Below are 144,179 nucleotides of genomic sequence, written 5' to 3' on the forward strand. Positions count from 1 at the left end.
TAAAACTTCTCTCTAAAATCCAGTTCTATTTTATCAAATGTCTCTTGGGCATCTCTACCTGGATATACAATTTAAACTCCACATGACCAAAAAGGTCCTTCTGAATCCAGGACCAGCACTTTATCTACTGCTCCACCTAGCTGCCCCTCACAAATCTTTTTCTGCCACATTCCTGGGGTGCCCAAAATTAGGCACAATATTCTAAATGTGAACTGACTTTGACAGAGTTCAAAGTTACTACGGCCTCCATTTTCTGGACATTATAGGGAATTAGGCCTGGACTTGTGATTCACTAATATAGAGAATTCCTGAATAAAGAAACTTTCTTTATCAATGCAGGACAGCAGGGAAGTGATTGATCCCCTTATCCATTTCCATGCCTTCTTATCTCATGCAAGCTCAATCCCTTTGTAAACATAAACTCTCTAACACTTTAATTTCTTTGTGCCTGCTATAGCAGCTGCAACATAAATCAACCTATCACACTCTTCCAGTTCTCTCCCTTTATAAAAACTTGTGTGATTTAATTCAACAAACACATCAGAAATTATGACCAAGGGACTGGAAAAGGGCCTGTTATTTTTGACTGCTTATTCTGACACATTGGAAGCTACTTCACATGATGAAGAGAGCACACTAATGAGAACAAATTTCTAATCTCAATTTTGCTACTTAGCACTTCATTCTGTCTCTGGCCTTAGTTACCACCTGTACACTAAGGAAGTATACTGGACTAACTAAATTACTTTTAAATCCTAATAGTCTATGATCCTATGAATTTTCCTCTGAAACTTTCCTATATGTTTGCTAGCAACTAAGTTTGTGTCAAACAATGAATTCTAACTTCAAACTAGGCTAAATACTTAGCCAAATGTAGTGAATCTGGTCAATCTCAAAGCACTGTTTATGCCCTCCTTAGCTCAGAATAAACTTCAGTCACTTTGGAGAATAAAACATGAAGTTAGGGGATGAGGGGGAAATGCTACCTTCCCTGAACAAATTAATTTAATCTCAATCAATTAAGACTCCAGGATGATACAATATTTCTAGAAACTTCTTGGTAATATTCAGATCTGATTTGAGGGGAACAAATATAGTCACTGCTTTAGAAAGAAGCTTTATAGCTAATATTTGTAAAGATGAACTTAATCATCAAGGTGTCAAAATTATGTGTGTATACATATATGCACATGCATACCTATATATACATATACATATTAACAGATACATACATATATGTGTATATATGTGGAGAGAGAGAGAGAGAGGGTGTAGGGGAAAAGACTAGGAGTGCTAAAGTAGAAACAGCACTGAAAATGGAATTAGGAGTCATGCATTGCCAGGTCCCAAGACCAGCACTTACTTTGCATGTTTATGTATGTGTTCTAACATATTTGTTACAAGGGGGCTTTTTTCAGTTGAAAAGCTATATACACATCCACAGAAAAAAAAGAAAAGTTATATACAGAGAGAGGCTTCCAATTGGAAGTAAGATACAGGAGGAAAAGAAGAACAATTTAGGTTAATTGAAAAAAATTAATTTTAAAAAAGAAAAGAAATTAATGATTTTTGTTGACTCCAAGATCATTATAGGTCAATAGTCTGGCATAGCTATCAAAAAATGTAATAGTAGTACATATTATGTAATAAAACAAAAGTGATGGTTGCCCAGAATTTGCATGTTCTGATCACAACTAACATATTTTGTTCCTGTTTTAGATATTATTTTAAGAGAAACATTGACAAATTGAAATATTTTTGCAAGAAGGTGAGCAGAAGCCTGAAAATCCTGTCATATGAAGAACAACTGAAGAAACTTAGGATTGTTAGCCAAGTTTTTATGCCTTTCTCCTGCAGAAAGAAAAACAGATAAGAGAAATTATTTTTTCATAATGTCTCCTACAGGAAAAAAAATCATATCATAGACAGACAGGAAAAACATAGTACCAGTTTATTTGTCCCAAGAACAAGCAGGCATGAATCATGCAGAGACCCCTTCCAAAGAAGGTGCTCAAAGACTCCCACTTTCTGAGGGTATATAAGGTTTCTTTGCTCACTGGTTAGAAGGTGTTATCAGTTTCATCAGCATGATACAAATCAACCTAAAAGCAAATACTATAACAAGAATAGACATAATGCAAATCAGTTTACAATTTGTTATAACAAGAATGTAGGAAATACCATTCAGTTTGATAGTTTAACTTAATGGAAACACTATGATAAGATTATATGATTCCAGAAAAGGGGGTTTAGCAAGGATGAGGATTCCCAGATGTTTTTACAAGCTAGAGACTTACTATCCTGGGAAAAGAAGTCATCAAATATCTGCTAGCTATCTGGGTTTAGTTTGAAGATCCGTCAAAGAACATTTTGATCCTATTAATCCAGGATTTCATAAAATCCTTTTGGACAATAAGGCAGCTCCACCAAATCCAGGTGGTCCCTACATTCATCCTAACAATTCTTACTACTGATTAAATGTCACCATAATAAGTCAAACAGCTAAATTCTTAAAACTTACACTTGATTTCATGTTTAGTAATAGAGTTTGATCACCTGATCTGTCAGGGAAAAAAATTACTTCTTCCATAAAGAAATTCATTGGTAAGAGTAGTCAAGTAGGAAAGAGCTTGGATGCTCCTACCATAGTTGAATCATGGAATTGGAAGGTTTATTGAAAATAATCTATGGAATATCACCTAGGAAATATTATAATATGCTTGATCTAGAGTATGGTGCTAGCTATATTATACAATGAATTGATGTACTTAGTGGATTTTATCTCAGGTCCTAACCATTTTTTGCTTTGTTAGTTGAATGAGATATGATACAATACAAGGTACCAATGAACACCTTTACTTGCTGACTTTATCTTCTATTATTTTCCTTTAACCCTGCACTATAGCCATACTGCTTTACTCAGTGTTTCCCAAACTTTCCTTTTCACCTCAATTCATTACTCATCATTGGATGAATGTCCTGTCCCCTATTCCCTTCTCACCTACATCCTGCCTATCTCTCAAAGACTAGCTTAATTTTTTATAAGAAACCTTCTTTGACAAGCCCTGTTGTCAGTAACTGCTCCCTCCTTTGAACTCAGGGTATTTCTAATCTGTAACACTGATTTGGTACTTAGAACTTGCTAGCCGAAGCTATTTATCTTTTCACGTCGCATATTCTGTCTTCCTAATTAGAGTGTTAACTCCTTTCAGTCAAGGTTATACATTCCTCTGAACTCCATCTCACTGACATAATTTCCCAATAAAAGTCCATGGATGGGGGCAGCTAGGTGGTGCAGTGGATAGAGCACTGGGCCTGGAGTCAGGAGGACTTGAGTTTAAATCCAGCCTCAGACACTTGACACTTACTAGCTGTGTGACCCTGGGCAAGTCACTTAACCCCAATTGTCTCACAAAAAAAAAATTTAAGGGCAGCTAGGTGGCACAGTGGATAAAGCACCAGCCCTGGATTCAGGAATACCTGAGTTCAAATCCAGGGCAAGTCACTTAACCCTCATTGCCCCACAAAAAAAAAAAAAGAAAAGAAAAGAAAAAAAAGAAAGCCCATTGATGAAATAATTTATAAATCAAATTATAGAAAGAAAAGTTGAAAAAAAGAGAAATGAAAGTAATGGGAAAATGACTACTCTCTGTTACTAGTTTTGACCTCCAGTGCTAAATAGAAAATGTCCCATCCCTCTTTCTTATGACTGACCACTCTTCAAAGACTTAAAGGGTCTTATCAAGTTTCCTCTTCTCCAAGCTAAACATATCCTTTTTTGGGGGGTGGGGGAGGCCAATAAGGGTTAAGTGACTTGCCCAGGGTCACACAGCTAGCAAGTGTCAAGTGTCTGAGGCAAGATTTGAACTCAGGTCCTCCTGAATCCGGGCCCCGTGCTTTATCCACTGCACCACCTAGCTGCCCCACATATCCATTTTCTTCAAGCATTCCTCATATGGTATCTTCTCAAATCCCTTTACTACCCTTATTTGCCTCCTTTAGATGATCTCTAGCTTATCAGGATCTATGCTAGAATGTGACACCTAAAGCTACACATGATATTCCAAATGTAGTCTGAGTAGGCTGTAACAGAAATATTATCCTCTCCTTCAGGACACTTCTCTCCCTTTAAAAAAAAAAAAAAACCAAGCTCACGTGCTTCAGTGGATGCTGCATTGTGAAATTGACTCTAATTTTTTCTTGGAAGCTTTGGGTGTAGGAGTTTTGACTTTGTTACCTATTTTCCTTGTCACCAAAAAAACTTTCAATAGTCCACATTTTTTTCTGTCTGTTCATTTTTCTAGCCTATTTCTTGACTTTTAACTCCTTCTTATAATGGGACACTGCTTCCAGGATGCACTGTCCCAAGCTTCAGGGGGTTCAAGGTGGTACAATTTAAGGAGAGGCAGGTTCCCCACTCCCCTGGCCTGTGCTCTAGACTGTAAATAGTCCCAGGCTTGCTTGTTCCTTAACCTGGAAATAGAATTCTGTTTCACTATGGTTGCTAACTTTGGGCATGCCTGCACCCCTCCCCCACCCAGGCCTGCTACTCAAGACTGCTTCCTGGTTCCAAGAACAGGCAAAACCACAGAGTTCTGCCTCAGTATCAGCAGAAACCCCTGCAATCTCCCCTCACTCAACCGCTTGACCCTCTCACCAGACTATGAGCTGATTTCCAGAAGTAGCCACTGCTGCCACTGATTCAGAGGCTCCAGAGGTCTCTTTCTCTGGTGCAGCCTGGGGCTGGATCTGTGTCACCATGACCCAGGTCTGGGCTCCACTCCCACCTTGATACATCAGACCTTTCCTGCCGACCTTCTAAGCTGTCTTTGGCTGAAAAATAATCTCACTGTGTCCTTTTGCGGGTTCTGCTGCTCCAGGAATTCTCTTATGGCATTATTTGGAGGTTTGGAGTGTGATCACGTGGGGAACTCCAAGAGGTTACTGCCTTTCCTCTGCCATCTTAGCTCTTCCCCCTCGTGAAATTAACTCTTACTGAGTTTATCATTCACTGGGACATTTTTTTTCACAGGAATTCATATATTACCTCACCATTACAATTCTGTAAAAATGCAGTTGATTATCGACCCCAAATGTAAGAATTTCATCCTCATTAAAGTGTATTTTATTATTAAACTTAGATCATCATTTTAGCCTATTGAAATCCTTTATAGATACCATCTCTGTCATTGAATGTTTTAGTCATCCCTGGTTTTATATAATCTTTTATTTCCCAGGATTTGTCAATGAAAAGATCCTTAGGCTTGGAATTACAAGACCTGGGCATGAATTCTGCCATTTTCCAATACCTTGGCAAAGACTAAGGAAAAAACAATAATTTTGTAGGATCTTTTCTTCATTATTATATCCTCCTTTCAAAATTCACATTTCTCAACTATTCCTGAACCATAGGTCCAAAGCTTAGGTCTCACAATTCCTATTTTCACTTTGTATTTTTCATCTCATACTTTTTCTTTCTTTTTTTTTTTTTTGTGAGGCAATTGGGGTTAAGTGACTTGCCCAGGGTCACACAGCTAGTAAGTGTTAAGCGTCCGAGGCCAGATTTGAACTCAGGTACTCCTGACTCCAGGGCCAGTGCTCTATCCACTGCACCACCTAGCTGCCCCCATCTCATACTTTTTCAATGACAGATGCTCCTCTTTGTAAATCCACCTATGGCTTTCTCTATGCATACAATAGTGTTTTAGCATTTTGACAAAATTGAACTATAATTTAGACATTAAGTACTTACTAACATATTGATGCAGTTAGTTATTCTGTTTCTGAAATTACCCAATATTTCTATAACTCTGTTCAAGCTGGTTCACTCAAATCAATGCACTGTTGTGTGTGGCTATTTTTTTCTAGGTGCTCTCCCTTGGAATTTCCCCTTCCCTATGTATTATAGGACAAAACTTACTTGTCACATAATATTGTGATAAAAAATTATATTTAAAAAGTTGCCAATGACTCATTTGAAGCAATAATTAATAAAAAGAATTTTGTAAGACCAAACAAAATATAAAGAGCATTATAGGATATAAGATGGATAATTTTTATTTTATTAAAGTAAAAAGGTTTTGTACAAACAAAACCAACATAGCCAAAATTAGAACAAATTGGAAAACTTGGTGGGGGGAGGTTTACAGTAAGTTTCTGTGACAAAAACTTCATATCTCAAACGTATAGAAAAGTGAGTGAGTCGAATTTATAAGAACATGAGTCATTCCCCAATTGAAAATGGTCAAAGAATATGAATAGTTTGCCGTAGAAAAAATGAAAACCGTCTATAGTCAATGAAAAATGTACTAAATTATTACTGATTAGGGAAATGCAAATTAAAACAACTCTTAGGTACCACTTCACAACTATCAGATTGGCTAATATGACAGAAAAGGAAAATAACAAATGTTGTAAAAGATATGGGAAAATTGGGATACTAAAGCACTGTTAGCAAAGTTGTGAACTGACTCAGCCATTTCGGAGAACAATTTTGAACTATGCTCAAAGGAGTATAAAACTGTGTCTACCCTTTGACCCAGCAATACCACTACTAGGTCTGTATCTCAAAGAGATCAATCAAACAGAAAGGAACCTATAAGTACAAAAATATTTATAGCAGCTCTTAGTGTCGGCAAAGAATTTGAAATTGAGGGGACGCCCATCAATTGTGAAATGGCTGAACAAGTTGTGGTATACAATTGTCTGAGAATACTATTGTGCTATAAACTGGATGGGTTTAGGAAAACCTGGGGAAACTTACACGAACTGATACAAAATGAAGTGAACAGAACCAGGAGAACATTGTACATAGTAATAGGATTATTATATAATGATCAACTGTGAATGATGTAGCTATTCTGATCAATACAATAATCCAATACAATCCTGAAGGAATCTGAATGAAGATAAAAACATTATTTTTACTTTCTTAATTTTTCATGGGTTTGGGGGGGTTGTATTTTATTTTGCAACATGGCTAACATGAAAATATGTTTTCCATTTATATATATATATACATATACATATGTATATATACATATATATATATACATATATATATATATATATATATATATATATATATATATATATATATATATATATATATATATATATATATATATATATATATATATATATATATAGTCTCTATCAAATTCCTTGCCTTCTCAAGGAGGGGAGAAAGGGGAAGAAAGGAGATAATTTGGAACTCAAAATTTTTAAAAATAAATGTTTTTCTAATTTACATGTAATTGAGAAAAAATAAAGTAAGAAAGAAGAAAAAAGAATTGTGGAAGTCACCTGGAGTTTGTTTTAAGGAAATTTGAAACAAATTATATCTATGAACTTAGTAATTTTAAGGAAGGCAGAGGAAACCAGAAAGTAATAAGGTAAATAGAAAAAGCATTAACTCTAAAATCAGAGGATTTATGTTCAGATCTCTCTGATGCTGGTTTCTTGTGTGAATTTGGTCAGAATAACAGAAGAGAAAGTCATCAAGTATATGGGGTTCAAATCCAGCCTCTGATATTTTTTATCTGTATGAAATTGAGTAAATCACTTTATTTTCATAGTTCTCAGACTTTTTGTCTATAAATATAAGGGACTGGACTAAATTACCACTAAGGTCCCTTTCAACTCTAGATATATGAGTTTAATTATGTAACTCATATGAACTAGTGTTTGCTGAACTAGAATATGATTGCTCCAGAAATACAATAGTGGGTTATAGCTGCAACATTTTTGTCATCCCTCCAAATGATAAGAATAAAGGAGAGGAAGTAAAACAAAATCTCAATGCAAGTATGTCACCGCAAAAGAGAGAGAGAGAGAGAGAAAGAGAGAGAGAATTTTGAATACCATCTATCACCAACAAAGTTCAAATACAACAAAAAAAATTTTTTTTAAACCCCACTCCCACAGAAACCAAGAGAAACATTAATTTTTTTTTTTACAGGGCAATGGGGTTAAGTGACTTGCCCAGGGTCACACAGCTAGTAAGTGTTAAGTGTCTGAGGCCGGATTTGAACTCAGGAACTCCTGAATCCAGGGCCGGTGCTTTATCCACTGTGCCACCTAGCCGCCCCGAGAAACATTAAATTTAAAAAAAAAAAAACCACAGGAGTTATATGAAGGAAGCATGGTGTTCAGAGAGAAAAAGGAGCAGGATTTTTACAAGGAATAGAGAAGAAAGGTATACCCCAACCCACAAAGGGGTGTGGCCCTCTCTTTTGTGTTTCTCTGGGCCATGATTCATTTCCCAGTCCCCAAGCTGTTCTATGGCTGGTCTCTTTGATTCATTAGCCATGGCACTGACTCTACTGCCCTTCATTCAATCCCAATATAAAATGTTTGTATACCTCTTTCCAAAATCTCTGCCGCTTAAAATGAAGTTCCCTCCCCAGTATCTGATTATCCAGAGTCTTCTGCCTCCCCGAATATGAATAACTTTTAAACATTTGCAAAGATTTATACTGTTATTATACCATATTTGAATAGTGATGGGGAACAAATAAATTAATTCTTTAGGGCAATTTAAATCCAACTGCAAAAAATTTTACTTGCCACAGAGAAGTCTTCTGGACTTGAAGTGACAGGCAGATTGCCCACACAACTCCTCAAGTGTGCCCTGAATATACTGTAGACCTGCCTCAGACCCCTCAATTTCTCCCAGAGTAATTTAAAGTCTGATTGGGGTCGGAGGTGCCAGGCATGGCAAGGAAAGAAGATTAAGCTGATTTAATTTAAGGTTGTTCAAAGGTTCTGTTGTTGCATATGAGCCCTGGTCTGGTTTAAGAGTTCCTAGAAATATAACTCAAATCCATCCCTACCCTTGAATAGTAACTAAAGAGCAGAATCAACCCACAAGCTGTATGATCAACCAAATCATCTAGTACAGTCCAGTTATTAGAAAGGAGATTTAAAAGAGTATAGGTCACAAATAATTGCACAGGTCTATCTTGCTCCTTACCCACATGGTACTGACAGCCTCTGAACCTTTCCAGAGGCAAGGAATACATTCTAGATACCCTAAAAGTTATCCGGGCAACGAAAGTTCTACAGTGATCTTCAATTACTAAAATGTGACATGGAATTTCTTGCAATCTCCAATCTTCATTTTTTTAATTTTTTTATTGTTCTTTCAAAGATTCTTCTAATCCCTAGGAGAATGAAAATACATAGTAGCAGCTTTCCATAACACTGTCTTTAGTTTTATCTTTCCCACCTACATGTCTGGAGGAAGAACAATAGCTTCACAGATTTGTAATGCATTATTAGAGAAACGAATAGAGTCTATACTACTAGACATTTGGAAGTGCTTAAAAGGCTTAAATACTGCTCTCACCCTAACATCAAGGGTCAGCTGCCAATTGATACAGTTGGTGCAAGTCCCTGATATGGCCATCATTGGGATTGTCTCTCTGAGACACTTGTGTTTTCCCAGAACTGCAAAAGTAAGCTTTGAAAGTCTGTTCCCAATGAGAACCATATTCACATATAATAAAAAGCCTCAAAATACCAGTTTTGTGATAGAAAAGAAGCAAAAGGAAATTGGGAGTTCATAGATTAAGGAATGGCTGAGAAAACTGTAATATATGAGTGTAATGGAATGGTATTGGTTCATAAAAAAAGAATAAATATGAAGAATTCAGAGAAACAAACATTTGGATGAACTAGTACCCAGTGAATTGAGCAAAATCAGGACAATATATAGAATGACTACAACAATGTAAATGAAAAGAACACTAACATGAAAGTCAACATTGATTAATTATAAAAACTAGACTCAGTCACAAGGAAGAGACAAAGAAATAAACCTGTTACCTTTTGGTTGGTTAGGTGTGGGGGATTCTGGTACAGGATTTCATATACATTATTACATGTTGTCACTGTGAGTTGGTTTTAATAATTGGGGGAAGAGCATTGAAGTGTGGTATATACAGAAATGACTGATATGAAAATAAAATATATTAATAGAAAATTACTATAAAGAAGAAGGTTTTGTGTAGTGACTAAGGGAAGGGTATAGAAAATCAACATGGAGAGAAAGGAGGGCAGATAAATAAGTGATACATAGAAGAAAAAACACTGGACTAAGAATTAGGAAATGTATTCTAGTTGTTGCACAGTCACTAACTCATGCCACCTTGATTTATGGATGAACAAATCAGAAGACTTCTGTTGAAATTCTAGCTTTTCCACTTAGCTTTGCTTTGTGACATCATCACATCACTTAACATTTCTGGGTGTCAGTTTCCTCACCCGTGCAACTTTCCATTGTATTTTCTCTTCTTATCCATCCTGCCAGTATGGCTACCCAAAAATCTATAGATCAATATTTCAAAAGGTTTCTTATATAAACCAGAACACTCTTTGAAACTCATCTCCCATTATCTTCTGTAACTAAGGACTTTTGAAAATCCCATTTGTTGGTGAGATAAAGGGCAGATCAGGTTTCTCCCTTCCCAGCATTTTCCTGGATTTCTCTTGATTCAGCCCATATCTTAAACTGAATCCCAAACATACCCCTCCTCTTATTCCCTTCCCAAAAGCTCCATTGGTATAGGAGTTAAAAAAAGCTCCATTGGTATAGGAGTTAAAAGTCACGTTTGAGAATAAGCCAGGCAGAAGCACTTACTCTATTTCTCTTTTATGTTCAATAAACTATTTGGCCGTAGTATATTGATTGACTGGGCTCTATGAATTTGGTGTTTGTGTGGACTAACAGGAAAAAAAAATCCATTTGTTAAAGTAATGGATTTTTTCTACTGCTGTAATTATTCTGGCAGCATACCTCAATCAAAATTCAAAATGCAGGGCTACCACAAGGCATTCCTGGCAATTAATTATGTGCAATCAGTGCTCTCTGGTGGCCCAGTAGGATACTGCAGCTTCTAAAGCTTTTTTTTTAGGCCAAAGGTATCTAAAGACCACTTAACTAGCGACTTCAATTCATTGCCACCTTGTGAACAAATCAGGGACTGCATTCCATCTTGGATAATTAATAACACATCAGGAAACATTGCTTTTCTGTAGGATTAAGGAAGGCAGGACATAAGCCAAAGTGTGTTGCTTGTACTACTATGTTTTCCCAGTATCACATGGGGTACCCAAGTGGCACATGTAACATATACTTGTATCACAAAAGGAACTTGGGAAGTAAATATCGCTCATGCCAAAGTCCTTATGTGTTCCTATCAATTGAAAAGTTGGTAATACCTATAACAGCAACCTAAAATTACAGTGCTATCTAGTGTGCTCTTCATGGAAACTAGCCTGACCCTGTGTTTTACTGAAACTTGCAAACATTGGCCAAAAACAAGGAAAGGAAAAAACACACACACAAGCATTTACTAAGTACCTACTATGTGCCAGGCATTGTGCTAAGTAATTTAAAGATATTATTTCATTTGATCCTCACAACAACACTGGTAGGTAGGTGCTATTCTTGTCCCCATTTTATTGTTGAAGAAACTAAGGCAGATAGAGGTTAAGTGACTTGGTCACACAGCTAGTAAGTATCTGAGAATCTGAATTCAGATCTCCCTGACTCTAGACCCAGTGCTCCATCCACTAGACCATAAAGTCAGTTCCACTTCCTAGAGTACAACACACTGTTCTATGGGCCTCTTATCTGAATAGATCACCACTGATGATGGTTTCTATTCTTTGGAATAGATGTTTCTTTCTAAGGCAGGCATACTAAGTAAGAACCAATAATTAAATTAGGGATGCAAGTCATTGAATAGTGAGTTGTAGCCACATTTAGAGTAAAGAAGTTGCAGGAAAATGTAATACCCTAAGATCAGTATCAAAAACCTTGATACTGCATACCTATAAAATAGCCCCCACATGCTGACAAAGAATGGAAAGAAAGCACAAGTTTGACACAAGGGCTTAAGTATCACTGATTCTCTATGCCTATTCAAACAATTTAATCACTTTTATAATGAAAAAACTAAGGTACTTTTTTGCCATTTTATTCTATCTTAACTCTATTATATATTATGCTTATTACATAAACATAAAATTTCTGTTTTTATAAACCATATACATGGAATTTCAATGAAAATAATTAGCATTTTATAAAGAAGCTTATTACAAAATTTATGTATCTAAGTAAAGTCTGGTCAAAATATGGCACTGGAATAGTCATGTGACAGTTGAATGTGTTATCTCCTAAAACAATCCAGAGTGATATCTGCAGTCCTTATCAATAAAGAGATGTCCTTCTATCTCAGTGATAGGCAAAATCAACTTATCTCTCACATCTAGATAAACTGCTAAGAGTTCCTCATACCATAGTATCTTCCAACTTGCACAAAAGTGTGTTGAAAGTTAGATGCACATATCACAATGTGATCATGCTAGGCCTAAAGTATCTCTCAAGCTTGATCCATAAAATATATCACAAGGTCTCCCTAGAACTCACAATCTGACTGCTTAGTCTTCTCATTGCCATCTTCATATCCTTATTCCTTAATGTATAGATAGCAGGATTCAAGACAGGGGTGACCACAAAGTCAACAATAGCAAAAAATTTATCAAGTGACAATGTAGGAAATGGCCACACATAAAGAAACATGCATGGACCAAAAAACAAAACCACCACCATGATGTGAGCTGACAAAGTAAAGAAGGCTTTGGATAAATCACCTGCAGAATGTTGTCGAACAGAAATCAAGATGAAAATGTAGGATATCATCAATAAGAGAAAAGTCCCAATGGAGATAAATCCACTGTTGGCTGTGACCACAAACTCCAGACTATAGGTGTCTATACAGGCAAGTTTTATGACCCGAGGAAAGTCACAATAAAAGCTTTCCACATTGTTTGGGCCACAGAAGGGCAAGTTGATAACAAAAACAAACTGAGAGAAAGCATGGATCATCCCAACTATCCAGGCAGTCACTACAAAGCAAAGGCACATTTTGGGACTCATAATTGTCAAATAGTGGAGAGGCTTACAGATTGCTATGTATCTGTCATAGGCCATGGCTATGAGCAGGACCATCTCAGTTCCTCCCATGACATGGATAAAGAACATCTGCGTCATGCAACCTGGGAAGGAGATGAGTATATTACATTCACTGAAAAGGTCCACAATCATCCTTGGTACTGTGGTAGCAGACAGACCTAAGTCAATGAGGGAGAGATTGGCCAGCAGGAAATACATGGGGGAGTGCAGGTGAGGGTCAAAAATCACAGTGAATACAATGAAGATATTTCCTAGCATAATTCCCATAAAAAATAAAGAGAAGAACAAAAAGAGTAGAACCTTCATCTCCCAAGAAGAAGAGAGACCCAGAAGCACAAACTCAGTTACCACAGAGTCATTTGCTCCATCCATTGATTCAGTTAGTTTTAAAGTTGCTGAAATAACCTAAGGGTAGAGAACAAGAAAGGAATTAAAATTGTGAGAATGAAAAGTGGATATTATATTTGTCTTACTAGCAACTTCAATAGGCTACAGGTGAGAGGTTTTGGAGAGACAAGAAACTAGAAGGGTAACAAAAGTAGGTCAGCAAAGGAAAGCTTAAAAAAGTAGAAGGGGAGGAGGAGAAAGAAGATGAAGGAGGAGGAGGAGGAGGAGAAGAAGAAGAAGAAGAAGAAGAAGAAGAAGAAGAAGAAGAAGAAGAAGACATAGTTATACAACAGAGGAAACAGAAGCATGAAGCAAATACACTTACTTCCCATTATAGTCTCAATAGATTCCATCCTATTACTAATAATAGAATTTCCATAGCTTTCCCAATATATTTGCAGATACTCTCTCATCAAATTCACGCTCAGACCATGTTTAAGCCTAAGTTTTCCAACACTTGAGTTGACTTGTACAAGTTTTTAGAGTTGCATGACTAGATCTGTCATAATCTTTCATAGACCTATAGATCATGGAAAAAGGGCCTTGAAGAATAAATACATTTAGAATACGTCAAATTAACATTGGTACCCATGAAGTGGCTTTACACTTAATCAGAAGAGGATGACACAGGAGGGATAGGACTTTAATACACCTACATCCTCTGGTGAATGTTATATATACACCACTACCCTCTGCCAGTTTATGGGGAAGTTGGCCAAACAGGAACCTCTTTTTCTCATAGGTCATTGTGTCTCTAACAATTTGGGCACCACCCCCAACCCAGACCAAGAAGAAAGAGTAGAAGTGGGGTTGGGTAACTTCCAGTCTTTAAATGGGCATAAAACATTTACCTGTCCCTGAGTGCTTGGCTTCAGAATGGACATCCTTTCAAATAGTAGTAGGTAGTAGGCAAAGGGAGGAAGATATTGGGCCAGGACTAGATGACTCCTAGAACAAGAGCATCCCAGAACAATAGTATAGGGCGGGATGGAGCATCCCATAGCCTAATGAGCCAACATAAACTACTACCAAGAAAATATTTTACTGCTTTCTGACACCCTTTCCCCATACAAAATAAAGTTAAGATGACTTGGGCATGTATCTGCTCTTCCTGAGATAAATTGTAGGTAAACCTCTGATTTATCATTTTACATGGAGTATTCCCATAGCAAAACATGAGCTACTTGAATATGGGGGCTGTTAAAATAGGTTTTGTCATTATACTCTCTAATATTCAGGATGAATAAATGTTCATTGGATTGAATTGGAGGCTCAAAGATGATCTTCACATTCCACTCTACCTTTTGTACTTGTTCCCTAGTTCTCTGTTTCCCCACTTCTCACCACTATACCTCAAATTAAAGGAGCTGTTTCTACCCTTTGCTCCATGTGTAACAATTCCTGGTTATGATTCTGTTCTCCCACTATCCTTTCTTTATCTACACTAGTGTAATGTCATTTAATAATCACATAGAAATGGGGAAAGGATGAGGATGCTTTCATTGTGAAAGGACAATTAGCATGGGAGGCAGAATAGCATATCAGAAGGAGCATTAGAATAAGATAGGAAAATGTTTCTAATCACAACTTTGAATTTTTGCACTAAGGGACCTAGAAAAAGACATTTCTCTTGTTTTTGTTGTCATCCTCAAAATGAGAAGAGATAATCTTTCCCTAGTTTAGAGCTAGCAACTTCTTCCCTTTTGACCTACAACATGGCTTGTTTTCTATACAGCCTATCCAAGGAGTGACTGTATGTAGCGATAACCAAATGAAGTGATGGTAGAACTGATTATCTCTAAATTAAATTCAATTCTGACATTCTATGATTCCTAATAATCTTCCTCTGAAACTTTCCTCTATGCTTCCCAACAACCAGATTTTTGCAAGGGACTGAATTCTCACATCAAATCAGGCTAAATTCCTAGCTTAATGTAGGCAGTGTTTGAGATCTCAGAGCAGTATCTGTGTCCTCCTGGGATCAGCATCAGTTTCTTTGACTTTGGAAAATTAAAATTAGAGCCAAGAACTAATAATGCCAACAAATTGTCTTTATTTGCCGCAAAGAAGCACTGCACCATTTTGTCAAATAAGGTCATAAGGCTGTTATTTGAAAAAGTCAAGTAATACTGAGTGTTAAAGTTGTGTATGTAAAAGTGAGAGTAATGGAAAGTGGCAGAAAAGTCTTAATAAATAATATGCAGAGGGAAATCTGATATTTGTCCATGAGCTCAAGGATGTATAAACCAGTTCTGATAGATATTGGAGTCTATTCAGGGTGAAATAATTGGAAGATCCTAAACAGATTGAGGAGACCTTGACTGAAATCCTAATGCCAGTACTTACTAGGAGGTTTTCCTAATCTCATTTAAAGGAAAAGGAGTCCCTTCTTCTTACTCAGAAAAAATATTGTGAAATTTGTGAAGCTCCCAGGAGTTCTCCAGATGCCCAGATCCCCAGCAGAGTGGGTTCCTTCCCTATTGGAAATTTTTGGCTCCACCACCAGAGGGCCTGGGGGAGTCACTTTGTGAAACCTGAAATGCAGGTACATATTTGAACAGAACAAAAGGTGAAAAACAGAATCATAACATTTGGTAGAGTTGAAATAAAACAGTCTAATGCCTTGGTTTTGTAGAGGAGAAAACTGAAACCCAAATATGACAGCTAATTTGATCATAATCAAAAGCAAATTAACCATCCACAGGCTAGAATCCAGGTTCTGGATTTTCATTCCAATGTTCTTTGACTAAACCATACTTCCTATCTTTTCAATCTAATACCCACAAGAAAATGAACTTAAGGAAGAACTATCCTCTTACCCTGGAAAACAATCCTTGCCTTGGTGGTCTAACCTTATTGAGAAGGGTTCAGAATTCCCTGGAATGAAAACTAAGCCAAAAATAAACAGGTCTTCTATAATATCCCTCATGAAATATTGTTCCATTTATTTTATCTTCAAAGGATCATAGATTAAGAACTGTACAACCTCCTCATTTTACAAATAATAAACTGAGGCACTAAGTTTTTGTCCAAAGTCACACATCTAGGGGCAGCTAGGTGGTGAAGTGGATAGAGCACCGGCCCTGGAGTCAGGAGTACCTGAGTTCAAATCCGGCCTCAGACACTTGACACTTACTAGCTGTGTGACCCTGGGAAAGTCACTTAACCCCAATTGCCTCACCAAAAAAAAAACAAAGTCACACATCTATCAAATATCTGATTTAAAATTTGAACCCAGGTCTTCCAAACTTTCAGTCCAGTGCCCTATCCACTATACCATCTCCTCTCAAAAGCACACTGCCTTGCACTTATCATCATCTTTACTATTGTTATTTACATTCACATAAGCACTTCCTCCAGAACTGTATGTAATAAGTACTGCAAGTATTATTGCTTCCATTTTAGAGATAATAAACTGATGCTGAGAAAGGTTGTGATTTCTTTTATTATCTCCACTTCTGCCTCTCTCATATAGCCTAAACTTAATAGCCTAAACACAACTTGAGAAAGGTTTTCTTCTCATGATTTAAGTATCAAATACTCTATATAGAGAAATAGGGCATGGGTTTGGAACCTACTTACTCCTTGGTGTTTGGAAAGTCATTTAATCTCTTGGAGCCTCAATTTTCCTCATCTGGAAAATGAGAAGACTGAATTAGGTGGCGTTTGAGCTCCCTTTCCGCTTTAAATCTGTGATCATTAGATCATATCTACTTAACTATCCCCTAACCATTCAGCCTCAAGAAATATAATTCAGAATGGCTATAAAGCAGTTTGAAACTCATCAAGTTAATGATGCCCTTTGCCAGTTTGGAGCTGAAGATTCTCTTCCCTTTTCACCTACACCAGGGCTTGATTCTAGACAGTCTATCCAAAGATTCAATGGGTATAGCGATAATCAAGCATCAGACCTGGACTGTTTGATTCCCAGAGGAAAACTTGAAAACAAGAGTGATAAAGGAGATAGGAGAGAAAAGAACACACCAATTCACCAAAGATGAAAGTTTTAAGTAAACTAATTACATCACAACACCAAGTAGTGATTGAATGTGTGTGATATAGAATAAAAGGAAAGAATGCAATTTAGAGGACAAGTAAAATGAGAGAGAGAGATATAGAAAGACAAAAAAAGGAATTGGGGAAGGGGAGATGGGGAGGAGAGATAACAGTAATGTAGAGCAAGAATAGACCATAAAAATATCTCTCTCATCTACCTGTTCTGTTACAGGACTTGAGGTAAAAGCATCTTCACAATTTGTAAAAACTCAGGGACCTTAACCTTCCCCTTGCATTGGGAAAACTTCCAAAGGAAAAAAAAAGCGTCATATAAGTATCTTCCTCAGTAGGAATGAAGTTATTTAATTGCTCTGGATGTTAGTGACCCATTGATGTTGCTGAAATCTCTGTTCCCCAGCCCATGGTTGACTTCCCCTGGTAATCATGTTTTTTGAGTCATACTGGTTTTCCCCAGCGGAAAAACATTGGGAAGGTTGCCTGGTGATGAAACAAAGGGAACGAGATAAGATGAAAAGAAGTGCCTTATGCCCCTTAAATTATCAAGTAGTTGACGTGAACTGGCCCCATAGGGTGAATAATTTTCTGGAGTGTTGTGTGGCATCATTGAGTTGGGAGAGGGAGAAAATCATCACAGAGTGAGCAGATATATCTTCCCCGAGGAAGCAAGCAGATAATGGAAAGGAAAAAATTCCAGGACCATATTTTAATTGTCATGGTTTTAATATACAGGAAAAAAAATAGAGACCAGTAATCTCTCCTTCTTTGAGTCTATGGCTGGAATCACCTCTCTCAAAGTGATGTTTAGTAGAAATAGGACATTCTCTCGACTCCCAGATAGTAGAGAAGGAAGAGGACTATACTTAAAATCAGAAAACATGGGTACAAGCCATGCCCCTGTCACTTACAACCTGTTTGACCTGGAAAGGGTGTATTAACCTCTCTGTCAGTGAATCAAAAGCACTCACTATGTGCCAAGAACTAAGCTAAGTGCTAGGAATACAAATAGAAAGCAAAGCAGACCCTGCCCTTAAGGCGCCTACATTCTAATGGAAGAAGACAACACATTAAAGAAAACCGAAAAGGGGGTTGGGGGCAGGGAATCATGGACAAAGGAACCTAGGCAGAAACATGGTAAAGAGTCCAGAATACAGGCTGGAGAGAAATGAGACAAGACTGCCCAGATAATTCTCCTTAAATGGAGAAGGCATCCAATAAGAAGGATTTTTTCCAATGTGGGTTTTCACCTGTAAAATGAGGTAGCTGGGGGGGGGGGGCAGCTAGGTGGCACAGTGGATAAAGCACCGGCCCTAGATTCAGGAGAACCTGAGTTTAAATGTGACCTAAGACACTAGACACTAGCTGTGTGACCCTGGTCAAGTCATTTAACCCTCATTGTCTCACCAAAAAAAAAAAAAAAATGAGGTAGCTAGAGTAGATGTCATCTAGCTCTTATATATGATTCTGGGATACTGATAACTTAGGGTCTGTATTCTTCCCATTGTGGATAATGAAAAAGCAAAAGTATGATTTGGCAATTGGGTCTATTGCAAGCACTAGACTAAATAGGGATTTTGGTAGCAGGAGCCCTTAGATAATTGTCTACAGAAATTAATAGATCTTAAGGAGGAAGATGACCTAAAGATTTCCAAAGCCTAAAGAGTTATCTGTGACTATCATTTGATTAAGGATAAGTCTGAAACCTAGAAAGACGGATCTGCATATAATCTAGCTGACTGAAACAGAGCACCATGGAAGCCTCTCACAACACATGAAAATATTCATAGAGAATTCTATTTACTGCTTGAGGTTGAGGTGAGAAAATGTAAAGATCATTTTTTGTTGTTCAGTCATTTCAGTCATGTCCAACTCTTTGTGATCCCATTTGGGGTTTTCTTGGCCAAAAAAAAAAAATGGAGTAGTTTGCTATTTCCTACCCCAGTCTTTACTGATAAGGAAACTGAGGTAAATAGGGTTAAGTGATTTGCCCAGGGTCACACAACTAGTAAGGGTCTGAGGCCAGATTTGAACTCAGGAAGATGACTCTTCCTGATTCAAGGCCTTGCACTCTATCCACTGCACCACTTAGCTGCCCCTAAATATCATAGTTAAAGGACTCAAATTTGTCCTACCAGAGAAAGAATTCACCTCCTCAACTTCTTACTCCCTGTACTAATTCTTCCCTTCTTTTGACTATCTAAGCATCTGTCTTCTACTAATGACTTCTGCTACCAAAAACTTAATATAAAATGTCTAATGCTTGCAATAAACCCCAATTGTCAAACCATACTTTTGCTTTTTCATTAGTCACAACGAGAAGAAAGCAGACCCTACACTACCAGGTATTCCAGAATTATTGATATGAACTAGATGCATCTACTCCAACTATCTCATTTTATAGGTGAGAACCCACAATAGAAATACCTTTTAATTGGATAGCTTCTCCTAGAATCAATTGACATCACCAGGATACCATTAAAGTATATAAGATGCCCAATAGTTATCATTCCCTCTTGCCAGATGACCAGTCTATATTTTTGGTTTATACATTATTTTAATGTGCCATTTCACATGGACATCCTGGCCATATATATTTCTATATTTGTGTTTTTCCACCTTTGTTCCAAACACATGTCCACTCTTCCCACTAATGCAGGGTATATTTGATGGAGAGAGCACCCAAAATTTGTGGGAGAAATGTTTTGTTACTATTTTTCTTACTATGCCATTTCATTAGATTCTCTGTTTTTAATTAATTGTGTCCTCTGGCTAAACCCATGAGAAGAAATTCCAGGGGATGTTTCAGGGAATGAAGACCAAGAGAGTATCTTGAAGTTCACGTAGATGTCTTGTGGGTAGATACCTGACCAGCCACTGAGATCAGTCGTTCAGTCAATAATTCTTTATTAAGCATCTGCTATGTGCCAACCACTGGGGATACAAAAAAAAAAGGCAAAAGACAGTTCATGCTCTCAAGGAGCTTAGATTCTAATAGGGGAAGCAATATGCAACCAACTACAGAAAATTACAGAAATTACAATTACAGAAAATCAACACAGGAAAGGCCCTAGAATTAAGGGGATACAAGAAAGGCTTTTCATAGAAAATAAAAATTTAGCTGGGACTTGAAAGTCAGAGAAACCAGGGAAACCAGGAGGCAGTGATGAGGAAGGGGATTATTCCAGGCATGGGGAAATACCTGGAGTCTGGAAATGAAGTATCTTCTTTGAGAAACAAGAATGAAGCCATTGACACTAAATCAAAGAACATGGGAGAGAGGAATGGGAAGAAAAGCTTATAAAGAGTGTGGACTGACCAAAAAAATGGTTTTATATTAGATTTTAGAGGTAATAGAATACCATTGGAGTATATTGAACATGAAGGTGACATGGTCAGATCTGCATTTTAGGAAAATTAATCTGATTAATTTGACAGCTGAGTGGAGGGTAGATGGAGGTGGGGAGAGATTTGGGGAGATCAACTAGAAAAATACGGCAATAGTCTAGTTGTGAATTGATGAGAGCCTGCACCAGGATAGTAGCAGTGTCAAAGGAGAGAAGGGGTCATATATATAGGAGATCTTACAAAGATAAAATTGACAGGACTTGGCAAAAAATTGAATATGGGGAGAGAAGACAGTGAGGAATTAAAGATGACACCCAGCCTGTGGGCCTTGGTGACAGAGAGTATGGTGGTGTCCTACATAGTAATAAAGAAGCTCAAAGGGGTCAGGTGCTCTTAGACACTACAATATTCTGGGCACAAGGCATTAATCTATTTGATATTTGTTGAGTGAATATTTAGGTTGAACTCTAGAAAAATAATGAATCTCACTTGGGAGTATGTTCAGCAATATTGCAGTTTTTTATGTAATCAGCATTGTACTATTGACAAACAGCAGAATTTGGAGCACCTTGCCATCAGTAGCAGGGTTTCTTAATTCTTTTATGTCATGAACATGGGCCCCTTTGGCATTTTGGTGAGGCCTATGAAACTTTTCTCAGAATAAAATGTATATGATTATGAAGGAAATTATTAAAATATTTATCATGTCCAAATATGTTATACCAAAATTAATTATATCAAAGTAGTTTTAAATAATTTCATGTACCCCAAAGTAAGAACTATTGTTCTATAAGGAATCCCTCCTTGACTTAGACTCTTCTGCTTGGAAATTTCCTCTATAACTATGTACAACCTTGGTAAACATATATCTTTTGCATCTCATTTGACATTAATGATCAAAGAGTTATCAAGCAGTGTTACGTCAGATGCTATAATCTTTCAAGGAATTTTGTATAATTTTAACATATACATCGGAAACACTTCACTAGAGAAGAGCCTTTGACATAGTATTTTGCTCCACTAAATCAATTTTTTTCATCAACAAATGATAAGCACAGTGGAATTTTGTATTGTAACGACTAGAATGACGCCAACTGCTGGAGACTTACTGTAGAAGAGTTCTGCCCATGAAGCGAAGGTCTTTGAGGGCAAGACCAGGAGTCTTTTCTTTGGCATCAGGAAGTAACGCAGGCTAGTGGGAGGAAGAAGGAAGAAACTGGCGCTCGGTCTCATTTTTTTTCCTCTGGACTCTGGTGGAGAGAGGAGCTAGAAATGTGCTCTCCCTTTAATAGGAATCTAGGCCTTTCTCTCTTTACCAAATGCTTATTCTCCTTAATAAATGCTTAAAAGTCTAACCCTTGGGGCAGCTAGATGGCGCAGTGGATAGAGCACCGGCCCTGGATTCAGGAGTGCCTGAGTTCAAATCCGGCCTCAGACACTTAACACTTACTAGCTGTGTGACCCTGGGCAAGTCACTTAACCCCAATTGCCTTACTAAAAAAAAAAAAAAAAGTCTAACCCTTGCTAAAGCTTATAATTTATTGGCAACCACTCATTAGATATTTTAGACAGTTTAGCTAGAATTTTAGCCCTTAACAGTATTCTCTATATCTTTTAGATACCATCATAGATGCAACAAATAGGAGTATAGACAGCCTTTTGGAGATAGTTGAGGATAGAAGGACCTAGAATGCTGTGGTCCACTGGGGCAGTCAGACATGACTGAACAGCTGAACGACAAACAAAATGACTTTCCGCCAGTTTTGTAATAGTAAAAAACCAGACTACTGAGGAACAATGCTTATAAAAGCATTTCTAATTCCCTCATTAAGCACAAACCTCTGGGCATATATAGGTTATTCTCATAAACATCTTATGCAGATAAAAATTTTGGCCTTAGTATGTTATTGATGTTCCTGGTAACTTTTTAAAAATAATAGATACAAGATTTTTCCCCACATTTTGATATATTTCTGTCAGGCTCCTAAAGAATTGAACTCTCAAGGCCCTAAAAATTGCACCAGCCACAATACCATTTTTTATATACACTTAGTCTGATCCTGCTGCTTTTCCCATCTTTGTTACCATTAGTGCCATTCCATTTCCTTGAGATATCTGTTTCATTAGAATCTAAATGTGACTCTATCATCTTTAATAAGAAAAAATAATTTATTGTAAAAAAAAATCTTTGCAGACTTTTTCCAGTCTTTTTCTTTGTAAATACCTTTCCAGTTCATACATAAATGGCTTCAGACTTTTTTTCTTTTCTGAGTCTCTTGTCAAGATTTTTTTAAACTTGTTTTTGTTTGTCCATAGATTGTTAGTTTTTTGTGAAATTATATTGTTCAAATTTCTACCTTTCCTCTCTATAAGATTTTACATAATGAGTTTCTATTACTTTGGGCTCATAATGACAACTGATGTGCATTAGTTAAACTTTTGTATGAACTTGTCAAAACCAGCATCAATGTTCTTTCCACCATTCATTTCCCATTTTTTAGTCATTCATTTCGCATTTTTGGTTTCAGGAAATTACAAAGCTCTGTTATTGACCCCCAAGCTTCCTATAAAAGTGAAGGCCCATATTTTCAATACTAACATTTTACCATTGCTGCTTATATAGCAGTAAAGCATGGAATACCATTGTGTCTGAAGAAAAAAAAATGAATATCACAGAAAAGGAAGAAATAATACCCATTGTGTGTGTGAAGAAAATATAGCCTGTCACAAATTCAGAACCCAAAGGAAAAAATGGATGTAGGGGACCCTACATCCACATGATTAAGAGAAATAAGTTGTTCATGTTAAAAGAGAAGGAGAAGACAGGTCAACACTGAGAATGTCCCACTGGTACACTCATGATGTTGAGAGAAAGTAAGGAAAGCCCCCAGCAATTTGGGTGGACATTACATGTGGTGCACTTTTGGAAGGTCAAGGACAAAGGTAGCACAGGATAGGTAGGCATGGCTAGATTGTGATTTGTATCACTAGAGGAAATACCTGAATCAAGGAAATCACATATCCATTTCAACAAATAGATAAGTGCCTTATACGAGTAGAAAGAGCTATGACATCAGATGAGGGTAAAATGACCACTCATAAGGGGAACCAAAAAGGACAAGGAATTATCAAGGAAGGTTTAATGGATAATTGTTGTTGTTCAGTTGTTTCAGTCATGTCCAACTCTTTATGACCCCATTTGGGGCTTTCTTGGTAAAGATACTGGAGTGGTTTGCCATTTCCTTCTCCAGCTCATTTTACAGAAGAGGAACTGAGGTATACAGGACTAAGTGACTTGCCCAGGGTCACATAGCTAGTAAGTTTCTGAGACCAGGTTTGAACTCAGAAAAGTGAATCTCCAGACTCCAGGTCCAGCTCTCTATCCACTGTACCACCTAGCTGCCCTTTTTAATGGAGAGTGTAGTTTTTTAACTGAACTTTGGATTATAGCTAGGATGTGAACAGACAGTGAAAGATGAGAAGGACATGATAAACATAAATACTACTTTCACAAAGCAAAAATACAGACGGGGAGAACTTGAAAAATAATTTGAGGATGGTGAGTACTACAATTTAGCTAAAGGTTAAACTATTTGATGGGGAATCATGGGGAAAAAATCTGAAAAAGTAGATTAGGGACATATGAAGGGGCTTGAGTGTCATTTTAAGGAACTTGGACTTTATCATATGCTCTCTTATATGAATCCACATTTTATTCATTGTAATCATTGAATTTCAATGAAAATATTGTTTTATAGAGGTGCTCCTTACCAAGTTTACTCATAGTGAAGAATTATATTAAGTAAAATTTTAACTAACACACAGGTATACCTATACATCATTGCTCTAAACACTGCCATTTCCCAAGAGTAATTATGTACATATACATAATTAGTAGTAGTAAATGTTTGAGGAATTAAACCAAATGTTATACTGAAACCATAACCAAACTCTGCCCTAATGTCCTTACGCACTTTGTAATGTCTTTAGGCCAACTGCTTGAAGCCATCCTGGCTTAGATTCCTATTTTGATTTTCCTGTTATCTAACTCCCCTGCTGATCCGTATATTTTGTATATACATAATTTTTAATCTATTCTCTTCCCATTAGAATGTGAACTTCTTGAGGGCAGGGATTCTTTTTGCTTTTTTTTTATTCCCAGTAATTAGCATAGTGCCCAGTACATAGTAGGTATTTAATAAATGCTTTTTGACTTGTTGGCTTCCTTCTTCATCTTAGGAGTTCTGTGCATTCCTTGTGCATTCAGCTCTGTTCTTTTGAAAGGAATTAACCCTGTTAAGGTTGTTTTACATCTCATCATATTTTCCTTGAACTATTTAGTAACACTAGAGGAGGTATGCCTTATGGCACTGAAGTAATTAAATGTGTTGAGTGTGGGTATCAGCATAAGTATACAATTATCTTCACTGTAGGTCTTATATGTGGGAATGGTATGTTTCACTCAATCTGTGATTGCCAAAATAATTTTATAACCATGGTTGAGAATAATGTCTAAGGATAAGCAATGTGTTCTCTGATGAAAGTTCTGAGCTCCTAGCAGGGTAATGATAAGGTTTTTTTAGGATCTAGGATAGTCAGCATGAGGCTGAAGCATACCATGACTTTGTTGAACAAAATCTATCAAGAAGACTCCTTAGAACCCACAATCCGTCTGCTCAGTCTTTTCATTGCCACCTTCATGTCTTTGTTTCTAAATGTATAGATTGCAGGATTCAAGACAGGAGTAACAACAAAGTCAAGAATGATCAGAAATTTGTCCAGTGACAGTGTGGGGAATGGCCATACATAGACAAAGAAGCATGGAGTAAAGTATAAGAATACCACTGTGATATGTGCTGACAGTGTGGAAAAAGCCTTGGACAATCCACCTGAAGAATGATGTCTGACTGTGACCAGGATGAAGATGTAGGAAATGATCAACAGGAAGAAGGTGCCCATAGAAATAAGCCCACTATTAGCAGTGACCACATTATCCACTATGTGGGTATCTACACAGGCAAGTTTTGTGACTCGAGGAAAATCACAGTAAAAGCTGTCAACCTTGTTAGGGCCACAAAAAGGCAGGTTTATAACAAAAACAAACTGAGACACAGCATGGATCACCCCAATCACCCAGGCAGCCACTACAAAGCAAATGCATGTTTTGGGACTCATAATAGTCAGATAATGGAGAGGCTTGCAGATGGCTGTATATCTATCAAAGGCCATAGCTATAAGGAGAACCATCTCAGTTCCCCCCATAACGTGGATAAAGAATATCTGTGTCATACAACTTGGGAAGGAAATGATTCTGTATGTACTCAGAACATCAGCAATCATCCTGGGTACTGTGGTGGCAGATAGACCCAGATCAAGAAGGGAGAGGTTGGCCAGCAAGAAATACATGGGAGAGTGCAGATGGGGATCAAAAATCACAGTGAACACAATAAATAGGTTTCCCAGCACAATTCCCACAAAAAAAGAGGAGAAGAAACAAAACAGAAAAATATTCATCTCCCAAGAAACAGAAAGTCCCTCCAATACAAATTCAGTCACCAAAGAATCATTGGCTCCATCCATTGACTCACTCAGTAATGCAGACTCTGAAGTGACCTGTTGGTAGAAAAAGAGGAAGAAATTATAACTATGAGAATTAAAAGTAAACAACCTATTTTTTCCACTATAATGGGTGACAACAGATTAGAGGTATTAGATCACAAGAAACTAGGATAGTCATAAGATAGGGTAGGAGAAATTAAGGGGATGCCCATCAAGTGGGGAATGACTAAACTGTGATATTTGATTGTGATGGAATATCATTGTGCTATAAGAAACTAAAAGAAGGATGATTTCATAAAAACCTAGAAAGACTTACATGAATAGAGGCAAAGTGAAGTGAGCAGAACCAGGAGAACATTGTACACAGTAATAGCAATATCGTGTGATGAAGATCTGTGAATGACAGCTATTCTCACCAATAAAATGATCCAAGACAATCCCAAAGGACTTATAATGAAACATGCTACCCATTTCCAGAGAAAAAACTCATGCTGTCTTAATAGAGACAAGTATATTATTTTTCACTTTCTTTTATTTTGTTTGTCTTCTTGTATAAAATAAATATTATGGAAATGTTTTGCATGATTTCATGTGTATAACCTATATCAGATTGCTTACCATCTCAGGGCATGGAGAGGGGAGGGGAAAAGGAATAAATTTTGGAAATCAAAACTATTTTAAAAACAAAGGTTAAACATTGTTTTAACATATAATTGGCCAGAAAAAACCTTCGGGGGCAGCTAGGTGGCACAATGGATAAAGCACCAGACCTGGATTCGGGAGGACTTGAGTTCAAATCCAACCTCAGACACTTGTCACTTACTAGCTGTGTGACCCTGGGCAAGTCACTTAACCCCAATTGCCTCACAAAAGAAAGAAAGAAAGAAAGAAAGAAAGAAAGAAAGAAAGAAAGAAAGAAAGAAAGAAAGAAAGAAAGAAAGAAAGGACAGAAGGAAGGAAGGAAGGAAGGAAGGAAGGAAGGAAGGAAGGAAGGAAGGAAGGAAGGAAGGAAGGAAGGAAGGAAGGAAGGAAGGAAGGAAGGAAGGAAGGAAGGAAGGAAGGAAGGAAGGAAGAAATGCTAGCATTAGCAGTGAGAGAAGAAAAAGAAATTGAAGAAATTAGAATAGTCAGTGAGGGAAAAAAAACACCCAGGGGAAGCTAGGTGGCACAGTGGATAAAGCACCAGCCTTGGATTCAGGTACTCCTGAATCCAAATCTGGCCTCAGACACTTGACACTTACTAGCTGTGTGACTATGGGCAAGTCACTTAACCCTCATTGCCTTGCCCAAAAGAAATTAATGTGGGGAAAATATAAAATATTAAAAAAAAGTTTTGGATCCATCTTTTCACAATAGCCCACAGGCATCTTTTTTCCTAATTATTGAAATTATTGGGGGCTCAGATAAATATCAATCAGTAATTTACATCTGCACAGTCTTTGTCATCACAATCTCTGTGTATTAATAGGATGGCATGAGGATTAGCACAGGGACCCAGAAAGCATTTTATCTCAGGACTTGAAACACCTGTGGAAGATGTCAACCTTCACTTAGCCCTAGCACTTACTCTTTCAATATTGCCAGACACTCAAGAAATCTACATTGAAGACTAAACATACTTCAATGTATGAAAGTTTTCCCACCAGAGCACACACAGTACTAACTTATGCTGAGCTGACAACATACTGTCTATTCTGTACTGATAATACACATGACTTACACACAATCACACTGACATGTCAATCCATATTCTCGACTTCTACATTCATTCAAAGTACTTTCTCCAAAGATTCAATCTCTTCTCTCAGTAACTCTATAACAGTGACTAAAGATCTGACTTCGATATTATGTCTACTCTGCCAAAAATCAATGCCAAGGAAATACCTTGCCTCCCTCCCCCATCCATTAGAATGAAGAAGAATCAACACTATAGGTCAACCTTTAAAATTCAATGTTTTTTATGCACAGCTGCTAGCCTTTTCAACTCTGGCACCATTACACTATGAATACAACAGACTGAGGAAGAGAGAGCAAGAGAGAAATATATTTAATTTCCTCACCAATCCCCTAACACTTCTCTGCATTGTCTTTAAATAATTTTTATGATTCTTCCTGTCCTTTTCCACCTAGATATCTAACCATGGTATGTATACTCAGTAACAGTGTAGCATGGCCTTTCCAAATCTCACTCTGGTCCTTATAGCTGTATTATAACTAACCCTTTTATACTTTCCCCATAATCCTCCCTTTGGTGCACACCTGTGCAATTTCATTGAACAAACACATAGGTAATAAGATTTAGAGTACAAAATGGTAAGTAAATTGGATTCGACTAGGATGAAACAGCAGCAAGTAGGATCTAGTGCAAAGAGCAGAGACCTGTGTTCTAATGACTTTAGATGATTTCCTTAATTCTGGACCACTTCCTAATCCATATAATCAAGATATTAAAAAATTAATACCAAATGTCCATTCTATAACTAACAGTCTATGGTTCTGGGTTACTTCCTCTGACATTTCACTATATCCACTTCCTGATCAGGTATGTTCCAGACAATGAATTCTCACTTCACAGTAAGCTAAATCAAATGAAAATAACTCTGATGTATCTTCACAGCTATCAGAGTGGCAAATATAACAAAAAAGGAAAATCTTGGATGTTGGAGGGGATATGGGAAGACTGGAAATTAATACACTGTTGGTAGAGTTGTGAACTTATGCAACCATTCTGGAGAGCAATTTGGAAATATGCCCAAAGGGCTAGAGAATTGTACATACCCTTTGATCCAACAATACCACTGCTAAGTTTATATCCCAATGACATCCCAAAAAAACAGAAAAAGGCCTTTTTTGTACAAAAATATTTATAGCAGCTCTTTTTGTGGTGGCTAAGAATTGGAAATCAAAGGAATGCCCATCAATTGGGAATGTCTAAACAAGTTGTAGTATGTGATTGTGATGGAGTATTCTTGTGCTATAAGAAATGAAAAGCAAGATTATTTCAGAAAAGCCTGGAAAGACTTGTATGAACTGATGTATAGTGAAGTGAGCAGAACCAGAACATTGTACACAGTGACAGCAATATTATTTGATGAAGAACTGTGAATGACTTACCTATTCTCAGCAATACAAGACAATCCGAAAGGACTAATGATGAAGCATACTACCCACCTCCAAAGAATGAACTGATGTTGATTGAACAGACTAAAGCATGCTATTTTTCACTTCATTTCTTTCATCTTTTTTCTTTTATTCAAGTTTTCTTATATAAAATTACTAGTATGGTAATGTTTTACATAATTGCACATATATAACTTATATATTACCCCTCTAGGGAATGGGGAGGGGAGGGAGAAAATGAATTGATAAAATTTAGAACTCAAAACTTTAAATAAAAATGTTTATTTTTTTAATTAAGCTAAATCCCTAGTTCAGGATAAAGAAAAAGAAGGGGTCAGAAAGAGAATATTGTGCTTTCTCTGCTGAGAATGTGTTTCCAGCACCTTTGAAATGTAAGAATTTGACTCAGTGACTAAAGAATCCATCATAAAGCTATTCAACGACAGTATCTCACCTAAAATAAGATGATTAACTTTAATCCACAAAGACTCAGGTATAAAATTAGTTCAGTATTACTTGTAATGCTTCAGTGATGCTTAATACTGATAGAATTGGGGGCAGCTAGATGGCGCAGTAGATAGAGCATTGGCCCTGGAGTCAGGAGTACCTGAGTTCAAATCCAGCCTCAGACACTTAATACTTGCTAGTTGTGTGACCCTGGGCAAGTCACTTAACCCCAATTGCCTCACTAAAAAAAAAAGAAAAAGAAAAAGAAAAAAAATACTGATAGAATTGTTTATACATTTGTCTATTTTTTCTTTTTTGCAGGACTGGGGGATGGGGCAATCAAATTTTGTAGAGAGGGAAATTCCAAGTGATATGCATCATTTCAAGGGATGAAAAAATGGTCTTAATCTATAAAATATCTTGGCATTCACTTGTGATTACTGATGGCACTTTGCATTCTTTTCCATCATAGTCTAAAATAAAGATTCAGAGGGGAGTTCAATTCCAGAACTACTCACATGTATTAGGAGTTAGAAACTATATCCAGAGAAACACAAAGGAGAAGGAGGTAGGGTAAGGAAAGGATGAAGTAGAGAAGTATAATGAAAGGTAGGGAAGGATAACTATGTGAGAAGATGCATAAAAAACAGGAGAAGGTAAGAAAGAAGCAAAGAAGAATGGAATAAGTAGGAAAAAGATTTTTTTAAAAACCATGTGTAGAGGATAAACATAGTGATTATAGGATCATAGATTTAGAGGTAGAAGAGACCTTGGAGTTCAGAGTCCCTCTTTCATTTTGCAGACAAAGAAACAAGATGGAATAATTGTACATTCTTAATAATGGTTTCAATGTTCTCTCCCTGGCACTAGTGCATTAAATCATCTACTTCAATCTAAAATACTACATCATACCCATTAGCTGGCCATATTTAAGTTCTTACTTAGTTCTTTGACATTGGTTTATTAATTCCTTTGTAAATTATTTTATTAGGAAATTGTAAAATGGTCATGCCTATGGTGGTTTAAATATGGAAAATCAACATGACTATTATCAGTGTGTTTCTAAGTGTCTGTACTAATTGGATATATTGGGATTATAGTTGGTGGATAGTTCACTGGAAATTGCAGAAACAAATGTGTGTTTCCTAGCAAATTGAAAGGTAATTCTCAAGATGAAAATTGTTGTAATACACTGACTCCAAGGCCAACTTCCTAGCCACCACACTATAATGGCTATGTAACCTAATCTATCTTAGAAAAAACACTGAAGAAAGGAAGAAAGGTCCCAATAAAAACTGCTTGTGCCACATAATTGGCTAGTCCTTGATAAAACTGTAAGGATAGATAGAAAAATGGGACACATCCTTAAAAATAATTCTATTAATGTGGAAGAAATCTTGAGTATTTTAGGAATAATCAAAAAAACAGAAAAATGAACCTCCAGATCTAATTTAGTTAAAGATATATTTGCCTCTTCAACTTACTCAGAAAACATTGCCAAGATAGTGAAGCTCCCTGGATTCTCTAGGTGCAAAGATCCATGATAGAGTTGTTCGTCTTTCCCTCTTGGAGATTTTGGCTCTATCATCCAGGTCTGGAGGAGTTATCTCCTCAAACCTATTATGTAAAAATTAGAATCATTCAATGAAAATAACTTCAGAAATTGTTTAATCCAAACTTCTGATTTCAGAGGTTATAAAACTAGGGAATAGAGAGGCTACCTGTTGCCTAAGGCAACACAGCTAGTTAGTTGAAGATACCTGCTTTGATTTTCAGTGCAACAGTTTTTTCACTTTACAAATTCGATCCTCTGCTACATCAGAAAAGTAAGGGGTGAGAATGTAATTTTTAAATGCCTTTTCACATAGAAGCCTCAAGAGAAGTTCCAATCTTGCTAGTGTTGGTCTAAACTTACTGTTATGGAATCTAATCTCTAGAATATATAAGTAAATTGAAATCAAATTGAAGCTAATGACATTCTCTTCTAAAGGAGCTGTTTTGTTATTCCCTCTACTTTGGTTTATCTCGATTCTACATCCTTCCCCTCACCTCTTCCAAAAGCCCAAAACATCGTTAGAAAAGGAATTCTTTCCACAACTGTTGGACACCATATATTTTACTAATGATCCTTTCACCATCCCTTATAAGATGAATTGATGACTGTTTCTCTCAAGATTACCACACAAAATTCTTATTGACTATTGTCACCAAATGTAGGTATGGCCAAGATATATACTTGGATCTTTGGTCACCAAAATTAAAAATATTGAGACAAGATCATGAGAAAAGGAATATGAAATACTAAACATCTTCAAAATATCAATTCACCAAAAGGAGAAAGCGTAAATATCAAAACCTTGTGGAATGTATTATTTTGTAAATCATATTGTTGCTCAATGATTATATATATATATACATATATAAAATGTTGAAGAATGGGAAATTAAAGCATACAAGAGGAGATGGGGGAAGAGGAAGAGAGACAAAATAGGCATTACAGAGTAAAGAAGATAATTGTAAAAACCGTAGTATTTTAAAGGTACTCATTTTCACTTACCTGTTTTGTCATAGAATATGACATTGTATTTAAGGATGAGAAAAACTCAGAGGTGTTAATCTTTCCCCTTGTAGTTTAATAACCTCTCAAGAAAAAGAGTTATATTAAGTCCTTTCCTAAGAGGAAGCAACATAATTAGTTGTCCTGACTATTAGTGACCCAATGATGCTGCTCAGACCTTTAATTCCTAGCTCATGATTATTTCCCTTGGTAATTGTTTCTTGGAATCACACTACTTTTCCCAAGAGGGAAAACACTGGAAAGGTTGCTTGGTGATAAAAACAGAAGAAAATAGAATGCAAATAAATGTCCTGAGTACTAATAAAAACACTAACCTGATTTGGTGTGAAGTAAGATAGTCTTAGAGTAGCTGTTCAAGAAGAATGGGTCCCTTTGGAATGATTGGTATGAGAAAAGGGAGTGTGTATTCACAGTGTTAATGGATAAACCCTCCCACCAGAGAAACAAGGAAATGGGATGGAAAGAGAAATTAGCTGTAGCAGTTGCATAGATGGGAAAAATTTTGGCAAATGGAAATATGGTAATATGAAGGAGTCTGTGGTAAGCATCGTAAAAATGTTTGAGAGACAGAATGATAAAAAATGTCATTTACATTTTAATGATCAGGGCAGCTGGGTGGCACAGTAGATAAAGCACTGGCCTTGGATTCAGGAGATCCTGAGTTCAAATCTGGCCTCAGACACTTGACACTTACTCATTGTGTTACCCTAGGCAAGTCACTTAACCCTTATTGCCCCACAAAAAAAAAAAATTTTAATGATCATAACATGGAGTATAAATGCCCAAGGATTTGAATGTTATATTTTCAGAGCATAGGTTCACAAGCCTAGTTTTTCTTTCTTCTTTCCTCATCCCTCCCATATTTCCTCTCTTTCCTAAAATCTACTAAATTCTGAAAGAAATTAAATATAAGTAATCAAAACATATAAAAAGTCAGAGTTAGGAGCTGTAACAAAATTTACTCTGAATCCAATAATTTTTTTTAAAAAACACAGGAGTTGCATTTGGTTTCAAATGAATCAAAAAATAAAAATTCATGACATCAAGATAAACATGAAAATTAATATCCTTGAAAGTGTTAAGGGGAGAAAGCACAGGGGAAGGCACATGGGTCCTTAGGATTCCTCTGTAAAGAATTATACTCTCGAGCAAGTCCTAGTTAGGAATAAAAGAACAAGTTTATTGGGTACAAGAGAAACTGGGTGGGAAGAAGGTTTAAAAACACTTTCTTTCCTGACTAGCCTGGGGAGTGCCCTTTTTATAGGGCTAAGATGGCGTGGGTAAAATGTCCCTTATTGGGTGATGGGTTGGAGATAGTCTGGTGGTGGGCTGAGATAATCTGTTGATGGGTCATGGGCAATCTGGTGATGAGTGGTGACTCTGTCCTGGTGGGTAGCAAGCAGTCTTCTGGTGGGTCATTTCTTTGTCTGGGGTAACTGGGACCCATAATACTCCCATAACAAAAGCATGAAAGATGATAAAACAACATAATTATATATACACCAAACTCCATGGTTTCTAAGTTCTTAAAGGAAACACTCATCAAATTGAAGAAAAAAAAGACCTAGTATAATTGTAGGAGCCATTAACATTCCTCTTTCAGAATTGAGGAAATCTAACAGAAAGTTAAATACTGAATAAAACAGTTAAATTTTGGAAAAGTATTTTTGAGAGACATGGTATCTTTTGAATAGGAAAATTAAGAGTATTCATATATCTCTGCATTTGACAAAACCTTTACAAAATTTGATCATGCGCTAGGGTACAAATAATTAATAGTTTATAAAATATAGAAATTTTAGTGCAAAAAACATGGAATAAGAACAAATTAAGTCTAGGTGGTAAATAATTAGAGAAATTCTAAATAATGATCAGACCAAAGAATACATCATAGAAACAACTGGTAATTGTTAAAGTGAATAACTACAATGAGACAATACACCAAATATTAGGGAAGAAGTTGTCTAAAGCAATGACTCCAGAGGAAAAATGCATATTTCTTAAAACATATGTTAACAATATATTTTTGTGTGTGGTGCAATGAGGGTTAAGTGACTTGCCCAGAGTCACACAGCTAGTAAGTATCAAGTGTCTGAGGTCATATCTGAACTCAGGTCCTCCTGAATCCAGAACCAGTGCTCTATCCACTTCACCACCTAGCTACCCCAACAATATATATATTTTAAGCAAGGCACTTGGGGTTAAGTGACTTACCCAGGGTCGCACAGCTAGTAAGTGTTAAGTGTCTGAGGCCAGATTTGAACTCAGGTACTCCTGACTCCAGGGCCGGTGCTCTATCCACTGCGCCATCTAGCTGCCCCCCAACGATATATTTTGAAAAGAGACTAAGAAACTGAACATGCAATTTAAAAATAAAATAAAATAATAAATACAAATCAAGCACCAAATAAAAAAATTTGGAAATCAGAGACTATAGAAACTATCATATATATTTTTTTTAATTAACAAAAAAATCAGACCCAAGAGGCTGGAGAAAAAGCCAGGACTCACATGAGCTCCTACAAATTTCCCTCCAAACAACTTTTTTTAAATGCCTCAAAATGAATTTTGGAGTGGCAAAACTAATAACAACAATAACAAACAACCAGGTGGAATAATTTTCTAGCCCAAGACAATAAAAGGTTGACAGAAAAGATCTGTAACTAGTGAACTAGTGAACCTAGTGACTCACTAGGGTGAAAGGGGAGAGCAACTGGGTGCAAATGACACCCCAGTAAGACAACAACAGGCTGTACCTCAATATGTCAGTACAAGCCTTAAGGACAACTGAATCAAGCTCTCAGCCCACAGACAGTTGGGGAAGGGGGTCAGGTGGCTGGTGAGAGGGAGATTGTAGGAAATTCCTTTCCTGGCATTGGGAGCAGAATTCTGTTGCACTAGCCATACACAAATCTGGGTCCCAGTCCTGGGTCACAGTCCTAGAGTTTGAAGAAGAGTACTAGCACACCAGAATTGAAAGCTACAAGTGAGTGAGTTTGCTGGTCACAGTTCCAGGGCAGAAAAGAGTGCTTGCAGTTACTCAAAGACCAGGGCCCAGGTCAGGAAATTAGTAAATACATCTCTCCTTAGAACATACTACCTTAAAAGAACTGAAAAGTTACAGATCCCCACCCACCCAGAACTAGCTCTGAAAATAGCTGCACAAAAAAAAAAAAGTGAAGTGTGGAACAGTGCCCCCTCAACCCCATGATCAGAGCCCAAATTTTTGTTGTTGTTTTTCAGTTATTCAGTTATGTCTGACACTTTGTTATCTTATGGACCAAACCACACCAGGCCCTTCTATTCTCCACTACCTCTCTAAGTCAGTACAAGCTCGTTTGTTGGTTCCATGATACTATCCATCCAATTCATCTTCTGCTCTCCCCTTTTTCCTTTTTCTTTTCATCAGGAATGCTTAGAAGTCCTCTTTTTCATCAAAAAAGGGCATGATCACAAAAAGAGCCTAAGCATCATCTTGCAAGAAATTATCAAGGAAAACTTCCCAATATTCTAGAATCAGAGAGTAAAATAGAAATTGAAAGAGTCCACCAATCACTTCCTGAAAGAGATTCTCAGGGGGCAGCTAGGTGGTACAGTGGATAAAGCACTGGCCCTGGATTCAGTAGGACCTGAGTTCAAATCTGACCTCAGATACTTGACACTTACTAGCTGTGTGACCCTGGGCAAGTCATTTAACCCTCATTGCCCTGCCAAAAACAACAACCAAAAGAACCCACCAAAAGAAAGAGATTCTCAAATGGAAACTCCCAAGAATATTATAAGCAAATTCCAGAGCTCCTATGTCAAGGAGAAAATATTGCAAGCAGCCAGAAAGAAACAATTCACATATGATAGAGCCATAGTCAGGATAATACAAGATTTAGCAGTTTCTACATTAAAGTATCAGAGGGCTTGTAATATGATATTTCAGAGAACAAAAAAGCTAGGATTACAATCAAGCATCATAGATAGATAAATGAATCAATAAATTATCGAATGAATAAATAAATGAATGAACACATAAATAGACAGATAGATATATAAATAAATAGATTAATGAATAAACAAATAAATGAGTACATAGAAAAATAAATAAGTAGATAAATAAATGAATGAATGAATAGATAAATGAATAGGTGAATGAATGAATGATGAAAAAGATGACTTCCAAGCATTCCTGATGAAAAGAACAGAGCTGAATAGTAAATTTGATTTTCAAATACAAGACTCAAAATAAGCACAAAAAGGTAAACTGGGAAGGAAAATCATAATGGATTCAATAAAGTTAAACTGCTAACATTCCTACATAGGAAGATGTTATTAGTAACTCCTAAGAAGTTTATTCTTATCAAGGAAGTTAGGACTATACATAGTAGAAATGGGTGTGAGTTTAATATGATGGGATATCTAAAAAAATTAAGAGATGAGAAAGAGAAATGCACTGAGAGAAAGGGGAAAGGAAAGGTAGAATGGAGCAAATTATCTCACATTTTTATGTGAGGTGCAAAAGAGCTTGAAAAAATGGAGGGGAAAGTGAGGGAAGTGAAGGGAGGAGCACTTATACCTTACCCTCATCAGAATTAGTTCAAAGAGGGAATGACATATACACTCAATTGATATAAAAATCTATCTAACCCTATAGAAAAGTAAGAGGGGAAAGGGAAAACAAAGATTTAATATTACATAGTAATTCATATTCATATTATATTAGTTAATATTCAATACTTTGTGAATGTGCATACACATTCACAAAATCCAAGCATGGTGACTGAGTTGGATTTATTTCAGAGATGTAAGGATGGCTAAACATCTGGGGAAATATTAACTTAAATAATAATGAAAACAATAAATGCAGAAAAGCCTTCAAAATGCAGCATTCTTGTTAAAAAGCCTAAAAGCCAGTCTGAAAGGATCATTCTTTGATATGACCAAAAGTAGATTTCAAAAATTAAAACCCATTATTAACAAAAGCAAAGTACTAGAAATTTTTCCAATAGTGCAGGAATAAAAGAACATTACTACCTCTCCCCACTACTATTTGACTTGGTTCTAGAAAGACCAGTGCTACCTATAATATTTAGAAAATGTAGAGAAATTGATAGTATGTGTGTATATGTAAGAATATGTATGTATTTATATGCACACACACATATCAGTAAATAGGAGACAAAAATCTCCCTATTTGCCAGCAACATGATTTACTTAGAAAACTAAGAAAATCAGTGAAAAAAAACAAAAATTAGTATCATCATTAACTATCAAGATACAAAATAAATCAGCATTTCTATACAATACTCATAATATAGAGGAGGAAATGACAGAAAGAGAAATTCTATTAAATATAACTACCAAATGCTTAAAATAATTTGGAGTTATTCTACTGAGACACACAGGACTTATAAATTCAATTATAATATTAATATTATAATCCATCTATAATATCTAACTCTAAATATGATTCTGTAAAAATCAAGAAAAACAAATAATTGGAGAAACATTTCATTTTTCATGGTGAGACCACACCAAATAATAAAAATGCCTGTGTTATGTATGGTCTTCATTATTTTCTGTAAAGATTTACAAATAAGTTTATATTTTAAATCAGTGTTGCCTTTGGCTTCCTTGTCTCTTCTTTTGCCAAGTAAGTAGTAAGCTCTTCCCCAATACCTAGGATCTTTGGGTTTATTAGACACTGTGTTACTGTGCTCATTTATTTCCGTATATTATGTATCTAACCTATTCCACTGATCAAACTTTATATTTTTTCCTCAGTATTATTTTTTATGATGATGGCTTTGTGAAGATCTGACACTGGATCTCTTTCAATCCCACTTTTTTTTTCCATTAAATTTCCTTCATGTACTTAATCTTTTATCCCTCCAATGGGTTTTTTTAATTAATTCTTTTAGGTCTACAAAGCAATCCTTTGGTATTTTGATAGGAATGACACTGGATTAGTAAATTATTTTTAAATTTTTACCATACCTGTTTGGCTTATCCATGAGCAAATAATATTTCTCTAATTATTTAGATCTGTCTTTATTTTTATAGAGTATTTTGTAATTGTTACTCATATAATTCCAGTGTATATCTTGGCAAGCAGACTCCAAAATATTATATGTTGTGTAGTTATTTTCTTTTTTGTTTTGTTTTGATTTTTTTACAGGTTTTTGTTTTTTGGGGTTTGTTTTTTTTTTGCGGGGCAATAAGGGTTAAGTGACTTGCCCAGGGTCACACAGCTAGTAAGTGTGTCAAGTGTCTAAGGCCAGATTTGAACTCAGGTCCTTCTGAATCCAGGGCCAGTGCTTTATCCACTGTGACACCTAGCTGCCCACACAAGTTACCTTTTTTTATTATTTAATTTTGGGGGGGGTGAGGCAATTGGGGTTAAGTGACTTGCCCAGGGTCACACAGCTAGCAAGTGTTAAGTGTCTGAGGTCGGATTTGAACTCAGGTCCTCCTGAATCCAGGGCTGGTGCTCTACCCACTGCACCACCTAGCTGCCCCGTGTAGTTATTTTCAATGGAATTTCTCTTTTTATCTCTTCCTGCTGGGTTTTTTTTAGTAGTATAGAAAAATGCAAATTATTTCTGTGAGTTTATTTCAAATATTTTAATTTTGTTGAAGTTGTTCATTACTTCAATTAGTTTATTTAGTTGACTTCTAAGGTTCCTATTTGTCCCCACTTTTTTTTTTTTTACAGGAAGGAGTATTGTTTTCTTTTTCTGTTTCAATTTTGCCTGGTTTAGGTATCAAGAATACATTTGTGTCATTGAAGGTATTTCTTAGAACTCTTTTCCTATTTTTTAAAACTAGTTGTGTAGTATTAAAATTAATTGTTCTTAAAAAAGAAAAGAAAAAAATTACTAATTCTTTAACTGTTAGAATTCACTTGTAACTTCTCAAACTGAGTGTGGAAGCTTTTTATAGGTCTGGAGCAGAGGCAGTCCTTACACACTGCTTCAAGCTGATTGGTAGGCATCATCCAAATCCATTGGTTCACTGGACTTGAAGGTGGTCTCAAGTTGAGTTCAAGTCCTTAGCTTCTGAGAACAATACCTCCTTAAGGGCCAGCCAGGTGGGGTTACAATCTAATTAACTTGAAGTAGGCTAATCAGCAAAATCAATCACTCTCACTTAATTCAATCAGTTTAGATTAATCTCCAGGTGAGCCTTTGAGTATCTGCCAAATCCCTTTATTTTCTCACAGTTTTTTAAGATTTTTAGTTGTATGGCCTGTTCACTGATCTGCCCTTTCTTTTATTGATGAACACATTTAAAAATATAAATTTTCCCCTAAGTACTGTTTTGGCTGCATCCTACAAGTTTTGGTATATTGTTTCATTTGTTAAAAGGGAGAAATTAATCTTAATTGATTTCTACTTTATTTCTACTGTATTGATTTTACAATGTAACTGTTATTATGCCATATTGATTTTTAGAATTGTATTGATATCTTCCTGAACTGAACTTACTCAGAAATTCAGTTTTCTCTATGAATTAGTTTAAAAGTGAGGTTGAGGGGGCAGCTAGGTGGTGCAGTGGATAAAGCACTGGCCTTGGATTCGGGAGGACCTGAGTTCAAATCTGACCTCAGACACTTGACACTTACTAGCTGTGTGACTCTGGGCAAGTCACTTAACCCCAACTGCCTCACCAAAAAAAAAAAAAGTGAGGTTGAAAAAAATGGTATCATTCATGTTGAACATGGGACATCTACATGTAATATGTATGCCCCAACTGGCTTAATATGCTGCCATCCCCAAAAGACGTATTATCTGTCCTTTCCTGTCCTTGCACAATTAGGGGAGACTTGATCTTCCCCCAAGAGGGCAGCAAACCTGATGGCACTCATTTCCTAGCCAAGATTAAAAAATGCAGATAAAAACAATTAATATTAAAATAATTATCATTCCTTAATTGTCAGAGGGGGGCATGATTAGCCACACCTGAATGCCAACCTACTTTTCACAGTATAGCCTATTGTAATGTTCCCAAACTACCCACACCCCCCTCTATTTCTTCATGTCAATAAAGTCCCCCCCCTTCTCTTTGGGTATTCTGGTTTTACTGTAGTGGTAAGTATGACCTACTTTGTTAATAGTAATAATGAACTGATTTTGCTTCGAGTATGTACCTCAGTTTACTTTTATTACATTTACTCACCACACATTGTAGCCATTATATATAATACAATTATTTATTATTTCTATTATTTGTTTTTTATCCACCCACTCTTTAGGATTAAGTTATTTAGCTTCTTTTAGTAACTTTTATTTAGTTTAGTTTAATTTAACTTCTTTTAGGAACTTTTAATCTTTTCTTCAGAGGTTTTTATTTGATATATTTTATGAGATTATGGTTTGTCAAAGATGCATTTAATGCTTCTGATTTTCTACAATTGTTTATGAGATTTTTATACCCTAATATATGGTCACTTTTTGTGAAGAAGTATGTATAGATGGGCATGCTTCTTTCTCTTCTCATTCAATATTCTATCATATCTAACTTTTCTAAAATTATATTCAGGTCTTTCATTTAGTATCTATATGCATATTTTATTAATATCAACTCATTGTCTATAGTAAGTATTATTAAAATGTTGTTTCCCTATATATCTCTTTTAATTAGGTTTATCTTTGATGTTGCTTTTTTTCTTTGAGATCATCATTACTTTACTTGTTTGGTTTGGTTTTTGGTTTTTACTTCGTAGATACTATTCCAGCTCCTTATTTTACCTGAGTGTATAGTTATGTTTCTATTTTTCTTGTAAACATCATATCGTTAGATTCTGGTTTCTAATACAGCCTTCTATACTTTTCCATTTTATGGGTGCATTCATCCCATTCACATTTATAATTATGATTATTCAATGAGTATTTGCTGCTATCTTATTCTCTTATACTTTTTCTTCTCTTTTTTTCCCATTCATTCTTTAAGAATTTCTTTTGCATCTGACAATTCCTCCCTTAATCTACTCTTCTTCTTATCTCCTCCCTTTTCCCTTAAAATTTTTCCTTCCTATTTTCCTATTGGATAAAGTCTTTACTGAACTCTGTGTGTGTGTGTGTGTGTATGTATGTATGTATGTATTCTTCCATCCTTTTACCAATACATATGAGAATGAGGTTCAAGTGTCATCCATTTCCATTCTTCATTATCTCCCTTTGTTGTATAAACATTGACTTGTGCAACCCATTTAGGTAAAATAATGTTGCCCATTATTACTCTCCCTTCCCTCCTTTCCCAGTATATTCCTCTTACCTACTGCTTCCATTCTTCTTTTGAGATCATTGAAACAAAAAAGAATCACTCCCAGTTCCTCTATTACCCCCTGATGATTGTAGAGTTCTGAGAGGCCATGTATTTCCCCATAAAAGAATGTAAAGAATTTAACTTTGTTCAGACACTTAGGTTTGCTTATTCATATTTATTTTTTATGCTTCCAGATGTCAAATTTCTACTTACCTCTGGTCTTTTCCTCATGGTCTTGGAAGTCCTCTATTTTTTACCCTGGAGAATTATAATCAGTTTTTCTAACAAAGTTATTCTTGGTTATAAGCCTAGATCTTCCGCTTTGTGTAATATTGTATTGCAAACTCTCTGTTCCTTTAGAAAGGTGACTACTAAATCCTTTATATGACACCTCTGTACATGAATTTTTTTCTTCTGACTTCTTGCAGTATATTAAATTTGATTTTGGAGCTTCAGATTTTGGCTATAGTGTTCCTTGAAGTTTTTGTTTGGCCATTTCTTTCAGGAGGTAACCATTCTTTCAGGAAGAGGCCATTCTTTCATGAGGTAGATTCTTTCCATTTCTACTCTGCTCTGACATTCTAAGATATTTGGGCAGTTTTCTTTTATTACATCTTAAAATATTATATCTAGACTTTTTTGTTCATGACTTTCAGAGTACTTCAATGATTCTTTAAATTATTTCTCATCCATAATATTCCAGGTTAGGTTTTTTTTAGATATTTCAGGTGTTCTACTTTTTCAGTCTTCAGTTTTTTCTATTATTTCTTGGTGTATCATGGAGTCATTCATTAGGTTCCATTTTCCCAATTCTAATTTTCAAGGAGTTGTTTTCTTCATTAAGGTTTTGTACCTTGTTTTCCACACTGCTAATTCTCTTTTTGTATTTTTATTCCCTTATTCTTCTTCCTTTTCTTTTTTTCTCTCTGCCACTCTTGTTTGGTTTTTAAAATAACTTTTGCTCTTTCTTTTAAAATTTGCTCTAACTCTTCTAGAAATTCTTATTATACTTGTGACCAAGCTGAATTTTTCTTTGAGGCTTTGCTGGTATACACTTTTGAGCCATTTTCTTCTGAGTTTGTGTCAAGTTTGCATATCTCCCTAATATTTCTTTATAGTGGGATTTCTTTTTTTTGCTCACTCTTTTTTTTTTTTGCTCCCTTATTGACTTTAAATTTTTTATTAGTGTTGGTTTCTGCATACTTTTTACAGGAGGGGGATATTTGCCTGAGCTTCTGTCTTAGGTCCTTTTGCCACTTTCACAGCTCAGATGGGGGACTTGCAACCTTTTAGGGGCCTTTCAACTAAAGTGATGTGATCTCAAATAAGGTCTGCTTAATTCCCTCCCTGTCTCAGCACTTCAAGTTATAGACCAAAACTTGGATCGATTGGCTGGTGCATGTAGAGCTTGAGTAGATTACTGAAGGACTCAGCTATTAATATCTAAATGGGAGGTTCTGCAGGTTCAGAACAGTTAAATTGTAGACTCTAAGGCTCAGAGAGGTGAAATTACTAGGTCACAAAGCAAGTTAGACTGAGCTAGATCTTGAGTCTTCTGATTCTTTGTCCAGGGCTCATTTGACTTCACTCAGCTGTCTCCAGGGGGAAGTGAAGAATAGTATACCATGGTATTAACAAGTTAACTTTTGAGGTATTTTCTTTTTTTTTCTTTTTCTTTTTCTTTTTTTTTGAGATCTTTTCATTTTGATGTAACTTGATTAGGGAAGACACATAAATGTATGATGAATATTTCTTCTCTGTAATGTTACAGTAATCTCTCTGTCTCTCTGTGTCTGTCTGTTTCTGTGTGTGCATGTCTCTCTCTGTCTCTCTGTGTCTGTCTGTCTCTGTGTGTGCATGTCTCTCTCTGTCTCTCTGTGTCTGTCTGTCTGCCTTTCTCTCTCTCCCATAGATGAAGGCTCTCATGCCTTCATGCCTGGACTATTGCAATAAATTACTGGATTGTTGTCTTGTCTCAAGTCTCTCCCAATTCCAATCTATCCACCACTCAGTTGTCAAATTAATCTTTCTAAAGTTCAGGTCTGATCATATGACATACCCACTCCTTTTCAATAAACTTCAGTGGCTCCTTATAACCTCCAGGATCAAATATAAAATCCTCTGTTAGGCTTATAAAATCCCTCATAACCTTTTCCCTTCTTACCTTTTCAGTCTTCTTATACCATGCTCCACTCCATGTACTCTGTGATCCAATGGCATTGGTCTACCTGCTATTCCTCACATAATGCATTCTATCTCCCAACTCTACATTTTCTTTTTTTAATATTTTATTTAGAATTTTTATTTTCCCAAATTACATGTAAAAACAAATTTTTACATTAATTTTTAAAACTTTGTGTTCCAAATTCTCTTAGTCCTTTCCCCCCCAACCCCCTCTCAAGAACTCAAGTAATTCAATATAAGTTATACATGAGTAGTCATGCAAAACATTTCCACATTAGTCAGGTTGTGAAAGAAAACAGACAAAAACAAAACTTCAGATAAAGGAACTAGCAAAAAATATGCTTCAATCTTTATTCATATACTATCAGATCTTTCTCTGTAGATGGATTGCATTTTTCATAAGTCCTTCAGAGTTGTCTTGGATCACTGCACTGCTGAAAATAACCAAGTCATTCACAGCAGATCATCTTACAACATTGCTGTTATTTTTATACAGTACATTTTACTCTGCATCAGCTCAAATAGTTCTTTCCAGGTTTTTCTGATAGCATCCTTATCATCATTTTTTTAATACTAAACTACATTTATATAGTAATTTAAAGAGATTTCCTTACAATAAACCCATGAGGTTGATTATTGCAACAGTAATAAATAAGATTTATATAGTACCTTATACCTGACAATAAATTTTCTTCACAATAGCCCATCAAAGTAAGTACTGTGGTAAAAATTATTTGTGGTATAGGCAGTTTTTGAAGGACCTCCCCTTTTGGGGGAGAAAAGATTGAATGCTCCCTGAAGGGAGGTTAGAGGGCATTTCCAGAATGCTAGCTCTCCAGGCACTTCCAGAACACTAGCTCTTGAGGCACTTCCAGAACGCTAGCTCTCGAGTCACTTCTGGAATGCTAGTTCGCCCTCTCAGTGTGGTGACTGCTGACCTGGTGGCGCATGCTGGTTCTCAGTCGGGTGGGTTGCTCAGGTGTTTGGTGAGTTAATGACAGGAAACCCTAAATTCCTTTGAACTAGCTTAATAGGAAACACCTTGGGGATTGCATAGGCTAAGTTTAGAGTTAAGAATATCTACCTGTATTTCTATTTTCCTATTTCCTTATCTTTGATTTTTATTAGTTTCACCTTTGTTGTTTAATTCCCAAGTAATAAAATCTGATCCTTTTGTGAACTAAAACTTAGAGGCTCCTTTCTTATTGGCCTGGGAGAAATATCTAAAAAGGGCAGTTCAGAGGGGAGGTTAAACCTAAAAGGTCCCTCATTTCCTGGACCCCAATATTAAGGCATCACCCAAATAATGCTCCATATATAAAATTTTGGCCCTCACAGTTTCATACTTTTTAATCATCATCATCAATCAATCCTCATCATCAATCAGTCCTCATTATCAATCAGTCTTCATCAATCAATCCTCATCTTCATCCAATCATCATCAATTCATCAATCATTAAATCAATCCATCATTCAATCCATCCATCCATCAATCAATCAATCGGTTGTCATCATCATCTTACCTTGTTCTTGCCTCTGCTTCAAAATTTTTTCTCAGTTACTATTGCTGTGTTTCCCTCCATCCTATTCCCTTCCTAAGATAGTTACTCTATTTTCTTTCTTCTTTTACCCTATCCTTCCTCAAAAGTGTTTTGCTTCTGACTGCCCCCTCCCCCAATCTGCCTTCCCTTCTTTCACCCCTGCTCCCCTTATCCTCTTCTCCTCCTTTCCTGCAGGGTTAGATAGATTACTCTACCCAATTGCCAACTCTACATTTTCACTGGTTATCTTCCAGACCTGGAAATCTCTTGCTCTTCATCAATACTTCCTAACATTCTAGGCTTCCTTCAGGTATCAAATAAAATAACTTCTGCAAGAAGCCTTCCTTGGTCCTCAATAATATTATTGCCTTCCCTCGAAGATTATTTCTAATTTATCCTGTATTTATCATGTTTGCATGTAGTTTTTTTTAAATCATCTCCATCATTAGATTGTAAGTTCTTTCAAGACTTTCTTTGTACTTTCAATGTTTAGCACTATGTCTAGTGCATAGTTGGTGCTTAATAAACACTTGTCTTGTTTATTTTTTGTTTCCATTGTCATCATCTCTGAGCTTCAAGACAGAGAACTTTGTTTTTCACTTCATCATACCCTCATACTCTCTTTATGACATTATACAAATCATTTAACCCCTCAGCCTCAATTTCTTCATCTTAAAAATAAAGAGATTGAACAAATAAACCTAGCTCTAAGGTTATTCTCAGTGCTGTCTTTGATTCTATAATGAAAAGCTTGCTAGTCCTCAGTAAATACTCGTGTCTTGTTTTTCCTTTGTCTTGTTTTACTTGACTATGCATCTTTGTTTGTTTTTTCTAAAAGGAAAAATATTTCTAAAAATATTCTTTATTATTAACATCCTTTTTTTTTAGTGAGGCAACTGGGGTTAAGTGACTTGCCCAGGGTCACACAGCTAGTAAGTGTTAAGTGTCTGAGGCCAGATTTGAACTCAGGTACTCCTGACTCCAGGGCTGGTGCTCTATCCACTGCACCACCTAGCTGCCCCAACATCCTTTCTTTTTAAATTGAGCTCCAAATTTTCTTTCTCCCACCAAACCCATCACTGAGAAGGCAAACAAAATGATATCACTTCTTTATGCATGTGAAATTATACAAAATATATTTTATATTAGCCAAAATTTGTCATATTTCAAATTTTTATATTAGCAAAAAAGAAAAAAATTATACCTCAATTTTTGCTGAGTGTTGATCAGTTCTCTCTCTGGAGGCAGATAACATATTTTCACAATAAATCATTTGAAATTGTCTTTGATCATTGTATCAATCAGAGAAGCTAAGTCTTTCACAGTTAATTACAAGATTGCTGCTACTGTGCACAATGATCACCCAGTTCTTCTTACTTCACTTTGCATCAGTTCATATAGGTCTTGCCATATTGTTTTCATTTTTCTGAAACCAATCAAGGTTAAGTAACTTGCCTAGGGTCACAACTAGTAACTGTCTGAGACCAGATTTGAACTTAGGTCCTCCTGACTCCAGGGCCGGTTCTCTATCTATTTCTAATAGTGTTCCATCATAATCATATAACACAATTTTTTCATGGTTTTTTTTAATTGGGTTTGGGTTGGGTTTTTGGGGTTTTTTTTTTTTGCATTTGATGATCACTCCCTCAATTTCCAAGTCTTTGATACTATAGAAAGAGCCCCTAGAAGGACAGCTAGGTGGCGCAGTGGATAGAGCACTGACCCTGGAGTCAGGAGTACCTGAGTTCAAATCCAGCTTCAGACACTTAACACTTAACTAGCTGTGTGACCCAGGGCAAGTCACTTAACCCCAATTGCCTCACTAAAAAATATATATATATTTTTGTACATATAAGTCTTTTCCTTTTTTACTGATCTCTTTGGGGTACAGACCCTGTAGTGGTATTGCTGGATCAAAGATTGTGCACAGTTTTATAGCCTTTTGGGCATAGTTTCAAATTGTTCTCCAGAATGATTGGACCAATTCACAACTCCATCAACAGTTTATTGATATGCTTATTTTTCTTCATCTCCTCCTACATTTGTCATTTCTGGTGGATGTGAGGTGATAGCTCATAGTTGTTTTAATTTGCCATTCGCTAATCAATAGTGATTTATAGCATTTTTTCAATGACTATCAATAGCTTCTAATTTTTCTTCTGAAAACTGTCTTTCATATCCTTTGGCCATTTATCAATTCTGGAATTTGACTTGGTTACCTATATATTTGAGAAATGAGACCTTTATCAGAAAAAAATTGCTGTTGAATTTTTTGAAATTTTCATTACTTCCTTAAATACTTCATTACTTAATTTAGAAATATATAGTTTCCTTAATTATCTCTTTTAATTGGGTCTAGTTTTGCTTTGGCTTTGTCTCAGATCATGATTGCTACCCCTCTCATTTTTACTTCACTTTCATTATTATATTATTATTATTATACATTCAGTATTCATAATAGAATCTGCTCTAGCCCTTTATTTTCAACTCTGTGTGTATTTCTTTTTGTTTCAAATGTGCCTCCTGTAAACAATGTATTGTTGGATTTCTATTTCTAATGCATTCTGCTATCTGTTTCCATTTTGTGAGTGAGCTCATCCCATTCACATTTACAATTATGATTACTAACTATATGTTACTCTCCATACTATTTTCCTCTGTTTATCCTCTCCCCCCTTTCTTCCTCTCCCTCTCTCTTTTTTTCTCTCTCCTGACTCTTCTCAAAAATTTATTTTGTTTCTGACCACTGCATCCCTTAATTTTGTCTCCCTTTCATCATCCTCTCCCCCATCTCTTAGCCCCTTCCCCTTTTATTTCCCTATTGGGTAAGATAGATTTCTATGCCCAACTGAGTTGGTTTATATATATTCTTCCCTCTTTGAATCAATAGGGGGGAAATGAGGTTCAAGCAACCTCCACTCCTTTAAAGTGGAAGCTACTGAATCTTATTTGATCCTGACTGTGCTCCCATGACATTTGAATGTTTTCTTTCTGACTGCTTGCAATATTTTCTCCTTTACCTTGGAGCTCTTGAATTTATCTATAATATTCCTGGAAGTTTTCATTTCAGGATCTCTTTCAAGAAGTGATCAATGGATTCTTTCAATTTCTATTTTTCCTACTGGATCTTAAACCAGTTTGAGACCAGATTTGAACTCAGGTCCTCCTGAATCCAAGGCCAGTGCATTATCCACTGTGCCACCTAGCTGCCCCCAACTTTGAATTTTATATTAAAGTTGGTCTCTGCTCACTTAGGACTTGGGAGTGTGATGTTTAAAATCTAGTGTGTGGTCACCTGACTTGACCCCAGTGTGGGGAAGAAATTAGCTAAGATTTACTAATAAATTCAGCAAGAGTTTAGGCTTTTAAGCATTTATTAAAGAGTAAAGATAACACATGGAGTACAGCCTATCTCCTTTCCTCTCTCTCTCTCTGCCACCAACCCAAAGTCCCAGAATGAAAAAAGTGATCCTCAGCAGCTTCTCCCAGAAGCCCCCTATGAAACAGGAAGCAGGGCTGTCCCCACACACAGCTCCAAGCGAATTGGCTGGTAGCATTGATTGACATGACTTACAGGCGGTTCTATAGATATAATTTCCATACCCCAGGCAGCTTCCAGAAGCTTAGTCACATGCTGTCTTTTCAGGGGGGCATCACCCTGGTTCTCACAATGTCTCTCTCAGCAGGGGGTGGCACCCTGATTCTCACACTTGGTAAATTAATTACCATGACAAGTGTAAATTAATTCTAGACATACTATTTTTACTGCTCTTATTGTTTGATTTGATTATTGGCAAAGCTATTTAAAATTGTGTTAAGCTCAATTTTGTAGGAAACTTTCCCAGCTGATTACCAGGATCTGAAACACCTGAGGGACTTTACAATCACACCCAAAACTCTACACCTGAGACTTGTTAATTGATCATCAGCATCCACACCTGAAAGACTTCCTTTCCACTACACCCAGAGGACATCCCAAGAATCATCTGAGAAAAGACTTCCAAAGGCTTAAATGGACATTTTCCTGTTTTCCTTTCCCCATTGTATACACTGTTTATAATGTCCACTTACTAAAGGGAGTGCCCCCTTTAGTTTTTCTCTGTTTGTAATGTCTACCTCCTAAAAGGGGAGTGTCCCCTTTTAGCCTTTGTTAATGCATCGCTCAATTTCTTTTCTCTCTTTTCATTCCCTTTACTTTGTTAATCATAAGTATCTGTAATATTATTGTTTCATGTAAGGAAACAATGTTTCTTGATGAAGCACGGGGTGGGGGTGGCAATAAGGGTGCCACCCCCTGCTGAGAAAAACATTGAGAACCAAGATGATGCCCCCCTGAAAAGAAAGCATGTGACTAAGCGTCTGGAAGCTGCCTGGGGTATGGAAGTTACATCTATAGAACCACCTGTAAGTCATGTCAATCAATGCTACCAGCCAATTAGCTTGGAACTGTGTGTGGGGACGGCCTTGCTTCCTGTTTCACAGGGGGCTTCTGGGAGAAGCTGCTGAGGATCACTTTTTTCATTCTGGGACTTTGGGTTGGTGGCAGAGAGAGATAGGAAAGGAGATAGGCTGTACTCCATGTGTTATCTTTACTCTTTAATAAATGCTTAAAAGCCTAAATTCTTGCTGAATTTATTAGTAAGTCTTAGCTAGTTCCCCCCCAAAAAAAACTGGGGGGGGGGGCGGTAAGGACACACATTAGATTTTAAACATTACAGGAGGCACTGTCCCAAGCTTCAGACTTTTTCGGGCTTCTGTTTTAGGAGCTAGTTCTGGAGGTCTACATGTTTTCAGTGCTTCTAAGGTGATGTGATCTGAGAATAGATGTGATCTTTACCCAGGAAGGGTCCCTACTTCCTTACAGCTGCAAATACTAGTGTTCATCTTGTCCCTGGGACTGTGACTCTCTTAAAGCCATAAAAGCTAATGCTTCTTTTTGCTTTGAAACTGAGACCAAGGCCCCTTTTCCCTTGTGACCAATCAAAAGTATTCTTCTCCAACCTGGAACTGCAACCTGGAACTGCTTATGGTCTACAGAGCTGCCAATGAAAGCCAGCTACACCCAGTGCCAGCAATGTGTCCCCTATAATCTCTTTCTGACCAGACATCTGAACCCCTTCCTTTCTCTCAGCTGACAGCTTCAGAAGCTGCTATCAATGTCCCTGTTGCCTTCTCTGAGGCCTAGCCCTTGTGCTCCTGCTATGTTCCAGGCAAGTTCCCATATAGTACCTCCTACATGCCAGGCATTGTGCTAAGTTGTTTTTATAAATATTATCTACTTTGACCCACAGAACAACCCTGCAATGTAGGCATTATTATTATCACCATTTTACACTTGGAGGAACTGAGATAAATAGAGGTTAAATGACTTGCCCAGGATCACACAACTAGTAAGTATGTGGTTGGATTTGAATTCAGGATTTTCTGACTCAGGACCCAGAATCCTATCCAATGTAATACCAGATACCTATTGTACCAAAAACCATAGAAAGAAAAGAAACCACTGGATTTTCTTGAATGAGAGGCTAGTAGAGGGTATGACAATACCCTGAACATAGAAAGTCTTGTGTTTTCTCATATATTAATTAGGTGCTCCTTAACAGTGTATGAATGAGAGTAAAAGTAGTCCTTGAAATTTGGTGAAATAAGGCTAAAACCTGGTAAATACATATAAGAGGAACACAAGTCAACTTAGTGCTTCACTGCATCTAATATAACTCTAATGCTTTAAGTATCCTAGCCCATGATGTGACATATCTTTACAAGTTTTGTGAAACTTGTTTCTGGATGGACACCCTAATCAAACAAGAAAGGATTTCAGATATCCACATAGGATTTGGGCAAGTTCTATTCTGTGTAACAGTTGTTTCCCCTAGACATTCTTTAGCCAGACCAGAAAGCAAGGCATATTCCCCATTCAACAATTTAATGGTGGGGAAAATTAACTGGAATATGGTGGTCCTGCTATCTTCATTGATTAGAAATGACAGGTTTTTCTCGCAACTAATTTTTGTTATTTGAATAGAGAATAATGCACAAACTATTCCATTTTCATTTTTCATAGATTATGCTTAGCCACCTTTGATTGACAGAATCAAGTGTTTCCTTGATGAAATGGTTTCTGGGATCTTGTAGCTTTATTGTTATGGTGATCTTATTCCCACACATAGGAAAAATGAGGGAACAAGGAAAATTAAAATTTACATATTCTAGATTAAAAGCCTTGATAATGCTGTTGTGAATTTGATTTGCTTTCTATGGAAACATCCCCACCTGAATATAACTCTAATGAGGACAGAGTAACATGATGAAAATGTAATCTACCAAGTTTTTAAATCAATATGAATTTGTCATTACTATTCATCCAAATTAAGCTATTCATTGATTGGAAAAAACAGTATCTCTTTATTCATTTCTTCCAGTCTGCCTGCTTTTCTTCTACAAATATTTCCCAGGAATCTACTGTGTGTGATAAATTGTGGTAATCATTAAGTCCAATATAAAATTGAATGATACAAGCTCTCTGAACTAAGGGGGCTTACAATTGAGTAGAACTTACATTATGGATAACAGGACTCTTAAAAAAACTCCCCAAAATGGGAATTATGTGCAAGAGATAAAGCAATATCAGATATCTCCATGGTCTAGGAAACCCAGTACAAAAATGAGGTAAAATTCAATGAATGAGCAGCAAAGAAGGCCAATCCCTAACCTCTAATCACCTGCCCCATTCCTATACTAGGACTAAACAACTTAACCTATATTAGCTTGCAACAGGATTGAACTCTACCTTCCCTCCTCCCAATAGCAAATAAATAAAAAACAGCAACTTACTCAGGCTGGCATACCAGTGCAGGAGCTCTATGTGCTGCAAAAGAACTCAGGCAGAGAACTGAGAAACAGAGAGAATTGGGGCAGAACATATGTATGTGCATGAGTGGCACTCTGCTAAGCCTGAGGGGGAAAGCTCAGCATCTAGCTGGCACTAGATCTGTCCCTCCTCTCCCCACCACTACCACCCTCCCCCTGGCCCCAGTCACTTAAAGTAGAGACTGAGGTCTTTGAAACATGAATTACCCAGGAGGTTGAGAGGACTTTAGAATCTGGACCCCAGGAGAACCACCATCAAAGGAGAAGTAATCAGACAGTGAGTAATATGAGAATATAAGAAGGAAAAAATACTGAAATTACTGAGTATCTCAGAATACAGAAAACTCAGTTAAAGACTATGCGTATAAGCAAATAAGCCAGTAGGGAACATATTAATAACAGAAGGAAATATGATCCCTAGATTAGAAAAAAATACAGCTTAAAAGACAAAAATTAAGAATACATGGTGTCAGGGCAGCTAGGTGGCACAATGGATAATGCACCAGCCCTGGAGTCAAGAGGACCTGAGTTCAAACCTGGCCTCAGACACTTGACACTTACTAGTTGTGTGACCCTGGGAAAGTCAGTTAACCCCAACTGCCTCACCAAAAAAATAAAAAATAAAAAGAATACAATGTGTCTAATAGGAATTCAATACAATCAAATGATCATGCATTCAATATCCATTGAGAAATCAGAAAAACAACATTAAAAGATATTTTAATTAAGGATTGAATTATAGACCTAACAATATTTGGACTGAGAGAGAATAGATGAGAAGACCAATGGCTAAGACCAGGATGGGCAACAGTATAGAGGTCAAAGAATAAGATTCCCATCTGGGACATGTCAAGTAGATTTTCTTGAAATAGAGAACATTTTAAAAATAACAGTATCCAATAAGAAATAGGTACTAGAATAGAATGGAAAAATAGGTACCAGTCATAAACTGAAGAATATTGAATGTAAAAATAAGGAGTGTGGACTCTTATGTTATCTGGTTTACATAAACCCATACTAAATAGATTGGAACCATGGAATTTCCATGAACAATAAATTATTTTCCTGAGATGTTTATAGCTAAGCTCAAGCCAAGCATAATCTCAGGTATGGATTCTTACAATATGACACTGAACTAGGTATATGACAACTTATTATGTCGTATTCATTAAATTCAGAATTCTGATTCTCTTCTTTATATGTTCCACATGACAAAGTAGAAGGTGGCAGTAGAAGGCATTACTCTATTCCCAGTGATTAGCAAAATGGCTACACCTCCAGAATTTGAAACATCTTCTTAGGGTGTCCAAGGGCATGGTGTCTGTGTACATGATACCCCCTACCCAGGTCTGGAAGCACTCAGCACAATCCTGAAGCATCTCTTGACTTTGTTTCATAAAATCCATCATGATGTCTCCTTAGAGCTCACAATTTTCCTGCTCAATCTTTTCATTGCCACCTTCATGTCTTTGTTCCTAAATGTGTATATGGCAGGATTCAAAAGTGGGGTAACAACAAAATCAAGAATAGCCAAAAATTTATCCAATGACAAGGTGGGGAATTCCCAAACATACACAAAGAAACATGGAGCAAAGAACAAAAACACTACAGTGATGTGAGCTGATAGTGTGGAGAAAGCCTTGGACAAACCAGCAGAAGAGTGGTGTCTCACAGTGACAAGGATGAAGATGTAAGAGATAATTAAAAGGAAAAAGGTGCCCATAGAGATAAGCCCACTGTTAGCAGTGACCACATGTTCAACCCAGTTGCTATCTGTGCAGGCAAGTTTTGCAACCCGTGGAAAGTCACAGTAGAAACTGTCAATCTGGTTAGGGCCACAGAAAGGCAAGTTTACAATGCAAACAAACTGAGACACAGCATGTATCACCCCAATGACCCAGGCAGCCACTACAAAACAAATGCATGTTGTTCGGCTCATTATAGTCAAATAATGGAGAGGTTTGCAGATGGCTGTGTATCTATCATAAGCCATGGCTATGAGTAGGACCATCTCAGTTCCTCCCATGACATGGACAAAGAACATCTGTATCATACACCCTGAGAAAGAAATTACCTTATGTTCACTAAAAATGTCAGTAATCATCCTTGGGGCTGTGGTAGAAGATAGACCAAGATCAATGAGGGAAAGGTTGGCCAGCAAGAAGTACATGGGAGAGTGTAGGTAAGGGTCACAAACTACAGTGAACACAATAAAGAGGTTTCCCAACACAATTCCCACATAGAATGAAAAGAAAAACAAAAAGAGAAGAATCTTCATCTCCCAAGAAGCAGACAATCCCAGCAGCACAAACTCAGTTACTACAGAGTCATTTGCTCCATCCATAGATACAGTTGGCATCACAGACATTAGATGATCTGAGGATAGAGAACAAGAAAGACATTAATAGTGTGAGAAGTAAAGGTTGATGTCCTATTTTGTCCCAGAAGTGAGTTGGAGGTGGGGTGAGGGGTAAGATTGTAAGGATTGTAAAGGAAATATAGGGGGAGTCATAAGAGAAAAAGAAAAGTTCTTGTTAGAACTAACAAAAAAGAACAATTATAATTCTTGAAGGAGTTGAGGGTAAATAGGTCCATTGATGCATTCTTGGTGGATTGGTACAGACACTGGAAAATAATTTGGAATTTTGCCCCAAAAATACTAAAATATTCATACCTTCTGACCTGTAAATAGCACTGTGAAGCCTACAACCCAAAGAATTCAAAGAAAGATAAAAATGTAGTATTGGTCCAAAAAAATGTTAAAAGTACCTCTTTCTGTGGTAACATATAGCTGAAAACTAAATAGGTGCCCATATACTGAGAAATGTCCAGATTATATTATATGAATGTAATGTAATACAGGGGCAACTACGTATTACAGTGGATAGAGTGCTGCTCCTGCAAACAGGAAGGCTCATCTTCCCAAGTTCAAATGTGGCCTCAGACACTTACTAGCTGTTTAACCCTGGGTCATCCATTTAACCCTGTTTGCTTCAGTGGTTTTATATGTAAAATGAACTGGAGTGGGAAATGGCAAACCAATCAATATCTTTGCCAAGAAAACCCCAAAATGGGGTCATGAAGAGGTAGACACAACTGAAATGACTGAACAAGGAATGTAATATGGGACAGCCAAGTGGCACAGTGGCTAGAGCATCAGGCATGGATTCAGAAAGACTCCTTTCTGTGAGTTCAAATGCAGCTTCAGACACTTACTAACTGTGTGACACTGGCCAGTCACTTAACCCTATTTGCCTCAGTTTCCTCATCTTTAAAATGAGTTTGAGAAGGAAATGATAAACCATTCCAGTATCTTTGCCAAGATGCAAATGGAGTCATGAAGAGTTGGACACTACTAAAAAAATTACTCAAAAATTTTATACAATTGTGCTAGATGAAATGATGAAGATAATAGATTCAGAGAAAATGTGAGAAGACTTGTATAACGTAAAGAGAAGTGAACAGAATCATAACAATTTATACAATGACAATACCATAAAAACAACTCTAAAAGAAGACTTAAAAATTCATATCATGACCATGATGATCCACAATTCCAGACATCTCATTATGGAACATGCTAGCTATCTCCTTACATAGAGATGATGGTTCTCAAGGTGAAGAACAAAGAAAGATTCATAGAACAAAAAAAATGAGTTATTATTGGAAGTAATCAGGGATTGGGTGGAGAGATGGGAGAAAGTAACAAGGGGGAGAGAGAGAAACTAAGTAGCAACATCAATAGGAAAAGAAGAATAAGAACAAGAAGAGTAACAAGAACAACAACTTATTCTCCCTTGGCAATTGCATGAGAAACAGTATGATATAGTAGAAAATACTGTGGATTATTATTCAGGCGTCCTGGGTTCTTGTACTAGCATTGTTGTAAGAGTATCAGTTGAAAGAACTGGGAATGTTTAGCCTGAAGAAGAGAAATGAAGGTCAGGATGATTGTTTTTAACTGTATAAAGAAAATGTTGTGATCTGGAAGATGGATTAGATTACATGGCCCAGGGTGGTAGAACTGAAGGCAATAAATGGAAGTCATGGAGAGGAACATTTAGATTGAAGTAAAGAAAAATTCTCAACAGTTGAAGCTACCTCCAAAGTGGAATTGATTGTCTCAGAAGGTCATTAGTTCCTAACTAGAGGTCTTACTCTGAAGGCTGAATGACCACTTGTTGGGGACATTTTAGAGAGGACTTATGATTGTAGGTTAGTTTAAATAGCTTATGAGAACCCTTACAACTGAGATTCTGTGATTCTGTAACTACATAGCATATCTTTTGGCAAAGTCATTTCTCTGACACTTACCTCCTTGTTAGGTAAATATGGGGATTCAAATAAATGATTCCTAACATCCTTCAGAATTTGAAAATCTATAGTTCTAGCTTTCCTTCCTTCTAACCAATAGAATGTTGTACATTCATGGCATAATAAGTAGTTCAGTTGTGTTGAAATTGAAAGTAGAGGGACAAAAAGATAAATACAAAAGGGACCTCAGAAATCATCTAGCCTAATTCCCTTATTTTATACATAAAGAATATGTAGCCCAGAGACACTAATGGTCCTGACCAAGATCACACAGATTGTTAGCACAGAGATAAAATTTTAATCTATGCCTTCAGATTCCTCTCATTCCTCAAATCCATAATACCTCATATGCAAGAGGCTGGTTTTTCACCTAAAATAAACCTCTCTTAAAAGTCGGAGCAAATAAGAGAACTTTTTTCTTTTCCTGTTGGGGAGAACATATTGTATCTCTTTACCAGTCCCCAAAGGGGTCAATGATTAGAACAAGGTATCTTAAATTTTTCCACTTTTAACCCCTTTTGGAACAATAAATTTTTACTTGACTCTGGGTATGTAAGTATATAAAATAGGTGTACAAATCTAGCATTTACTGCTGATTTTTGCAACCCCCAAATTGGTAACCTATGTGTGGTCACAACCCACAGTTTAAGAATCTTTGATTTAGTGCTCGCTTCGGCAGCACATATACTAAAATTGGAACGATACAGAGAAAATTAGCATGGCCCCTGCGCAAGGATGACAAGCAAATTAGTGAAGCGTTCCATTTTTTTTGTTTTTTCTATTTTGAGGTTTTTGATCATTGCTCTGCTTTTTCTCTTATAGCATGACTAATGCAGAAATAGAACTAATGTTATTATGTATATATATATAACCTATATCAGATTACTTGCTGTCTAGGGGAGGGGGGAGGGAGGGGAGGGAGGGAGGAAAATCTGAAATTGGAAAGCTTGTATAAACAAAAGTTGAGAACTATCTTTACATGTAATGGAAAAATAAATAAAATTTAAAAAAAAAAAAAGAATCTTTGATTTAGAAGAATCAAAAAGTAAAGATAGGAAATAACTGTGGCCCTGAAAAAAAATTAAAATAGGGGCAACTAGATGATGTAGTGGATAGAGTCATAAGGACCTGATTTCAAATCTGGCCACAGATACTTTTCTTTTTTTTTTTTTTTGTAGGGCCATGGGGGTTAAGTGACTTGCCCAGGGTCACACAGCTAGTAAGTGTCAAGTGTCTGAGGCCGAATTTGAACTCAGGTCCTCCTGAGTCCAAGGCCAGTGCTCTATCCACTGCACCACCTAGCTGCCCTACAGATACTTTTCTAACTGTATGACCCTGGGCAAGTCACTTAACCCCAATTGCCTCCAAAAACTAAATAAATAAAGTGTCAGATTTATGGATAGAGTAAGTATTTAGGACCAAAGAAGATATGAAAAGCAAAACAAAATGTAAAATAGATAATTTTGACTATATAAAATTAAAAGGTTTTGCACAAACAAAACTAATGTAACCAAGATTACAAGTGAGGCAGAAAACAGGGAAAGAATTTTTGAAACAAGGATCTCTGATAAAGTCCTCATTTCTCAATTATATAGAGAACTGAGTCAAATTTATAAAATACAAGTCATTCCCCAATTGGTAAGTGTTCAAAGGATATGAACAGGCAGTTTTCAGACAACAAAAAAATCACAGCTATCTATAATCATATGAAAAAATACACTAGATCACTACTGATCAAAGAAATGCAAATTAAAACAACTCTGAGGTATCACCTCACACCTATCAGAATGGAAAATATAACCAAAAAAGAAAATATGGGTTGTTACAGGTGATGTGGGAAAACTGGGAGGCTAATCCACAGTTGGTGGAGTTGTGAAAAGATCCAACCATTCTGGAAAGAAATTTGGAACTATGCCCAAAGGATTATCAAACTGTGCATGCCCTTTAATCCGGCAATACCACTGCTAGACTTATATCCCAAAGATATTTCCAAAAGGAGAAAAAGATCTATTTGTACAAAAATATTTCTAATAGCTTTTATGGTGACTAAGAATTGGAAATCAAAGTAATATCTATCCACTGGGGAATGGTTAAACAAGCTATAGTATGTGATGGTGATGGAATATTATTGTGCTATAAGAAATGACAAGCAGGATAATTTCAGAAAGGCCTGGAAAGACTTGTATGAACTGATGTATAGTGAAGTGAGCAGAACCAAGAGAATGATGTGCACAGAGACAGATGAAGAATTGTGAATGACAACTATTCTCAGCAATACAATAATCCAAAACAATCCCAAAGGACTAATGATGAAACATACTATCCATCTCCAAAGAAATAATTGATATTTATTAAACACAGACTGAAGCATGCTATTTTTTCCTTTCATTTTTTTCTTTCATTCAAGTTTTCTTGTACAAAGTTACTAATATGGTAATTTTTTACATAATTGCACATGTATAACCCATATCTGATTGCTTACCACCTCAGGGAGGGATAGGGGAGAGAGAGAAGGATAAAATTCAGAACTCAAAACTACAAATAAGAGGGGCAGCTAGGTGGCACAGTGGATAAAGCATCTGCCCTGGATTCAGGAGGACCTGAGTTCAAATCTGGCCTCACACACTTGACACTTACTAGCTGTGTGACCCCAGGCAAGTCACTTAACCCCCACTGCCCTGCAAAAAAAAAAACACCTACAAATAAAAATGTTTATTATTTTTTTAAAATAAAGTGATAATTATTTTTAAATTAAAGTAATTAATCTTGATCACTGGTATCAGAAGCAGAACATCAGCATGTATGACACTTGCAAAAACTGAATCACTTAGTCAATATTTGTAAAGTTCTAATAATCCTAAACAATTCCAGAATTATGTATTACATGTCTCTATATATACAAGTATATGCGTGCTTGGAGGTGGAGGAGGAAAGCAAGGGAGAGTGAGGAAAGTATGAAGAGCAGGATGAGGTTTACCAAATACTTCTAGATAGAAATGTACCAATATTATGCTCATCTATTAGCTCCGGGGCTCAAGAACTATTCCCACTTGCAATATATATGAAGATCTATTAATGCTTACTGATAGCAATTTAACATTCAAATCACCCCCAGGCTTTTATTAATTTTATTTTATTTTATTTCTTTTTTTTTTTTTTTTTTGGTGAGGCAATGAGGGTTAAGTGACTTGCTCAGGGTCACACAGCTAGTAAGTGTCAAGTGTCTGAGGCCAGATTTGAACTCAGGTACTCCTGAATCCAGGGCCAGTGCTTTATCCACTATGCCACCTAGCTGCCCCACTTTTATTAATTTTTGACAATAAAGTAATAGAAGAGATATATGAAAAGAAAAAGTCTTTTAATAGACTAATTTAGCTACCTGATGAAGTAAAGAAGTACTGGCATGTACCTGGATATGTCTATGTATACACATTAGTGGTACTCCTTTTGTATATTTTTAAGTTGTTAGAAGGACCATGTGTTGAATAAAGGTTTGGAAAATACTGGTTTGAAGGTACCCACCAGCCTTTAGGAAGGAGGTTTTTTTTCAATCTATTCCAACTGTTTCTTCAGTATTTCTAGAAACAGATTCATCTAGTCATATCTTGGTGAAAAGCCTAAAACTGAAGTGAGAAATCACACCTCCTAATACCTCATCCACCCAATCTTCTTTCTAGTGATAATAGAATTTAAGAAAATAAAAAGCAAATAAGTAAGGAAGAATGGGCTAAGTTGAGATGAAAGTTCCCACTTCCTAATTGGTCTTCCTCAATCTTCTCTCTGATGACAATGAGGTTTAAGAAAAATAAAACTGTGAAAGCAAGTAAGCAGAGAAGAACCCTGGCTATGAATGATCTGGAATTAATGCTATCATAATAAACAAAAAAATCAACTAAGAACATGCAGAATAAAAACCATATCAAGATTCCTTGAGCTGACTTGTAAGGAGAGTATTTTTAGTTGCTCTGCTTACTCTGAAAACATAATCAGCATTGTAACTCAGCTAAGAATTCTCCAGGTGCTGAGATCCCCAAAAGAATTGTTTATTTTTGCCTCTTTGAGATACTCCTCAAATACAACCAATTCTAAACAAATAACTAAGGGTAGAAATCAAAAACACAATCTATGGCAGATTTGAAAATAATCATTTAATCCAACTCTCTCATCTAATTAATGTATAAACTGACTACAAAAGTAAGACTGACTTATTTGACCAAAATCACAGAACAAGTTAGTTATATATATAGCCAAAACTAGAAGCCAGGCCTCTTGATTCCCAATCCATTCTGGATTTACTATACAATATTGCCACTCTATCAAAGAACTGAATATCCAATTAGGTTACCATTTCACTCTGGGATCCAATGAGCAAGTATTACTGATATATGTCCCAGTCTCTATGACAGCAAACAAACCAAGTTAACAATAATAATAGTTGATAGTAAAATAGCACTTTGCCATTTGCCAAGCACATCCCTCACAATCCACTGAGGTAAATATTATTATCACCAAATTGTATCTCAGTTGGTACACAGTTCTCTTCAGGGTCTTAACTACAATACCCAGACAGAAGAACTACAGTAAGCTACCCACAAACTAAAGCTGTTCCAAATATCTCCTCCTAAAAGATTGTTTGAATTTTCATATCCTCTCCTTTCATTCATTTTTAATCTCCCCTTCTCTTACTCTTTCTCCCAAATCCTACTTGAGGAAGCTTTTGTTTCACAATTGATAAGCATTCCCTCTTGACTACCTCATTTTCATTGAAAGATTAAAAATCTGATCACTCTCCTTGTGATTCTGAAGACATCCCATTATCCAAGCATTGGCTTTCACCATCAAATATACAGAACAATTTTAAAACTGAAAAAGTAAAAGCCATTATTCCCTAGGTTTGGTTGGAGATTCTTTTTTGCTCTCCCTTTACAAGAAGAAGAACAAGAACAAGAACAAGAACAACAACAACAACAACAACAACAACAACAACAACAAGAAACTGTTTTCATTTTCATTTCATGGTCTATTTATGGTCTGAGGCAAGGTAGAAATGGCCAAGAGGCTGAATTTGTGGTTTGGTCTCTGGAAGAAAAAATATACATACACATGTATACATATATATGTGTATCTATGTGTGATTATACATACATAGGTATATGTATATATTATTGGACATGTAAATGTTCAAAGTAAAGGATGCTAACCACCAATCAGGTCTATGTTAACTATAGTCAAATCATATCTGAGTTAAGTGTTCAGTTCTCAAAATCCCATTTTAGAAGGAACACTGAAAAGCCAGAACATCTCTAATACAAAGAAGTCAGGGTAGTGAGGTGATTTGAAACCATTCCTAATGAAGATTGGTTGATGAAATTTGAGATGTTTACCTTGGGAAGGCAAAGGTATAATAGTCATCAATTATTTAAAGGGTTATCTTGAGGGGAAAAGATGAAGATTTGTTCTACTTGGCTTTAAAAGGAAGTATTGCAATTAATAGATAGATGTTGGATATGAAGTTTCCAGCTCAACATGAGGGAAACCTTCCTCATTATTAGAACTACCCCACAATTTGGATAAGCTTCTTCTGGGGGGAAATAAAGAATTGTCCCCATCACTAGAGGTCATTAAGATAAAACTAAATGACCATTTCTTAGTCATACTGCAGACAAGATAAATAAAACATTGCTAGAAGAGGAGTGGGAGAGATAGGAAATGGAAAACGAAAGGTTGTTAGATTAAATTTTTTAAAAGAGTAATAACTATGTGAAAGGGATATAATAGAATTTAAATTCATCTCTTACCTACCAGTTCTATCACAAGACAAGAAAAATCATTGGTGTTGAATGAATCTCAAGAATGTTAACTGTTCACCTTGTAATTGTTCCTAAAGAAAAAAATAACTATATGTCTATTCTCTACTAGAAATGAAAACACTTAGGTGGTCCAAAATCTAATGACCCATCATTGCTGGTGAAACCTCTAATACCCAGCCCATAATTGTGTTCCCCTTGAAATTTTGTCTTGAAATCACACTGGTTTTCCCTAAGGGCAAATCAGTGGAAGGGTTGCTTGGCAATGAAACAGGAGGGAAGAGAGATTGTGCAGAGAAGCTATTCTTATACATTAGGGAAAATGATGTCCTGTTGATGTGAAATAATGACCTTCAGGGAGGAGTCTGTTTGGAGTTATTGAAATATAGAAAGAAGAGTGTTTCTACAGATTGGGCTGATATTTACTCCTTTGGGAAAAAAAGTGAAAATAAAGATATATCAGAATTAGGGTATTTAATTAAGAAAGATAGTTATTAATTAAGAAAGCAAGGTAGTAATCTATGAAAGGAATAAGGTAACAGAGGCTATAACTATCATAGCACCAATCTCTTCTGCCACTCTAATGAAGCTTATAAAAGAATGGAGTGCCAGGATCAGGGTACTAGAGCAAAGCTCCTCAAACTCTGGGTTGCAACCCCATATGGGATCATATAACTGAATGTAGGGGTTGTGAAAATTTTGGCAACAGTAAAAGGTTATGTATAGCCATTTTATATACCTACATACCCGGGGCCACATAAAAATCTCTTGGGCAAAAAGGGGTAGCAAGTGAAAAAAGTTAAGAAGCCCTGGACTAGAGTGATCCAATATACTGTTCTTTCAGAATTGTGTGAGGAAAAGATAGAAAAGTGAAGACTTAAGGTAGCAAAGCAGTGTAGATTCAGTTTTGTTTATACCTCAATAGATTTGCCCATTTATCTTTTGGTTTCATTACATTATGTGCATTCCCCAAAAAGCCACGTGGACTAGGCTGTACTGGATCTTTAACAAAGAGAAAACCAAAAGGTTGAGGAAGACTGTAGGATTTCTTTATTTAGTTGCCTTAAAAAAGCATGACCTCTTCCTCCCCTTTAGTCTTTCCCCTTCGGGACAGAGTATGAGCAAGATTTTCACTGAGCTGCAAGGATTCCTGAATGCTGAGTAGGATATCCAACAGGAAAACCTAAAAGTTGTACAGAATTTAAACCAGACAGCCTGAAAAAATTTGATACTGCTTTAAGAAGTTCAGCAAAGGGGAGCGGCTAGGTGGCGCAGTGGATAAAGCACCGGCCCTGGATTCAGGAGTTCCTGAGTTCAAATCCGGCCTCAGACACTTGACACTTACTGGCTGTGTGACCCTGGGCAAGTCACTTAACTCCATTGCCCCATAAAAAAAAAAAGAAAAAAAGAAGAAGTTCATCAAAGGGTTGGATTTCAGGATATCCAAAAGAAATGGCTAAAAGCTTAAAAATATTTTTAAACAGAAAACTTTTAACCAGAAGAGCAGTTATGGAAATACTTAGCATTGAACTAGATAGAAATATTTCATTTGAACATTGAAGATTATCTCTCAGGAGAAAAGTTTAGTATTCAAAAACTTATGATGTTACCAAAATTATTTGCTCTGATTGCTAGTACCATAAAAACCATCTGCACTTAGGTATTGGTCACGTGCTTCATGTGATATATGCCTAGCTAGCAAACTACATTTCTAAAGGTCAGTTAAATAGTTTGGGCTGAGAGCATAAAATCATCCATTTGAGTTATTTTTGCAGATATATCCCACATACTACAAATTTATACTACATAAATGCGAATTCATCAGTTTGTACTTTGTGTCAAAGACATTACTTTCTTTTTTTTTTTTTAAGTGAGGCAATTGGGGTTAAGTGACTTGCCCAGGGTCACACAGCTAGTAAGTGTTAAGTGTCTGAGGCTGGATTTGACCTCAGGTACTCCTGACTCCAGGGCCAGTGCTCTATCCACTGCACCACCTAGCTGCCCCAAAGACATTACTTTCAATATTGTATTTGTGTGGCATGTCAAATGTCAAACTGAATGGTTACCCAATAGTTAACCAAGTACCGGGATCAAACTTTAGATTTATTAATTTTGATACCTTATTCAATATCAGTAAGCTTTCTTTTTTTCCATCTGCCAAAGAGAACTAAGGATAAATCCCATCTATCATTCATAGGTGTAATGAGTGCTTTTAAGACTATAACTATACTGTTTAGAGCTAGTTAGAGGAAAGATGCCACACTTTACACTTGTAATGCAGAGTGATTCTTAGTTTCAAACCTTGAGGATACCAGTCAATTATTCTGTTTGTAACGTAGGACATACATTATCATCATAATTTAATTTCAGTGATTAAGTTAAGGATTTTGGCCTTTATTTTAAGGAAAATAGAAATAGCAACTCTAGTTGTAATATAGATTAATGTACAAACTGTGTTGGTAGCTCATATAAATTAATTCACAGACTGTTGACAAATGAGAATTGTTTTTTAGAATTTTATTTTTCCCAAATTACATGTAAAAACAAATTTTAACATCGATTTATAAAACTTTGTGGTTAAAATTTTCTTCCTCCCTCTCTCCCTACCCCCCTTAAGAACTCATGCAATTCAATATGAGTTACACATGTGTAGTCATGCAAAATATTTCCACCTTAGGCAGATTGTAAAACAAAACAGACAAAAAAACTTTAGAAAAAAGAACTAAAAAAAATATGCTTCAATCTGTACTCAGACACCATCAGTTCTTTCTCTGGAGATGGATTGCATTGTTCATAAGTCCTTCAGAGTTGTCTTGGATCATTGTATTGATGAAAATAACTCATTCACAGCAGATCATTTTACAATATTGCTGCTATTTTGTATACAGTACATTTCACTTTGCATCATGTAAGTCTTTCTAGGTTTTTCTTTTTTTTGTGGGGTAATGGGGGTCAAGTGACTTGCCCAGGGTCACGTAGCTAGTAAGTGTCAAGTGTCTGAGGCTGGATTTGAACCCAGATACCCCCGAATCCAGGGCCAGTGCTTTATCCACTGTGCCACCTAGCTGCCCCTTCCAGGTTTTTCTGATAGCATCCTGCTTATCATTTCTTATAGCACGATAGTGTTCCATCATAATCTCATCCTACAATTTATTCAGCTATTCCCCAATTGATGGGCATCACCTCAATTTCTAATTCAGTTTTTTTTTGGGGGGGTACCTCTTTTTGGATACCAACCTAGTAGTGGTATTACTAGGCCAAAGAGTATGCATGGTTTTATAGCCCTTTGGCCATAGTTCCAAATTGCTCTACAGAATGTTTGAATCAGTTTATAACTTTACCAAGAGTGTATTAATGTCTCATTTTCTCCAATCAATAGTAAGTTAAAGCATTTTTTCATATGGCTATAGGTAGCTTTGATTATTTCATCTGAAACTTCATATTTTTTTGATCATCCATCAATTGGGGAATGGCTCTTAGACAAATGAGACTTTTAAGAAATGATCAGTCAAAAACAAAGTTTCTGAGAGCTCTTTATAATGAGTAGATTGTAGGAAGGGTTGGGTACTGAAATGTGTCCTAGCTGGTGAACCAAGACATTTAAAAATAATATCATTACCTGACCTGAAAATAAAAGGCTTTTCTCTTAGATGAGAAGGGGTTGGGTTATGATTCTTAGTGGGGAAAAAACATTTAAATGGATAAGACAGATAAAGTGACTTGGGATGGGCATTTTCTTTTATTGTCAAGATCAATTATTACTGTTGCATTGTAAAAAACAAATTTTATTTTTACTTTAAAATAATATTTCTAAAATACAAGGATCATGTCTCATTCATCTTTGTATTACTCCAGTGTCTAACACAGTACATGATACACAATAGATGCTTAATGTTAGTGAAGAAATGACAGAAAGAAATAAAAACCTGGATATTCTAATGAGGAGAGAAAGAAAATCAACCTCATAGGTATCACTGAAACTTGGTGGAATAAAGCCCATTAGTTTTGGCTCTGATTCTCGATTATTAAAAGAAATGGGGGCAGCTAGGTGGCACAGTGGATAAAGCACTGCTCCTGGGGCAGGTAGGTGGTGCAGTGAATAAAGCACCAGCCCTGGATTCAGAAGGACCTGAGTTCAAATCAGGACCCAGACACTTGACACTTACTAGCTGTGTGACCCTGGGCAAGTCACTTAATCCTCATTACCTGGCAAAAAAAAAAAAAGGAAAAAAAGAAGAAAAAAGCACTGGTCCTGGTTTCAGGAGGATCTGAGTTCAAATCTAGCCTCAGACACTTGACACTTACTAGCTGTATGACCCTAGGCAAGTCACTTAATCCTCACTGACCCGCAAAAAAAAAAAAGAAAAAGAAATGGACAGGGGGCGGCTAGGTGGCGCAGTGGATAAAGCACCGGCCCAGGATTCAGGAGTATCTGAGTTCAAATCCGGCCTCAGACACTTGACACTTACTAGCTGTGTGACCCTGGGCAAGTCACTTAACCCCCATTGCCCCGCAAAAAACAAAAACAAAAAACAAAAAGAAATGGACAAAAGTAAAGGGGGGGTAGGGTAATGACAGCATCTAGATTTTAACAAAATATTTGATAAAGCATCTCATTATCTATGGGAAAGATACTTAACACACTGGGCTATAATTACTATACAAAAACATCTTGACAGGCTAGATAGAGCATTAGATAAATAAGATGAAATTCATTAAGGTTAAATATAAGCTCTTACACTTAGGTTTAAAAATTCATCTTCACAATTACATGATAGTTGAGTCTTGAAAAAATACCAGATTGTCTAGAGAAATATTCACAGATTTTATTTGGCTGCAAGCACAGTATGAATTAGCAGTAAGATGAGGAAGTCAAAAAGCAAATGTGCATTTGAGCTGCATTAAGAAGGGCCAAATTTCCCAGAAGATGGATATGATAGTTTCTATGCATTCTGCCCTGGTCAGTCAAATTGGTAGTATTGTGTTCAGTCCCTGATGCAATACCTCAAAATAGCCATTGATAAGCTAGACTGACCTAGAGGAGGGCAACCAGGATGGTAAATCACTTTGAGTCAATGAAGACAAAGGAAGATTAAGTCAAAGGATTGGGAGTGATTAGCACTGAGAAGAAATGAAACAGGAAAAGTTAGAATTCATCAAGTACTTGAAGGACTGTCATGTGGAAAAGGGATAAAGCTGATTCTAATTTGTCAGAAGGCAAAATCAGGCAAAGAGGCAAATTTAGATTTAACGTCAGGAAAAAGATTCCTAATGATTAGAGTTGTTCAAAATTGGATGGAATAGGGGTAATTAGGTGGTACAGTGGATAGAGCACCAGCCCTGGATTCAGGAGAACCTGAGTTCAAATCCAGCCTCAGACATTTGACACTTACTGGCTGTGTGACCCTGGGCAAGTCACTTAAGCCCAGTTGCCTCACCAAAAAAACAAAAATTGAATGGAATAGGCTGCCTCAAGAAGTCGTAGGTTTCCCCTCTTTGGAAATCTTCAACAGAGAGTAGATGACCATTTGTTTCGTATATTGGGTAGTTTTTTGTTATTGTTGTTGTTAAAGGCAATCAGGGTTAAATGACTTACCAAGGGACATACAACTCTTAAGTGTATGAGACTGGATTTTAATCAGGTCCTCCTGAGTCCAGGGCCAGGGCCATATAGCTGCCTCCTATTTTGTATATTGCAATGGGAATTCCTTTCGGGTATAGTTTGGATTACAGGCCCAGTATTCCCTTCCAGCTCTTAAATTTTGTGGAACTTTATACAGAATGGAACATGAATGGCAAAGTCTATGTTACTTGTGTTAAGCTCTTAAGCCTTATACTTTTATATTATGCCATGTGGTATTGCGGGATAGGATTCTATTTTAGGTACTTATTCAGCTGAGGCTGCCACTAAGGAAAGAGGTAAACTCCTTCAAATATCATCAATGCTCCTAATATAGATTATAGGGAGTTCTATTTTGCCTTGTTTCATTTTACTAATGTGAGCATCACATACTATTCCAATGGACTTGACCCATAACCTGTTAACCTCCCTTGGATACATGTCTCAGAAAATGCCCACACAATGGCTGTTCCACATAACTCACTTCCTCAGTCCTAGATGTATATTCTGGGGACTGTCTTGCCTGAGTGTGTGTCCCATTCAAACAAAAGTTTCTCAGGGTTGGTTAAGGTATATATCAAATAATAAGTATGATGTTTACCAGACAAAAGATGTCTGTCAGCTTCTGTAAGCAAGGGTATTCTAGGTAGCACTGTACTTCCTAAGTTACTACAACTGCTCTTAGCATTATTTAGGCATCATTTAATTTACATGGTCATTTCTGTGTCCCTTTCCTCACTATTAAGTTGCAACTATTGAGTAAATGAGAACATACAGGAGCTATCATGTTGAAGGATGTTTCCATTCAAGTTCTATTTCTTTCTATGATTCTTGTCATGAACACATCTGGGGTAAGAAACTTGACAACAAATTTGACAGTGTGTCTGTCCTAAAGTTGTGTGGTTGTCATAATCTTATTTTAGACAGTCATGGCCTTTTTGAATATGCATGAATATTGAATAAGGAAAGAAAGTCCATGAACATTACAAGAATCTCAGTACAAAATAGAAATCTATCACAAATGACTTCTGTAAACTCTTTGATACAATTGTTAATAATCATCATTGAGGGGGCAGCTAAATGGCACAGTGGATAAAGCACTGGCCCTGGATTCAAGAGGACCTGAGTTCTAAACTGGCCTCAGACACTTGACACTTAATAGCTGTGTGACCCTGGGCAAGTCACTTAACCCTCATTGCCCTACCAAAAAAAAAATCATCATCATCATCATCATCTTTGAGATACCCACATGCTTCATGCCTTGTAATCCCAGCTACTGGAAAAGATGAGGTTGATGGACCCCTTGAGCTCTGATAGTCTGAGTTGCAGTGAGCTGAGCCAGGAAGGTGTCTGGACTAAGTCTGGCACCAACGTGATGAGCCATACAAAGTAGACGCCCACCAGAGCCTGCTAAAGGAGGAGCAAATGGACCCAGGTTGGAAATGGAATAGGGTAAAGCTACTGTACAGAAAAATAAAAGGATCAAACTTGTGAGTGACAGCTGTATTTGCAGCTTGGGTGAATTAAGGAGTCTCAGTTTACAAAAAGTAAAAAAGACACCCAAATGCATTCCAGCAAAGGGAATGCAATTATACTATAAAACAGTAGTCCTGGTTTGCTTATCTGATGCACAGTCATGAGGCTTATTAGATCCCAACATCAAACCTAAGATATAAAAGAAAGGAAGAAGGTTTTAAAAAACAGATATAGAGATCAAAAGAGGGTTAGACAATTGATATGGCAGGGAAAGCAAGAGAAAGATACAACTGGAAGATTAGAGAGAAAGTGAGCAAGAGACAAAGATATGGTTCAATGTATGCTTTGGTATTATTGTTCAGTTGTTTCAGTAATATATGAGTCTTTGTGAACCCATTGAGGTTTTCTTGTCAAAGATACTGGAGTGGTTCACCATCTCCTTTTCCAGTTCATTTTACAGATAAGGAAACTGAGACAAATAGGATTAGGTCACTTACCCAGGATTACACATCTAGTAAGTATCTGATGCCAGATGTGAACTCAGCAAAATGAGTCTTCCTGACTCCTGGTCTGACACTCTACCATGCCACCTAGCTGCCCAAAATATATGTATAGCTCTCAAAATAAAGACTACACTCTTATCTATGTTCTTCCTATTGCTTACCTAGTTAGTCCTGGTTGTGGTGAAAGGAATTTTAAAAGTAGACTTCCTCTTTGCTAATACCACTAGATCCTGCTCCTCTTCCTCCCTCTCCCCAAGCTCACAGGCAATGTGTTATAGTGGTGGGTGCTAGACTGTACCAGAAGGTAGTAGATACCCAGGCTAAAATAATATAGAATTATAAGATCATAGATAGAGAGCAAGAAAGAATCTCTGAATCCATCTGGTTCACCACCACCCATTTAAAAGAAAAGAAAACTGAGGATTAGGAAGTTAAATGACTTGCCCAAATCATATAGTTAGTAAGGAAAAAGGTAGGAATTAAAACTATATCAGCCGACAGCTCTTTTTAATCCCTTTTCATCTTTTCCAAATGACTAAGTTTAATATTCACCTAACTTATAATTAAAAGCCTTTGGCTCTTAGTTCTTAACACTAATCCTCTGCCCTTTGGCCCACCCTCCAACCACATATGACAAGAATCCCTAAAGCAAGACTTTCTCAAAGAGAAAAGAGCTGAGTTAGACTGAGATGAGGAAAATGCTTCTTTCTTCCTCCACCCAACCCTCTAATCATTTTAGGCTGATTAGAGAAGACTAAAGAGAATGGTGACTTTTGTCATGGGAAAAAAAGGGTAGAATACTTGTGTCCCTATCTCACCTCCATTCTGAGTCCCTGCTTTGACCCAATTTGGGGGAAGTAAAGCTGCATACATTCATAAATAAATCTCAGATATCCAGCTCCATTCAGGTAACTAGCTCTATATGGCTCTAGATCTTAGCTGGATGTGAGTAGGTAGACACAAATAACTGGATGCTATAATCTTGGTTAAATTAATCTCAGTTGCCCTTGAGTAGGTCATAACTAGTAAATGGATGAGGCCCCAAAAAAAAAGTGCTGATAAGATTCCTCTGGAGTCAGGGTGTGTTCTCATGGATAGTCATCAGTCACTCCACCTTGTAACTGCATATATCTATCTAGGAAGAATGCTTTCATTATGTAGTCAACAAAAAACATCATTCCATGGACCACTTGATCTTCTTGTCCATAAGCAGCCAAGATGAGCAGAAGCAACAGGCAACCATGAAGATAACTTCATTTTATGTCCTAACATTTGTTACAGAGGATGAGCCATGAGAGAAATTGACTGATAGTCATCCAAAATAAGACAACATATACCTAGACAGTTGGTTCTTTCAATGTGAAAGTGAACAAAGGGCACTGAAACTATGTTGAGGGGAAGAAAAGTTTGTTTTAAAAAGGCTCAGAAGGGGCAGCTAGGTGGTGCAGTGGATAAAGCACTGGCCCTGGATTCAGGAGGACCTGAGTTCAAATCTGGCCTCAGACACTTCACACTTACTAGCTGTGTGACCCAGGGCAAGTCACTTAACCCTAATTGCCTCACCAGAAAAAAAAAAAAGGCTCAGAAAAGTAAAATGAGTGTCAGTGGACAGAATGGATATAGTCAGCCTTAAAATCAAACATGTTTTGGGTTGAATCCAGTCTCTATTACCTATTAGCTATGTAATCCTAAGTAAGTCATTTAAACTCCCTAAACATTAGTTTTCTCATTTGTAAAATGACAGTTATTACCTTCTATTTGTAGCACCTACCTTCCAGGGTGTTTGAGACCCAAATGATCAGGGAACTTTGCTTCAGTGGATTTTTTTTTTCACTGTGAACTGCATTTCTTCTAATTCTAACTAAATTGATTTGTCTTGGGTGAAAGGTTTTCAATTTTATATTAAAATTCTCTATTTTATCTTCTGTTATTTCTTTGATCCCTTTTTAATTGAGAATTCTCTTACTTATAATAATTATATGATATAAATGTTAAAATTAGAGGAAATCCAAATAAGATACATTTCACAGGTGTGGCTAGAGGGACTTCTCAACCAAACAAGGGATTTAGGTGATCACAAAAAATAAAATTGATCACTTTAATTATATTAAATTTAAAAGACTTTAAATGAACAGAAATTGAATCAAGTCAATGTGTATATAATTTTCAAAATTCTGAAAACTGGGACATTTGCCCTTTTCAAGTACTTTCATACCTCTCCCATTTTCTATGATCATTCAAATATCACTGACAGTGACTTCCAATCATAGTTTACAGTTGTCTTTTTTAAAGTAAATTTTATTAACATTTAGGGTTTCCAAAGGCAGCTAGGTGATGCAGTGGATAAAGCACTGGCCCTGGATTCAGGAGGACCTGAGTTCAAATCTAGCCTCAGACACTTGATACTTACTAGCTGTGTGACCCTGGGCAAGTCACTTAACCCTCATTGCCCCACCAAAAAAAAAAAAAACATTTAGGGTTTCCATTGCCTAATTTTCCCCCTGTATCCCTCTTCATCCTCCCTCCCTTACAGCCATCCAATATAACCAAAAAACTTTTTAAGAAAAATCAGAGGGGCAGCTAGGTGGCTCAGTGGATAAAGCACCAGCCCTGGATTCAGGAAGACCTGAGTTCAAATCTGGCTTCAGACACTTGGCAATTACTAGCTGTGTGACCTTGGGCAAGTTACTTAACCCTCATTGCCCCGCCAAAAAGAATTAATAATAAATTTTTTAAAAAAGAAAAGAAAAATCAGGAATGCCTCAAACACTTGACACTTACTAGCTGCGTGACCCTGGGCAAGTCACTTAACCCCCATTGCCTCACCAAAAAAAAAAAAAAAATCAGGAAAACCTATCAAAACGTTAAAAAAAACTGAAAATGTATGCAATGTTCCACACCTCTTCAAAGAAAAGAAGGAATGTGAATTCTCATATCCCTTTTTTGAAGTTTGTTCCTTTTAATTTTGCAAAATTCATTTTCAATTGTTTTGTTTTTCTTTCCATTTACATTTCTGTAGTCATTAAGTATATTACTGTCATTCATCTCTTTGCTCACTTAATTTTTCATCACTTCATGTAAACCTTTCTATGCTTCACTGTAAGCATTATGTTTGTTGTTTCTTTTCTTTTTCTTTTTTTTGCAGGACAATAAGGGTTAAGTGACTTGCCCAGAGTCACACAGCTAGTAAATGTCAAGTGTCTGAGGCTGAATTTGAACTCAGGTCCTCCTGAATCCAGGGCCAATGCTTTATCCACTGTGCCACCTAGCTGCACCCATATTTGTTGTTTCTTAAATCACAATAATATTCCTTTGCATTTTTAAGCCAAAATTTGTTTTGTCATTCCACATTCCATGATTAGTTGCAAGTTCTTTCAACACTCAAGAATGTGGTGATGTGAATCAAGGGCAAGTATTTATCTTCTATTTCAAAACACACATTAGATATTAATTCCTAGTTCTGTCATTTTTATTCTGTCCTTTCTAATGCAAAGGTCATTCCCCTTGAGAGCAACAACAGAAGCAAAATCTCTGCCATCTAGACCATGCCACTTATTATCCCATTCAAACCAAGTAGTGACTCTAACACTTCTTTGATCCCTCACTTAAAAAATGAAATTTTTATTGTCTTTAGCTTTCTTTATCAGACTTTAATGACACTTTTAACATTTCCTGACACTATTTTACAAATCTGACCCATGCTTTTGGATTCATCATCTGTTACTTTCCCTTGCCTCCACCTTCTGTACATATCTATTTTATACTTAATTTGGTTGGTGAGTTGTATATGCATCTATTTTAGTTTCCTCAGGTAACTCTAGTTTGTCTTCCTTAGTGGAATCACTTCTCTTTCTGTCTTCACAATTTCAGCCTTGAGAGTTTGACATCCCTCCTGAGCACATTTTGCCTATAGAACTCCTGGAAATTTATTTTCCTGAAATCTAATGTAAAACATTGCCTATTCTTTCATATCACAAACTCTAAGAGATAATGGTCACTTACTCTGAAGGCCCAACACTTTCACCCCAACAATGAGATCTTCTATATAAGTATCAGATATAGTATAGAATTTCTCTTTGTTGGTTCTTCTACCTTTTGAAGAAAAAAAAACTATAATTAATTTAAGTCAAGAAATTATTGGAGAGAGGGAGAGAGAGAGAGAGAGAGAGAGAGAGAGAGAGAGAGAGAGAGAGAGAGAGAGAGAGAGCACTCCAGCAGCTTTCTGGACAATTGAAGTCTCTAGTAATTATTATATTATGTTTCTGTGTCATGTTTGTGATGTTTCCCAAAGTTTTCATCAATTTCCTCTTTCCTTCAGATGAAATATCCTCCAATGACAAAATCCTTCTTTTTCTTCATCCATTAATCATCACTGAAAAGCTCTTCACTGCACCTCTCCCCCACCTCACCCCATCCTGAATTTCCTCACCTAAATATGCTTTCCTATTTTAAGATGCCCCCATTTACCTATCCTGATTCTTTGTAATAAGTAGAATTTAATTTAATAATCCAAAGTCATATCACAGTCATGAGTGGCATCCCACCATGATTCAGTAATAGCTATGAAATCAACTTTGTCTTCTTGCATTATAGCATGCACTTCTTGTGAATTCTTCTTGCTTGCCTACCTGCACAATATTTGTTTCTACTATGTGTGATACCCTATGTTAGAAATTAAGGGTATGGGGCAGCTAGGTGGCACAGTGGATAAAGCACCAGCCCTGGATTCAGGAGGATCTGAGTTCAAACCTGGCCTCAGACATTTGACACTTACTAGCTGTGTGACCCTGGGCAAGTCACTTAACTCCAATTGCCTCACAAAGAAAAAAAAAAGCATAGAGAAATTAAAGGTAATTGCAAAGATGATGAAATATGCTCTGTGTCCTGTAGAATCTTTCAAACCACGATACCTAAAGATTGACTGTTCTGTAACTCTTGTCACCATATTTTTACCCTATCTCAAAAAGCTCTCTAGTCTCTCATAAGGGAACTTATTTCATCTTCATTAATATGTGTTCCTCAATGGAGATACATGGCCTAGAATTTTGCACATGGCTAGTTGAAGTAAGAATGAAATTTCCATAACAAATATTTATTCCATGAAAAATATTTCTTACAGTATTTATTACCAAGTTCACTGTTGTGCAAGTATAATTCTATGCAAATAAGAAGCCAATTTATGGCACTGGATACATTAAAAAATGGATATCATTGGTGCCAGCACAGCTCAGAGTTATAGTTCTCATCTCTGCAGAATTAATGAGAAGGTAAAAGTCGAAGATAGGGGCGGCTAGGTGGCGCAGTGGATAGAGCACCGGCCCTGGAGTCAGGAGGACCTGAGTTCAGATCCGACCTCAGACACTAAACACTTACTAGCTGTGTGACCTTAGGCAAGTCACTTGACCCCAATTGCCTCACTAAAAAAAAAAAAAAAAAGTTGAAGATATAACTCAATAGTCAACTATAAATAGAAAAAAACACAAATCTAGAATGAAGATGAATTTATAATTAAATTTCTGGTGATCTAGCAATGGTTTATGGGTTGGTCAAGAAGATCCTGAAGCGTCTCTTGATCTTGATCAAGAAAATCCATCATGAAAAATCCATAGAACCAACAACAATCCTTTTGGTTAGTCTTTTCACTGCCATCTTCATGCCCTTGTTTCTAAATATATATAATAGGATTTAAAAGTGGGGTTATAAGAAAGATGAAAATGAACAATAATTTATCCAAAGATAATGTGGGAACTTGCCACACATAGACAAAGAAACAAGGAGCAAAAAACAAGAATGCCACAGAGAGGTGAGCTGAGAGTGTGGAGAAAGTCTTAGACAAAGCAGCTGAAGAGTGGTATCTGACAGTGACCAGAATAATGATATAGGCAATGATCATGAGGAAGAATGTACCCATGGTGACAAGTCCGCTATTTACAGTGACCCCATAAACCACCCTGGAAGTATCTTTGCAGGCAAGTGTTACAAATTGAGGGAAGTCACAAGAAAAGCTTTCAACCTTGTTAGGGCCACAGAAGGGAAAATAATAACAAAAACAAACTAAGAGAATGGATCATCCCAATCACCCAGGCAATAGCTGCAAAACGAATGCATGTTTTGAGGCTGATGATAATCAGATAATGGAAAGGCTTACAGATGGCTGCATTTCTGTCATCGGCCATGGCTATCAACAATACCAGTTCAGTTCCTCCTAGAAAATAGATTAAAAAAAATTTGCATCATGCACCCTGAAAATGTTAAGGATCATCTTTGGAACTGTTGTAGAGGATAGACCAAAGTCAGTGAGGGAAAGTTTGGCCAGCAAGAAATGCATAGGGTAGTGATGGTGAGAGTCAAAACTCACAGTGAACACAATGAAGAGGTTTCCCAGCACAATTCCCACAAAGAATGAAAAGAAAAACAAGAACAGGAAAATCTTCATCTCCCAAGAAGCTGACAGCTCCAGCATCACAAATTCAGTTACAACAGAGTTGTTTATAGCATCCATTTTGAGAACTAGTATCACAGACACTGAAATGACCTGAGGATAGAGAACAAGCAAGAAATTAGAAGTGTAGGAAATTAAACTGGTTATCCTATTTGTCTCACCAATGACTTTGGAAGGCCCTAGATAGGAACAGGAGTTGTAAGAAATTTGAAAGGCCACACAATTAAGAAGGAAAGGTTGAGGAAATAGAATAAATTAAGCACTTAGGAAGAGTAAGGAGTTGAGGGGCAGGAGAGGCAAAGAAATTACAAGAAAGATCAAAGGGAATTCAGCTGACTGAGCAGACAGAAGTAGGAGGGAAACATCCCAACGCACAACAGTATTCCTTCACAATCATATGACACAACTTGTTTAGACATTCCTCAATTGATAGGCATCCCCTCAATTTCCAATTCTTTGCCACCACAAAAAGAGCTGCTATAAAGCTATAAATGTTTTTGTAGATATCGGTCCTTTTTCTTTTTTTAATCTCTTTGGGAGATAGATTTAGTAGTGATATTGCTGGGTCAAAGAATGTGCACAACTTGAGAGCTCTTTGGATATGGTTCCAAATTATTCTCCAGAATGGTTCAACTCTACCAAAGGTGCATTAGTGTAGCTATTTTTCCACATCCCCTCCAGCATTTATCATTTTCCTTGTCTTTTATGTTAGCCAATCTAATAGGTATGAGATGGTGCCTCTGAGTTGTTTTAATTTGCATTTTTCTAATCAATAATCATTGAGAACATTTTTATGTGACTATTGATTGATAGCTTTCATTTCTTCTGAAAACTGAACCGGGGCAGTTAGGTGGCACAGTGGATAAAGCAGCAGCCCTGGATTCAGGAGGACCTGAGTTCAAATCCAGCCTCAGACACTTGACACTTACTAGATGTGTGACCCTGGGCAAGTCACTTAACCCTCACTGCCCTACAAAAAAAGAAAAAAAAAAAAAGAAATATAACCCATCAATGTAAATTGATATATTATATAAAGAGATAGATAGATAGATAGATAGATAGATAGATAGATAGATAGATAGATAGATAGATAGATAGATACTAGAGATAACTAGTAATTAGAAAATTGAAAATAAAGGCAATTCTAAAGTTTATTTTCACATCCATCAGATTTTTGGAAGGGAATCACTATCCTGTTGGTAAACCTGTGAACTAGTGCAGCCATTCTGGAAAGCAATTTGGGACCATGACCAGAAAGTTATTAAACTGTCATATCCTTTGACCTAGAGCTACCACAACTAAGCTTATATTTTCCAAACTTATATCCCCAAAGGGATCAAAGAGGAGGAACCTAGATGTACAAAAATAATTATAAATTTATTTTTATACTAGCAAAGAATTATAAGGAGATGCCAGTCAGTAAGTCTATAAACATTTATTACACACCTATGTGCCAGGGATTGTGGTAATTAATGAATTAAGGAATGGCTGAATAATATATATATAAAATACTATTATGCCATAAGAAAGGATAAAAAGGATGGTTTCAGAGAAAACTGGGAATTTTTGTGAGCCAAGAGTGAAGTAAATAAAAACTAAACTATTTATACCACAATATTGTAAAGATAAACTTTTTAAATAAATCAAGAACTCTGATCAATGCAAATAATTAATCATTATTCCAGTGCTAATTACATACACTAACTACTTTCTAATGGAGAAGTGATGAACTCAAAAGTGCAAAAGGAAAGAAATATTTTTGGACTTGAACAATACAGGAATTTGTTTTGTTTGATTAGGAATATGTGTTATAAGTTTGAGGTTTTTGGTTTGTTTGTTTTTTTAAGGGGGAAAGGAAAGAGGGCAAGATGTCTGTCTCCATATGTGTGTTATGTGTATATATAAAATTTGTGTGTATATGCATATGTGTATAGATGTGTGTATATATTTGTGTGTGTGCATGTGTGTATGTATATATATCTATACTTTAAAAGTGTAAAAATCAATAATTCTAAGGTCTAAAATCCATCACTTAGTTGTATATGTATACTTCTTTCCAACTAGTAGCATTAATAACCGGAAGTTAACATCCAGGCCAACTACCTCATTCGACAAATGGGGAAACTGAGGACAAAAAAAGTAATTTGACCTACGTGCTACAGGTAGTAATAAAACCACAATTTAAACCTAAGACAACAGACGCTAAATTTATGGCTCTTTCTACTACAGCATAATACTTCATATGGTAGAGAATAGTTTTTCAACTTAAATAAAATTGAACCTCTAACAAAGAATCTACAAAAGGCTCGGGGACTGGCGGTTCTGATGCCCACAATAAAGATGGCTCTTTAGGTCGTCGCGCAGTGGCTGACGGACGCACGTTGATTGGCTGACTGGAGGGGAAGAGGCGGAACAAGCATAGGATCGCGCAACAGCCTCCAGGGCTATGGCGGCGGCCGGGGACGGGCAGAGCGTTACAACTGCCGCGGCTTCAGATGCCGGGGCCTTGCGATCCCTGGGCGCCCAGCTCGATGAGCGCATTGTGCAGCTGCTCCTGGAGCTTGAGCAGCTGGAAGGGAAGCGGCTAGCACTGAACGCCCGAGTGGAGGAGGGCTGGTTATCCCTCTCCAAGACTCGCTATGCTATGGGTGCCAAGGCTGTCGGCCCTCTTCAGTATAGCTCCTCTATGGCTCCTCTCTTCAGGGTCAGCACCAGTGAGTCCGAGCCTGGTAGGCCTGAATTCCAGATGATTTTTACTACACCCGGGTCCCCGAAGGACACGAATCCCAAGGAGGACCGAGATGTGACTGGTTGTGGGGAGCCAAATTCCGAGTCTCCAGTGCTTCGGAGGCGGCTGCAACCACAGGGGGCTCCTTTGCAACCCACCCCCTCGACACCTGAAACCGCGACGTCTGAGCGGGATCCCCTGACCTGGTTTGGGATCTTGGTACCCCAGAGTCTGCGACAGGCCCAAGGAAGTTTCCGGGCAGCTCTGCTGATGGCCGGGGAGATTGCCGAGCTCCAGAGCCGAATCGAGTGGGGAAGAGGCCAGATTCAAGCCCTACAGCAGGAGAAACAGAAACTGCTTCATCAGCTGAAGGTGGCATGAACACATTCTCTAAAATTTAGAGTGCAAATAAATGATTTGGTCTCTTGTTTTATGACTGTCAAGGTTGAAAGTAAAAAATAAAACGTCTTACATTTTTCTTTTCTGAAGAAAATGACACATTGCCTTTGTTGTCCAAAGTTCCCATCGTCATATTAAAAAGTCAGACATGAAAATCAGAAAAAGTTGTATCTTGCATAAAATGAAATATATATTTTTCCATTGTCACGTAAGACTCAAAAGCATCAGGGAATAAGCTAATGTGTAACCTTGGCCAGAGTCATAGCTTCCTTTTTGCCAGATTGTCTTAACCTAAAATATATTATTTGGAAAATGCCAGTAATGCTTAATATGTAACTATATGTCTAAATGTAAATAGGTGGGGGAAGGGAAGAACTGAGATCAAAGGGAAATTAAACAGTTCTCAAAAGAGAAATTTCGTATTGCACATCCCTCAGCATGGATAAAATGAAGCATTTCTATGATTATTGAGGCTTAGAAGTTGAAAGTACCAGACAGAGGTGCCAAGGGAAGGTTGGTAGTACAAGAGCCAAAGAGGGCCTACCCAGTCTTAACCAGAGTTCTTTAATCAGTGCATGCTCTCTCTGATATATAATGAATATCACACAAAAACACACACATTATACACATCTATTACAAAAAATATAAATGAAAGGAAAACAAAACTGAGCTCTATATGATTATAATGACCAAGTTTGGATTCAATAAAAAGATGAGAAAATACTTCTTTCCTTAATTTGAAGGGGGGGGGGCAGGTTAGAGATAGAAAGGATCTAATTTGAAGGTTGGGGATGGGGTAGAGTTAGAAAGGATTTATTCAGAAATAATGATGATGTACAAACAAAAGACATTAATTTTTTTATATATAAAATCCTTTATTTGTCTTTTAAAGTCTTTTGTTGCTTCCCTCCGCCCCCCTAGGGGCAAGGTGGGTTAAGTGACTTGCCCAGGGTCACACAGCTAGTAAGTGTCAAGTGTCTGAAGCTGCATTTGAACTCAGGTCCTCCTGACTCTAGGGCCAGTGCTCTATCCACTGCACCACCTAGCTGCCCTCGACATTCATTTTTTAAAGTTTAAATTTTTTAGAGCAAAAATATCCTTGTGAAAAGAACTCAGAAGGCCTTGTGAAGTTTTATTCTATTCTCTACTTAGAAAAATTCATTACCACTTTCCTCCAGAGCCCCAAATTTTTACTTTGAAAAATCAAAACACAAGAAAAATGGTGTCTTCTTAAAATTGAAATAATTTCTTTTGCTCACATAAGACTCAAGAGCATAAAAAATGAAGATGAATGTATAATATTGGCAAAGTCACTACACTTTATTAGAGGTTATCTTGTACTAAAATTCATTATTAGTAAAAACCCTAGTAATGCTTACTATACCAATTGTGTGTTTGCATATGAATGATGGCAGGGAGAAATAGAGATCAGAGGGAAGTTTGCACTTCTAGAATAGAAAATCAAATATACTTAACCACCAGCCCCAGAGCTTGAAAATTGTTACCACCAATAATGTGAAGGTAATCCATTCAAGATCACTGATAATAATTTAATTTTCAAACCATCCCAGTCCAAAGTACAGTCTTTGAGGAGAGTTTAAGAGGCTTAAGCCACTGGAAGTCTAAGGACTAAGCAGAGCTCAAAAGATGAAAGAAGCAAAGGGAAAGAAAAGGAAGGAAAAGAAAGAGATGTTTTGTTTTTTTAAACCATCAGGAACTGGAAAAAAGAGCAAGATCTTGGATTTTTGTTTTTTGTTGTTGTTGTTGTTGTTGTTGTTTCAGGGAGTATTTCTAAATTGACAGTACCAGACAAATGCTTCAAACACTTAAGGGGTTAGCTAGTGGCACTAGGGTCATAGAGTACCCACCCAGTCTGAACCAGGGTTTTTTCAAACAGTTCATACAAACTCTTTTGTGCATAACGATCTCCCGAGTTTTCATAAGCCTTTTATGAAATTTAAATAATGGAGAGGAAAAATGAAAAGTGCCTAACAAATACTGCTCACCATCTAGTGTAAGGAACGGTAGGTGACGTATGGCTGAATGGGAACTAGCACAAGTCCTTGTGTATTCCAGAAATCTGACAAGTTAAGAAATAACTGAAGATATTAGTAAATAATTTATCAACAGTATCATTTGGCCTCCATGATAGATTTTTCTTTACCCTTCACACTATATTCCATTTCTTAAATGTTTCCAGAGGATGAAACTCAACTAACTATATCTTAGGAAAAACACAGAAAACACACCATGTGCAAGAAAAAGGGAAAGATCTTACATCTACTAATACCTGTTCTACACAATCTTATGATGGGGTTTTAAAAAAAAAAAAGCTAGATAGATAGGTAAGAGAAGGGTTCCATTAATTCTGTTGTTACAGAAGATAATTTGAGATTATGACCTTGAGGGAACTAACTTTAAAAGAAGAAAAGGAGAATTTCCAAACCTCGACTGAAGGGGGTGGGGAGGAGCATCTTAAGCTCCTCTCAGCTCAGACTCAGAAAATGTCAACTTTTGTGTCTTTCAAGCAATCCAGATGGTGAGTTCCCCAGGTAGCTTGTCTCCCAGGGGTAAATTTTTGGCTCTGTCATCTAGGGCTTGGGAAAACAACCTCTATAAAAAGGAAATTGTGGGGAAGCTAAGTGGTGCAGTGGATAAAGCACCGGCCCTGGATTCAGGAAGGAGGACCTGAGTTCAAATTCGGCCTTAAACACTTGACACTTACTAGCTGTGTGACCCTGGGCAAGTCACTTAACCCTCATTGCCCCATGCAAAAAAAAAAAAAAAAAAAGGAAATTGTGAGATGCACTTTAATAGAAGAAAGGGAAGAATCAGAAACATGGAATTTGATTAATATGAAAGGAATCTGGTAATATTACTTAGGCTAACCTCTTTATTTAATAAATGAAAAAACTGAGTTAATTTCCCCCAGGTCACACTTCAAGTCATTCACAACCCACAACTAGAACCCTAGTCTCTTAATTTTCAGTCTAGTCTTTCACAACAGAGTATTGTTATTTTCCAAGAAAGAAAAGGGATTCTAATGAAGTTGGCCCTTCTCACAAGAGCCAAGAGCAATCAGCCTTGCTAAAATTGGCTCTAGTCTAGTTGTTTAACCTCTCTATGCCACATTTCCCACTCCTGTAAAATGAGAGAATTGGACTATATGTTGTCCAAGGTCCATTTCAACTCTATATCTATGACCCTATTAATATAAATCTGGTATGTGCCTCAGATTCTAGGATGACAGCAATCTAAGATAACAATAATAGTGGGATTTGCACTTATCTATCATAGTGCAATTTATGAAGCATTTTTCTAAAATCCTTTAAGACATGCGGTATGATTATCCTCATTTTTTCAAAAGAGAAAATTCTGTCAATTTCTAAGAAACTTGCCCACGTTTACACACTCAAAACACAAAATCAGATTTCCTGAATGGAAGAAAGTGAACTTTATAAAACGCCAGTCCTCTCCACAAGAAGTATCTGATGTCTCTAGGACTGGATTCTTCTATCTGTCCCTTCCTTTCACTCACCCCTACAGCCCACTTTGAGGAATTTCCTTTTCAGAATTGGCCAATACCCCTTCCTGATTACCTATTGTCACTGATCCATAAAAGGTATTGATCACTTTTCTTCTAGCTCTGGAGAAATCCCAGCAAAAAGACATTGGATGCCACCATCAACCATACAGTTAAATAAGGTTGTAGCTGAGGAAGTAACCATTATAGATCCTCCAGATTAAAGAAAGAAAAACCAGGGGGGAAGAAGACAATATAAATAGAAAAAGCAAGAAAAACAAAACTGAGTCCTATATAATTACAATGGCCCAGCTATAGATTACCTTAGCCCTTGCCCAAAGTAGAACAAACCTGTTTCTCATAAGATTTTTCCAAGGATTAATCAAAGTAGGAATGATCAAAATACTCAGTCATTTGGTCCCCAATATGAGGAACTTGAATTTACAGAATACAAAAATAGCTGAGACATATAAAGAATAAGACTAATTATCAATCCACCAAAGATTGAAATATTCAAAGTAAACAAAGTGACCTAGGCCCCACCTGTGTTTACCATAGTTAAATCTCACCTCAAATATTGCATGGAGTTCTCACTGAGTCATTTCAGAAGAGACATTAATAAGATGGACTACCTCTTATGGATGGCAATCAGGGTGATGAGGGGATTGCTTGAGGGAAGTGGGGATGTTTAACTCAGCAAAAAAGACTTGATGGCCTTCAAATATTTGTAGGGTTTCACATGAGACAGGGATTATACTTAGTTCAGGTTGACTGAAGAAGGTAGGACAAGGACTTATGGGTATGAAAAAGGTGACTTCTAAATCAGTTAATATTGATTACTTTGATTTATATTAGTTTGATTAAAGGATTCAGTTTCCTTTCCTTAGGAAGAGCTGTCAGCAGAAATATTCCTTTAAGCCTAAATTACTTATAGATTTAGTGAATGAATATTTTTTAAGTAACAAACATTGTTATTTATAGTTTGGGGTTCCAATTTTTATCCCTCTTTCCCTCCCTCCCCTCCCATCTCCCTTAGATATGGGTTATGCATGTATGATTATAAAAAATTACCATATTAGTGATTTTGTACAAGAAAACTTGAAAAAAAGAATTTTTTTTTTTAGTGAGGCAATTGGGGTTAAGTGACTTGCCTAGGGTCACACAGCTAGTAAGTGTTAAGTGTCTGAGGCCGGATTTGAACTCAGGTACTCCTGACTCCAGGACCGGTGCTCTATCCACTGCGCCACCTAGCTGCCCCCCCAAAAAAGAATATTTTAACAAGATTTAATATACTTTTAATGATATCATTGGTGGAACTGTGAACTGATCCAACCATTTTGGATAGCAATCTGGAAGTATGCCCAAAGAGTTATTAAACTATACTGAGGGGCAGCTAGGTGGCACAGTGGATAAAGCACTGGCCCTGGATTCAGGAGGACCTGAGTTCAAATCTGACCTCAGATATTTGACACCTACTAGCTGTGTGACCCTGGGCAAGTCACTTTAACCCTCATTGCCCCGCAAATACACACACACACACACACACACACCATTACTATGTCTATTTCCAAAGATGATTGGGGCAAAGGAAAAGAACCTATATGCTCTAAAATATTTGTAGCAGCTCTCTTTGCGGTAGTAAAGAACTAGGAATTGAAGGAATGCCCATTAAATAGGCAATGACTGAATAAGTTGTGGTATATGATTGTGATAGAATGCTAATGTGCTTTAAGAAATTATGAGCTCATTGATTTTAGAAAAACATGAATAGGGGGCAGCTAGGTGGCGCAGTGAATAAGGCACCAGCCTTGGATTCAGGAGGACCTGAGTTCAAACCCAGCCTCAGACATTTACTAGCTGTGTGACTCTGGGCAAGTCACTTAACCCCCATTGCCCTGCAAAAAAAAAAAAAAACATGAATAGATTTGCTTGAAATAATGAAGAGCAAAATGAACAGAATCAAAAGATTGTTGTATACAGTAACAACAATATAGTTTTAAGAACAACTTTGAATGACTATTATAAATTGTATTGTTATTATAAATTATTATTATACATAAAATTTTGAATTGACTATTATAAATACCCAAATTAACTACAAAGGATCTATAAAGGAAGATACTATCCACCTCCAAAGAAAGAACTGATAAATAGATGTATAAAATGATTTTACATATATATATATGCACATACATATACACATATATCTATACATTATATATATATTTTATACATATAAATATATATCTTTTTTTTTTACACTCCAGCTACTCCTCATGGGGTAGATACAACATGGGATGCGGCAGTTACGGGTTATAAGTTACTCAGGAACTGCGGCTCCCGTGTTGGACTGCACAGCCACACTGTGGCCTGTGGCTCTTCAAGGCACTGATCCATGGTCGTCCGAGACTGGTGAAGGCCTACTGCTACTGCTACTACTACTACTACTATATATATATATATATATTTACATATATACACATTTGTGTATAGTGATAGCTATGTCTAGGACTGTGGGGCTGGAGGGAGAGGGGAAAGGAAGAAAAGAAGAAAAGAAAGTTACATAATAACTTTATTATATATTTAAAAGGAATAGCAAGTTGAATATAAGAGATTTGCAGTTTCATATGCAATCATCTTTTCTACTATATTATGGAATTGTTTGTTTTTATTTCCTAAATTAAAAATAAAATAAATATTTTTTTAAAAATTAATAGTATATAACTTAGAATTGGAAATATATTTGTATTGAAATAAAATAATATAGGATTAAGATTAGATATCACAGGACTCTTTACCAAAGGTCAGATTGCTTTTTTTAGAGAGCTGGATTGGGGGGGTGTGGGGGGGGAGGCAGGGGAAAGGGCAAGATGACAGTTCACCACCATAAGTTTTTTTAGCAAGTTAGTTCTCTTTTCAGTCAGTATCATAGACCCATAACAGAAATCCTTAGAGAACCACTGAAGGAGACTTCTCAAAAAAAAAAAAAATCACAAAATAATAGACATAAGTTCTAAACCAATAAAATATTGAATGTAGCCATTATCCCACCCTAGAAACTCCCTGTTTCACCCCAGACACACCCAGAAGTCATATATTGCAAATCTACCTACTTCTCTGTAAATACTATGAATCAGCCTGATGAATATAGTTCCTTAAAATAAGCTCTGTAAACCTGTGGAATTGTCACTAATCACTGAGGGATTAGTTGACTTGATTTGATGGTAACTTGCTGGCCTTGCTAGTAAATCATTTTCTCCCACAAGTAAAAAGCCTCAGAAATCTTCTCTTTTAGATACAAATTCAACAGGTAGATGTTACAGAGAGACATGACTTTGTTCAACATAAAGAAAATCTTCCTTGGGATTAATACTGGTGATCCTCAAACCAATATTTATATCCAAAATTCCTCTCCTGAATTCCATTCCTATATTGCAAAAAGTTTGATAGACATCTTTACTTAGATTTCCTATAAGCACATCATATTCAACATACCAAAAACAGAACTTACTATATTTTCCCAAAAAATCTATCTGTCCTTCAAATTTCCCTATCTCTGTGGAGAGCACCACCATGCTACCAGTCACCTTGGTTCAAAGCCTCAGCACCATCTTTTACTATTTCTCTGTCCTTTTCTTCCCCACATCTAATCAGTTGTCATATTTTCTTCTATCTTCATAAGATCTCTTGCATCTATTCCCTTCTCTCCACTCACATAGCTTCTACCCTAGTACAGTCCCTAATTATTTCTCTCTATTGCATTAAGTTCTAATTGGTCTCTTTGCAACCAGTCTCCTTCCCCTTCAACCTATCTTTCCAGACTGCTACCAAATTGATATTCCTAAAACACAAAATTGAGTGTATAATACTCCTGTTCAAAGACTTTATTTGTTTCTTTCTTTCTTTTTTTTTTTGCGGGGCAATGAGAATTAAGTGACTTGCCCAGGGTCACACAGCTAGTAAGTGTCAAGTGTCTGAGTTCAGTTTTTTTTTCTTTTTTTTTTTTTTTTTAGTGAGGCAACGGGGGTTAAGTGACTTGCCCAGGGTCACACAGCTAGTAAGTGTCAAGTGTCTGAGGCCGGATTTGAACTCAGGTCCTTCTGAATCCAGGGCTGGTGCTTTATCCACTGTGACACCTAGCTTCCCCCTTGTTCAAAGACTTTTAGTGCCTACCTATTGCTTCCATGATGGTTTTTGTGTCCAGAGTGCTTATACAGAACCTTACTTATAGTTGAAATTTAATAAATGTTAGTGGAATAAATTTAGTTGCCTCCAAAAGTGTTGAGTTCCCTAGTACTGAAAGTAGACAAACAGGGGCAGCTAGGTGGCACAGTGGATAAAGCACTGGCCCTGGATTTAGGAGGACCTAAGTTCAAATCCAGCCTCAAACACTTGACACCTACTAGCTGTATGACCCTGGGCAAGTCACTTAAACCTCATTGCCCCGCCAAAACACACACACACACACACACACACAGTAGACAAACTGAGGCTATGTAAACATTTATTAGTGATGGTTTGGATAAGAGATGAACATGAAATCTAAGATTCAACTAAGTTTATGGTTTAAAGATTCTATACATTCATTGGGAAGAATCTTATTTTCCAAGTCATGATGCAGTTTAATGATAGTAAATCTCAAATGGAATAGATATAGAAACATGACAAAGAGAAACAAGGGAGAATGAGAGACTTAAATAGAAATGCAGCTGTAAGGATAAAAAAAAAAAGCTGCAAAATAGCATGATAGAATTTAAAATGATCTCATTTATATACCAGTTCTAACACAAATTATGAGGCAGGATCAGGCATCAGAGAAAACCAGAGTGTTTAATTGTTGCTCCTATAATCACCATTCAAGATAATGAACTATATAAAGTTCTTCCCTACTAAGGAAAATAATTAATTTCCTGGATGTTTGTGCTCTATTGATACTACTGGGATCCAGCTCATGATTGGCTTTCCCCTGGTACTTGTGTTTTAGAGGCACACTGGTTTTCCCTAAGGAAAAAGCCCTGAAACATTTACATGGCAATGAAACAGAGAAAGTAGGGGAGATACAGAGAACAGTTTGTTTTGCACTGGAGAAAATAATGTCCTAGTTGATATGAAATAATGCCCTAGAAGGATAAACCTTTTTGGAATGATAGAGATGGTGAAGAAAGTATCCACAGAATTGACAGATAAATACTACCTTGAGGTATAAAGGAAGACCTGAAATAAAAGCCAGTACCATAGTGTAAACACCATCTACATAAGGAAGTAACTACTATGTAAGTGAACATCAAGTGAGGGGAGGTAAGGTAGTTGACTTGTAGGACAGGGAGGTAGCAGCTGTTACCAATATCCTTTATTTTTTTTGTTTGTTTGTTTGCGGGGCAATGAGGGTTAAGTGACTTGCCCAGGGTCACACAGCTAGTAAGTGTCAAGTGTCTGAGGCTGGACTTGAACTCAGGTCCTCCTGAATCCAAGGTCAGTGCTTTATCCACTGCGCCACCTAGCTGCCCCACCAATATCCTTTATAAGAGAATCAATCTCTTCTTCCACTCTGATACAACACACAAAAGCAAGAAGAGTAAATCACTGGGTTGTTTTGCTATAGGCCAGGCTGATATTCTATATGGGATGAAAAAAGAGAGAGAGAGAGATGAAAAATAGATATGAAATCATTGTTCTGGCTACATTTACCAGCATGCCTCTATTTTCTCCTATTAAATGTTGTGTGTGTGCTTAGTGATATTCTGTGTGCCACACTGTGCTAAAAAACTTCCCAGGTCTTTTGCACAGACCAAAAGTTTCTGTGGTGATGCCTCTGTGTCACAAAGTCAGCAAGAATTGCTTTATAAAACCTTCTAAGAAAACCTGAGAAAAGCTTTATGAACTGATGCAAAGTTAAGTGAGAGCAGAACCAGAACAATCTATATAATAACAGCAATATGGTAAAGATAACCAATTTTGAAAGATTTAGTAACTCTGGCCAATACAATGGCCCACCACAATTCCAAAGGAATTGCATGATGAAACATGCTGTCTACTGATGGACTCAGAATGCATAATTTTTTCTTTCTTCTTTCTTTTTTTCCCAGAACATGGCTAATGCAGAAATCAGTTTTGCATAGTTATACATATTTGTAATAGATTTTTTTCCCTTGCCTTCTTATTTAGACATGAAAGGAGGAAGAGAAAGGATTTGAATTTTTTTAATATTTAAAAAAAAAAGAATAAAAGAAGTCTCTCTGCTTTAAATTAAAAAAAAAACCTAAGTCCTTTCCTATTCCCTGATTCACATCTGTGTGACTGTTCTGGGGTCATAAAACCCTAGTAAATCATTTAACTTCCATTAACAACAAACAAATAAGACTCCTGAGTGCTTTTAGGAACAATTGCCTGGAAATGACTAACACTACTTGCTCACTTAAGGATTTAGAAAAGTATATTCTGTCTCTCTGAGAACTTTCTTATGGTGACAGGTAAGAAACTAAAACTGTAGGGGTAGCTAGGTGATGCAGTGGATAAAGCACTGGTCCTGGATTCAGGAGGACCTGAGTTCAAATCCAACCTTAGACCCTTGTGTCTCACTGAAAAATATGATTTGGAATTTGAGGTTTATTTTTTAAAAGGAAGAAAGAAAAGAAAAGAAAGAAAAAACTGAGCTCTTGAGGGTAGGTATTAGAAAACTCCAGATAAATGTGTAAAGTAGTAGGTCTTAAGATGAAAGAAAAAAAATACATTCCTAGTATGCTCTAAGGTTCATAACATTAGGAATCATTATCTCATATAAAGTTTGAATTTACCGGAGTGCATAATACATTGTTGTATAAACCATAGGAACTAAATATATGGAGATTTTGAAAATTCTGAAATCTATTCAGACCTAGCTGGAACTGTTTTATGATTAGAACACTTATAATTGACAGAGAGATGACCACTTTAAATATTCTTACACTTGAAGCAACCCAAGAAATGTCCTATTTTTACTTGAGATCCAGAAAGAAAAGGAACATAGGGGAGGTCACTTCTTGATATGGATAAATAAAGGCACAAAGTATAAAGTTCATAATCCAGGGAACTGAAGCTTATCTTTCCTAAGCATGGATCTACCTGCCCAGATTCATCTCTCTTCCAGGTCCTTTCCTTGAATTCCTCCCTTATTTTCCTTAGCTGAGAACTGTTTCCATTCTCCCTATTTCTCCAAGGCACCTAGATGCATGGAAGCCTGACTGAAAAAAGTTTGTTCATTATATGTCAACAGGAAAATGTTTTTATTTTACCTCTTCTGAATTACCACCCAGTATCTTATAGATTTCAAATTGCAGTCATATGCTTTATCTCACTTTATCCTCACAATAATTTCCAAAGTGATGCAAAATAGAAATTATTTTCTTGATGTACTGAGCATGATCAAGGAGAAATCACCACAGAACTTGATTTCCCACAAGGTTTAGGGATGAGAAACCATTGTGGATTAAGAGGAAATCTCTTGACTACATTTTCTAGATGGCATATGTCTGGCCACAAAGCCCAGATGTCACTAAGCAAGGACTCATTTTAGGAGTGTTCTGAAAATCTCCAAATTTTAAAAAGGGAACAAGATCCACTGGTCCATTAGAGAAGGGGAGGCAAGTAACAAAGCTGGGGAAGCAAATAAAAGGACAGAACCTTAGAGAACAGTTCTGAATTAGAGACACAGATACTATGTTCAAAATGGACCTTGGCCAATTTCCCAAGAATGGCAAAATTTTTAAACAAGAAGAGTGTAATGGGGACTGGACAGTAAGAGATCCTTCATGAACTTGAGCATGCCTTGGATTTGATATGATTCTTCATATGGCCTTCTGAGCATGCACATTTATTCTATTATTAGCTTCGCTTCATCATTTGGCTACTGGATAAGATCTGAGCATTCATACAAAAGAACTGTGGAGGGAGGTGAAAGGGGACTGATAAAGTGAATGTCAATGATGGCTAGTATAGTATATTTCTTTGGTCATTTTTTTAGTCGTGTCTGACTCTTCATGACCCCATTTGGAGTTTTCTTCAAAACCACTATTTCCTTCTTCTAATCATTTTACAGATGAGGAAACTGAGGCACACAGGGTTAAGTGACTTGCCCAGAGTCACATAGCTAGTAAGTGTCTGAGGCCAGATTTGAACTCAAAGAGATAAGTCTCACTGACTTCAGGCCCAACATCTATCTACTGTGCCACCTAGCTGCCTGTAGTACTTTCAGCATAATGATCTAGTTTTCACTCCTCACACATGATATTCTAAATCTTGTCTCATTGCTTTTATACAGGCAGTTCTCTATGCACCTGGGATTTTCAAAGCATGCTGCTAGGTGTACACTAATTCCAATTTATGTACTGTCTTCCCCCATTAGAATGTGAGCTCCTTGCAGTTAGAGTTTATCTTTTTACTTCTATTTGTAGTCCTAGTACTTAGCACAGTGTCTGACACTTAATAAGTGCTTAACAAATTTTTTTATCATTCATTATCCATTCCTTGTTAATTGAATGATTGATTAATTGGGAGCAGAGTTACTAGGTCCTACATAGGATTAAATAGATTGTACAGTAATGCTTCTGCTTCTGTTACTGGTTTTAACATGTAATGTATTCTTGAATGAGAGATGTAAAAAGTGAGAGGAGCCAGTAGGATCAAGAATATGAACAGTTGATCTGAATGGATTATCTACACCAAAACCTGGGCTACTGAGAGAATAGCATCACTACCAAACAAAGAGACAAAGCCAAGATATCTGCATCTGGTACCTTTCCTTCAGTCAGAGCTAGGCATAGGGATGTTGATGGTTATGTCAGAGTGCCCTCAGGTGTTGAGTGGTGCACATGACAGACGGAGCCGAACTAGATCAAAAATACATGCTCTGGTGCTGAACAGGAAAAAAAAAATCAGACATTTGTCATAGTGACCAACACTCATTTTAAAAAGAATTCCAACTAGTGCTTGCTTTATATGTGCCACTCCATGATCTTGCTGACTTTTCCATGCCTTTCTATCAATAAGGCAACATTCAAATGACTCTTACAGATATCATCCCTGGGCCCACCTGCTTCAACACTGGAATAATGATCTGGTTTAAAAAAATATACACACATATAAATCTGAATACAGATGAACTTCCAGGTTCCTGGTGATCTTCCATTAGTTCAATGCTGGATAAAATGATCACAAAGTATGTTCTAATCTTCTTCAAAAAAAGGCCATCATCTGATTTCCCTAGATCTCACAATCTTCTTCGTCAATCTTTTCATAGCCAACTTCATATCCTTATTCCTCAATGTATATATGGCAGGATTCAAGAGTGGAGTGACAAGAAAGACTAGAATAAGCAAAAATTTATCCAGTGACAGAGTGGGAACTTGCCACACATAGACAAAGAAGCAGGGAACAAAAAACAAGAATACCACAGCAATATGAGCTGAGAGTGTGGAGAAAGCCTTGGACAAACCAGCAGAAGAGTGATGCCTCACAGTGACAAGGATGAAAATATAGGAGATGATTAAGAGAAAGAAAGTGCCCATGGAGATAAGCCCACTGTTAGCTGTGACCACATACTCCAACCAGGATGTATCTGTGCAGGCAAGTACTGCAACTTTAGGGATGTCACAATAAAAGCTGTCAACCTTATTAGGGCCACAGAAGGGCAAATTCACAACAAAAACAAATTGAGACACAGCATGGATCACCCCAATCACCCAGGCAGTCACTACAAAACAAATGCATGTTTTGTGGTTCATAATAGTCAAGTAGTGAAGAGGCTTACAGATGGCCGTGTATCTGTCATAGGCCATGGCTATGAGCAGGACCATCTCGGTTCCTCCCATGACATGAATAAAGAAAATCTGTATCATGCAACCTGGGAAGGAGATGACTTTGTGTTCACTAAAAATGTCAGTGATCATCCTTGGAACTGTAGTAGAGGATAGACCAAGGTCAATGAGGGAGAGATTGGCTAACAGAAAGTACATAGGGGAGTGCAGATGAGAATCAAAAATCACAGTGAACACAATGAAGAAGTTTCCCAGCATGATTCCCACATAAAACGAAAAGAAAAAGAAAAAGAGGAGAATCTTCATCTCCCAAGAAGCAGACAGTCCTAGCAACACAAACTCAGATACCACGGAATTGTTTGCTCCATCCATTGCCTCGGTTGATATCAAAGACACTAAAATGACCTGAGGACAAAGAATAAGGAAAAAAATCAGAAGCATGAGGACAAAAGTAATATATGTACAATTTGCCTCGTGAGTGTCTTAAGAAGGGCCCTGTTTTGAAGCGTTAGTGATACAATAGGCTAGCAGGAACACAAATTAACATATGAGAAGCAATGGTCACATGTTCAAAGTATCATAAATTTAGAACTAGAAGAGATCCTTAGAGATTATCTAGAGCAGAGTCAACAAACAAAAACTTTTGGACCAATCTCTCTACCAATTTTTGGTTTTTACATTTAAAAAAAAAGTTTATTAATAAACTTAAAATAGAACTTTATTGTATTTTAAAATGTAAAAAAAAAATCCTTCTTAGTTCATGAAGCAGAAAATAGGAAGGATTTGGCCTGTGGGTCACAGTTTGCCAACTTCTGATCTAAACTAACCTTCCAATTTTATAAATGAAGAAACTGAAGTTTCTTGAGGTTGAGTGATTTGCTCAAAGTCACATAGCCAGTAAGTGCCAGAGACAGCATTTGAATTCAGGGCATCCTGACTCTAGGTCCAGCATTCTATCCACTGCCTCTCCTGTCAAGGAAGTTGAAAAGATGAAATAAAGAGAAGCAGTTGGCCGGGGGGGGGGGGGACTAGCATGGAAGATAAATGAGAATAGAGTGGTAGCATAAGAGGCATCTTTATATGGCATAAAATGGAATATACAAAAAAAGTCAAGAGATGGGTTTTTCAGGTGAAACTACTCACCAAAGTTCAGCAGCTAGGTGACACAGTGGATAGAGCACTGGCCTTGAAGTCAGGAGGACCTGAATTCAAATCTCACCTCAGACACTTACTTGTTATGTGACCCTGAGCAACTCACTTAACTCCAACTGCCTTTAAAAACATCTGGGGCTGGGGTCAGCTAAGTGGTGCAGTGAATAAAGCACAGGCCCTGGATTCAAAAGGACCTGAGTTCAAATCTGGCCTCAGACACTTGACACTTACTAGCTGTGTTACCCTGGGCAAGTCACTTAACCCTCATTGCCCCACAAAAAAAAAAAAAACCCACATCTGGGACCATCTCCAGTGGTCTTGATATATATTATGCCACTGGAATCCAATCCAGTGTAAATCATGGCATCACCCAGATGTCCTGGTCCTTTTCGAGAACCAAGGACAAACAAGAACAACTCACCAACGTTATCAATTATCTCTTAATTGTCCAATCTAATGGCTTTTTCTCAATCCTCATCAACTTTGAGCCTTTGACACTTTTCCTGGATATTCTCTTCTTTCATTCTTCTCTTCCCTGCATCATTCTCCTTTACTGGATCTTCATCTAGGTCATGCCCACTAAGCATGAGTGTCTTCTCTTCTCCTCTCTTTTAATATTGTCTTGGTGAACACTTGGTGATCTCATCAACCTAATGAGTTCAAATGCAGAAGATTGATTCCCAGATTGATTTATCCAGCCAAAACCTCTCTGCTGAGCTTTACTTTTTTTTAATCACCAAAGGTCTCTTGGACATCTCAAACTGTGTATCCCATAAAGTCTCAAACTAAATATGTACAAAACAGAATTCATTATTTCCCTTCAAAAACCCTTTCCTCTTCCCAACTTCTCTATTCTTGTTGAGAGCACCATCATCCCCCCAGTCATTCAGGCTTTCATCAGTGTCACCCCTGACTTCTCACTCTCCTTTACCCTGCAAATCTAATCTGTTGCCAAGTCTTGTTTTTCCTCCTTTGACATCTCTAGTATACATCCTCTTCTTTCCATTTACACAGCACCATTCTGTTTAAAGCTCTTATGCTTTTTTTCCCTAATGTGCAGATCTGACCATGTCACCTCTCTAAATTCCAGTGGCTTCCTAACACCTTCAGGATCAAATATAACATGATCTTTTGGCTTCAAAATCTTCAAAACTCTAGCTTCTTTTTAGCTTTCCAGCCTTCTTGCTTTTTACTCATCTCCCCACTCAAGTACTATATGATGCAGCAACACTCACCTACTTTCTGTTCTTAGCATATCATATTCCATCTCCTTACTCCATGCCTTCTCACTTGCTATTATGTACTTCTTTGGCTTACTTCAAGTCGTAGCTCAAGTATCACCTTCTCCAGGAAACTTTTTTAAGTCTCTCTTCCCCCTCTCCCAGTGAGTTATACTAATAGATAGATACATAGATATAGATCATTCATTCATTGTTGTCCTTCATACTCAAAGAGGATCAAAATGACATCAAAGGGGGCGGCTAGATGGTGCAGTGGATAAACCATCAGCCCTGGATTCAGGAGGACCTGAGTTCAAATCCAGCCTCAGACACTTAACACTTACTAGCTGTGTGACCCTGAGCAAGTCACTTAACCCCAATTTCCTCACAAAAAAAGAAAGTAAAGAAAAGAAACTTGAGGGAAGTCAGGAAAGCCAGGAGGAAGAAGGAGAGAGAGAATATCAGGCATGGGGGACAGCCAGTAAAAATGAACTGAAGCAGCAGATGGAGTATATTGTTTTCTTAGGGAAAGATAATGAATTGTTTTGCACATATTTAGTTTGAGACTTTATAGGATACACAGTTTGAGATGTCCAAGAGACCTTTGGTGATTACAAAAAAGTAAAGCTCAGCAGAGAGGTTTGGGCTGGATAAATCAATCTTCTGCATTTGAACTCATTAGGTTGATGAGATCACCAAGTGATCACCAAGACAATATTAAAAGAGAGGAGAAGAGAAGACACTCATGCTTAGTGAACATGACCTAGATGAAGATCCAGTAAAGGAGAATAATACAGGGAAGAGAAGAGAAGAGAGAATATCCAGGAAAAGTGTCAAAGGATATAAATGTTGATGTGGCTGAATATGTGCAAATTTAGAGACTTCTCCATCCCAAATATTCATATGGACTTTTTGTATTTGGCCTGCAATAGAGCCTTGCAAATTCACATTGGCCTGATCAGCCACAGTTGGACAAACTGTACATTGACCCTTATTGCCAGACAAAAAAAAATTACATCACAATATCAGGGTCAGTGTATAGTTTGTCCAACTGTGGCTGATCAGGCCAATGTGAATTTTCAAGGCTCCTTTGCAAGCAATGAAAGGATTTAGAGCTGAAAGGGGCCTCATTACGAAGATCATCTAATTCACCTCACTCAAATTTTATATAAATTTTATACACTGAGGCAAAGAAAGGTTATACAAAATTTATACCAATTTTATTCACTGAGGCAAAGAGAGGTTAAGACACTTACCCAAGGTCATACACATAGTAAATTTCTCTGCACAATGTACTTCTGACTCTCCCAAATTTTTCTATCATGTCATTTAAAAAAAAAAAAACAAATAAAAAACAAACCAAAAAAAAAAAAAAACCTCTTCACTCTGAAAGCTCAATCTACCCCTGGACTTCACACATTGGAAATGCCCTCAGCCCTTTAGCGGTTCCCTCTGATTTGGTGGTTCCTCCCAGAACCTCCATTTTAAGGAGAACATCAAGGCCAAACAAGTCTTCATTCCTCTCCATACTATACTCTCTATTCTCTGTACTTTCTCTACCTTCCTTCTCCACCCTTTCAGCCAATATGGGGTAGGTTCAGGACAAAGTTACCCCTGAGATCAGATTGATCTCAGTTTCCCTGATGTAGCTTCCTAGTCATCTATAGGCACAAAAGTCCCAGGCACATAAAGTCTGGTCCTTTCAGACTTCATAGGTTGCCTAAGACCACAAGAGTTTCCTTACCCTGTTATCATGCTGACCAGACCCATTTCCATAAGACTCCTGAATCCAAAGAAGCTGAGACACAGCTGTGTCCTTGCTCATGTCCTTGCTGCGTTAGGGAAGGAGGGGAAGGGAAAGGAACAAGTTATTTATAAAGCATCTGTTATATGCCAGGCACTGTGCTAAGCACTTTATAAATATTATTTCATTTGCTAGGCAAAGTAAACCTCCCTTATTAAATGCTCAATTTCTTGTGAGTAATTGAGTAATTAGAGGCAGCTGATGGTGCAGTGGATAGAACATTGACTGGCCTTGAAAGATTTGAGTTCAAATCTGACCTCAGACATTTAATAGCTTAGTCACCTAATCTTTTTGCCTCAGTTTGCCCAACTATAAAATGAGGATAGTAATAGCATCTACTTCTTGGCATTGTTATGAGGATCAAATAAGATATTTTTAAAAGCACTTAGCACAGTGTTTTTAAACATAGTAGGCACTATATAAATGTTTATTCCCTTCCCCTACGAGTATCTTATTTCATCCCAAAACTGAACCTGAAGATGAGAGATCTGACATTTGGCATAGTTTTGACAGGTTGGGATGTGGCAAGATGGCCTCATGGCTCACATTACTATTAAATTGGAGGAAGATCCCTATAAATATGAAGACTCTGAATTGCATGGTGAGACACTACAGGGTTCCCTGTCTCATGAGCCCCCTGATCATACGTGGAAAGCCTTCTCTATGGGACAGGGGGCAGGATCCAGCTCAGAAAAAGGGATTAACTCTGGGTGTTAGGGGCAGCTAGGTGGCAAAGTGGATAAAGTACTGGCCTTGGATTCAGGAGGACCTGAGTTCAAATCCAGCCTGACACGACACTAGCTGTGTGACCCTGGGCAAGTCACTTAACCCTCATTGCCCCGCAAAAAAAAAAAAAAAATACACACACACAAAACCTCTGGGTGTTGGGAAAGGCTGCCAGAGAGTATAAAGAAAACACTAAGGCCAGCATTGCCTGAATGTTGTTTACTGTTTTGCATATATTAGACCACTTGCATAGTAAGACTAAAAATAAACTGAACCTGCATATGCAGCAGCTAAAGACTGAGTGAGCTCTCAACTTTCAGGGACTATCCAATGAATGCTGAGGTGCTTAATGGAGTTGGTGACTGAGCCAAGTAAAAGAATCCCTCTTTATGAGTATAGGCTCCAGTCAGGAACCTACCCTATGGTCTCTGACCTAAAGGTTCAGGGTCCTCTTGCTAAAATAGAGTCACGAGGGATAAAGCACCAGCCCTGGATTCAGGAACACCTGAGTTCAAATCCAGCCTCAGACACTTGACACTTGACACTTACTAGCTGTGTGACCCTGGGCAAGTCATTTAACCCTCATTGCCCAGCAAAAATAAAATAAAATAGAATTGTAAGACCAGATAAAGAGAACAGAATCAGAAAAGAGATTGGGGAACTAAGAGAGGGCTGTGCAAGGTCACCAACCTCACTCTCTCCTCAAGAGCCATCAGGATCCAGTGGCAAGATATACATCAGGATGACTGGAGAAGCCCCAGATATTTAAGGCAAATGGGGTTAAGTGACTTGCCCAGGATCACACAGCTAGTAAATGTCTAAGGTGAGATTTGAACTCAGATCCTCTTGACTCCAGGGCTAGTGTTCTATTCCCCTACACCACCTAGCTTCCCCACAATGAAGATAATACATCTTCAGGCTATATACTGCTCCCAGAAGGAGGAAGAGGCTGTCTCCCAATCTTGGGGGATAGGGGCAGAGTGGAGCCTCACCACCAAGGAGCTGAAGCTGTTTAAAGAGAAACCTGATGAGCCCCCAGAGCAAAGGATAATGGAACCAATGGCTCAATGGTCTAATGAAACCAACAATGGAATGCTCTTTGCTATGGACTTCCATACTCTGGGGGAACTTTCTAAGGGCCTACTTTTATATAGTCAACTGCATCTACAAGGGAGAGGGTGAAGTTCTTAAAGGAAATGTATTTGATCATTTGGATTTATACAACACACTCTCTCTCTCTTTGTCTCTCTGTCTCTGTCTGTTTCTCTTTCTCTCTCTCTCTCTCTCTCTCTCTCTCTCTCTCTCTCTCTCTCTCTCTCTCTCTCATTCTCTCTCCCCCTTCAGGCTATATCCAGGACAATGAGATCCTGTCTTCTTGGTGGAGCTCCCCCAAATGACTTCAGATTTTAGCTATTGGTCGCCCCGCATACACACACACCACACAACAACACAGTTGTGAGCTAATTAATTGATGAAATTCTAGCAGTTATGCCTTGGACAAATACTGCTGTCAGTTCAAATTGGCACTCTGGGAATGGAGAGAGTAGTCACAGACCCTTCCACCCTGCTAGATGGGCAGAGAAGGATGATAATAACCCCAGGGAGCTTTGGGTATGACTTCTGAAACATGGGGTTCATAAGAAAGCATTTGATGGTCTGCCTATGGGGCATGCTAGGAAAACTGTACAGAGAAACCCAACAGCTAAACATTAGAGGACTTTCAGCCCCACCCAAGCCTGAGATATCATCTTAACCCCCTTCCTCATTTGGATTATTCAGTATAGACTACAGAGGACAGTCTATGAAGGGAAAGAATATTAGGCTTAGTATCTATGTGAGCCTTTTTAGCAACTTCTAATCATGTTATTGTTGGTAGGGTCAAATGAAAACCCTTAGTTATCCAAAACATCCTATGTAGTTAATACCTACAATATTGGGTCCCAAAGAGGTTGAAAGATATTACTTCTCTATTAATGTTGTAATGGAGATGAAGGCAACCACATGAGGGAAATGCTGTTCCTATAATATAACTTTTCCCTAACACATCAAAGGCATACAAAGATAGAATGGAACTTGACTTCTCTAGATGTAGCATGCCCTCTCCCCCACCATCTCCGTATGGTAACATCTCTGGTGATCAGGTCAGCAGAATATAGCTACTCCCATAGTATTTAGGCACCCACCAAGTCCAAAAGGCCCAGATTCCATGTTACTGAGACTTTTTACGCCCCCAGATGATCATGAAGCTGCATTAGGGAAGCTGGGCCAATCAGGTCCTGGTGCAGCTTTGTCCTAGGCCTACTCCATGTTGGTTGAAGGGGCAGGGAAAAAAGTCATCAGTGAAATACCACTCCTATCACAGAGTGCCTACCCATTCTAAACCATAATTTCTCAAGCATGAAGCAGAATCTCTTGTGCTTCATGAATATGTCCTCAGTACACAGTTATGTCCAATCTTTCATGACCTTTCTATGACTTTTTATAAGATAGAAGATGGCACTATATCTGGTGGAGTAAAGGGGGAAAATAGTCAGTGGCTACTAGATAATTTGCACTGTCTGAATACCAGGAGGGGTAGATGATGGATTAACTTCTTGCATGTTCCAGCAATTTGATAGGTTAAGTTTAACTGGAAAAAAAGTGAATCACTTATCAAAGGCATCCACTCAGCCCCTGTGCAAGAGTTTACTTAACTTATTATACTCTGTTCTTAAATATTTTCAGAGGTTGGAACCCACTGAACTATATATAGGGGTAAACACAGTAAAGGTATGAGAAGGGAAAAGGAGTAGAGAGAGGGTGCCATCTACTAATACCTATTCCACATGATCTTCTGATAATGAGGTTTAAAAAATAAGTCTGAATAGTCTAAAGCTAATTCTGTAATTTTGGAGGAGATCCTAAGAACAGAACCTAAGAGAGAAAGAAACATAGGAAAGAAGGAAGGAAAGAAGGAATGGAGGAAGGAAGGGAGAATTTCCTAAGTTCATCTAAAAAAGGTGGGGAAGGCATATCTGACTTCTTTCCTTATTCAGAAAGTGTAGTCACTGTTTGTGACCCTCCAAGTACTCCAGATGATGAGTTCCCCAGTCTCCCAAGTAATCACTCAGGGGTGAAGAAAGTATCTTCTTCATCCATCTTCAAATTCGATGGAGAAGTTCACACTTTAATAAAACAATGAGCAGAAATTAGAAATCTTGAATTTGGTTGATCTGGAAGGAATTTGTAATGTTATTTAGACCAACCCCATTACTTAATGAGTAGAGAAACAATTCTTTTCCCTAGATCACAGAGCAAGCTATTAGCAAACAACAACTACAATCTAGTCCAGGACTTTTTACTATAAAAATTTGCCATTTTTCTATTAAAGAAAAGGGCATCTAATGAAGTTGCCCTCTCTCACAAGGGCCAGGAGCAATTAGGCTTGCTAAAGCTGGCTCCCCTTCCCTTTACTTACCTCTGCCTAGGTAAGTTACCTTTGTGTCTTATTTTCTACAACTATAAAATGAGGGGAGTTGGACTAGAGGTTGTCTAAGGTCTAGTCCAGCACTAGATCCTATAAATTCTCATCTGCTGTGTGCCCCAGGTCCCATGAAGACAGCTATTAAAGATAGCGTGAAAAGTGTCTTGCATTTATCTTTCTTGCAGCTTACAAAGCACTTTTCTAAAAAATCTTTTACAATAGATAGTATTATTATCTCCATTTTACTGATGAAGATATTTCATCTTATTTAAGTAAATTGAGAAAGTTCAGGACACAAAATTAGATCTTCTGAATGAAAGACAAGTGACCTTTATATAAAGCTTCAGCACTTCTCACTCTAGTAATTAACTCTTAATTAGTCTCTCTGCTTCCAATATCTTTCCTCTTCAATTCATCCTCCACACTGTTGCCAAACTGATTCTTAAAGCACAAATGGCTATGTTACACCTCTGTTCAAACATCTTCAGTGGCTACCTATTGTTTCCATGATAGTCTCTGTGTCCAGAGTGCCAGCACAGGACATTACTCATAGTCATAGTTTAATAAATGTTGATGGAATGAATGGAGTTGCCTCCAGGGGGATTGAGTTGACCTAACAGGGAATTTGTCAAGCAGAGACTAGATGAACATTTGTTGATGATGCTATAGGGAGAATTCATTATTTAGATGGGGGTGAACATGAAATCTGAGGTTCGAATAAGTTTGTTATCTAAAGGTTCTACATATTTATTTGGAAGAGTCTGATTTTCCAATTCATGATGCAACTTAATGATAATATATCTCATAATGAATGAAGAAATATTGAAACATAGCAAGGAGAGATGGGGGAGCATGGGAGACCTAAATAGAAATGAAGTTAGAAGGATAAAAAGAACAGCTGTGAAATGGTATGACAGAATTTAAAATAATCTCTCTTACCCACCAGTCCTGACACAGAATATGAGGCAGCATCGGGGATCAGAGAAAGCCAGATTCCTCCTTAACCGTCCTCCTTAAAATCACTTTTCAAGAAAATGAACTCTATAAAGTTCTTCCCTACAAAGGAAAAATAGTACTTTCCCTGAACGTTACTGATCTATTTATACTACTGAGATCCAGCTCATGAATGGCTTCCCCTGGTAGGTGTGTCTTAGAGGCACATTTTTTTTTCCTAAGGGAAAAACCTTGGAACATTTACCTGGCAATGAAACAGGGAGGGTAGAGGAAATGCAGAGACATGTCCTAATACATGAGGGAAAATAATGTTCTGGTTGATGTGAAATAATGTCCTGTGAGAATGTATCTATTTGGAATGACAAATGATAGAATGCGTATCCACAGATTTGACAGATAGACATTCTCTTGAAGGTAAAAAAAAAAAAAAAAGAAAAGTTCAAATAAAAGCCATACCCAAGTACTATGGTGTAACCACAGTCAGAGAGGCAAAGTAGTTGCTTTGTGGGGATAGGGAGGCAGCAATTATTACCAATAGCCTTTTCAAAGAAGTGAGTTCCTCGTTCTGCTCTGACAGCATATAAAAAGCTGAGTGAGTGAACTACCAGGGATACATTTTGCTATAAGCAAGTCTAATATTCTTTTGTTGCAAATTTATTTGAGGTGAAAAGTGAAAAGATTAAAAACAGCTTAAAATCATTGGCTTCAGGAGTCTTGTTCCTAGTTACATTTACCAATGTGCCTCTATTTTCCCATTAAAAAGGAGCAATTGCTACTGGCCTCAGACACTTGACACTAGCTGTGTGACCATGGGCAAGTCACTTAACCCTCATTGCCCCGAGCAAAAAAAAAAAAAAGGAAATGGTCTTTATTAGCTAATAGCCTGGCCTGGCCCAGTCCTAGCTTTCCAACATTCTTATAAACTATTTCTTTTCATGTACCATATAGTCCTTCTTTTCATATTGACTTACGTTCTATTCCTCTCGCATTATGCTACCCGTTCTACTTCCTTGCCTTTCTATCGACATTCCCCATGCCCTAGGATGATCTGCTTCCTCACCTCCTTTCCCAGACCTGCCTCTGACTTTCTGGATCTCAACAACTAGAACCTCCTCATCTTAGAATAGTCTTCTGCCAAGGCAATCTCTTTGTTCCATTGGTGAGCTCTTCCCAAGGCCTCCATTTTGGAGAAGGGCCCAAGCTGGCCTACTTTCACTGCCCTCCTGGCTCTGCTCAGATTTTCTTCACCTCATTACCATTGCCAGATACTTCCTCTCCCTTCACAATAACTTTTTTTTTTCGAGACTATAGGGAGTTAAGTGACTTGCCCAGGGTCACACAGCCAGTAAGTGTCAATTGTCTGAGGCCACATTTGAACTCAGGTACTCCTGAATCCAGGGCCAGTGCTTTATCCACTGCACCACCTAGCTGCCCCCCACAATAACTTTTAAGCTTCTTTTTTGTGTTATCTTCTTCCATTAGAATGTAAGATCCTTGAGGGCAGGGGTTGTCTTTCTTTTTACTTGTATTTATATCCTCAAGATGACTTAGAACAATGCCAAGTACATAGTAAGCACTCAAATGATAGTTGCCTTGTCTTGTTTTGTGGTCTTGGAATCTCTGACTTCTTCCAAGAATCAGCTCAAACACTACCTTTTATAGGAGGCTTTTCCCCATTCTCCCCTGATATTGTCTTCCTCTCTAAGATTACCTTCCATCTACCTTGTATGTATCTTGTAGGTTGTCCCTCTATTAGTCTGTAAGCTCCTTGGGTACAGGAACTGTTTTGGGGTTGTTTTTATTTTTTTGTTGTTTATCCCAGCACTTGGCAGACACACAGTAATCCTTTAATACTTTTCCTCATCCTCATCCCCATCCTGCACCCAAATGAACATTGATCTCGGCTCCTTGAACCACCCTGGGCTCTGATAGGTGGGTCCTTTTTACCTTATCTTACCTAGAACTAGGCTTCTGTGGTGGGAATGTAGTGGGACCCCAAGAAACTAAAGATATCAACACCCAAGGAATCCTTAAACTTTTCCAAGGGAAAAGCAGCTCTGCCTCCCATCAGAGGAGTGCACTGTGGCTCCGCACAACTCTGGTATGCTGATGAGCAACACCAAGGTCTGCAAGATGATTTGCAAGATATGGATGGGTGCTTCCTATCTTCCAGGTCCCCCATTATTCCAAAATCCCCTCCCTGTTGTTTGCATTTCCCTCCCACTTGCTTTGTAATTTTCTCCCCTTTGTTTTGTAAACATACAAAAGACCAGGTCTTATCTCACTCAAGTGGGACAGTTTTTCCATAGTGATTCTGTCTTCCTAATAAATCTCTTTTTATTTTATAAGATTTGTGATGAGCCTCCAATTCTTTGGGTGAACTAGTCCCCCCATCCAGGTCACAAGAGTCCACATACACACACACTCACACACACACACACACACACACACTTCCATATCACTTCCCCACCATGAACTTCCCTTTGTTTGTTGTCTTCCCCCATTAGAATGTGAGCTCCTTGAGGCCAGGGATATCTTTCTTCTATTTGCAAGCACTGTGTCTAATACAGAGTAAATACTCAATAAATGTTGATTGATTGGAAACACCTGGGTGCTGGGATCGAGTAGATTGTACTGTACTGCTTCTGCTTCTGTTACTATTGTATAATGCCCTTCTATAATGTGTTCTTGAATTAGAGATGAATTAATAAGGCAAACAACTAGTGATATAAAAAGTGAGGGGGTGGGGGATAGAGAGGCAGTTTGGTGGCATAATGGATAAAGCACCAGCTCTGGATTCAGGAGGACCTGAGTTCAAATCTGGCCTCAGACACTTGACACTTACTAGCTGTATGACCCTGGGCAAGTCACTTAACCCTCATTGCCACGCCAAAAAAAAGAAAGAAAGAAAAAGAAAAAAAAAAAGGTAAGAGAAGCCAAGAGAATGGGGAATATGAACTATAATCTGAATAGATTATTCACACCAAATCCCGGACTACTAAAGAGAAAAGCACCACCAAAAAAGAAAGGAACAGAGCCAAGATTATGCATCAGGGATCTGTTTTACAGTCAGAGCAAGGCATGGGAATCTGGGGGTTATGTCTGTGTCCTCAGGAGTCGGGTGCTACATATAACAGAGAGAGTTTTGATCAAAAGTCCATACTCTGGTGCTGAGTAGAAAAGAAGACTCAGGCATTTGTCGTAGCAATCCACTATCACACGCTTTCAAAAAAAGAATTCCAACTTGCTTACTTTCTATATGCCAGTCCACAATCTCACAGACCTTTCTATGCTTCCCACACTGCCTTTCCATCCATAGGGCAATATTCAAATAACAGATGTCACCCCTAGGCCCACCTGTTTCATCACTGGAATAATGATCTGTTTAAATATAACTGTTGTTTTACTTGGCGGGGGGCGGGGGGGGGGGAAGGGGAAGGAGGGAATGCTTTACATTTAGAGTACTTTACGCTTATTAGGTCTATATTGTGTTCTCTGGGGCACACCAAGGAATCTTCTCCTTGAGAAACTAAACCAGAGGACAGATAACGCCTAGAGAGATAAACTGAACCAAATCAGACTGAGCTAGCTTGGGATTCCTACCCTTCATTCTGGTCTCCCTTACCCGGGGGAGATAAATTTGGGTGTGGCTGCGGCCTTTGTGTTCTGAAGAGGGATCTGTAGCCACCCCTCACCCAATTCCTCTAGTCACTACCAGTGGGGGATGGTCCTCCACTGCTCACCCAATTCCTCTAGTCACTACCAGTGGGGGATGGTCCTCTCTCACTAAAGGAACTTTTCACGGGCAGATGGTCCACCCCCATCAGTCCTCTATAAAAGTACCCTCCAGTCTCCTGTTCGAGGAGATTTGGTACCTCTGAGCCATGTGCTTTATGCCAAATCTCCCCATGAAAAGTCCAAGGATTTCTTTCATGGTTTCCCTCCCCCTACCCTTCCCTTCCCTTGCTCCTAAATAAACTATCACCTTATTCTAACTACGTTTTGTGTGCAAGAGGGTGTAATTCTTTAAAGAGGAATTCCTAAGAACCTCAACCCTAATCCAACCCGTACCCCACTTCCCACCATTACAATATTCACATAAAATATGTTGAAAAATATATTTTTCATGATTAAAATATTTTAAAATAGGTATTATATTAAAATATATTTCAAAATATATTATATTAAACATATTTTAGATATTCAAATATATAACGTATATTAACTCATTTGATCCTGACAGACACTGTGAGATAGGTATTTCTAACCTTTTTTCACAAGTAAGGAAACTGAGTCTCAGGGTCACAAAGAAATAAAGACGAGTCCAAGTCCAGCATTATTTCTAATACATTATGGGCCTCTCAGAAGCCAGCTTGCCTCTCAGTACACTAGGCAAAAGCAACTTCAGGGAGTCAGAGAGTTGAGTCTTCTCCCAGTCGCATAATTAACCAACAGTACAAAAAGTTATACAAAATTCTGGCACAGAAGCAAAGGCAGCTAATTAGCAGCAGTAGAGGACAGTGACCAAGTGACACTACAACAAGCTGGAGCTGCCAGTGGGAGATCTGTCTGTGGTGGGAATTGTCTCAGAAAGTCATGTTGGTTTTCCCTGGGTAATCAAGGGGAGACAAAGTTAATAGGTCACCTGGGAAGGAGGGTAGCATCTTCTCTTGTAAATTACCCGTTTGCCATTTCCTTAGCCTGCTTAGAAAGCTTTACTTGGTCTTTAACACTGAAAAGAAAGCCTGAATATTAGGGGGCAGGCAGGGGGTTGGGGGGGAGTAAAAACACATTTTAATGGCTTTAATGGAAAGTCATTTTCCCAGTGTCTAAAAATATCATTCCAATTCTAAGTAAACATGGGTCAGTAGATAAAGAAACAGCATAAAAAATTTCAGATCCAAATATTGTGTGTTGTTGAACCTACAACATGTCTCTAAAGGCCACCACAAATATCTTAATAAGTAGAATTCATCATAACAATTAACTGCTTTGTCTGACACTAGTCTCATCGACGTAGCTTTGGTAGGGAGAAGAAAAGAAAGCAGTGAGGGAGATGGCACCTAAATCCTCATGAGATAATCAAAGAGAACTCTTTTTTGGCATATTTACCTATAAAAAAATAATTTTAGAGAAGAAAGGGCATTTTAAAAATTAATGCTAGGCTTATATTCCTGGCAATGTGAGCTTGAGTAAGAACAGCATCTTTCAAAGGAAAATGTTCTGAAGGTATATAATGTTATCAATGAGGGTTCTGGTCCCAGAGACCCCAAATAATCTATGACATCAGGTAGGAAGACATAATGGAAAGATCACTGGCTCTGGAGTCAGTGAAACCTGGGTTCAAATCCTGACTCTGATGAGTACTACCTATGAGACAAGTCACTTAAAATTTCTGGGCAGTAGTTTCCACATGCATAGAATTTGGACCAGCTGGCATTCAAGGTCTCAACCTGTGATTTTAGATGACTTACCCTCTCTGGGTCTCAGTTTCTTTCTCTATAAAATAAGAGAGTTAAACAAGATGGTCTCAGAGGTCCCTTCCTCTATAATCCTGTGATCATAAGAGGAAGGAGAAAATTAAAAATAAGAATTAAGGGGGCGGCTAGGTGGCATAGTAGATAAAGCACCGGCCCTGGATTCAGGAGTACCTGAGTTCAAATCCGGCCTCAGACACTTGACACTTACTAGCTGTGTGACCCTGGGCAAGTCACTTAACCCCCCAGTGCCCTGCAAAAAAAAAAAAGAAAAAGAAAAAAATAAGAATTAAGCAAATCATACTCAAAGCAAGCTGACAATCAAATATATTTAGGCCTAAGATTACATATTTGTGTTACAGTTGTATGGTTATTGTTTTTATAACACCTTCTATATTAGCTCTTCTGTGAACCGATGATTATTGAAATAATTCACCAAACATCCTAAATCAAGTTCTAGAAACACTGATAGAGAAATAATGTACAAGTATTCACCCTCAGGTTATTGGCACTCTCAATCTATGTTTATGTTGTAAGAATGTAGCTTTCCAGGCCACACCTTTGTTTTTTCCCTGTTTTTTAATTTTGTTTTGTTTTGGGGTTTTTTTGTGGGACAATGAGGGTTAAGTGACTTGCCCAGGATCACACAGCTAGTAAGTGTTAAGTGCCAGATCTGAACTCAGGTCCTCCTGAATCCAGGACTAGTGCTTTATCCACTGCACCACCTAGCTGCCCCTAGATCAGGCACTCTTAACCTACAGTCCATAGGATCCCAAAGGGTCTGTGAATAGATTTCAGGAGGTCTGTGAACTCAGCACTTTTAATATTTTAATAACTATATTTCAATGTAATTAGTTTCCTTTGTTATTCTATTTTATTTTATGCACTTATTATTGTTCTGGGGCAGCTAGGTGGCACTTACTAGATGTGTAACCAAAGAATAAAATAAAATAATTATTCTGAGAAAGAGTTCACAGGTTTCCCCAAACTGCCATTGGGGTGCATGATGCAAAAAAGATTTAAAAAAAAAATTTTAAGGGGGGGGGGAGGCAGCCAGGTTGTGCAGTGGATAAAATACTGGCCCTGGATTCAGGAGGAACTGATTTCAAATTCAGCCTCAGACACTTGATATTTACTAGCTGTATGACTCTGGGCAAGTCACTTAACCCTTATTGCCCTGCAACAACAACAACAACAACAACAAAAGATTAAGAACCCCCTGCTATATATCAATGAAAAAAGAGACTGATTGTATACTTTTAAATGAATCTTAGCATTGCCATATTGAACTATTATAGGTTCTACAGGTCAACAGTAACCACATGGTTCTTTCAATTTATACTGATTTCAAATCTAACTCCAGTTAGATAAAAGTGAATTTGATACTTCAAGAATCAATGGATCTGGGGGCAGCTAGGTGGTGCAGTGGATAAAACACTGGCCCTCGATTTAGGAAGACCTGAGTTCAAATCTAGCCTTAGACACTTGACACTTACTAGCTGTGTGACCCTGGGCAAGTCACTTAATACTCATTGCCTGGCACCCCAAAAAAAAGTTAGATAAAGAATCAATGGATCTGTGATCTCTTTGATTTATATTTTGCATCCAGATCTTAACCCATCCATGCCATTTTAGCCTGTGGATTTTTTTTTTCCTTGTTTTCCCATAAATCACTAGAGACCTTCTTTTAAGCTAATTTTTGTTTTCACCTGCCAGGCTACCAGTGCATCTCTCCAACTTCTCACTTAGATGGCCTCTGAGCTTCCTTACTTCTCTAGATTAATGATCCTAGAATCTTATGATTTCCAATTCTTACTATGTGATTGGGCCATACATTTCCTGATTCGTATCCTTTATATCAGTATTCTTTCTTGATATCATATGTCTACTAATCCTAGAATTCCACATTCTCTAAAGTATCAAAATTGACGAAATTTGGATGAACGTATACAGCAGTATATTCTCACAGACCACTTGCCCACAAGAAAAAAGATAGTATCATCCAAAATGCTTCAGATTATAAAAATTATAAATCATCTAGTCCAACTCTTCTACTATATAAATGAAAAGACAGGGGTCCAGAGAGGTTAAGTTATTTGCCACTGGTCACACAGGAAATAAGGGATTTCAACCCAGATCATCTGATGCCAAATGTATAACTATTCCTTTTCACCGTGGCATGATTCCTCTCTGAGCACTCTGCTGATGATTTAATATGCTAATCTCACACCAATTCCAGTATTAAACTGAAGCCAGAAGCAACTCTTTTCTCCAAACCCATTGCCCATACCCACACAACAAAAGTCATCTATTTCCTGCTTTGTCATCCCCATCTCACCAACTTAGATATGCACACACGAGATAGATAGATAGATAGATAAATAGATGGATGGATGTGTGTATATACACACACATATACACACACATATATACACACATACACATATGTGTGTATCTATATATGTCTCTCTGTATGTACATGTGTGTATGTATATATAGAGAGATGATATATATTTTATACTTTTGTAAAGTGTGATTGGATTCAGTAGAAGCCATATCTCTCCTTTTTATGGTCTCATAAGTCCAAGCCCACTGCTGGCCACAGCCACAGAGGCAAGGCTATGGCTTTTTAAAAACTAAGGCCTATTTATGGCCTTTTTTTTTTTCCTTTAAAAAAAAAAAATCCTGGAAAATAGAATGTTTTCTCACATTAAATCTTATATCTATTTTTCCTTTCATAAGGAAATATCACCATCTGGTGGGCATTACAAATATTGCCTCAAATGATTTTCATTAATGTTTTCAGTTAAAGGCCTGAGTCCAAAGTTATTGAATGGAATGGAATTGACATATGCTCCTAGATGCTCTGTCAGGGAAAAGTCATATAATTGCCAGCTAAAGGTAAGTCATTAATCAAAATGTGTATGCTGTTCCTGAATCAGAGTCAAAAGGAACTCCAAATATTTGTCAAAGTGACTCAAAAATGTACAGAATAAAAAATGACATATTATACTATAACCTCACAACTGATCACTAACATAACATGTATGCAGCATATGTTTGTTTGTGGATGTGGATGTATGTATAAAGGAGAGGTTTTCCCATTTTTATCTTCATGATGGCAGTGTGATGATGAACTGTGTGTGTGTGTGTGTGTGTGTGTGTGTGTGTGTGTACCTATCCAGGAGAGCATGCCTGAATGATAAAAATACAATAAAGTTTAGAAGACCTTTCCCTCTAACATCTAGCACTTGTCATCACACCCCTTTTGGACATACTTTTTTTTTTTTTTAGTGAGGCACTTGGGGTTAAATGACTTACCCAAGGTCACACATCTAGTGTCAAGTGTCTGAGGCCAGATTTGAACTCAGGTCCTCCTGACTCCAGGGCTGGTGCTCTATCCACTGTGCCACCTAGCTGCCCCTTAGATATACTTTTGTAGTTAATTGCATTCCCTTTCCTTCCCAGTTGCTCTAAATTCTCATTTTAATATAATATAATAATCATATCATCATGTTGGGGTTAGGAAACACAGATTTTAAGTTTGGATAAGACCTTTAAGTTTAGTAGAGGAATAGGACAGGAATATAGACAACTCTAAAGAACAATATTGTATAGTAAGTGGATTAGAGTCAATAGACCAACTAATGTGCAAGACCCAAGGAATAATGTTACTATTTAGGGCACTTACTTAAAAGTTAGGCTTTAAAATAGGAGTAGGAAACACAATTGTCAAGGAGGGGCATGTGTCAGGAATTCTAGCCCTGCCCATGAGCAAAGGCCCAGAAATGAGAGATTGCATACATGCCCATGAGCAGACAGCATTCTAGTTTGGCTGGAGTGCAGAGCTCATGGAAAGCAATAATATGAAACAAAGCTGGAAAGATTGTGGGCAACGCTAAAAGCCAAGAAAACATTTGAAACAGCCCCAAAAGGAGAAAAAGATCTATTTGGAAAAAAAATATTTATAGCAGCTCTTTTTGTGGTAGCTAAGAATTGGAAATCAAAGGAATGCCCATCCATTCAGGAATGGCTAAACAAGCTGTGGTATATGATGGTGATGGAATATTCTTGTGCCATAAGAAATGACAAGCAGGATGATTTCAGAAAGGCCTTAAAAGACTTATATGAACTGATATATAGTGAAGCGAGCACAACCAGGAGAATATTGTGCACAGAGATAGCAATATTGTTTGATGAAGAACTGTAAAAGACTTAACTATTCTCAACAATACAATGATCCAAGGACTATTCCAAAGGACCATTGATGAAACATATTATCTACCTCCAAAGAAAGAACCAATATTGAACACAGACTGAAGCATGCTATTTTTCACTTTCTTTCATTTTTTCTTTTATTCACTTTTTCTTGTACAAAATGACTAACATGGTAATGTTCTATATAATTAATTGCACATGTTTAACCCATATCTGATTGCTTACTGCCTCAGGGAGGGAGTAAGAGAGGGAGGGATAAAATTTGGAACTCAAAACTATAACTAAAAATGTTTATTATTTTAAAAAAATGAAAAAGAGTTTGAAATTCATTTAATAAGCAAAAGGAATTTGGTCATTCCTTTACTCATAAACATTCAGTTAGAGCTATACCTAGGGTCAGTGGGGCAATCAGGGCTTTACCCCACCAGGTTGGCACCTGGCCATTATTTCTTCCTTTCTATGTCCTAAAGCTTTCAAGGTTTCAAGTCGTCTTCAAGCCCTTCACTTCAAGACTCCCACCCCATTTCTAAGGCCCACCCCACCCCCACTTCATCCATGGTTTGCTCAGGATGCTAAACCTGACTCTCCTTTGTGGAGCCTGTCCTTTCCCCCATATACCTCCTCTCTTTGGTTGCCCAGTGCTACTTGCACCACAAGGAATTTGCTCTCTTGGGTACTGGAAAGATCTGCCAAGTGGATGCAAAGCCACCTCAGTCCTGCCTGGGATACATGCCAATTTGTGCCTGGTACTGACCCCAAGGGATTTCCTAGCAGGATATACACACATGCACATACACACAAGTATGTACACACCTCTTTCCTTTTGTTTCCTGGGGATTTACCTAGTTGGGCCATACCATCAACATCCTGCCCCTTCTCCTGGGTCCCACCTTCTAAAACAGGATCCAATCCCTAATCTGCACCCCACCTGCCACCTCTCAGCTCCTCCCAAAAATGGCCCAATATGACTTTCCCCAGCTGGTGCTAACTGTCCGGTGTCCTAATACCAACTCCCTTTCCCTATAATAGCTCCAGAGGGTCACCCTTAACTACAATAGGTGGCTCAATCCCTCTTCTGCCCCATAGCTTAATTCCTACCCCTTTTCTCAATATTTCCTTCTCTCTTCACCTAGTGTGATTATTCCATGTGTAAAGAATTAATTGTTATTTGAGGTTTTTATGACTCAGCGTGCACTGGCCTGGGGCTCCGCAAACCGCAGGGTGTTCCACCCACCGGTTGTAGCCATTGCCATGGCGCTGGCAGACTCACGTCATCACCACTCACCGATGCCTACAGGGGCCTGGCAAAATTATAATGATTGGAAGCCTAGTGAGGGCAGTCATGTGACTGTCAGAGCGGCCATCCCATTGGCTGGGGCTGGTGTGGGGATTTTCTGGGATTGGGGGAGGAGAATTTGGGCATTCTAGCTGGACGCTGGAAGACGGGAGGTCTGCTGCGTATTCTCAGCTGATTCCTGGGCGGTGGTATCTTTTGAGGTTGTATAATTTCCCTTTCCCCATTTTATTTCCTTTCCCTTGATCCTACTGATCCTGTTTGTGTGTGTGTTTTTTTAAGTTCGTTCTTGTTAAAATAAATCATGTTCTGTTTTGAGGGAGGCTGCCAGTCTCCTTCCTTGCCCCAATATTGCGGCAAGCCGCTTAGCTAACACTTCCCAATTAAAACTTGGTCCCCACACATGAGGGCATGGGTCTGAGTTTCCCTTGTCCTCCCTCTCCCAACCCACCACTACTCTGGGGCTCTTTTCTACCAGGTCAGACTTGCTTTTTGTGTCCCTTTCCTCCTTACTCCTCCTCCAATGGATTGTCCATTAAGACAGCACAACTAAAGGGAAAATCTTTGGATTTCTTACATTGGATACTTACTAACTCTGTGACCCTGGGAAAGTAGTTTAACTCTGTCTCATTCTCCTCATCTGTAAAACAAGTATAATAATAGAACCTTCCTCCCAGGGTTATTGTGAAAATAAAATAAGATAATTTTAAGGCATTTTGCAAACCTCAAAGCACTATATAAAGGTTAAGTCTCATTATTAAATGACAAACATGATTATTAGTGATCTCAACAGATGGGCTAAACCAGGTTGAGGATAACTGACAGGCCACAAATCCATCAGTGCATTAAGGGATTGTCTACCCTTGTATGAGGACTTCCCCCTAGGGGATAGGTAAATGTAAACAATTTGTTCCAAGTGGCCATGAAAGCAACTGAAGAGGGCATTGTAGAGCAATTAGAGTTGGGTCAAACATCAGAGATGCCAAGGTCATCCACTGCATCCTGGACCATCGACAGTCATCCTGATTTTTGTCTTGCCACTGGATTTGATGACTTTGGAAGAGAGGGTGAGACTGTGCAACTCTGACTCAACTTCAATTCAATTCTTCCCTGAGTCAAGACATTACCCTGTCATGTTATTGGTCTTCTTAGGAAACAAAGGACAAAACATCATTAGAAGTAATAGTAGTAATACAAATAACTTTCCTCTATATTTCAACTTTCTTACCCAACTTTGACCTAATTATGAGCATTCCTAGTTAGTTCCTTATTGCCTATAGAATAAATGGCAAATTCTTCTGCTTGATATATAAAGCCTTTCCTAATCTATCCCCAGCCTACCTTTTTAGCTTATTTGACAATACTTTCTTTCACACGTTCTTTATTCCTGTCAAACTGGCCTCCTTCCTTTTCCCTGAACTCCGTGTGACCCACCACCATACTTTTGCTGGTCACCAATACCTTCAACATACTCATGCTTCACCTCTGAAACCTATAACCCCTAGCTGCCTTTAAAACTCAAATCATTTGCCTTCTACTACAAGAGGTCTGTCCTGGTATCCCTAGTTGTTAATACTCCTACCCTTGGGGTAGCTAGGTAGCGCAGTGGATAAAACACCAGCCCTGGATTCAGGAGTACCTGAGTTCAAATCCAGCCTCAGCCACTTGACACTTACTAGCTGTGTGACCCTGGGCAAGTCACTTAACCCCCATTGCCCCACCAAAAAAAAAATACTCCTACCCTCCTCAAATTATCATGTAATATATTTTTTTGTTTATATGATATAGTCCCCCTCACCCAATAAAATGTAAGTTCCTTAAGAGCAGGAATTGTATTTCTTTTTGTCTTTGTAAGACCATACCTACCATAGGATCTTGCACATGATAGATAATAAATTGCTAGGTTAGATTAGATCCTGAAGAGTTTTTAGTAAGAGAATAGGAGGCTCAGACCTATCTTTAGGAATGGTCAACTTGGCAACAGATTGAGAAGAAAGTGGCTATGGAAAGACCAATTAGGAGGCTATAGCAGTAGTTCAGGAATATGATGGGAGCATGCCTAGAATTCGTACATAGGATCATAGATCTGATGTTAGAAGGAACCTCATATGCCATCAAGACCAATTGTCTCCTTTTACAGATAAAGAAACTGGGGACCAGAAAGGTAAAACAACTTACCCAAGGTCACACAGGCAATTGGCATCAAAGATGGGATTTGAACCTAGGTCCTCTGATTCCCAGAGCCAGAGGGGGTTATCTATCCATTATGCTCCCTTTTCACCTCCACTTCACAGAATCCCTAGCCTCCTTCAGGGTTTATACATGAGGCCACTCCTAATCCTTTTAGTTCTAGTGCAGTCCCTCATGCCAACCCCAGAAATTACCCTGTATTAACCTTGTATATGTTTCATATTTGCTTATCAGTGTTTATGTTGTTTTTCTCTCAATACAATTTAAGCTCCCCAAGGGCAAAGATTGTTTCATTTTTGTCTCTGGATTCCAGCATTGAGCATAGTGACTAGTTCATAAAAGGTACTTAATTAATGCTTGCTGAACTGGGGGAGGATGGGAGGCAAAGATAATAATAGGAGCTTCTATTAAAGAGGTGGCAATGGAAACATGGACAAGGGGACAGATTAAGATATGTTACAGAGATAAAATCAACATGAATTACCACGTGGGTTTGTCTTAACCACCATAGGGAGGGAAGTTCCAATATAATAATAATAATAACAACAACAACAACAACAATAACAGCTAGCTAAGATTTGAAAAGCACCTTACAAATATCTCATTTGATACTCATTACAATCCTAGGAGGAAGGTACCTTTATTATACCCATTTTACAAATGAGGAAACTGAGGCAAACAAAGATTAAATGGTTTATCCCATCTTATACAGCTAGTGTTTCTAAAGCCCAATTTGAACTCAGATCATAAATTCAGATATGTAGGTAGATAGGTGGTACAGTGGATGGAGCACTGGGTCTTGAGTCAGAAAGACCTATCCAGCTTCAGACACTTACTAGCTGCGTGACCCCAGGGCAAATCACTTAACCACTGTTTGCCTCAGTTTCCTCAACTGTAAAATGACTGTAATAGCAGCACCTATCTTGCAGGGTTGTTGTAAGGATCTATGAGATAATATTCATAAAGCATTTAGCACAATACCTGGAACACAATAGGCACAATATAAATGCTTACTCCCTAAATCCAGGTCCAGAGCTCTATCTACCGTGCCACCCAGATGCCTGCATGTCTTCTATAGTGTTGGAGTATAGCTTCAAAGATAATCATATTCATATGATCAGGGATCAGAGATTTAAAGATAAATGGTGACTTTAAAGGACATCTAGTGCAAGGCCCTTGTTTTACATATGAAGAAAGTGAGTCCCAAAGAGAAAAAAGGACTTGAGGAGCGCACAAGTAGCAAGTGACAAAGCTGGGATTCAGAATCAGCTCCCTTGTCTCCAGATCCAGTATTCTTTCGTGATATATACTGCTTATCAGTGAGATCACTACCAGAGCCATAGTCCAAGGAAGTCAAAGACAGAGGGAAAAGGTAGCATATAGACCAAAATATCCATATTACTGCTTTTTTTATTTCTATAGAAAATTATAAACTGGAAATAAAGCAAGAGCCTGTCAGCAAGGATATGGGGTGTGCCTTTTGCTGAGGACCATGAAGCATATGAAAGATTTGGATAAGTAAAGTGGAAAGCCAAGGGTGTTTCAGATGGTGGGAGGAGGAATGGGGGGAGATGGTGTAAGAAAAGGCACAGAGGAAGGATTAGCAAGACCTGTTCAGAGGTGAGTTGGAAATTATGAATTACTCACTTAATTGTTCATTCTAAATTAATCTTCAATACTCTGCTAGCCTTCCCTCCAACTAACTTCCTGGATATCTTTAAACCAATTAAATATAAGAAATGAACTGCCTCCACTGAGTTCAGATTCATTTTACCATTCCTTCCATTGTTTATTACCAAGAGGTAATAACTTGTTCTTTTTCTTTTCTTTTACTATTAAAGGCAAAGTAGTGGATGAGTTAGCCAAGAAGCCAGGGAAACATATCTTCAGGTCTTGCCTTTGACACATATTTGCTGTGTGAGCTTGTTATTCAGTCATTTCAGTCATGTCCAACTCTTCATGACCCCATTTAGATTAGGTTTTCCTGGCAAAGATGCTGAAGTGCTTTGTCATGATCTTCTCCAGCTCTGTGACCTTAGGCAAATCACTTAATACTCATGCTCTAGGTTCTACCAATTCTCTCAGATTATAGGCTCAAGAGAAGGTGCTGATCTATTTTGGTAAAAGGAATTTCCTCACAAGGGAGCGCACTATAATAATGAAATCACAAGTTTAGACCCTATCCTTCTGCCATTAAACTGTTTATCTCTCTGGTAAATGGCACTATCCTTTTGGTGTCTTCAGAGAAGCCATCTGAATTTAATCATCCAGGAAATCTTGAGATTAGGTCATTTTAATTCCTGGATATTATTCTCTCTCAATATCCTTCAAATACCCTAATTTCAAGACTAATGACTCTAGGCTTCCAATAGAAGTCCCTCAACCCTTGACTTTGTTTTGTTTAAAACCCCCTTTCCCAACCCATTCCCCTTAAATCTCTTCTTTTTCTAAATAAAGTAAATGCATCCTGCCGTGAATAATCCAAACCCTAAACTTCTCCTGTCTCATTCCTCTCAATAATCCTTGCCCCTATATAAAAATATAAAAAAATATAGATTTTTGTTATTCATGTTGCTTCATCTAACAGCTATGAAGGACCATAGCACTCCCTATGAGTCAGCCTCTATTGCTTTAAACCTTGCTTTCAATGTATGAGGTTAAACCCTGCAGTCTCAACTTCCTTAGCCTTTCTTTTCACTCACCTTCTACATAACCAACAAATATTTTTACCCTGCTTCCACTTTAAGAGAAAATACTTTAAATTTTCTTTCCAATAGCTTTTTATATCAAAATATTGTTCTATTTTAGATATTCTAACTGTACAATTCCCTAGCAGACAGTTTATTCTAAGGATAAGGTACAAGGTAATTATAGTAATCAAATTAATGAATAGGATTAATACAGTATTCTGAAATATGCAAAGTGTTTTATATAGCATTTCTCATTTGAGCCTCACAAAAATCCTGAGTTAGGTAGTGCTAGTATTATTGTCCCCATTTTATAGATGAAAAATTGTGATTCAGAAATCATAGAATTGTAGATTTAAAGCTAGAGGAATCCTAAGAGATAATTTGGTCTAACTTCTTTATTTTACATAGGATAAAACCAAGACTATGGGGCTTTAAGTGATTTATCCAAGGTCACACAGGTAGTAAGTAGCAGAATAATTTAATCCAGGTCCTCTGACTACAAATTCAGCATTTGTTCACAGTACTATACTGTGTCAAGTGCTAGTGATGTGTTAAATGTCTTGTCTAGTACCACAGACTTGGTGGTGGTATGCTGGAGCCAGATTGAACAAACTCACATGAACTGATTGTTAAATTTTCAGTGTGAGCATTTATACCTTGGAAATTGGCAAGCAAATCTTGATTTATTATTTTGTTAATCATATAGACTTAAGATGTGATGGCAAAAAATATTAACACTGTATATTAAACTTAAAAGCATCTTGTGGGTACATTGCTTCCTCAGAGGTCTACTTGTTAGTACTATGTACAAGTAGTATCAGAGATAGTATTTAAACTCAAGTCCTCCTGATTCCAAGTCCAGCACTCTATATAAGTATACTCTATAATGGTATACTGAGAAGTTTTACAAGTAAAAAAAAAAACCTATTAGAAAGAGGATTAGTTAATAGAAAATAATTCAGACTGGAGAATGTGAGGCATCTATGTACTAATAGAGCACTAATGTCAGTAAGACAGGTTCAAATCTTCCTTCAGACACTTACTATCCATGTGACCCTGAAAAAAACCCTTATCTTCTCTAAGCCTCAGTCTCCTTACCTGTAAAATGGACTCAGTGACTTCCAAGGTCCTTTCTAGTTCTTAATCTATGATCCTATACATGTGGATTAAGTCTGTCAGGTCAGAAGTATCTTCTTCATATGCAAAAGATGGTAGATTACATGCATCAGTATTTAATCATGCAACATTGACAGTGAACAATACAATCATATATAATGTCAAATTGAATGGCACTATACAAGGAAGGCAGAAGGCTAGGAAGGAGAACATCAGCTCTGTGAGCCCCTTTACAGAAAGTGAATCCATCTACTCATCAGCTATTAGCAAAATTAGACATACCTTAAGAAGGCTAAGGAAAAACATAGGGAAGACACACCAGAGGTCTTTTATATATTGTACATTCATATTTATCTTTAAGATTTTCAAAGCTTTTTACAAATATTATCTCATTTCATTATCAAAACAATCCTGGGAGGTAGGCATTTTTAGTATCTTCATTTCACAGATGAGGAAACTGAGACAGGTAGAAGTTAAGTGACTTGCTCAGGTTCACACAGTTAGTTAGTGTCTAAGGCCAGATTTGAACTTAGTTTTTCCTGAATCCAGGTCCAGCACACTCTGCACTAAGCCACTTAGCTGCCCATGTCTTATTCTTATATTGTTTGGTGCACAGATTACATACTACATGTTTATATATCTTTAATTTCTAACACTGCAGTGAAGCAGCCCATGTCTCAAATATAGTCTCTGAAAGTCTGAAAGCTTCATTTTCTTTAAATGCTCTGGTCCATTGAGTCCAACCATGCAAATTATTTAAGAGAAAGTCTGTGACTTCATGAGCTGATTCCATAATCTTTTCATGGCCACTTTCATCTCCTTGTTTCTGAATGTGTAGATGGTTGGGTTCAGAAAAGGAGTGATCACTGAGTCAAATATGGCAAGAAATTTATCCAGTGACAATGTGGGGAATGGCCACACGTAGACGAAGATGCATGGACCAAAGAACAAGATCACTACAGTGATATGGGCTGACAGTGTTGAGAGAGCCTTGGATGACCCACCAGAAGAGTGTTGTCGGACAGTGGCTAGAATGATGATGTAGGAGACGATCAAGATGAAGAAAGCACCTAGAGAGATGAATCCACTGTTGGCAGTGACTAAGAATTGTAGCTTATAGGTATCAGTGCAGGCAAGTTTTATGAACCGAGGAAGATCACAATAAAAACTATCTACTTTGTTGGGACCACAGAATGGCAATTTTATCACAAAAGCTAATTGGATTAATGAATGGATAAGGCCAATGATCCAGCCAGATATCAGAATAACAATGCATATTCTCAGGTTCATAATGGTCAAGTAGTGGAGAGGCTTACATATTGCAATATAACGGTCAAAGGCCATAGCTATGAGGAGCACCATCTCTACACCACCTATGCAATGAATAAAGAAGATCTGAGAAACACAGCCTCCAAAGGAGATTAATTTGTGCTTCTTGAAAAGGTCACAAATCATTTTAGGGGTCACAATGCAGGAATCAACCATGTCAATGAAAGAGAGATTAGCCAGCAGAAAATACATGGGAGAGTGTAGGTGAGGCTCAGAGATCACTGTGAGTACAATGAGGAAGTTACCCAGCATGCTTGCCATATAGAATACAGAAGAGAACAGAAAGAGAAAAAGCTGCAGTCCCCAAGAATTGGTGAGACCCATTAATACAAACTCATAAACCACAGATCGATTGGCTCCATCCATTGACTCAATCAAGTCAGCAGGGCCAACTCTGAAGTTACCTAAAGGGAAGAGAATAAAAAGAGAATCAGAAATATGGACACTAAGTGGAGACTCTAAATGGAGGAGATATAGTTGTGCCTTGCAAAACAAATATTGCTACATGATAATTATCATGAATGCCATCATTATAATTCATGGCTGACACCCATAGAGCAAAGCACTTTCCAATTAATCTAACCCAACCTATTCAGTTTACAGATAAGGAGACTGGTATTCAGAAAATTCATCAGCAAAAACATGTTATAATGTACTTTGATCTTAACATGCCTTTTAATGTGAACATTGAAAAAGGGATTCCATTATGCTTATTAATTAAATTTTCTTTTTTATGCAAGTAATTATCCAGATGTTCCTTCCATCTGTCCATCCCAGTATTTTTAGTGCCATATTTGTTTGAAATGTCCTGTGCTAGAGGGCAGAGACTATGTGTTTTTTGATTGACTTTTCAGACAAACTGGCCCATATAAGTTTTCTGACAATGGTTAATATGAGACTCAAGGAGTTGAAAAGACTTGAAATGATCTGCTTCAAGCCAGGGTAAGATCCAAGTTGAGCCAAATAAATGGTTGTCTGAAACCATATTAGGGAGAGTTCTTTCAAATTTAAAATCCTCACTGTTTAATCCGTTGGCACTAAGAATGAGTATTCCTATTTATAGAAGAGTGTGTTTCCACAACTTCAAAACTTGATTTTCACCAGGTAAAACTCCCAGTGGAAGATGTCTAGACAAGTTGGGCACTGGCTTGCTATAAAGCATAAAGTGACTGCCAGAGGTCCCCATGCCTGTCTGTTTCCCAGATCTTTCTGAAGGATTGATGAACTAGGAATGGTCAGTATCTAGTCAAGGAGAGGCAATGTGACTATAATGCTAACCTTCAGTCAGGAAGACATAGATTCAAATCTTACCTCTGAACCTTAATAGCTGTGTGACCTATGAATGAGGATTAAGTCTGTCAGGTCAGAATTATCCTCTTCATATAAAAAAGATGGTATATTATGTATACAATCTCATATAAGACATAACACCTGAGTCTCAGATTCCTTACTTGTAAAATAAGGATAAAAGCATTCATATCACAGAGTTCTTCAGAGACTAAAATGAGATAGCATAGAAACCGTCAGAGATAGAGACTAGACCTGTGATTTCATTGGTATTAGAGGTCTTTTTGTGGGGCAATGAGTGTTAAGTGACTTGCCCAAGGTCACACAGCTAGTAAGTCTCAAGTGTCTGAGGTTGGATTTGAACTCAGATCCTCCTGAATCCAGGTACATTATCCACTGCACCACTACCTGCCCCTGGTATTAGAGGTCTTAATGAAGAAATTCCCTCTACTGATACAAGTAAACACTCTCTCTGTAATTTGAAGTTTTAAAGAGTTTACTAGGACACTCAGAGTTTAAATGACTTGCTGAGGATCATAGCACCAGTATGTTCCAGAGGAGGGACCTGAACCCACATCTCCTTGCCTCTAAAACCATTCTCTAGCTATTATATAGCATGCTACATCAATTACATTCTAACTAGTCCTGTGCTGTATAAATGTCATCTATTTTTATCATATATTATATTATTTTGCAGGTGCATCTTCCAGGTTAGGGATCTGGATGGCAACTATCCTACCTTCATTAAAACTGACTATTCTTATTCCAACACCATTCCAGTGCTGAGCAAATGTCATCTATTCTTAAAATAACTAGAGGAGCATTCTCTAGATTAGAGACCTGAAGGAATCCAGAGCAATCATGAAAAATAGTGGACCAAACCAGAGGTATGAAACTTGTAGCCCACCAGCCTCCAAAATTCCCAGTTCAAAACCAGATTAAAATGTAATTGAGGGGGCAGCTGGGTGGCACAGTGGATAGAGCACCGGCCCTGGAGTCAGGAGGACCTGAGTTCAAATCCGGCCTCAGACACTTGACACTTACTAGCTGTGTGACCCTGGGCAAGTCACTTAACCCCAATTGCCTCACTAAAAAAAAAAAAAATTAAAAAAAATGTAATTGAGAAATGTTTAACATAAATAATGTTTAACATAAATAAATAAATAATAATGTTTAACATAAATAATGATTTTCTGAGTCAATACACAGTTAACAGGGAGTATTTCCATTTGACACCACTGGACCAAACAACTTGAGACTTGAAGAAAGGGAAAATGTGTCTTATTTGGGAATTTAAAACAGATGAAAACAAGAGATACTAAAGGACAAAAGAAGTCAGGGACAGGGAATGATAGACACCTTGTGTAGCAAAGAGAGAGCCAATGTAAGAAAAGGGGAAGGGAGAAAATGTGACGAAAAGTAGTAGGAGAAAGAGAAAAATGATGAAGTGAAGTCAAAGAGGAAAATATGGCTTGTGCTACATGGAAAATCAGTAAGGCAGAAATTAATGCTACCCATTCAGTGTTTGGCCTATAGTAGGAACTTAAGAAATGCTTTTTCATTCATTCAGGAGTATGAAGATCTGAATTTCAAGTTCACATAAAGCCTGAAACAATTTTTGTCATTGTCCAGTCATGTCTGACTCTTTCTTAGCAAAAATACTGGAGTGGTTTGCCATTTCCTTTTCCATCTCATTTTACAGATGAGGAAACTAAAGAAAACAAGGTTAGGTGACTTGCCCAGGGTCACACAGCTAATAAATGTGTAAGGCCAGATTTGAACTCAAGAAGATGAGTCTTCCTGACTCCAGGCCTGGCACTGTATCCATTGCACCACCTTGCTGCCCTGCTAAAGTCTAAAACATAGAAGGTTTTAAAACATAACAGAAAGAAAAGTCTTCTGAAATTCTGTAACACTTATTCATTCATTTGATCAATCACTAACAATTTCTTTACATCATAGTAATAGCCTTTTATGCCATGTTATCATCTTATGTCCTGTCTCCCCAATAAGACTACTGACAGCTCCCTGAGGGCTTGAACTGTGTCCTTGTGCCTCCTCTAATGTTAACATTGTATTGTACACATTAGCATGAAGTGAATAGCATATTAGTGACCAGATCAGTGAAAACAAAGGTAAAGGAGGGTCAAAGATGAAAAAGGAATAGCAAACATCATCAGAATCAGAGAAAGGAGGGAAATGTGTAAAACGAAAAGGATGGGATAAATTCAAATGTCATCTCACCTGTTCTGTCAACACAAGAGGTAGCAGCTTGTTAAAGGTTTGAAAAATTCAGAAAATTTAATCTTTCCTTATAGTATTTTTACCTTCATCATAAGTTGCAGATTTTCAGAGGAGAGATCCAATTTCAAATATTCTGCCCTATTCATAAATGTAAAACCAAGTATTTATTAGATATGTGTCCTAATTTGGGGATTAGAAAAACATTGTTATCATAATACTCTACCCCCACCCTCAAGAAGGAGATAGCATCATATGTAGCTTTTCTACTGTAGAAAAAGGTGCCAATTAACAGCACTGGGTTAGTGACCAAGTAAAACTATGGAGATATAACAATAGCCATCTTATGATCAGGTTGGCCTCGATTTGTGTCATAGCATTATGTTGGTTTTCCCAAAGGTCAAAATGTTACAAACGTTGCTAGGCAATGAACAGAAAAGGAGAGAGGATGGAGAGAAGTGGCCCCTGTAGGCTGGGTGCTTTTGTGCCCTGGTTGAAGGGAGAGGAAGTTAGTTCATTTGATGTTAAATTAACCCTCCAAAATGGATCACTTTGGGGAATTGCTTAACTAATTGAGATACAAATTGAAGAAGGTAGCCCAAGACTATTAATGGACACAAGGCAGCTAGGAAGAGGGATAAGGAGAGAATTTCCAGGGCCCTACTAGCTACCAATTCTCAGTGACTAATAAAGATTAAGTAAGTCTTCAGACCTCCACATGCTAGAGACCAAAGCTCTCACTGAATGCACAAACTCAAAGACATTACTGCCCCTCAAAGTCAAGTAACCCCTCAGGAACACCCAGGTAGCAATTTTAGAACAGTGGGGCATACTTCACTGAAAATGAATGAATGGATATTTTGAATTGACAGCTGAAGAGGCAGTTTGGTGGCATAATGGATAAAGCACCAGCCCTGGATTCAGGAGGACCTGTGTTCAAATCCAGCCTCAGACACTTGACACTAAATGTGTGACCCAGTCACTTAACCCTCATTGCCCTGAAAAAAATATATCATAAAAAAGGGAAAAAGACCCACATGTACAAAAATATGTATAGAATTGACAGCTGAGGCTTGTAAATGGTTTCTCATATTCTTGGAAATATGAGGAAGGAACAAAGGAATGAAGAAAGAATGAAAGAAAGAAAGAATAAGGAAATGGAAAAGGAAGGAAAGAGAGGGAAGTAAAGGCAGAGGGAAAGGAGAGAGGGAAAGAAGAAAAGGTAGGAGGAAGAGGGAAGAAAAGAGAAAGGATGTAAGGAAGGGAAGAAAGAGAATGGGGGGATTGAAAGAAGGGGAGAATTATAAAGCAATGGAGAAGAGTGAAGGTTTCTGTAGGGAACTAGATGAGGGGAGAATTAATAATTAAAATTGGTCTTTTCTCTCAAAGACTCCACATTTATTGGTGGGGGAGAGTTAGTGGGGTTTTATACTCTCATGAGCATGGTATAGTGTAAAGAATACTGAATTTGAAGTCAGAGGACCTGAATTCAAATCTCAGCTCTGCCACTTAGTATCTATGTAACTTTAGAAGTCATTTACATTGCCCTGGCTTCAAATTGCTCCTCCTTAAAAGGAGGAAATTGGACTAGATTACCCCCCAAGGTCCTTGCAGCTTTAAATCTATGACAAACCCTAACCTCTATTCCATAGATAATCATTTAAAAAAAAAAAAAGCTCATGCAGATATTGCCTTTGGGCACACTGATTAGATTATACATCTCTCTTTAATCTGGCCATATATTCAATTAGGTTGTCAAATAGTAGTTCCCAGGTGTTTAGAAGACTTGCCCTAGTACCAGGCAAGATGAAAATTTGTGAAATCCTCCATGTTGTTGGAAGGATTATAGTTGGTGGCTCCCTTCTCATCCAAAGCATGTGTATAGTCATGTCAGATCAACAAGGCAGGGAACTTCCCACCATCACTGGAAAAGAAGTCAGCCCTTGGGGCAGCTAGGTGGCGCAGTAGATAGAGCACCGGCCCTGGAGTCAGGAGTACCTCAGTTCAAATCCGGCCTCAGACACTTAACACTTACTAGCTGTGTGACCCTGGGCAAGTCACTTAACCCCAATTGCCTCACTAGGGAAAAAAAAAAAAGGAAGTCAGCCCTTTTTACAGGATTGAGGTTTTCAGTGTTCATCTAGAAGGGGGGAAGGGAAGAAGATATTGGTAGGACAATTAGGGAGAGGAGCATTTCTTATGTCATGTGATTCTCCAGTCTGTCTGGTAGGAAGATAAATTCTGGGAGGTCTAGAATAGGGGAAGTAGCAAATGGGATTCTCTACTGGTGGGTCACATGTGATCAGGGCTTTAATGAACTGTGAGAGGATTTGGAGTCAAGAAAACCTGAGTTCAAGTTTATCCTCTGATCAGTAGTGTTTTAATAAACGCTTAACAACCAGTTTTCCAGAAAAAAAATAATAAAAGTTTTATAGACACTCAGACACACATATGTAGACAACACACTTTTAAATTTAATCTTCTTATTAACATTTTTCTATCATTTAAGTCTAGAGAATCAAAAAATGATAAATCGGGCCCTGATTTGAAGTTTTTTGTTCATTTCTGAGGTATAAATGTCCACAATAAAAATTTAACAATCAGCATTCACAAGTCAAACTGGCCCCAGCATATCCCTTCCTCTGACATTTATTGGCATGCAACCATGAGAAAATTACTGAATTTCTCTGAACCTCAAGAAGCCATATAAGATTTATTTAGTAATTTATGGATAGATTATGATCTGCTGTGAGGGCATTCCCACAAGGATAAAATCATGATCCTTGGCATATTGATGTATTTGTTACATGGGTTGTGGGAATAGACACTAATCAGCATGAGCTAATCTTTAAGACCCAGCCAAGGATTCTCTCAACAGTTTCAATAAAAAGAGGATTTATTTGGGACATATTTAAGGGAAGCAACCTCAGGCAAACTCAGATGAAGAAGCTATCACTAACTCAAGGGAGTGTTCTTGGCAGTTGCAGAGAATCTCTATTACAAATGATAGTTTTCACTGCAATATCATGACTATGATAGCAGCAGTGGAGGAGGAAGTCATTCATAATTAACTTTTGTCAACGAGTTTTCCAAATGAGAGCCATATTAGATTTGTATTAAATTGATGTAGTCCATAAAGTCCTAAATAAATACATAAAGAACTACTTATGACTGGAGAGGTACAGAGCCAAAGCTAAGATGGAGTGTCTAGAACTACTCAGGGGATCAAAATTTAGGAGGCATTGATAGAACTCAGGCTTTTTCAAAAGGAATAAACACTGAACTTAGCACTTAGCAAGAATAAGTCAAATTAAAAGGCCACCAGTTGACATACTTACTGCCCATTACCAGTGGCCAAACCTCAGGCATTCTCTTTCCTGGTTCAACTCTGCCCTGCTTCCTTTACACACTAAATAGCAACTTCCTAAGAAGCAGTAGTTGTATGGTATCTGGAGTACTCTATTCCTCTACTGAAAGAAAGGTAGTTTCCCCAAATCTCTTCTCTGATGGAATCTTGTCTTTCCTCCAAATTTAGCATCCCTTCAAGTTAATTTGTCTAACTTTTTTCCCTGAGTGGACTTTATGATGTCACTCTCCAAGTGGACTTTCCCTGAGTGGACTTTATTTAGGATGACACTCTCCAATTGTCAGAATTACTAATTACAGCCCTAAAGATTTGAGATCCTGAAATAGTGTGACAATGCCACTTCTCTCTACATGAGGATCAGCAGGAATGTCTTATTTGATAATCAAAGAAACCAGAGAAGATAGTGTCTACAAATCATGTAAAAGGAGTCAACATGGCTTCATTAAGAACAAGTCATACCAGATTAAGTTCATTGCCTTTTTGATAGAGTAACTAGACTAATAGATTGGAGAAATAATGCATATATCATTTAAGTAGACTCTTGATTTGATAAAGTCTCTCTTGCTATTATTATGGGTGAGATGAACAAATGTTGGCTAAACAATAATACAAAATCATTGATTCAGAACCAGCTTAACCAAAAGAATAGTAATTGATGGTTTTAGAGTGTCCAACTGTGCCTGGCCCTGTAGTATTTAACAATTTTAATAATGCTTAATGTATTTCCCTATCCAGGAGGAATTATTAATACAATGATTGAGTCAGGATCCAAAAAATTATTGTCAGGCTTCAATGTTTGGCTGAATCTAACAAGATGAAATTTAATATGGAAATTTTGTACTTATGCTTGAAGCATAAACTTTACAAATAGAGCATAAGATGGGCATTAGACAGAAGTTCATCTGAGAAAATTCAGGAATTTTTTGTGGTTAAGCTTAGAATGATTCAACAATATGGTAGGGCAGCCACAGAAACTAATGTTATCTTAATCTACAAAGGTTTTTAACCTTTTAGGGGTCATGGACCTCTTTGACTATCTGGTAAAGTCTATGGGCCTCTTCTCAGAATAATGTTTTAAAATGCCAAATAAAATACATAGGTTAACAGTGGAAGTACAATTGAAATTAAGTAACCCCAAAAAGTTGTAATTATGTTCATGTGCCCTAAGTTAATAACCCTTGTTTAAGGAGTCAGGGTCCAAGATGGATACAATTTTCTCATCAAATGCAGTCAGGAACAAGAAATGGACAACATCTATATTTAACCTCTCTCCCCTGTCCAGGCAAGAGTCTTCTTCATATCAAGAAAGCCCTAGAAGCCCCTTTGCCAGGTTTCAGTGTATACTCCAAATGAGCTTCTTCTTTCTCCAAATTTTGTCACAGAATTTCCTCATATAAGCTATACTTTCATGCCAACAATCCAGACAGATGAGTGGATTAGATCTTTGTGACGCTTGGTCCTCAGGTCTCCTAAATTCCTCTCCTCCTGTTAACCATATTCTGAAACTCCCCTCTGGGAAAGAAGTGATTGAAATTCATCCTCTTTATAGATCCCTAGACATCACTTGGGAGTCTTTTGTGGACTGGTAAAGAAGGCAATCAGTGGAACAGATTAGGAACATAATTGGACTATTTTGATTACATAAAATTTTAAAGTTTTTACCCAAGCAAAAACAATGAAGTTAACATTAGAAGTAATACAGTTAATATGAATAAGAGGCAGAGCCAAGATGGCAGAGGAAAGGAAGCTTCCCCCCAAACCCCTCCAAATACCTTTAAATAATGCCATAAACAATTCTTGGAGCAGCAGAACCCACAAAAGGACAGGGTGAAATAATTTTCCAGCCAAAGATAACTTAAAAGGTTGCACCTAGGTAAGAGTGGAATGTAGTCCAGTGTAGGCTGCCCCAGCACATACCAGACCTCAGTAAATCAGGACCAGACCTTGGGAGTCACTGAATCAGCAGCTACAGTGGAAATTACAGAATACTCCTTGCTAGCACTGGGGGCATGAATCCATTGCTTTCTCCATACTCAGATCCAGGCCACAGTCCTGACTGGAGCTGTTCATGACACAGGACTGTCCTGAGGGGCAGTCCCAGGGTGAGGAGGAGCACTAACACACAGGAGCATGTGACCACAGTGGACTTGGGACCTTCATTACAGTTGCAGGGCATAAAAGTGCTTGTGGTTGCTCACAGACAAAGAGTCAGGATGAGTAGTAAACATATCTCTGCTTAGATATACTACCTTCAGGGGGCAGCTAGATGGCATGGTGGTTAAAGCACCGGCCCTAGATTCAGGAGTACCTGAGTTCAAATCCGGCCTCAGACACTTGACAATTACTATCTGTGTGACCCTGGACAAGTCACTTAACCCCCATTGCCTGCAAAAAAAAAAAAAAAGATTATACTACCTTCAAAGAACTGAAAATTTACAGATAATCCCTAGAAGTATCTCTGAAAACAGCTGCACAAAAGTTCTCTGAAGCTCAGGATGGTGCACCCTCCACCCTGGAAGCAGGGCCCCACTTTAACAAACAGCTAAAAGTCAAGAAATGGGCTAGGGAAATGAGCAAACAACAGAAAAAAAATCTGACCATAGAAAGTTACTAGAGTGACAAGATCAAAAAACAAGTCAAAAAAAAAAAAAGTCAAAACTACTACATCCAAAGCCTCCAAGAAAAATATGAATTAGTCTCAGGGCATGGAAGAGCTGAATAAGGGTTTTGAAAATCAAGTAAGAAGTAAAGGAACAATTGGGAAGAGAAATGAGAATGATGCAAGAAAATCATGAAAAAAGAGTCAGATTGGTAAAGGAAACACACGAAAAAAAAAAAACCCTAAAGAAAATAGCACCTTAAAAAACAGACGAGGACAAATGGTAAAAGAGGTATAAAAAGCCAACAAGGAGAAGAATGCCTTGAAAAACAGAATTGGACAAATGGAAAAAAAAATTCAATGAAGGAAAAAACTCTTAAAAAGTAGAACTGGACAAATGGAAAAGGAGGTACAAAAGCTCATTGATGAAAATAATTCCTTAAAAAGTAGAATTGAGCAAATGGAAGCTAACAACTTTGTAAGAAATCAAGAAACAATAAAACAAAAAGAATGAAACAAGTAGACCACAATGTGAAATATCTCATTGGAAAGACAACTGACCTGAAAAATAGATCCAGGAGAGATAATTTGAAAATTATTGGACTAGCTGAAAGCCATGACCAAAAAAAGAACCTAGACATCATCTTTCAAGATACCATCGAGGAAAACTGGCCTGATAATCTAGAAACAGATGGTAAAATAGAAGTTGAGAGGGCTCACTGATCACCTCTTGAAAGAGAACACAAAATGAAAACTCCCAAGAATAGTATAGCCAAATCCCAGAGCTCCCAGGTCAAGGAGAAAATATTGCCAGCAGCCAGAAAGAAACAATTGAAGTATCATGGAGTCACAGTCAGGATAACACAAGATTTAGCAGCTTCTACATTAAAAGGTCTCTGGGCTTAGAATATAGTATTCCAGATGGCATAGAAACTGGTATTACAACCAAGAATAATCTACACAGAAAAACTGAGTGTAATCCTTTATGGGGGAAATGGGTATTCAATGAAAGAGAGGAATTCGAGACATTCTTGATGAAAAGACCCAAGCTGAATAGGAAATCTGACTTTCAAATATAAGACTCAACAATTTGGAACTATGCCCAAAGATCTATAAAACTGTGCATACCCTTTGACCCAGGAATACTGCTGCTATGTTTATATACCAAAGACATTTGTACATAAATATTTCTAGCAGTTCTTTTTGTGGTGACTAAGAATTGGAAATCAAAAGAATGTCCATCAATTGGGGAATGGCTAAACTAACTGTGGAATGTGAGTGTGATGGAATATTCTTGTGCTATAAGAAATGACAAACAGGATGATTTCAGAAAGTCCTGGGGGAAAAAAAACTTATATGAACTGATGTATAGTGAAGTGAACAGAACCAGGAGAACACTGCACAAAAACAGCAATATTGTTTGATGAAGAATTGTGAATGACTTAACTATTCTCAGCAATGCAACAATCCAAGACAATCCCAAAAGACTAATGATGAAGCATACTATCCACCTCCAGAGAAATAACTGATATTGATCGAACACAGATTGAAGCATGCTATTTTTCACTTTCTTTCATCTTTTTCTTTTATTCAAGTTTTCTTATATAAAATGACTAATATGGTAATGTTTTAAATAATTGTACATATATAACATATATTTGATTGTCTATGTTTTCTTTCGCAACATGACTAATATGGAAATGTTTTGCATGACTACACATGTATAACCTATATCAAATTACTTGCCTTCTCAGTGGGGTGGGGAAATTTTCTTTACAGAAAATTAGTTTGTTTATTTGATACATGAACCTGATTCAAATGTATAAGAATAAGAGCAATTCCCCAACTGATAAATTGTCAAAGGCTATGAATAAGCAAGGGCAGCTAGGTTGCACAGTGGATAGAGTGTTAGGCCTGGAGTCAGGGAAACTCATTTTCCTGAGTTTAAATCCGGTCTCAGACACTTACTACAAGTATGACCCTGGGCAAGTCACATACCCTGTTTGCCCCAATTTCCTCATCTGTAAAATAAGCTGGATAAAGAAATGGCAAAGCCATTTGGAACTATGTCCCCCAAATCACTAAACTTTGTAAGACCTTTAACCCATTGATACCACTACTAGACTTTTACCCCAAAGAGATCAAAGGAAGAGGAAAGGGACCTATATTACAAAAATTTTTATAGTATTTCTTTTTTGTAGTAAAAGTGGACATTTTTTTTTAGTGAGGCAATTGGGGTTAAGTGACTTGCCCAGGGTCACACAGCTAGTAAGCGTTAAGTGTCTGAGGCCAGATTTGAACTCAGGTACTCCTGACTCCAGGGCCGGTACTCTATCCACTGCGCCACCTAGCTGCCCCAAAAGTGGACATTTTTAAAGTGCCTATCAACTGGAGAATGACCAAACAAATTATGGTATATAAATGAAATTCACTATTATTGTGCCATAAAAAATTATGAAAAAGATAGTTTCAAAGAAACCTGGGAAGACTTAAATTAATTGATAGCGTAAAGTGAACAGAAGCAGAATTATTTATATATATTTACAACAACATTATCAAGAAAACTAACTTTGAAACATTTAAAAACTCTGTTCAATGATGAAATGACCACCCATAATTCCAAAGGACTGATGATTAATGATGAGAGAAATGTGATGCACTCAAGATACCAAATGAAGCATAACTTTTTAACATGGTCAATATGGAAGTTTGTTTTGCTTGACTGAGCATTTTTATTACAACAATGGCTTCAGGGATAGAAGACATGCATTCCAGAACTGCCTCTGATACTTATGACTTGTGTGACCTTGGGCAAGTCACTTAATCTCTGTCCCAGAGAGGTTAAATAACTTCACCAGGGCCACACATGAAGTAAAATATCTAAAGTGAATGTCTGAATCGAACCCAAGTGTTCCTTACCCAAGTTTTAAACTACCTACTTTCACATTTTATTTGAATAGATTATTATATGTTAATATGATTGAATATAATTGTTCTGTAAGAAAGAAATATGAAAATTTGAAAGAAATAAAGGAAAATATAAGAATTATTGCAGAGTGAAAAAAGCAGAAGTAAAAGGACAATATCCATAATAAGGACAAGAATATAAATAAAAACACAACAGAAAGGCAGTAAATCTCAGATAAAAGGGGGGGATATTAGCAGGTAGGAGATCAGAAAAGGTTTAAGATAGAATACAGCACTTGAGTCAAATCTTGAAGGAAATCAGGATTACTAGAAGACAGAAGTGAGCAGGGAAAGTACATACTAAGAATGAGAGTGGTCTGTGAAAAGGTACAGAAATGTGAGATGGAGTGTTATATATAAAAATAGTATGAAGGCCAGGTTGACTGAACCACAGTAATAAGACTAGAAAGGTAGGTTTGGGATAGGTTATGAAGGGCTTTAAATGACAACAGAAGAGATTTCATTTAATTCCTGTCAGGATCCCCATGCCAAGACCACTCCTCCCTTTTTACTCCTCTCTCTTTTTTTTTTTTTTTTTTTTTTTTTTTAGTGAGGCAATTGGGGCCAAGTGACTTGCCCAGGGTCACACAGCCAGCAAGTGTCAAGTGTCTGAGGCTGGACCTGAACTCAGGCACTCCCGAATCCAGGGCCGGCGCTCCATGCACTGTACCACCCAGCTGCCCTTACTCCTCTCTTTTTACTATAAGGATACACCCTGTTTTCCTTGCTGTGGCCTGAGCTTGGCATAATAACAATCCTTTGCAGTCACCCTCTGGATGAACTCAGCCATAGCAAAATCCCAGAATTGTTTCACACTAGCAGCAGGTGTTCCCTGAGCTCCAACAAGTACCTGTAGAAACCATGTTCCAGTCATGGTTCCTGCTACGAATCAAACTTGTCTCATTGTTTCTGTTGTCCCTCATTATCAGGGCTACAGCTCTCTGCATAGCTATTGGTAATTTTTTTTTGGTGGGGCAATGGGTGTTAAGTGACTTGCCCAGGGTCACACAGCTAGTAAGTGTCAAGTGGCTGAGGCTGGATTTGAACTCAGGTCCTCCTGAATCCAGGGCTGGTGCTTTATCCACTGCGTCACCCAGCTGCCCCAAGCTATTCATATTATTGAGATTTGCCCACAGTAAAGTGGGTCTCCTCCACATCAGAGAAGGCCCTGGTACATGTGTCTAATCTCTCCAACAGAATAAGGAAAGCTTTTTGCTTATGACTACTGTTAGCTCTTTGGCTTTCTTTTGTTTTCATATTATTTTATTTTATTTCTTAGAGTTAACTGTGGTTGTGATAACCTGTGAGGTCTCTGGTATTGTTTTTATTTTGTTTAATTTTATTTTTTTCCAATTACATGTAAAGACTTTTTTGAGTTCCAAATTTTTCTCCCACCCTCCCTCCTCTCCCCACTCCCGAAGCCAGCAGGCAATATGATATAGCTTATACATTACAGTCATGTTATATTTCCTCATTAGTCATGTTATAAGATAAGAATCAGAACAAAAGGAAAAAAAACGCAAGAAAAAATGAACAACAACAACAAAAAAGCAACAACAAAAGTGGAAATAGTATGCTTCAATCCGCATTCAGACTCTATAGTTCTTTTTCGGAATGTAGAAAGCATTTTCCACCATAAGTCTTTTGGCATTGTCTTGTATCATTGTATTGCTGAGAAGGCTTAACCATACCACAGTTGATTATTACACAATGTTGATACTATGTGCAGTGTTCTCTTGGTTCTGCTCATTTCCCTCAGCATCAATTAATGGAAGTCTTTCCAGGTTTTTTCTGAAATCCATCTGCTTATCATTTCTTACAGCACAATAGTATTCCATTACATTCATATACCACAACTTGCTTAACCATTCCCCAGTTGATGGACATCTACTCAATTTCCAATTCTTTGCCATCTGGTATTTTTTTTTTTTTGAGTTGGAGTGGTTGCAGAAACTCTGTGACTCTTTGGTCATTTATTTTCAGAGTTCATAAACCTAGAGGTAATAGTAAAACATTGGAATTTATTAAGTGGAATTCTAACGTGTTCAGATCTGAACTTTTCGGAAATTGTGTTGTCAGTTGTGTGAAGAATGGATTGCAAAGGAAATAGACTTCAATGAAGCAGGGAGATCAATCAGGAGGCTATTTCACTAGAATGGGTAAGATTTGATAAGGGTCTGAAATAGAGTTGTAGTTCTGTGAGTGGTGATAAGGGGATGGATATAATCAATTTCATGATGGCAGAAAATACAAAATTTACAAAGAATTCTATATACATAGGGTAAAGTAGGGTGGTGAATTAAGGATAACACCATTGATGAAAATCTGAGTGGCTACATGCCCTCTACAGAAATGGGGAACTTTAAAAGAGGCATGGGTTTTGGGGGAAAGCTAATGAGTTCTATTTTAGACATTGATTTTGGCATAACTATGGGTATCCAATTTGAAAAGTCCAATAAGCTGTTAGTGATGTGGGACTGGAGTTTAGGAGAGAGACTGGGAACGAATATATAGAACTGGAATCATCTATATAGAGATGAAAATTGAACTCATGAGAACTGATGAATTCATGGAAAGAATGTATAGAGAGAAGAGAATACCCAAAACAAAGCATTAGAGCATAAAAACAGTTGATAACAATTTGGTGGTGGTAGTAGTATTAGTAGCAGCAGCAGCAACAACAGCAGCTAAAGTAGCAGTAGGTAGTAGTAGTAGCAGGAGCAGCAGCAGCAATAGTAGTGGTAATAGCAGTAGCAGTAGCAGTAGCAGTAGTAGTAGTAAAAGCACTTAGGTAATACATTTAAGGTCTGCAAATTAATTTTAAAATATTGTCTCATTTTATTTTCATAATTCTGGAAGGCAGATGCTATTATTCCCCATTTTACAGATAAGTAAGCCAAAACAAAGTAACTTGCCCTGGTTCAGATATAAGTTATTGAGACCACATTTAAACTAAAATTTTCCTGACCCCATATCTAGCCCTCTGTCTCCTGAGCCACCTCACTGCCTTAATCTTTTAGTAATATGTTTGGTGATCCAGCACAGGAAACTGAAAAGGAGTGGTCAGACAAGTAGAAGGTGAACCAAGAAAGATCGGTGTCTCAAAAACTCAGAATGGAGAGATCAACCAGAAGGGAAAGGTGATCACAATGTTTCTCAGACAGCAATTTGCCTCTTAGGACATGAGGCAATAGCATCTTGAGGGAGTCAAAGAATTTCAGAGAGCTCAATTTTCTTCCAAGTAACACAATTACCTAGAATTTAAAAAAAAAAACTTATAGGAAAAAATTCCATAGTGGAAAAGGCAGCTAATTAGCAGCACTGAAGAGTAGTGACCAAATGATGCTACCAAGGACAGCAGTTGTCAATGGGATATCAGTTTGTGGTGGGAACTGTCTCAGAGAGTCATGTTGATTTTCATAGGGTAACCAAGGGAGAAGATGTTAATAGGTCACTTAGGGATGACATCTTTGGAAAATTACCCTTTTACCATTTTCTTTACTTACTTAGAATTATCTTATTTGGGCCTTAAAGTAATGTGGGAAAAAATACCACCATGCTCACAGCAGATTAAAGGAAAACCACAGACACTGCCTTGAAATTCTTTTGTAATGCTAATTAACAATAGCCAATCAGGGTAGAAAAAACAAGAAGTTCCAGATTTGGAAAAAAGTGTTTATTGCAGAACTACAACTTGGCTTTAAAGGCTACCAAAGATGTCTAAATAAGCGGAGTCAATCAAGACAGTTGTTGGTTTTGTCTGTCACTACCTTCACCAACATAGAGTAGGAAGAGGAAAAGAAAGAGGCAATAGATCCTGGGAGAGAAGGATTCAAAATTCCCATGAGAGAAACAGAAAAAAAATTTTGGCCCGTTTGCCCATAGAAGCAGCATTTGAAGATGAGGGAAATGTGTACCACTTATAAAGTAACCGTAGGCTTACATTAATAGATATATGAACCTAAATCAAAACAACATTACTGAAAGATTAACTTACAATTGGAACAACATTATCAATGGGGATTCTTATTCTAGAGATATCCAAATGGCCTCTCCAACCATAAAAGGAAGGACAATTTTGAAATAATAATAACAGCTCACTTTGGTGGGGGCAAGAGGCTGAGACTCTTGGTTCATATGGAACTCTCCAGTGAGAAAAGTCACTCTACATTTATTTAGAACTTTATAATACATATTATATGGCACTTGTAAGGTTTTCAAAGTACTTTACATCTCATTAGATTTTCACTAAACAGTGAGGGAGGTACTATTATTATTTCCCCCTCAGGAAACTGTGGCTCAGAGAGATTAAGCGACTTAACCATAGTCAAATATTAACTGAAGTCTTCGTGACCTCAAATATATCACTTACATAATAAAACAAATAATGTTCAAAACCAATCAGTGTCAATGAAATATCATCATAGGATTTGTAGCTGGAAGTATCATAGGATCAGAGATCACAGATTAGAAGGTAGAAGGGATATGAAAGGTCAACTATTCGAATCACCTCATTTTACAGATGAAGAAACTGAGGTTCAGTGTAGTTCAAACACTTTGCTCAAGAAAATATACATATTAAGCGACAGAGTAGAACTTGAACCAAGGTCCTCTAACTTCAGCTATAAGGGTCTTTTTACTGCGCTGCATCTTCAAATCATCTCTAGTCAAACCCTTTAATGAAGCTGGAGGCAGCTACGTGGTATGGTGGTTAGAGCACTTGCCTTGGAGCCAAGAAAATCTGAATTCAAATCCAGTCTCCAAAACTTACTAGCTATATGACTCAGGGAAAATTACTTAAACTGTCTCCTCATCTGTAAAATGGGGATAATAACAGCACCTACTTCCCAGGTTGTTGTGAGGATAAAACAAGATAACATTTATAAAGTTCTTAGGATAAACAGTGACTGGCATATTGTAGGCACTATAAAAGTGTTAGCTATTATTATTAATTTTACAAGAGAGTTGTAGCATCCAAATGGTAACATGAGTCACTTGTTTCTTCCATGCTTTTCCATGCTTCCAAGTTGGCTTTATAGTAAAATTGCCCTTCTATAATTTGAAGTTGTCATCTTAATGGTTTGGCTTTCAAGGCCAGCCACAAAGAAGTTGATCATTCCTTCCTGGGAACTAGAATAGTATTTCCCAAAATTAATACCAGATACAAAGGGTGCCTCCTAATCTACATAAATAGTGGGGAGGGGTTGGGGGGCAGCTAGGTGGTGCTGTGGATAAAGCACTGGTCTTGGATTCAGGAGGACCTGAGTTCAAATCCAGCCTCAGACACTTGACACTTACTAGCAATGTGACCCTGGGCAAGTCACTTAACCCTCATTGCCCCACAAAAAAAATAATAATAATAAATAGTGGCAGGTTTGGCAATTTTTTAAAATGTATTTTAAACTTAAATACAAAATGAGAAAAGTAAAGAAAAAGCATTGTCATGTACACAGCAGAACATAAGATTCAATGTAAAACAATAAATTTCTATTTCAAAAAAACCTATGTAATGTCAAGATATTAGGAGACCCCCTGTGTTCCAGAGCTAAAACCCATCGAGCAAGCTGTGCTCTGAACTTGGCATAATAACAATCCTTTGTGCTCACCCTCTGCATGATCTCACTCTCTGGCAAAAATTACATAATTATTGTATTGTTTTGACCAGTACCCCGTATTCTCTGAGTTCAGAAAAGTATCCATGTTCCAGTTATGAAGTCCTGCTATGAATCAGACTTGTTCATTGTCAAGGCTACAGCTCACTGCATAGCCATTGGTATTGAGATCTCCCCACACTGCCCTAAGTCCCCCTCCTAGGGGCAGGGCCCTGGCACATGTCTGGCTTGCAAGCCATTTCTCTCACTTTGAAATTAAACTCCTATTTGATTCCTGACTCCCATGTTTCTAGCCTGCTCTGTTCAGCTCAGGCCATCCATAGGTTAGAGGTTAGTTAGTACTGAATACTACATATTGTTTTCAAAGCGACCCAGCTTTTCTTTGCTTCCTTGTAGGTTTTCTTTTGTTCTCTGCTGTGCATTTCTATTTTTTCCCCTTCCACCCCTCTCCCCACCCTAAAGAAGACTACAATTAAGCATATATACACATATATGTGGATATATACATACACATATATGTGGATATATACACAGATATCTGTAAACGTACACATATATGTACAACCATACTATGACTACTTGTCATCTCTTTCTGTGAAGGTGGATAGCATCTTCCTTCATAAGTCTAAAGTCTTTCTATGTTTTTCTAAATCAATCAATTCATCATTCCCTACACCACAGCAATATTCCAATCCAATCAAACCCTATCTAAGAGGTTGTCTATGAAAGTTTTTTCCCAATTTTCTGCATTCCATCTATCCTTGGCTACATGGGTTTCTAATATACATAAATAAAATTATAGTATGGCTAATGGTGAAATGATGAAAGATATCTAACAGTAACCTATCTACATTCCTAAAGGTATAAAAGCTGTTGCAATAATTCTGTACTCTATGCTAGACAACTGAGTGGTACAATGGATAAAGTGCTGGGCCTGAAGTCAGGAGGACTCATCTTCCTGAGTTCAAATCTGGCTTCAGACTTACTAATTGTGTGAACCCTGGGAAATCACTTAACCCTGTTTGCCTCAGTTTCCTCATCTGCAAAATGAGCTAGAGAAGGAAATGCAAACCACTCTAGTATTTTTGCCAAGAAATCACCAGGGGCAGCTAGGTGGCACAGTGGATAGAGCATCTGCCCTGGAGTCAGGAGTACCTGAGTTCAAATCCGGCCTCAGACACTTAACACTTACTAGCTGTATGACCCTGGGCAAGTCACTTAACCCCAATTGCCTCACTTTTTAAAAAAAAATCACCAAATATGATCACAGTCAGACATGAATGAAACAATTGAACAACACTCTGGTGACCAGACCATATCCATAGTAACATTTTCAGGTTAGAGCACTACATTTCAGGAAGGATTAGACAAGTTGTAATAAATGCTATTTAAGGAGTCAATGGGTTTCCAATCACTAAAGGTTTTCAAGTTGAAGTCAGATGACTGCTTGTTGGAGATGTTACCAAGGAGATATTTGGATCTCTATGGATTAGACCAGAGGATAGTGCAGTGCAAAGAGTGATAGATTTAGAGTCAGAGGAACTCCACCCTGGCTCTGTTCCTTATTACCTGTGTGACCTTGAAGAAGTCATCCTACTTCTCTGGGCCTCAGTTTCCTCATCTGTAAAATGATGTAGTTCAACTAGACGATCTTATGGGTTCCCTTCCAACTCTAAATCTGTGATCCCCTGATCCCCTGGGATCCATTTAAATTGTCATAGTCTGTTATACAATCCTTATCTTAATCAGTCAAATATATTCCCCAGGTCATGCATTTACTGGGGCATATTATAAAATAGATTAGCTACCTCTCACTTTAACCAGAGTGCTAAATCATCCAAGCCCCAGGGGTCATTTCTCTCCATCCTGCCCCTTTTCTTTTCATTACCTAGCAACTCTCAACATTTTGACCTTTGGGGAAACTGCTATTACTCTATAACACAATTACCAGGTCAAGCCAATCCCACACCGGATATTTCCGAATCTCATCAAGATCACTTGGTCACTAACCTTATTTTAATAATTCTCTGCCTCTCCTACTAGAGAAAAGCTACACAGAAGTCCTTCTGCTGCCTGGGGTATTATATCAAAAGACAGAAGGTTAAATTTTCTGACTTACTCAGACCCATTAATATGCTGATTTAAGCCTTATCATAGAACAGGTGAGATAGATGTCATTAATACTTCTGTGAACCCTTTCTACATGCATGTCTTTTTTTTTTTCTTCCTCTCTATAATTTCTACTTCGTTGAAAATTCTATCCTATTTCCCCCTTTTCTTCATGTCTGTCTCCATTTCCATTTAGCTACTGAAGTTATCAATTAGCAGATATCTATTAAATAATCTTAATAAACAAAGCAGTTATAATGGATACTCTGGGTGATTAAAAAGATGTGAAAAGGAAGAGTCCCAAATCTCAAATAATTTATAGACTGCTTGTGGTAACATGAATTTGTATAAGCAAATAGAATTGACAAAACAAGGAAATGTGCTAAGTGTATGTTCTAGAAAAATTCAGAAAATTCCATAATCTTTCTCTTGCTCTTCTGCTTTGCAATTTAGTTGCTTATGGAATGGTGGGAAGCTGATTATAAGTTTCCTGAATCAGGGACAGCTAGGTGGCACAGTGGATAAAACACTGGCCCTAGATTCAGCAGGACATGAGTTCAAATCCGGCCTCAGACACTTAACACTTACTAGCTGTGTGACCCTGAGCAAGTTACTTAACCTTCATTGCCTGAAAATTGTTTTTCCCTTAAACTTTATTTTGAGCTTGAGAATCAGTTCTTCAAATGCTTCCACTGAAATTGCAAGATTGTCATCTATTTCCATCTTCCTGAGCTTTGGGATATAGTGAAAAGGGTCCTGGGTTTAAGGACATGGGACCTGAATTTAAATCTTAATTCTGGTACTTACTAACCATGGACACTTTGGACCAATTATTTTATATCTGTAGGTCTTGATTTCTTCACCTATAAAATGGGAAATTGAAATATACAATTATTAATCACCTACTGCGTGCTAGGCACCTCTTAGCACAGTGCCTGGCACATAATAGATTAATAAATGCTGATGGACTGATTGATTGATTGATTGATTGATTGATTGATTGATTGATTGTAATACCCCTTCCAGTCCTTAATCCTGTGATACTGTGCCTCCTAGGTCACGGAGAACCTTTTTTTCTCCATGTTCCCCAAACCTGCCCTCTTCCTCTATCTTTCTCTCATTTTTTATTTCATTCTAACTCTTCCTCTCAGTTTTGTTCTTTCTCTTTTCCTTACTTTGGTTCCATTTCCTCTCTCATTCAGTGTTTTTCTCAGTTCTTGCATCCATGATCCTTGGTTCTTATACTGATTCCTTTTGAGTTTCCAAAGTTACAACTTTTGTCTTTGAACTCTTGTGTCCCAGTTTTCTGTTCCATTATTTCTTGTGGTTGCATCTGATTCCATATTAAGGCCGCACATTGAGTAACAGTGCTCCATCCAACTTACACAAAGATTTTAGAAAGATAGAGAGATACAGGGAACACTGGCATTCACTCCTCAGCTTAGCAGTTGACACTCATAGATAATCTTCACCAAAAGAAAGTGCCCAGAAAGTGCGGCCATTTTCAAAGGTAGAAAAATGTTCATTTTTTCTTTTGTCAATAATAAATTAGACAGAGAAGATTGAAATGGAGGAAATCATTCCTAATGGGCTTTAAAACCCTTAATGTGGGCTAAATCGAATTGAAAATGGGCAGATAGCTTAGCTGACCATTTTAACATGAGTATGTTTTATTTTACTAATTCTTATGATCTTTCTATTTTTTCTTATTTCAAAGAAAAAAATTATGGCACTTAAGTAACAACTTGTCTGTGGCAGAGAACAAATAAATGATAATAGCAGGATTTGAACCCCAGATTTCAAACTCCAAATCTGGTTTCTTTCCTTCTACTGCAACTGCCTTAACAAATGCTGATCATGAACACACATTTTTAATAATATTTTAACAATATTTTTTTCCAATTTTTAACATTCATTTTTAAAAATATTCAGTTCCAAATTTTCTCCCACTCTCCCTCAACTCCCACCCCACCTTAAGATGGTAAGCAAATTTATATAGGTTATATGTGTGCAATTATGTAAAATATATTTCCACGTCATATTGTGAAAGAAGAAAACGAACCAAAAGAAAAACACATAAAAAAAAACTAAAAGTAAAAAAGTATGCTTCAATCTGCATTCAGACTCCAATGAACACAAACTTAATAAGAAATGTAGTGGAACTCCTTTGTAATGTACATTTAAGAGCAAGACTAAATATATTATAGGCTAAGTATGTTATATAAAGTTTTTATTTGATAACTTCCATAAATCTCGGTTTTCTCAGCTGTATAATGAAGGCATTGGACTAGATCTCATCTCAAAGGTCTCTTTCACCTCTAAAATTCAATGAGCATATGGAAATATGTTTTGTCAACATTAAAAGGGGAAGGAGAAAAGGAAATAAACATTTATTAAGTGCCTTCCATATGTCAAATACTGTTCAAGCATTTTACAAATATCTCATTTCATCCACACAACAACCTTGTAAGGTAGGTACTACTATAATCCCTATTTTCATTTGAGAAAACTAAGGCATGCAAGAGGTTAAGTGACTTGCCCAGGGTCACACAGTTAAGAAGTATCTGAAATCAGATCTGATCTCAGATCTTCATGAATTAAGATATATTCATATATCTAAGTCCTTGAATTAATAAGTTATGTTATCAAAATACATTTCTATGTAAATTGTCAAAGTAACATGGACAAACAGGGACAAGTTAATGAGTTTGTGGGAAGCATGGTCAAATGGTGGTAGGTGTAGTAATATGGGCTATTGTGTCATTGCCAAGAGTGATTTCTGAATCACACTGTGTGGACGGATACTTAATAATTCCCAAATGTAAATAAATGCTTTTCAAAATATAAGAAGAACCTTTCCATTCAGAATTCCCACTCACTTGCCTTTTTTTCTGGTTGCCTTTAATCTAGTGACCTTTAGCTAACTGCAGAACTGGCTATGTTGATCAATGGATGGAACCAACCAATCTGTGGTTTCTGAATTCATATTGATGGGACTCACTGATTCTTGGGTGATTCAGATTTTTCTCTTTGTATTTGCCTCTGTGTTCAGTTTGGCAAGTATGCTGGGGAACAGCCTGATTGTGCTCACAGTAGCCTCTGACTCTCACTTACAATCCCCCATGTACTTCCTATTGGCCAACCTCTCCTTCATTGACATGATTGATTCCTTCATTGTGACCCCTAAGATGATTAGTGACCTTTTCAGGAAGCACAAAATCATTTCCTTTGGAGGATGTGTTTCTCAGATCTTCTTTATTCATGCTGCTGGGGCTACTGAAATGGTGCTTCTCATAGCCATGGCCTTTGACCGCTACATTGCAATATGTAAGCCCCTCCACTACTTGACTATTATGAACCTAAGAGTTTGCATTTCTATTGTGATCATTTCCTGGACAATTGGAATCTCTCACTCCTTCCTCCAGTTGGCCTTTGTGATAAAATTGCCCTTCTGTGGCCCTAACAAAGTAGACAGCTTT

At 37.5% G+C, this 144,179-nt stretch overlaps 7 protein-coding genes, 1 non-coding gene and 1 pseudogene across 9 annotated transcripts in view; 3 read left to right on the top strand and 6 right to left on the bottom strand.

Annotated features, from left to right (window-relative positions):
- Positions 1-3,026: 3,026 nt before the first annotated feature.
- LOC122742252 (olfactory receptor 4F6-like) lies at positions 3,027-13,366 on the bottom strand. The gene is made up of 2 exons (XM_043986351.1): positions 12,437-13,366; positions 3,027-3,050 (listed from the first exon to the last, which is right to left on the bottom strand). Exons 1-2 carry the CDS (start codon positions 13,352-13,354, stop codon positions 3,027-3,029), a joined length of 942 nt encoding a protein of 313 aa, XP_043842286.1. The 5' UTR covers positions 13,355-13,366.
- Positions 13,367-25,369: 12,003 nt separating this feature from the next.
- LOC122742619 (olfactory receptor 4F6-like) lies at positions 25,370-102,257 on the bottom strand. Its single transcript, XM_043986966.1, has 3 exons — positions 102,190-102,257; positions 31,339-31,471; positions 25,370-26,341 (listed from the first exon to the last, which is right to left on the bottom strand). The coding sequence occupies exon 3, from the start codon at positions 26,306-26,308 to the stop codon at positions 25,370-25,372; it is 939 nt and encodes a 312-aa protein (XP_043842901.1). The 5' UTR covers positions 26,309-26,341; positions 31,339-31,471; positions 102,190-102,257.
- LOC122742618 (olfactory receptor 4F15-like) lies at positions 53,688-54,650 on the bottom strand. The gene has a single exon (XM_043986965.1). It carries the CDS (start codon positions 54,648-54,650, stop codon positions 53,688-53,690), a length of 963 nt encoding a protein of 320 aa, XP_043842900.1.
- On the top strand, positions 57,260-57,366 carry LOC122744769. Its single transcript, XR_006355116.1, has one exon. It is a non-coding gene; the product is annotated as a U6 spliceosomal RNA (small nuclear RNA).
- LOC122742620 lies at positions 75,595-76,504 on the bottom strand (annotated as a pseudogene).
- Positions 78,862-79,665, top strand: CCDC115 (coiled-coil domain containing 115). The gene has a single exon (XM_043986968.1). It carries the CDS (start codon positions 78,891-78,893, stop codon positions 79,551-79,553), a length of 663 nt encoding a protein of 220 aa, XP_043842903.1. The 5' UTR covers positions 78,862-78,890; the 3' UTR covers positions 79,554-79,665.
- On the bottom strand, positions 92,319-93,275 carry LOC122738525 (olfactory receptor 4F15-like). Its single transcript, XM_043980539.1, has one exon. It carries the CDS (start codon positions 93,255-93,257, stop codon positions 92,319-92,321), a length of 939 nt encoding a protein of 312 aa, XP_043836474.1. The 5' UTR covers positions 93,258-93,275.
- A 17,688-nt stretch (positions 102,258-119,945) lies between the features above and the next one.
- On the bottom strand, positions 119,946-120,884 carry LOC122741929 (olfactory receptor 4F3/4F16/4F29-like). The gene has a single exon (XM_043985818.1). The coding sequence runs from the start codon at positions 120,882-120,884 to the stop codon at positions 119,946-119,948; it is 939 nt and encodes a 312-aa protein (XP_043841753.1).
- A 22,764-nt stretch (positions 120,885-143,648) lies between these two features.
- LOC122741267 (olfactory receptor 4F3/4F16/4F29-like) overlaps positions 143,649-144,179 on the top strand; it is a 5,923-nt gene continuing 5,392 nt past the window's right edge. For both annotated transcript variants that reach the window (XM_043984544.1, XM_043984543.1), the window contains exon 1: positions 143,649-144,179. This exon is cut by the window's right edge. In XM_043984544.1, the coding sequence (XP_043840479.1) occupies positions 143,649-144,179 (531 nt within the window).

Source organism: Dromiciops gliroides, chromosome 2 (genome assembly GCF_019393635.1).
Source record: "Dromiciops gliroides isolate mDroGli1 chromosome 2, mDroGli1.pri, whole genome shotgun sequence".
Classification (NCBI taxonomy): Eukaryota; Metazoa; Chordata; class Mammalia; order Microbiotheria; family Microbiotheriidae; genus Dromiciops; species Dromiciops gliroides.

Excerpts from the sequence above, each read along its gene's own strand:
- LOC122742252 (XM_043986351.1), bottom strand. The coding sequence starts at position 13,354 with ATGGATGGAGCAAATGACTCTGTGGTAACTGAGTTTGTGCTTCTGGGT. Across the intron at positions 3,051-12,436 it reads GAAGACTAAGCAGTCAGATT|GTTTCTTATAAAAAATTAAG; the intron begins GTGAGTTCTAGG and ends TTGTCAAAGAAG.
- LOC122742619 (XM_043986966.1), bottom strand. The coding sequence starts at position 26,308 with ATGGATGGAGCCAATGATTCTTTGGTGACTGAATTTGTATTGGAGGGA.
- LOC122742618 (XM_043986965.1), bottom strand. The coding sequence starts at position 54,650 with ATGTCTGTGATGCCAACTGTATCTATGGATGGAGCAAATGACTCTGTA.
- CCDC115 (XM_043986968.1), top strand. The coding sequence starts at position 78,891 with ATGGCGGCGGCCGGGGACGGGCAGAGCGTTACAACTGCCGCGGCTTCA.
- LOC122738525 (XM_043980539.1), bottom strand. The coding sequence starts at position 93,257 with ATGGATGGAGCAAACAATTCCGTGGTATCTGAGTTTGTGTTGCTAGGA.
- LOC122741929 (XM_043985818.1), bottom strand. The coding sequence starts at position 120,884 with ATGGATGGAGCCAATCGATCTGTGGTTTATGAGTTTGTATTAATGGGT.